At 38.5% G+C, this 121,896-nt stretch overlaps 2 protein-coding genes across 7 annotated transcripts; both read right to left on the reverse strand.

Annotated features, from left to right (window-relative positions):
- Positions 1-15,321: 15,321 nt before the first annotated feature.
- PUM3 (pumilio RNA binding family member 3) lies at positions 15,322-43,972 on the reverse strand. 2 transcript variants are annotated; one of them, XM_040541462.1, is made up of 18 exons: positions 43,878-43,972; positions 42,295-42,401; positions 40,438-40,620; positions 38,499-38,634; positions 37,719-37,794; positions 36,796-36,889; positions 36,514-36,580; positions 35,606-35,780; positions 33,549-33,652; positions 32,942-33,020; positions 30,771-30,869; positions 29,953-30,006; positions 28,708-28,788; positions 24,865-25,007; positions 23,877-24,099; positions 22,465-22,552; positions 20,310-20,400; positions 15,322-15,560 (listed from the first exon to the last, which is right to left on the reverse strand). In XM_040541462.1, exons 2-18 carry the CDS (start codon positions 42,389-42,391, stop codon positions 15,431-15,433), a joined length of 1,920 nt encoding a protein of 639 aa, XP_040397396.1. In that variant the 5' UTR covers positions 42,392-42,401; positions 43,878-43,972; the 3' UTR covers positions 15,322-15,430. The 2 variants fall into 2 exon arrangements, with proteins under 2 accessions (XP_040397396.1, XP_040397395.1); XM_040541461.1 differs by lacking the exon at positions 43,878-43,972 and adding an exon at positions 42,640-42,890.
- Positions 43,973-46,740: 2,768 nt separating this feature from the next.
- On the reverse strand, positions 46,741-121,690 carry LOC121061753 (histone-arginine methyltransferase CARM1-like). 5 transcript variants are annotated; one of them, XM_040541074.1, is made up of 14 exons: positions 121,362-121,644; positions 100,165-100,290; positions 84,481-84,587; positions 84,156-84,260; positions 81,878-81,937; positions 77,303-77,413; positions 65,573-65,750; positions 59,211-59,301; positions 56,010-56,091; positions 54,233-54,318; positions 52,705-52,794; positions 50,863-51,000; positions 49,040-49,129; positions 46,741-46,918 (listed from the first exon to the last, which is right to left on the reverse strand). In XM_040541074.1, exons 1-14 carry the CDS (start codon positions 121,528-121,530, stop codon positions 46,909-46,911), a joined length of 1,443 nt encoding a protein of 480 aa, XP_040397008.1. In that variant the 5' UTR covers positions 121,531-121,644; the 3' UTR covers positions 46,741-46,908. The 5 variants fall into 5 exon arrangements, with proteins under 5 accessions (XP_040397008.1, XP_040397009.1, XP_040397011.1 ...); XM_040541075.1 differs by lacking the exon at positions 81,878-81,937 and having other exon boundaries at positions 121,362-121,690; XM_040541077.1 differs by lacking the exon at positions 100,165-100,290 and having other exon boundaries at positions 121,362-121,649.
- Positions 121,691-121,896: the final 206 nt, after the last annotated feature.

Consider the following 121,896-nt stretch of genomic DNA (forward strand, 5'->3'; position numbering starts at 1 on the left):
AAGAGGGAAAATTGATCAGTCAAGCTAACTGGAGATAAACTGAAAAGGCTGAAAGTAACAAAAAATAGAAGGTGAAATCTGTTTTGAAATGAGTTACTTTTAAAAGAAAAAAGGCTCAGATTATAACAAAAGATTTATTTTTTCTTGGCTTTGTTAGTCTGAGAGCAGCACTCAAGTGCTCATCAGCTATCTGGAAGGAGATTATTCAGATAAATCACCCAGGAACTCTGAATTAGATCCATGCAAAGATGTGACCCCTTAAAACTGATCAGACCAATGTCGAAGACCAATGACCAAACCAAAGGGAAACAAATTGCTGCCATTAAGGGTCAGACTCTTCACTGCTGCCAGGGTAGTCTTAAACAAATAGTATACTGACTGCATTGCTGAAATTGGTTTTGCATCATCTTTCAAAACCAGGAAAACAGCCTAGAATGTCTTCCTGAATATTAGCAGCATCTACACTCCATGAGCTTTCAGCTTCCACTTGCACTGGTAATTATCCTTCAGTGTCCCAATTGTACTTTTCATCCCAGCAAGTGACTTCCATTTTCACACCTAGGTGAGCAACATGCTGGTTTTACTATTTTCCCCACCACCACCTCCATAATCATCTTCTATTATGCCAAGATCTAGTGGAAAAATCTGGATTTTGAGTTGATAAATGTCATCAGCTTTGAAAACATTTCTAAACAAATACCTTCTCTAGGGTTAAGTGATAATCTACATTTATTCTACTACATTTAATATATCTGCTTATTGAAATGTTAGAAAAATAACAGGCCTGTCACAGGATGTAAATGTTAGAGAAATGTTCTGAAAAAATACTCAAATGAAACATGTAATAGGTAATATAACACTTTTCATGAAAAGGATCTTATTAGCTCTTGTCTGAAGCTAAATTTAAATATAATTTAAAGTCAAGATACTTTGGTACATACAGATATTAATGACACATTTCTGACACCTTAACGCATCTCCAGTAGTACCTTATTTCCTGAAATACTCAGCTTTCTTGCACAGCTTGGCTTTTGCATGTTACCCCAGGTACTATGCAACAAATAGTGACAAGAAAAAAAAATTAGATGGGACCAGCATTTCTTGTATTAGTTCACAGTATACCAGGAATATTCTTTTTACATAAGAGCAGTCCTAGGATTTTAAAAATAGGAACCTGAGCAACAGATCTGAAAGAAAAGTTATTTAATTGATACTCAGATCCAAATGGTATAAACTACAGGGTAACAAAAAGAAACAATGGCAACAGTCACATGATTGTTATTCATTAGCACTCTTTCTGTGAAACAGCCTGACAGCAGAGATGCGCTTTAAAATTCCTGAACTTCCACGTTGTGTCTGTAATTCCTGAACTTCCACGTTGTGTCTGTAGTGCACTGCTGAATGTAAATTGTCATATTCAAATCTCAGAGTCAGGCTGGAGACAATGGTGTGAAGCTCACTCCTAGGACAGCTGAGGGTGAAAAAGTTCATTGATTTTGCTACATCCATACAAATTGTGTCAAGCATGGGGACATTTTTTATTTGCATAGTGAGAAGGTAATCAGTAACCAAGTTGCTCATCTCATTCTCTACCTCCCGACAAACTTATCATAAGCCCAGCTGTCATTTTGTTCTTTAGGAATGACAGTCAGCACATTGTGTGCTGATCAGCTCTGTTAAAAGCTAAACAGTGTCTTTAAGGCACAGCTGAGCCCTGAGAGTTGACTGTGATAGATGTTTGCTGTCCTGGACTGCACACAATGCAGCAGGCACAATCCCAGCACTCACTGACAAGAATAGCTGCTTTACTTTGGCTCTGGGTTGGTATGAATTTGCAAGGCCCTTCTGCACAGCAATAATAGGACCAGTGGCTTCCTTAAGTCACAGGAAGCCTCTCTTTTAGACCCCTGTTGCAGTTGAATGGGGCAGCAGGTAAAAAGTATGCAAAAACACAACCGTGCTTCATTTTCAACATGCAGCTTGAGACAATAGGTTACATCCATCAGACGAGATCCATTAAAGGACTTAAACTTTGGTGACCACCCAACATTCCAAGACAAGGGACACCTTAATTTAATTTCTCCATCTGAAGGAGCTGGCAGGACTTAAGAGGCAGTTCCCACACCTTGCAGCCACATGAAGGCAGGACTCGCAATACTCCATAACCTAATGGTTAGAGGCCAAAAACCTTTCAGACATGGAGGAGACCCATTTCTGTTCCTTCATGAGAAGACAATAGTGCTAAATCCCATCTGAGTACTCTGAACCAAGGCATCACACACTAGGCAGCTCAGCTTGCCTAGAACCTGCTGCATGCTCTTCTTCCTCAATATACTTTCCTCACTCCTCTCTCCAACACCCAATCCCACCATTTTGCTGATGGCAGCTTTGGTGCCTTTGTGATTCCTTTATGATTCCTTTATGAGCTGATTTAACATACAAATGTGACAGTCTGGGGGTGCAGGATTAGATTCTTCATTGGTCTGTGCCCTAACTTGATTTGAAGAGCTCTGACTAATGCTGATGCAAGATACATGGTAGAAGTGTGCAGTTTGGATGACAGATCTCCGGCAGCTGCCACATGAAATGTGAAGCAAAAAAATGACTCAAAGTTGTTGTTTTTCTCTTTCATAATAATTGGATCATTTGCCTTGCCTCATGCAGCAGGAGAACAGGCTCTTAGTGAAGTAAGGCATTTTCCATCAAACCATGTTAGAGTTTTATGTTTTCTTTAATTAAAAATTCATCATTTGCTTTACTGTATTACCCCACACAGCTTTCTGCCTTGTACCTTACCTCATTTAATTGTAGGGGTGATGAGCTTAAGTCTGTGAATTCAATAGTATAGATTATGCCTAAAACTGAGGCACCACAATGCCAACCAGATGTTGCCCGGAATGCCCGAGCTCTGTCAGTACCAGCATTTTCTGTAGGTGGTTTCTAGCAAGGTCCTCCCACCTGCCCAACTCCTTAGACACCCTACCTGATGCTCCTACTATACAAACTGGCCAGAGGAGCTCCACCAGCTCGGAGGAAGGAAGGAGTTCATAGTCCCACAGAGCAAACTCCTCACTACCTGCAGTGGGCTGTGCATGTCTTTATCAGCTGGTTTTGAAATGTAACACTGCATTTTTGCCATTTTGTTGTTGTGTTGACACAATGGTTCCTTTTGAGAAGGGCGCAGTTAATTTACTGTCACAGCCACTAAGACTTTCAGTGGCATCACAAGTGCCCCTAGATTACTGTGAAATGAAATAGCCAAGTGCTACATGATGGCATTCAAAAGTAATGCAAAACAGCCTTGATTATCTTGATTACTTGAATGCCATAGGGCTTTGACAATCAAAAGATTTCAAAATAACCACTTCAAGGGAAAATATGCTTAGGTTCAACAAAGATGGGTAATACCATCAAAGCTAAAGTAGATAGGGCTTGTTTTATGAGATGTTAATTTGGTATAACTAAGATTTTGGTGAAACAGAGTGGGGGATTCTCAAAACACTGATAAATTAGAAAACTCACAGAATGTGGCCATGCTTAAGTCTTCCATTTTAACTAATTGCAGATATTAATGAGCCCCAGAGGGAGAAGGAAAATATGTTCTATCATTATGCTTCACTACAGACTTAGCAAACATGTTGTCCCTGGTAGACAAAGAAACAATTTGTTTATCTGGATGGCCTGGCTTCATTTTTAGACAGCTAAGTATTCCTTCTTCTATTTCTTGTAGGCCTGTGAATTATTGAAGTTAAAAAAAAAAATTAAAAAAAAAATAGTAGCATGCAGGGATGGTGGAGTCTGGAGTCTGTCCCTACATGAGACAGTGAAAAGAATTCCAATTAGAATAGCTTTTGCACAAATCCTTGTCTTAGAAGAACATCACTTTCTCAGTGCAATTCAGCAGCTGTTTGCTTTTCTCATTCAGAAAGATAGCACTTAAAGGGGTAGCTAGAGTACAGCCATAGATTAATATGCATCTGGTGCTATTCCCAGGCTTCTAAGGCAAACAGTAGTATTCAGTTTTTAAGTATGTATAATTTTAAGATTATAAACGAAATAAGCTTTAAAATTTCTGGAGAAAAATAAGGACTATCAATAAACCTAGGAGGGAAAAAAATATGTCTACTTGCTTTAAAAGTAGCTTTAACTGTTTAGATTGTTCTGTTTTTATGTTATGTAAAAATATTTGATTCGTGCTTATCTGCTATTTACAAAACCTTTATTAACTTCTTTATTCAGAAGTAGAGAAAATACATGGCATTTGACTGTAATCTAGCTCTTTATCTTGCATTGAAAAAGCGAAAGGTCAGAGGTACTAGCTTTTTATGTACTTAGGTAATTTAATGGAAATATGCTGAGAAAAATTAAAGCATTCCCCAGGTAGTTCCTGAGACAGAGATTATCAGTGTTCTCAAAATAAAATTGCTCAAAGCTTACTTCTACTCTGTGAAATGTCACTAAATGGTCATTCTAGCTTCTGAACCAGATTTGCTCCATTTAGAAGCAAAAGCCTTTCCCCTTCTATCAATAACCAGATGAAATAGTATCAAACCTGAAAGTGAGTAGTTCACTACCCCTTATAACAGTTCTTCAGGCCACCAAATACCCACACAACCCTCCTTCCTTCAACTGTTCTGGCAGAAGAAACTGCTTGAAACATTTCTAATAGCACCTGGGAAAAGGAACAGAGACCCTGCTCTGGCTGCCGAGACAGCGTGGCTATACATGGTTAAATTCAACCAGCACTGTCGCAGAGAGAACAACTGTGCAGAGGAGTTTCTCCATCCCCACGCCAGAACAGCCTTGCTCAGTAGGAGAGTTAGACTTTTCATTTTTTTCTCACCAAAGGCTGCATATTAAGGCAAAGGCACAGGCTGAAGAAAAATGCAACAGGCCACCCACAAAAGGAAGGTCAGGCTTTGAAGTGAACTCTTCGTGATCAAACCCTGGCATAAACTGGATCCACACTGACATCAAAGGGACTCCACGCTCCTCAGGCAGTTCAAGCCAATTCTTGAGGGTCAGATTGGCCTGACATCCAAACTCCTTAACATCCAAGTATTTTATTATCATAAACAATCGGTACAAAAATAAAAACAGAAACTTGGAATTCAGGAAAATGTCCTCATCACTCACAAGTTGCAACGGCGGTTCTGCTGTGATGGGGGCCAGGAAGGGCGAGGCAAGGGGGTTCTCGCAGGGAAAGTGCAGTTCCTTGCATGGAAAATTGTTCACTGCTGCCACCAGGAGGCTAGAGGACGGCAGAATCCCCCCCTTCCTTCAAAACGCCTCATGCATACACCACTTGCTGCGTTAGCTTGCTCTGCTGTGTCTTTAGGCACAGAGAGCACTAAAATCCTGGACCTCCATAGAGTACAGTCAGAAAGTGCCTACAAGAAAGAAAGAGTAACTGTAAAATCTGTAGTATCACCACTAGGGACTAAATGAATCTTCAAAATGCCACATCAATTGCACTGGAGATGAATTTCCCTAGCTCTTTCATTTCTAAAAGACAGCTCCAAAACCAAAAATGCTCCCAGAAGGTCACTGCACAAAAAGGGAACTGATTCTAGGCAGATCTGAGTGGTGTTGGGCCATGGTTAATGGTCAGTATGCGTATTTCTAAAACAGTTTAAACAAACAAAAACATCATCCCTTACACCAAAAAATAAAATAAAATAAAATAGCCAGAGAATATGAAATTTCAAGACAAAGTTAACCTCAATTGCAGGCTGTATGAATCATTTTAGATCCATAGTGAGGCTTTTACCGGCAGTATAAGCAATCAAAGTACTGGTCTCAAGCAGTTGTCATTCTGCCTTATGGAATGTCAGGAAGAAAAGAGACTAGTGCTATTTTATACACAGATTTGGAGTACAGTTTGATCATGAAGCTGGGCCAGACAGGAGATTAATTTGATCCCCTGTGAAGGGAAGGTTTGGTCCTGGCTGCTGCCAGGCTTCCTCCCGTGCAACTCTGCCGTTTAACTCCTGCTCTAGTGTTCAAGTGGGCTCTGTTTGTTTAGCTCACTAATACTCACACTCCGTTTATCAGCTCACTAATAGAAATTAATTCAGCAACACTACACACAAGTCTTTAATAGGTTTGTAAACTGATTCATTTTAGTGAATAGCCTGACAAGTGCCAGAGCCGCTGTAAAGAGAGGGTACATTAGACACTTTGTATTTCTGTCTGAAAAGGAACTTTGATGTATAACTGTGGTTTCTGGTTCTGGTAAACCATACAGAATCTGGAGTGATAGAGTGTTCAGTCCAGCATGAACACAACAATTTCCTTTGCAAAGATACAATGCTTCAGGCTTCATTCATACCATTTAGTCCCTACTCACAGCCTCTTCTTCAGAGTAAGAGCACTCAGTTACATAAAAGAATACTGACCTTAATAAAATAGTCTGAAAATCATCTTGGTTTAAGGAAACCAACCATTTCAATTAAAACAAAAACAAACAAAAACAAAAACAAACAGCCTTGGAAAGGGAAGGGAAAGGAATGGAAAAGAAGGGAAGGGAGGGGAAGGGAGGGGAAGGGAGAGGAGGGGAGGGGAGAGGAGGGCAGGGGAGGGCAGGGGAGGGGAGGGGACGGGAGGGGAGGGAAGGGAAGGGAAGGGGAGGGGAGGGAAGGGAAGGGAAGGGAAGGGAAGGGAAGGGAAGGGAAGGGAAGGGAAGGGAAGGGAAGGGAAGGGAAGGGAAGGGAAGGGAAGGGAAGGGAAGGGAAGGGAAGGGAAGGGAAGGGAAGGGAAGGGAAGGGAAGGGAAGGGAAGGGAAGGGAAGGGAAGGGAAGGGAAGGGAAGGGAAGGGAAAGTTTGCTAGGTATTGTGACCCAATGTTTTCTTGTCAGAAAGCAACAGCTTATGCGTTGCAGCAAGTGAAGTCTGAGTAGCACCTCACTGCTTGGAGCAGAGAATGTATGCACAGATTTTCTAACTTAGTACACCTAATGAAGACTAAAGGACAAATTAGAACCACAGGCAGACACTCAAAGTGCATCTGAAGCAGAAGAAAAAAAATGATTTGAGATGTCCTGTTATGACATATAGTGCATTTGCTCTGTGAGCAAATGTTCTTCTCTAGTGCTTGTTCCAATGTGCACTTGGTCAGTAACACCCAAGCAGCAAAGTAGACTCCAATGCACAGAATATGAAGCTGAATCACCATCTGTGAAAGCAAAGGTCCTCCAACTAGGGCATGATGCTGTGTAAAATAAGAAATACAAAATTACATTGACATACATCATTGATGAGGATGTGTTAAAGGGAAATCACTGGACCTGAAGTGATGCTGGTGAGCAGCATGGGTTCTTGGGCAGGCCCACTGAGCTCCCTCATGTCCAGGCTACAGCTAATAAAATATTACACAATTTAACGTTAAAATTCCAAGTTCAACTGTTTTTCATTATTTTGAAGAGAAATCATTTAGACATTTCTTAAAGATGTCTTTAAGTTGGTGCTACCTGTTCTTTTCACTGCCCACTGTTGAAAGACTTGGAATTCAAACCTGGCTCTAAATATTTTACCTCTTCAGGTAAACAGAGACAAAAACAAACAAAAAAAAATCAACAACTACCACCAACAAAAACAGAGAAAAAACACATACGTGGAAAAAACAGTGGCACCAGTTTGTAAAACAGCCTTTGGAAGCATTTCAACCGTAAAAAGGATGGTTTGACTGCCATAAAAACTGGTACTATCACCACACCATGAAGATACCTTAATAACAGGTTTTGTGGCACCCAGTCCTCTTCATCTAACCACTCTTTAGGAGCAGAAGCTTAACCAATACAACATATTGAATGAATTATCATATTGCTTTATTATGTTTTTCAAAAAAAAAAAAGTTTTATCAGTCATGCTTATAAATCATTACATCTTTAAAATGAAAATCCTTTTTTTTTTTTTTTTTTTTTTCTCACACAAGTGCATCATCTTCTTTCTATCTGTTTCAAACACAGAAAACCCTTCCAATGACTTCTTGGTTCAATGCTTCTAGCACTTATTCACATATATCTGTATACCCAGAGCTCTTGCTGATTCCTTCCCTTATATTTTTCATGACTATTCCCCCTTTCTGCTAAAAGTTGCAATCCTCAGTAGTTAGTGCAGACTGACAAGCTACAGTGATGATAGGCAGAAGCTGGTGTGGGGAAGACAGTAAGAATCAGAGAATCCATAAGATTTTATATTTTGTAAAGTATATTTTGTAAGATGCATTTTGATCGAAAAAGCATAAAAATCCAACAATTATAACCACCTTCAATGACAGCAGATGACAAGATGACCAAACCCACTTCAACTAGTACAGCCCCCAAATAAACTTGAAATACATAAGTAATGCAAAGGAAAATCACAAAGATATAAAATGTTAAATTGGACATATGTAAGGATTTGCTGCTGATAACTAAGACTCAATGTACCTGGCATACTTTCCAGCCATTCATGGTTTTTCCTTCCTTCAATCCCTCTGCCAAGTGCTGCTTCCAAATGCAGTACTTGGCAGAATACTGCAGTAAATGCAGTAAATGCAGTACATTGGACACAACAGCTAAGTGGGTTAGGGACTTTGCATGCACTTCAAAGAAAAAAAAAATCATACCAAGGAATGCTTGCAGTGACGAAATTTGCAGCAGTAGTGATTGGACAAAAGGTGGAGAACATACTACAATAGACACATATTTATAAATAGCAATCTTTCCTAGCAATGCCTCTTTCTTATTAGATAGTTATTACAATCATTATTTACTGATAATAGATCTTGAAAGAGGTTGCATAACCTAAAAGCCTAGGGTCTCAAAGAAAGACGGAGAAAATAAAACAAGGGGGGTTTGACAAAACAAAACAAGAATAAAAAATAGTGAAAGCACAGGGGAGTTGGAACCAGATGATCTTAAGTTCACTTCCAACCCAAGCCATTCTATGATTATCAGAATATACAGTATTTAAGACCCAAGCAGAAAATGCGGAGAAGTGCTGGAAAAGCAGTATGTTTAGAGCACATAAACTTTTGTGTTTTCACCAAGTAGTTGAAGAATGCCACACACAAGAGTGAGAGACTGGTTTTAACAATGATCTTGAACTTGAAAATGATCTGATGAATGCTACAGATTTTTCCAAGAAATCAGAAGGAAACGTGTCTTGACTAACGCAGTAACAATTAGGTGAGTCTGTTTTGAAGATGAAAGAAACCTCAGGACAAAACAAAACAAAACAAAACAAAAAACTTTAAAAATATTTGATTATTACTATTATTTATTTATTTATTTATTTTAGAAATATCATAGCAACGGTGAGAACATTTATATAGAAAGCCCCTAAGTGGCAGGTGATATGCCAACATGGAGATGGCCCTGTGTCCATTCTGACACGTCCACAGCCCAACAAAACAAAAGAGATGGGCAGGAGTAAGAAAGAAAATGTCACTGTTCATGGGTCTAACTACAGCGCACACAGTCCCAAATCATTTCTCCCTTCTTTTCCAGCTACTCCTATTATTCTGCAATTTCTGTTGACCCCACTTTGTCCTCAGTCCTCAAGAGGACACTGAGAGCACTCAGAAACAAATACAGAATTACTCTGTACATTTTTTTCTGTTTTTGAAGAAAAGGTAACTTGGGGGACAGAGAAAAAGTGAAACACTTCTTGTTATTTGTAGCTGCAGACATTAGCAGGAAGGAGAAAGCTGGAAGATGTTCTCTTCCAAGCAAGTAGCACAGACATTTACTTGCCGTACATGCACTGCCACTTTCTTCTTGGCAATAAAAATAAATACCACTAGCTCTGTTAAGATGCTGGCAGTAATGTAAGCAGTTTATATAATCTAAAGCAGTTATAAGTCCTTGCTAAGTGCATTTCAGACAAAACAAAAAGGGAACACTGATAAAGTCCTTTTGTTTCCAAGTCCTTCAGACAATCTATCCCTCAGCCTTCATACAATAGACCAGCAAAAAATGGCACTGCATCCAGCCAAATTCTCCACAGTGGGGAAGTGAGTCCATTCTGTGAGCAGTCATCCCTATGAGTAAGAAGGCAAGCAAAGGGGGCAGGAGACCTGCATGGATGAGCAGGGAGCTCCTGACAAAACTCAGACAGAAGAAGGAAGTTCACAGCATGTGGAAAAAGAGACAGGCCACCTGGGAAGAACATAGGGACACTGTCAGAGTATGCAGGGCTGCTACAGGGGAGGCCAAGACCCATTTGGGATTAAATCTGTCAAGGACAACAAGAAGGGCTTCTTCAAATATATCAGCAGAAAAAGGAAGACTGGGGAAAATGTCAGCCTGCTGATGAATGGGGCAGGTTCCCTGGTGATAAATGACACAGAGAAGACGGAGTTGCTGAATGCCTTCTTTGTTTGTCTTCACCGCCAAAACCAGCCCTCAGGAATCTCAGACCCTAGAGACAAGGGAGGAAGTCTGGAGAAAGGAGATCTTTCCCTTGGTCAAAGAGGATCGGATCAGAGATCTCTTAGGCAAACCTGACATCCACAAATCCATGGGCACAGATGGGACGCATGCAGGAGTGCTTAGGAGCTGGCTGATGGTATTGGTAGCCCACTCTCCATAATCCCTGGAAAAGTGATGGAATCACACAACCTGGAGGTCATCTACAAGCACATGGAGGAGAAGAAGGTGATCAGTAGTCAGCATGGGTTCACCAAAGGGAAATCATGCTTGATCAACCCAATAGCCTTCTATGATGGAATGACTAGCTGGGAGGACGACAGGAGAGCGGTGGCTGTTGTCTGCCTTGATTTCAGTGAGGCTTTTGACACTGTCTCCCATAACATCCTCATAGCCAAGCTCAGGAAGTGTGGGATGGATGAGTGGACAGTGAGGTGGATTGAGGACTGGCTGGATGGCAGAGCTCAGAGGGTTGTGATAAGCAGTGCTGAGTCTGGCTGGAGGACTGTAGCTAGCAGTGTCCCTCAGGGGTCAGTACTGGGTCCAGTCCTGTTCAACTAACTCATCAGTGACCTGAATGATGGAATAGAGTGCACCCTCAGCAACCTTGTGGATGACACAAAACTGTGAGGAGTGGCTGATAAACCAGAGGGCTGTGCTTCCATTCAGAGGGACCTTGACATGCTGGAGGGATGGGCCAAGAGGAACCTCATGAAGTTCAACAAGGGCAAGTGCAGGGTCCTGCACCTAGGAAGGAATAACCCCAAGCACCAATACAGGTTGGGCGCTGACCTGCTGGAGAGCAGCTCTGCAGAGAGGGACCTGGGCATCCTGGTGAACAACAAGTTACCCATGAGCCAGTAATGTGCCCTGGTTGCCAAGAATGCCAACAGTATTCTGGGGTGCATTAGGAAGAGTGTTGCCAGCAGGTCAGGGGAGGTGATCCTGCTCCTCTACTCAGCCCTGGTGAGGCCACACCTAGAGTATTGTGTCCAGTTCTGGACTCCCCAGTGCAAGAGAGACACAGAATTACTGGTGAGAGTCCAGAGGACAGCTACTAAGATGATCAGGGGACTGAAGCACCTTTTGTGTGAAGACAGGCTGAGAGAACTGGGCCTGTTTAGCCTGTAAAAGAGAAGACTGAGGGGAGACCTCATCAATGCATATAAGTATCTGAGGAGAGGGTGTCAAGGGAATGGAGAGGACCTCTTTTCAGTTGTGCCCAGCGACAGGACGAGAGGCAACGGGCACAGACTGAAGCACAGGAGGTCTCGGCTGAATATGAGAGGGCAATTCCTTGCTGTGGGGGTGACAGAGCACTGGGACAGGTTGTCAGGTTGTGGAGTCTCCTTGTCTGGAGATATTCAAAACCCGCCTGGATGCCATCCTGCACAATGTGCTCTAGGTGATCCTGTTTGGCAGGGGGTTTGGACCAGATGGTCTTCAGAGGCCTATTCAGAGGACAGTAATAATTTATTTAAGTTCTACTTCTAGTAGTAAAAGAGTGTCATCTTTAGTATACACCTAAACTGTCTACTTAATAAAAAAATGCATTTCTCAAATAGTAGTAACAAAAAATAGTAGACAGTCACTCCAAACTACTACACATAGCTGTCAGTTAAAGCAACTGGAATTTAAGCATGCAAAACTTCAAATCAGAATCACCTAAGTGACCTAAGATACTCTCTTACAGCTTTTTACTGTTTTTTATTGGTAACTATCTTTAGTTATGACTTACTTTCATTGAGGCCTTTAATTCTCTGAATTGGAAATTCTGTTCCAGATTTTAAGCATTAGTTTATTTGCCTCAGTAACTTGAAAACTGGAAATGGCTGTATCATACTTTTCCTCCAATATCAATTTTATTCTACCACTAATCATTCAGTCACAAATCTGTTGCATTTTTCTTTCAGATTGCTTTTTTTTTTTTCTTTGCGGGGGGGGGGGGGGGGGGGACGCAGTAAATAAGACTTCTTTAGAAACAGTTCACAACAGTTTAAATTCATTATCTGCTGCTAATTATGTTTTATTGTCACAGGGGAAAATCCTGTTACAGATACTAATGAGCTACAACCTTCAGTAACTGATCCTGGAGAAGCTATCTGTTTACAAGCATGAACATTTTACGTCAGTGGCAATCAGGTCTAATTGGGATTAACCTTTAAGTATTCACTACTACTTAAAAGCTTAGGTGGAATTAGAAGGAAGCAAAGTCAGCAAAGTATCAGTAAATCAACAGATGCAAACAGAAACAAACTATGCAACCACTTTCAAGTGTAATGCTGAAGTACTACTTAATTTAGGTTAACATTAAGTAATTAAAATTGGGTTTATGATTTTTAAAAATTTGCCTATGCAGGCATCTTGTCATTTTTTTTATACTATAAAGTGCTCCCCCTAGAGTGGGTGGACCAGTAAGAAGCACAGGACCAGTGAGTAGCAAGAGATTATTTCTTATTGAGAAGAAACAATGCATTTCTCTTTTTTGTATAAACTATCTATAATTAAACATACACATCTTGAAATATGCCTGACTATTCCAGTATCTGTAAACAGAATCTGTAAGTTTTGTGTTCTCTAGGAAACCAGAATATTTTGCCACATGCTAAGCATGCAAGCTTGTCTGAGTCTCAAACTCGGTAATCCGAATTTCCTGGATGCTGAGCACTGCTGTTCCTGATGGATTGTAAGAGTAGTTGTGGATCATCATTACCTCTGATACTAAAGTCATTTAATTTAGAAGACTGATTTAATGTATTGAAAATACAGAAGTTTATGCCAGTACTACTGACAATAGCTAACAGTCTTGGATGCCTTCAAAATGAGTGGTCCCTATAACGCACAGCATCAGAAACATTGCACTGTTTCAGTGTCTAGGCACTGACATTTGAAATACAGCACATGCTAATTTGCTTTATGAAAAAGCATAGATACATAGATCTTTTAAGTACCAGAACATATAATTAAATTGACATCACTGTTATTGGCATATGAGGAATGTCTCAAGTACTAGGAATGATGTTGTTCTCCTTTCTCAGGTGACACATGATAGTACACAAGGTAATTGCCTCGAGTTGCACCATAGGTTTAGATTAGATGTCAGAAATGGTTTCTTTACAGAAAGAGTGGTTAAGCATTGGAACTGGCTGCTCAGTGGTGGAGTCCCCATCTCTGGAGGTATTTAAAAGATGTGTGGATGTGGCTCTTAGGAACATGGTTTAGTAGTGGACACTGGACAGCGTTAGGTGACGGCTGGACTTGATGATGTTACGGGTCTTTTCCAACCTAAATGATTCTAAGAAAGAGCTTTGTTCAGGAGTAAAAATACTCATAGACCTTGAGGTCCTCAGTCATGAAAACACTCAGTACTTTAAATTTGACATCCAACCCCACCCCCCCTTCTGATGCTATTTATAGTACTAGAGAAATAATCCCTAGGAACATTACATTCCATTTCTTTGTACATAACTTCAGTTCAATAACCACTAGCCACTTCCAACCAGTTGCACTGTTCTTTATGCTGAGGAAGCTATATTTCTATAATGGCTAACTATCCACTACTAATAAAGGAGACACATCCTACCAGGATACACAACAGTAGAGAGTGACTCCTACAGTCAGGGATTGAATTAATTCTGTTCTCTATCTGGGTCAGTCTATACGCATGACATTAAACGCCAGCAGGTTGTTACATGGATGTCTTGCCAAGAAAATTGCTTAGGAAGAGAAAAATAAAGTATTGGTTTGATTTTTCTAGAACACTTGCTTGATTATTATGCACAAATAAACTAAGAATGATTTGGGTTGGAATTGACCTAACAATCATCCAGTTCCAACCTCTCTGCCGGAGGCAGGGACACCTCCCACTAAACCAGATCACCCAAAGGCCCATACAACCTAGCCTTAAACACTTCCAGGGATGGAGCATCCACAGCTTCTCTGGGCAACCTGTTTCAGTGCCTCATCACCCTCATAGACAAGACATTTGGAAGAGATTCTTTACTAAATCTACCCTCTTTTAGTTTAAAGCCATTCCCCTTTGTCCTATCACTACACTCCCTGACAAAGAGTCCCTCTCCCCAGCTTTCCTGTAGGGCCCCTTTAGGCAGTGGAAAGCCGCTGTAAGGTCTCCCTGGAGCCTTCTCTTCTCCAGGCTGAACAACTCCAACTCCCCCAGCCTGTCTTCACAGGAGAGGTGCTCCAGCCCTTTGATCATCTTTGTGACCCTCTTCTAGACTCACTCCAACAGGTCCATGTCCTTCTTGTGCTGAGGGGCCCACAGCTGAACACAGCACCCCAGGTGGGGTCCCAACAGAGCAGAATAGAGAAGAATCACCTTCCTCAACCTGAGAAAAGGTTCCTCATCCCTCTCCTGTTACAAGGAAGATTAAAAACCAAAACAAACAAAAGAAAAGAAAACCCCACAACACTAAAAAATGCTCACACTGGTTTATCAGGACTTAAAAGTCTGTACTTTTTAGAAAGACTTGAAGAAAAAGAGAACCAAACTACAGTCAACTGAGAGTCATCCTCTCCCTTCTGGAATGTGTTTGAAAAACGTTGGAGACAATATTTTCATTCTATTCTTGTTAGCTCCTTCACACAGGTTCAGAATGTTTTTTGTCTAATTTGTTTTTGAGGAAAACAAGAGGGAAAGTCACTATGAACAGGTGCATTTGCCCAGTATACAGGAATATCTCCTAAATAGATGCTTCCATTTCTATGGTAACTAGGATACAATACGCACATGATTTTCAACAGGAATGAAAACATCTTTGTGCAAGTTATCAGGAAAGATTTAATTTCTTGTTTCCATGTTCAGAAGTTCCCACAAATTCTGAAATCTCAAGATTTAAATATTTGTGAGCAGCTATTTACCACACACAGCACAAGGAGTACAAGAGACAAATTGTTTTAAAAATTATTTAATTTACAAATGCTTTTTAGACACAGAGCAGAATCTTACCAACTGGGAGTTCATTGCATAGTTGTATTTGAAGCTAAAAAGATCAGTTACACTAGGAAGTCAATTTCTCCAGTAATGCTTCTATTCCTTTTACATTTTTGTTCAGCTTCAACTTTGGGACAAGCTTTTTCAGTCCTTTTTTGACTGCATTTGCCACTTCTTGATCAGTGCTCCGGAGAAGGCTACAAAAGGAGGGGAAAAAAAGGGGCGTGAAAGGTCAGAATATAGGTCATATGAAAAGCTGTCCATATTATGAAACAGTTAACTACTTCAGAACAAAATAGTTCAGGGCAGACTATTATCTTGTATTAGACAAAGATGTAAAATTTTCTGACAGCATGAAATACCACATAAGAACACAACCAACACAGAATAAATCAGACCCAAAGGAACTGCAGAGCCCAAATCCAATCTCCTGCTCAAAGCAGGTTCAAACATGAAGTCAGGCTGGACTGCTCAGAGCTTCATCTGGGGTGTAAAGTCCCCCAGCCTGCATGGGCCACAGCTGTACAGCCAGCCAGGCTGTCCTGGTAGGAAAAGGCTTCCCCTCTCTAGCCTAAGCCTCTTGTGTCTCAGCCTGTGCCATGCCTCTTGCCCTCCCACCACACATCACTGTGCAGTGACTGGCTGCATCTCCTCCATCCCATCCTGCCAGTGCCAGGGCTGCGGCTGGGTACCCCAAAAGCCAGCCCCTACTTCCAGCTGACCTGGCCCCACTCCACAGCCTCACCTTACAGGGCAAGGCCTCCAGCCCACGACTACACTGGTCAGCCACTATTGAACTCACTGCAGTTGTTGATATCTTTCTTGTAATGGGGGTCCTAAAACTGGATGCAGTGATGTACGTCTAATACACATCAAGTACTTTTAATATTCTAATTCTGTGCTTCCTTTATCACAGGACTACAGAAACTTACCAGTCTTGGTTGGTTTTTAGTTGTTGTTGTCATCTTTGTTTTTAAAGATACTGCTTTTGGAAAACAAACCACCCTTCTTAGATAACTCGCTCCCCAGAAACAAGGAAATTCACAGTAAGTTTACTAGAAAAGTAAAAGTTTCTGCACTTGCACATCCACCTATGCAGTGACTTCTTCTCCACTTCTTTCAGGCAGTAGTGAAATGTGCTTGTATTACAATACAAAGTAGAGGTAATGGCACATCTATTTTGCCAATTCTAAATGGTGAGTGAACACTGCTTAAAAAGTTTAACGTTTTCTGCAGCCATTGTGTGCAACAGAATTAAAAGTCACAGTGGCATCCAAATAAACTAAGATTGGAAGCAAACTGTAACACATGTGCTGGTACCAAGAGGGGTGTGTGATACTACTGGTCTTTACAAATCCTAAGATTCTTCCACCTGGATCACAAATTTGCAGCTATTTAAAAAACTTGCTTCTAGCATACTCTTTAAACAAGCCTTTAGCAGTCCTCCAATACATAAAGGGGACCTACAAGAAAGCTGGAGAGGGACATTTTATCAAGGACAAGAGGCAGTATCTACCCAAGATAGGGTAGATTTAGATTAGATATAAGGAAGAAAATCTGTGATTCTATGATTCTATGCATTAGATATGGCAAGCTGAACTGAGTAAAAACAAAAAAGAAATTATTATAGTTTAAGAAGAGATTTAAATTTTATCTCCTTACGACTGTGTATCCTGTGCAGGATGACAACACAATAGGCAGGAAACCATGTGATGCCCATCGGGCAACACTACTATTTTCAGCCACTTTATTCCTACATTTAACTCTATGACTAACAACTTCCAGTGACAATGGAAGTACTTACATGCTACTTTTAGCTGTAGCAGTATTTAATCCAGAGGCCTTCCTTAAAATTGAATTCAACATAGGCCAGAGTCGTACTTTTTCTGCTTTTCTGTAGGTCATGTACACACATTAAGAGCAAGAAAGTCAAAAGTAATGACAAAAGATGTGCTGAATACATTGGCAATTAACATAGAGAGACTCACCTGGTTTGCTACCTGGTACAAAAAGCATACAGAAGTGGCAGCAAGCCATTTTGGACTACACTTCGATATTTTAGAAGGGAATTTCATCTGCCAGTGGCTGTATGAAAACATGTAAAGCTGTTTTCAAACTGCTGGAATCCACAGGTATTTCAAGACACCACATTTTTAATGTGGAACATCTACATGTCTAATAATGCAGCCAAAAGATTATGATAGTCTTTTTTATTCTTCTGAAAGTTCTTCTGAAATCTGGTAAGCAGGTGCCTATGTATTTTGTGGATATAAAATGTAACTTCTACAAGTTACAGAAATTGCACATAGAGATGAATAAATCAGTTCATATATCTATCCTGATGTAACATATCATTGGCAAATTCAATACACTGAGGAAAGGTCAGATGTAGAGATATAACTAGAATAGCATCCATAAAATTCAAGTACTTAAAACATTTTATTTACACTAAGCTTGACTGTGATGTCTGCAGAGGGCTCTCTCATAACCTGAGGACTCTTCTAATACTGCACGCTTGTACTAAGTCAGAAGCAGGTCCCAGATTCTTTTATAAAATTAAAAGCAATTAGGACAATGAAAGGATAGTGTTCAGAGGATACCAGGTAACTAATCCGTTGACTGCAGTCAATGAGCTGCACATAACTGGTGCATGAGCTTAAACAACTAGAAAGCCAAAAGCTTCAAATGGACTGACTGAGTAATCCTGAGTTTCAGATCTGCATGTAACAGATGGCTTCCAAAAGCCAACAACACAATAGAAATTAATCATAGTTTCAAGGAGAACTGTCAGTATCTGCAAGTTACCTCTGTAAGAGGGATCTGAGCTCTTTTATGATAAAAGAATAACTTTTTTTTTTTTAGATGAGAAGTTTTTAAAAAACTCAAGTGATTCTATTGAAACAAACTGCAGTTATTATACATACATGACTAAGTTAAATTTATCACTGCTGTACAATTCAGGTAACCTCGCTACATTTCAATGCAAGCAGTTGAACAAGAACAGGACTAACTACATGTGTTACTGAGCTAAACAGGTGTCACATGGTATGGAACAAATACAGCCAGCTATATTTATGTGTTCTCAGCCACCTAAACAAAAGGACATCCTGCCTAAAGAGTCATTAAGAGAACCTCAACAGATTCAGATTTACTTAGAATCAAAAAGGAATACTACCCCCCCAACACACACACACAAATACAACAAATAAACCACAACTCCCCACTACTTTTATATCTCCATCCAGATAGATGAGGTTCAATTTCGGTGAAAATTGTTCAAACTGACAGACCAGGAGATAAGGTCCCCTACTTGGTAACAAAGTACCCTTGTCAAATCCCCACCCTATAGTGCCACATATAATATCAGAAAGGAAAAAAATCACATTCCTCCTTCCTATGTCATTTCCATAAAATAATATCACTCCTGTGTTCACTTCTACTAATATGCAATTATTAGTTTCCTGTTTTTTCCAAAAGCCTTCAAAACCTATTGAAAAGCTGTTGTCATACTGACAGCTGAACAGCTATTAAAGTGTCATGCATGGAAAAAAATTCACTAATTTACTTCAAAACATTATCCGGACAATCAGAATAGCTTAGCACATAAACCAGCAACAGCACATGTTAAATCAATCTCCTCAGTCTTAAGTTAGAGAAAGAAGTTCAAGCATGAACACACTGTCAGTGCACAAACCTTTATAAGAGATGAACATCTGTGCATAGGATTAGATTATAGGCATTAGATGCATTTATTATAGTTGCAAGATACAAAAAAAAAAAAGCATTCTACTTTTGTTAACAGAACCATCTTAACCGCCGTATCTATGACTACTGTGATGTTGTGTAAACTCTTCTTGTATCCAGATTACCACTACTCTTCTACTACCAATTCTTCTCAGTAGTGATCTGAGTGGCAATGACTAAACAAGTCAGAATTAAACTCCGATTTCAGAAATAGGCCTTCTGTTAAACAGCTTTTGATTCATCTTGCAAAAGAGAATGAACAAAGTAGTCTCACCCTAAGGTAATAAGAAGCAGAGATGGAAAGCAGTCATCAAGGAACCCAAAGTAACTTTAGGAGGAAAAGTGAGGTGGAAAAAGGGAGATGTTTCATTTTTCAAAAGTATGTTGTCTGTTTGAATTGTTTGCTGATTTTGGCTCAGTAGAAGTCTTTACGAGGAGCAAGCAGTGTGATGCTGACCCAGCAGTTCCAGAACACAGACCACACACTTAGGCCTTAAGACAAAACCTTGGGTTTCTAGGACCTGACACTGACATTTAGTTACCATGTGAAAATAGCAATGGTTAATACAACTGTTGGCATTTGATAAAAACAAAATTGTCATGTTAGTGGTCTATTCCTGTGCACTCTTTTTGATCTTACTAGTTGTATCATTCATTACTTTCAAGTTGTAAACCAATCAGCTCATCATAATCCTTTGCACGGTCTATTCCAAACACTTTCCTACTTCAGTATGAAACATGCTCAGGCTCCATAATTAATGCGTCAAGACAAAGTAGCAAGTTACAGGAAAAAAAAAACTGTATTTGTGCATACTGACCCCAGTCACAGGTACTTCAGGGTTAATTATTTTAATTTAGCTATACATGGAGTCCTCCTTTAAGTCTTTTGCATTGGTAAAACATGCATTGGTAGGTATAAGATCAAAAAATATGTATTTTTTTTTTTTTATCTTAAGATTTCTTCCAACATTGAACTACTTCCTAGAACTACAAAAGCCTGAGCTCAAGGGACAACCTGTAGAAATTCAGCTTTGAATTTTTCCAGTACTTTATTCCACTTGAAACTTAGCAGTGGCATGGAGGACAGTATTCCATGAGCAAAAAATAGAATTATGCTGGTAGAAATTACAACTAATGTTCTCTTAGCTGTTCAAGAAATTAATACTGGGGCCTAATCAGAAATAGTCATGAACCTTACATACCAACAAAGAACAATGGCACCTCGATTTACTTTCGCCCAGGTCTTCAAATTCTCAATACCAACACGTTCCACCAAAGTTCTTCCAAAACAACCTGTAAAACATGGGAAAGGAGCAGGGGGAGAAAAAATTAAGACAGTAACCTTACACAAAGAAACATACTAAAAATTATCTGTGGCTGCAATTTAATCAAATAGATTTTATCCATCAAGTATTCACAAAGTTATGCTCTCTTGAAATACTTGGCTATTCAATGCACTGATACCTCTGCAGATGGTAGTCCCAAGCATTGCTCAAAATTAGACAGTAAAAACACCATGTGACAGTTTACTATTATAAAACAGTATATCTGCTGCTTCTTTTTTATATGGTTTCAAAGACTATCCACATCTCAAAAAAGGCAACCACTCCAATGGAAGAACTTGGTAAGAATGACATCAACACAAGAGATAATTACATGCAACTTGTAACACAGACACCTCTGCTGAAAAATGCTGTTTTCAAGCATTTGAAGCTACAACCAAAGAAACAGAATTTGTACAAGGTGCAAACTGACATGACAAAACAACATACCCTCTGGTATCTTCAGACCAAATCCTTTCGTGACACATGAAAACCAACTTGACTCTTATTTCTCTTTCAGTTGTACTGATGCTACAGGGCTCTACTTCTTCAGTAGCTTTGAAAGCCTAAGTTGATTTGCATTACACTAAATACGTACATAAAAGAAAGAACCAAAGCTGACCACAAGCCCATAGCTGAATTTGAAGAACTGAAATGGACATCCCATCCCTGGAAATGTTCAAGGCCAGGCTGGACGGAGCTTTAAGCTAACTCATCTAGTAGAAGGTGTCCCTGCCCATGGCAGGGGGTTGAAACTTTAAAGTCCCTTCCAATCCAAATCATTCTACGATTCTATGAACTTCAGGGAACCAGCTCTTACAACTTGTAAGCTGAGCAAATTTATCAGGAAGTAACCAAAAGAATCACCATCTTCAGCCTCCCAATAAACACTGAAGCTATTTTTCACTGTCACTTTAGAATTCCAACTGAAAAACAGGTCAGTTTTTATTCAGCTGTTCCCTATGTGATAATGATTTGGTTGTTTTTTAATGCTAATGCAATAAACTCACAACAATTCTGAATGGCACACTCTTCAGACAAAATCAAGGAAACCAAAGGGAAATACTTGTGTTTAAAAAAGGAATTGTGTATTGCTAGCAGAAAAAAAACAAAAAACACAAAACAAACGAACAAAAAAAACCCACAACTATTGTCATCTCAATTAGTCTAGTTTCTGAAAGACAGTCAGATAAAACTTCCTCTTTGAACATTTCCAATCATGCACTTGGGAAAAGTAATAACAAAACAGCCTCCTTTGAGAAACATTTAATAAAGGCCAGCAACCTCTTATTTTTAAAAGGAAACAGTAGATGGCTGGACACTAAGAAAAAAAGGGTTTAACACAATGAAAAGGCCCCCTACACACAACAGAAGTTCAGATTATACTATGCCTCCCACCCATTTCCATTTTTCAAGGTTTTCATATGAAAAAAAAGTAATCTCTATTAGGATAGAATCACAGAACAAGATTTTGCAGTTATATAATAAAATGAGTTCAAAAAAGCTAAATTAAGATGAGAACATCTGTGCCCAATCTCTGCCTGCTGGGATATAAAATAGCAAAGATGTCCTATTTTTGTGCCTGAATTATTGTAGCAACAGTTATAAGGCAGTAACTCAGCACCACTAATGAACACAGTATGGATTACAGCTTGGCTTACAAGCAGTAATGAAACGAGTCTTCCTGTCAGAAAGGCTTTACCTTTTCTATAATTATCCTTTAAATTGCTGTGTATTTGAGCAAAGAAAGACATTTTAAGCGCAGAAACGAACACAGTCCCAAACACACTGTAAACCCAGAGAACAAAAACAGACTAGTACTTGCTTTGTACAAAAAAACCCTATCTTTTGCATTCTGTTCATGTAACAACTCACAACAGCGAAAAAAGATAATAGCAATGATCTTAGAGGGTATGTTAAATTTTCCAAATATCAGTATGTTTAAAGAAATAAACGCAGCAATCTTATTTTAGGTCAGTTAACTGATTACTTCAAAGTCAAAATTTGATCAAGTAAAGCTGAATTTCAAACATACCTTCTTTTCCACTCTCTCGCATTTTTTCATCTTGCTCTATTAGCCATTTCAATACTAAATGACCGGCTGGATGTTCTGCAATGTGAAGCTTTAAGAGGGGAAAATACAAATTATTCAGTGATAACAATACAAAATGTAGTTCCATAGTTATTTCGGCATGTTTTATCTACTCTTCCCTTTGTGGGAAGCCACCACACCACACTCATCCATTTAGTCACTACCTATGCAAATATCAGCAAGTCTGATGCAAACATCTGAACACTTATTTAAAATGACCAGTTTGTTTATTTATTTTACTTTCTGCCCTGTAACATCTGACTTTTAGTAATATAAATTGTATCTGTTGCTCCACATCCACTAACGTTTCATCTATCACCCCTAAGACTTCATGCTTACTTAGCAGAATCTCAAGGTCTTGTTGCCTCTACATGAATATCCAGACTTTTCATGTTCTCATAGATTCCAAAGTTTACTATAGTATGACTTGCAGAAAAGCACAGAAAACAATAGTTCATATAAAATTCTACCAAATGCTTATCTAAAAAAGAAGGGATAGGTGGTTTTAGAAACAATGTCTTGAAGAGATGCATCTGGAACATCTAGGTAGAAGCATGTGTTTCATGGCGTGGCAGAGAAGCAAGAAATCTAGTTAGTTTGTTAGGGATAGATGATACTTTCAATATTCTTCCTCCATCAGTACACTGACTTGCTAACTCTACTTTTATGTGAACTATGTATATTGCATTCTACAGGCACTGCAGTGGAAGGGGCACTGCAAAACTGGGGAAAGCCAAGCCAATTCAGCAAAACTTTAAAAATCTTGAGAACATCTATCTCAAATATAGTCTACACAGCATTTTCTATTTTCTAGTCTACAGAGACTTACCTGCCTGACCTTAACTCAACAGAATCAGGAAAGGCCTCTCATGCACATTTTGAAGAGAAGGTCATACTGCAAAGACACCTGTTATCTAAGATCTTCCCTTTCATGGATATACACATACCTGAAAGCTAAGGGACCCTAACATTTGCAGTGCAAACAGTTCAGTGAACTATAAAAAGTTACTTACTACTTGATTTCATAGTGATAATATTAAAAGAGAGCCTGCGTAACGTGACTGTTAGCTACCTTCCCACCAAATGTTTAAATTAGTTCCGGAAGACTCAAGACCATGAAGTACCTTGCTCGCAAATTCAGATGGAGCACTGGCTCAAGCCTTCATTACTCCAGAACAATAAGCTATAAAAGAAACATGTCAGAAAACAGAACAAAGACCACTTCTAGTGTATGAGTCTATCATGGAAGTTCATTGACCTCTTACGTAAAAGAGAAAAATGAACAGACTTTGTGTTAGTAATGAACCAAACAAATGCACTGCAAGATATCAGCATCTTATCCTCTGTTACATTACCTGCCCATCATGGCCACCTGGAACCAGCTCTTCTGCTGCTAAATTAGCAATTGCATCTAATGTGGGCTGGATTTCACCAACAGCTGTTCTTAAAATGTCAGCAACCAAGACAAAGGTAGCTTTGTCCATCACTACTTCTTGACAATGTTCTTGCAAATATTCTAGCAAAGGTGGGGAAATGGCTTCCAGGAGTTCACGGCGGCGGAGTTCTGTATTCTTCTTGCTAATGAAAGAGACAGCAAATTACTGTAGCAGACTTGCTCCTCATGCACAGCAAGTCAAAAGAAATTCAGAATACACATACTATTTGAGACAGCTATATATTACTGAAAAGTCAAAACAAACCATTATTCTTCCCTCTGTTTCACATACAATTAAATATCGCACACATTTTCAGAACACACAGAATGAGGAAGTACACAGCATTTAAAGCTGTCAGTAAACTTCATAGAGTATTTTGTTAGCAACAGTTACTTGACCTCCATATACTGTCTATTCATTCTGTTACCTCAACTACTGAGAGAGATGCTTTAACAGTTCACTAATCATCTAAAGTTGCTGCTTCTTCAAAAACTGATCAGCTTCAGTGTCATTATCAATATCGGGGACTGAATTCAAATTAACATTTTACACTTCTATTGCTAGATTTTAAGATATACTTTTATGCAACTCAAAATGCATATTAAAATTTTACTGTTATTCTGTATTTGATATAGGAGTTTAAACAAAGAACACATTGTATTTTTTGCCCTTTACAAAAGGGGAAAACTGCTGATCACCAGTACACTGATAATCACCAATCATCACACACAAGCTTCAAACCAAACGTATAAGAGTTAGGACTTCAGATTAATATACCTAACAGTATTTGCACATTATATAAAAGCATTTACATTACTTAGATATATTATAAAGAAAATTTATCATGCGAAAGTTGTATGAACTCTTCTGGACTCTAGGAAAAACTTAAACTTGATATCTCAGTTACCTATAGGCATTTCCATCACCCTGTTGCAGAAGTGTGATGATTTCTGGAACAAAATGTGCAGGGTCTCTAGGACTTAGCAAGTACAACAAAACCTTTTTTCCATGTTTGTTGTTAATAATACTGGGCAAGGAAGCATTTATTTCCTGTAAAAGCAAACAAACAGCAACAGATATAAGTAAGTTTTGAGTTACCAGTAATTATTGATTGTCTTTCAAACACAAAGCTTAGGAAAACTAAATATTGTGAATAGGATTCATACGTGCTTCTAAAATTAAATCCAAAAAACCCCTAATCCAAATGCAAGTTTGCAGAAGTGAAAGAAATGGAAAAAAATATTAAGGTTTGATGCATCTGCTAAACATGTCTTAATGTAATTGATACGAAAAATACTTTGAAAGAACAAGATTTGTTCTTTGTACTTGCTTGTATCAGCAAGAACACCACATATTCTGGTATGTCAGATGGTGTACAGACATAACCTGAGTAGAAGTCATAACCTCAACAGACCAAACATACGAAGCATCATCTATCACATCACCTACAATCAATCACTGAAACCATGCTGATTTTGAAATGGCTGTACATAAGTACATACACACTGTTGACAGTGCTTAGGAAGGAAAACTCCATCTTAAATTGATCACAGAACATCAAAGAATAACAAAAAAGTTTCAATACCTGAATAAAGCTGACTTCTGCCAGAAGCACTACCAGTATTATTTGCAGTTTACTTAAGCATTAGAAGAAAACACCGGGCTTTCTCCAGAGACCAGCAGATGGCTAGGAATAACTATTTTGTGAGCTACAGAGTAGGTACATCACACCCTTGTGCAATGACAGGGCTAAGGAAGAAATGCTTTACTATATAATGGAATTTTCTTGCTAATACAAGTATTTCGTTATATTTGGACAGAAGCACCTACATTAGCCCATAGGTTTGTACTCACATTTTTGTCAGCATCTTGACAAATGCCCTTTCATAGAGTAATAATTTTCTTTTTATGCAAGTAACACTGGAGAACCCTGAATACCATCCAGATATTCATGACTATTGCAACAATCAATTCCCTCTTGAAGTGTATCTACAAATGTCACAATTTTTAAAAACAAAGGAAAAGTAATCCTGGACTTTGAAATCAACCTATGGCACAGCCATCTAGCATAAATAGAAATGCTTTTATTTTCTGTTAAGTCCTTCAAAATTCTATTTCCCCCTCTGATTCTGTGATTCTGAAGAACTACCGAACTTCCTCACCAGAACTGTGAGAAAGTACCAGGAGAAACTCTAAATGGCAATGGGTATTGTTACATTGGTAACATTACCCTAGCACTGCTTACTCAGAATTCTTACAACCTTCCCTCTGAAATCTGCCTGAATCCTAACATGTGCCAAACACACATTTTACAATTCCAATCATATATGAAGGTTTAAGACAACATACTTATTCTCTGGTCTAGGATTAAGACTCTGCGTAGCTGAGAGATAAGGAAAGACTTTCCTCTGAGGCTTTTAAGAGCTTACGACTCCCTCTTACATGGGAATTCCCTACCATTCTGCCAATCCACACAAGCAATCTGTTTTACAGTACAACAACAACAGAAAAAAAAAAAAAAAAAGAAAGACTTGGCAAACACTGCTTTCTCTCTTCCCCAAATCTTCATTATTTTCTTTCCTTCAATTAAGCTGTTAGTATGGACAGAATGATTAACATGTATAAAGTATATCAGAAGTCTAACTTTAAGAAAATTAAGTTTTTGATTATTCCGCAGAGTGTGCTTCAAGACCTGATTTCTTGATGCTTCCACCTCATCCTCAAGTTACTAGTTTTCTTTCCTCATCTGAACAGCTGGTTTTGATCTTACTTGATACATTTTTCCTTTTCCTTGACACCTTTTTCATGTTTTTGGCCTCCTATAAACCCAGACAGGCTAATTCTGTATATGCGAAGGCCACTCCTTGTCATTCTCCTTTACTCCTCTGTCCAGATTGATGCAGTCACATGACCAAACAGTAAACACTCCATTACCCAGGATAATATAAGGAGGTCTCAGATGGCAGAAAACCACAGATGATGCTGTAATTAAATGGCACTTTGAGAGCTGAAGTCAAACACAGTATCTTAACTAATAAGTGCCCAGCAAGCTGAGTGCTTGTAACATAGCACAGTAAGGCATCAGCATTCTTGTACAAAGATGCCCTGATCTTTCAGGGCTTATTTGTTTGGAACTTGCCCAAAGGTGTTACATTGTTGAATAGACTCTGGAAACAAAGCCAGCTGTGATCACAGTTAATATACCTAAGGAACACAAACCATTTCCACACTGAAACGCTTTCAATCTTTCTACACACATTGGAGAGGAACAGACTTCATGATGAATTTCCATGTTAGGATACACAAACCCAATTCCCGCTATACAACATTCCAAGCAAAAGCAAAAGCACGGCAAGCCTCCTCATGACCGGTTTCTCATACTCCTTCTCCACATATAGAGCATTCACCTTATCTACACCTCCTTGCCACTGCCTCCCAACCTCTGTGATCCCATGTATATCAGTAATGTGAAAAAAGCTATCACATGAGTATGACTATAAGCACATTGCAACCTATATATATCAACATTAATTATTTTACCTGCATGAAAATTGTGTGCTATAAATTCTCTTTTCTCAGTGTGAAAAGACAACTTTATGGTCATTTACAGTTAAAGCAACTTAAAAGCAATAACTTTTGCATGTAAACATGGTCTAAGTAGAAATACCTTACTACCATTAAATCATTTTTTTGAAAGAAAGTGGAGAAATGGGGCATTCCAAAAGGAAGCAGATGCAGACTAGATCATACTACCATTACTGTTCATCATACGACTTCATGCACGTGCTGCAAAATAGCTAGAGTGCTCTTGTGTTTCAGATGCCTATCTATATCCATTTTGAAGGTCTGATAAAAATATTACACGGATTTTATCCAGAATGCCAATTTTCATTTAATTATCAACACATTATGTCAAGTATCAAATTCTGAGAGTTAATGTGAGTCTACATATTCAGCATCCAGACAAAAGTCTCCACCTAATTGTTCTTGTTCAAACTAATGTTTTATGATCGTAAAATCATAGAATACTCTGAGTTGGAAGGGACATTAAAGAACATCTGCTTCCAATCCCCCTGCCATTGGCAGGGGCATCTTCCACTAGACCAGGCTGCTCAAAGCCCCATCCAACCTGGCCTTGAACACTTCCAGGGATGTGGCAACCATAGCTCCTCTCCGCAACAGGTTGCAATGCCTCACAACAGTATAGTCAGACATGTTGCCATGTTCCTCTAAGATAACAACAGCTCATCTTGAAATCTTACTTTCCAAGATACTACTTGAAAATGAGCTAAGTATGTTAAATAACCTTTTTTACAACAAAAAGCTTACATTACAATGACACTCTAGCCATGGATATCATTGACTTTATGTTTGCCCATAAAATGTATAAGGAAACTTCCTCATTCCAAAGTTTTACATCACTTCAATCCCCACAATACTAGCAGAGCTCAAACTTTTATGACAAAGACATTTTCCATTAAAGAGATTGAAGTCATTCACTAGCTAGAATGAACATATACAAAAAGGGTAATTTTCAGCAAGCAGCGAATCCAGCTTAAATTCAAATTCAATAAATTGAAGTGCTGAGTCGTCTATGACAAGAAAAAATGACACAAATATATGGAAATATAAAAATTGGAAAGGAATTAAATGATTTGTAACAAGTGGATGGATTCCTACTTTGATCCTCCAGTACAATGACAAATACGAAGACACTAATTAGTACAGTACTTCAGGAAAAACTACTTACAGATATAATTAACTGTTTCACAAGTTTAGTGTCATCGATGCAATCAAATGCTGCCAGCAAGACCAAATGAGAAAATTCACCCTGCAAAGACGAGACATGAGAAATCTTCAAGAACATGTAGCCGAGTTCTACGAACACAGTAGCTCATTTAGAATCAACATTTATGACAGTTTGTCTCAAACATGGCACAACATGAGTCTACAAGCAAATTCTGTCCACTGTCACAGAATGTCACAGAAAACCTCACATTTAGGCTCTTTGAAAGCAAGAGCTTGTTTGTTTGTTTGTTTGTTTAACAGAAGCCTCTTAAAAAAGATTTCATCAGGCATTGTAACTTGATACATTGCTTTATCATACGGAAGCTGTTAACCTCATCCAATTGTATAATAATAATCATTTGAAATCACAGGATTTGCCTTGCTGGAACACATAATCATAGAATGGCTTGGGTTGGAAGGGACCTTAAAGACCATCTAGTTCCAAACCCCCTGCTGTGGGCAGGGACGCCATTCACTAGATCAGGTTGCCCAGGGCCTTGTCCAACCTGGTCTTGAACACCACCAGGGATGGGACATCCACAGCTTCTCTGGGCAACCTGCTCCAGTGCCTCACCACCCTGTGAGTGAAGAATAGCTGCTCTGTTGGTGTTGCAGTCTCCAATCATACTTCTCACTAAAAAAATAATTAAATACAGACTTCTTCCGTTGTACGTCAATTCAATATTAATTCATTTTAGAGCCCCCTGACTTAAAAATGTATTAAGCATGTTCTAAAACTAATATGCTTAAACAACTTTTCCAATGACATCCCTAGCGTATCTTAATTTTTGTTGTTTTTCTGCATACAGATTTTATTTCTAATAAATTAACGAAGGGGTAGTATGAAAACAAAATATAAAGATGGACTTGAAAATATCTGCTCTTCCTGTCTTAAACAGACTCTCCTATAAACTAACTCTCCTATACTTTAATTGAAGAAAAAAATGTAGAAAAAAGATTTATAATTAACTCAGCTATTTTAGAGAATACTAGATGTAGTGCCTGCAACGAAGCTTCTTAGTGTCTCCAAATAACCAAGTTGAACACATTCCATACTATCTAGCACAGCATTGCTATTGCAAACCTCATTTTATTAAGACCTTACAGTTGTTTCTACTACCAAAGCACATTAAAATCAGCCTCTAAGCATTAAATCAGGTATTTAAGAAATTTTTATTTATGAAATAAATGACTAATGAACACTCACCGTTGCTATTTTTTCAATATATGTCTTCATAGTTTTCACAATGACTTTTCTGTCCTATCCAAAAAGAAAAACTTGAGTGAGCCTATAACGTCAGTGATTCTGAACAACTGAATTGTTATTAACACCTTCAAAAAGATAACCTACAACTTGCTTCCTAAAGCACAGAATAGTTACCGATGTCCAACATTTGTAATATTAATCAACACCTAAACAGCAGTATAAATGGCTAAATCTGAATAGTGAAAGAGTCAGTCTCAGGATTGTTCTGTGAGATGTCCACATGTTCACTCTAGGAATGCGAGAACATAAAAAAGGGGCAACTTCAAAAAAAAAAAAATATTCACCTATATCCTGTCCATTACTTAGGAAAGAAGAACGAACTTGGCACTCATTGTTTGGAAAGAAACCCATTCAACATGACCTGAATCTTTAAAGAAGTAAGGACTCTAACCTGTCACAAAACACCTTTGCTAGTATGGTATTTTTTTGCAGAAAGTTTCCCCAGGTTTGTTCTTCTAGATATTACAATAATTACTCAGTCTTCTTTAGACACATTACTAATCTCCAGTCCCTAGCAACCTTTTTTTATTTGCTTTACTGTTTTTAACAATCAAACTGTTTTTATAAGTCTCTATTTTTTTGAAATAAGGTGTGTTTTTCTTTTTCTGTTTATGCAAAGAGATAGGTCACATTATGGTATTTCCAAAAGCTGATACCCTATACCTACAGACCTTCAACCTACATGAGCAGTCATAGTCACATAGTCTCAGACCAGACTATTTTCAAGCAGAGCTGGATAGAAAGGAACCAAACAGTACCTTGGGAGTACCATGCCATAAACAGTGCATTGCTACTCGGGCTCCATCATGAGTGTGTGCCAGGTATATGACAGCCTCTCTTATAGCTTCTATCATTTCCTGATGAAGAAAAGGTGATAAGTAAAAAGGTGAAAGAAACTACAAGGAATTTTTGCTCATGACACTACAGAGAACATCAATGGTCCTATAGAATCGCTCTCAGTGGCTTGACCTACAAGAACGGGCCTCAAAAAGAATCCCAAAGGCTGTAAATGACACAATCTTCCCTCTTACAAAACTGTACATCATGTGAAATCCAAAGCATACCAAAGCCTGTCACTTGTCCTATTAGAAAAAATACAAGAAAAAGATCTTTGAGGGGATATGATTTACTTATACATACAGGGCATCACCTAGAGAGCATGAAGAACTAAAAGGTCATCTACATATCAAAAGATGTAAATAAGATACGACAAGATTGAGCCAAAATTTGGTTTTCATATTGTGAGAAACTAAGTTGTGTTTTTGCAGTAGAGAACTGATTTGCTGTATTCAAAGGTAGTTGTATAGTCATAACAAGGAGAAATGCTAAGTAGATAAGTGGACAGTAGAACGCCTCACTGTTCCAAAATAAGATAGAAGCTTGAGAAAAACAGGATGAGCAGTGTGAGAACAGTAAAACAAAGATCACAAGTTCTCAAAACATAAAAAAGGAAAAAAAGGGAAAAAGGAGAAATTAAAGGGTTGAAGAAAAAAGAAAGTACATATATCGTATAGAGGAGCATCGAGTAGCTTGTGAACCTGTAGTACACAGCCAGTGAGGAGACAGGGGAGGTGATCAGGTGTCGGGTAATAGGGAATAAAAGGTTATGACTTGTTTACTAAAATGTGCTCCTAACTGGCAGGACGACCACTATTGCAATCATGAATAAAATAGCTTCACAGAAGATCCTGTCTGAAGAAAATTATTTGAGATTTTTCTCACAATATCAAAGCCATCTGAAAATAACATCAGGCAAAAAAAAAAAAAAAAAGACAACAACCTAGGTTACTAAATACTATTGCTGTTATTGTCCAATAGATACCTTGACATGGAGTTTCCATTTTTCTCCCTTTCTAGTCCTAGCTGCTTCTGGCTCTCTAGAAACTGCTCAATTATGACATTATTGGCATCACTGGCTATGTGCACAGGAAGGGACAGGTCTACAAAAGATGTTTCCAAATGGTTGCATGTGCACAAAGATGAAAAAAAAATCTAGCCACCTATCCTTTTCATAAAAAGAATATTCAAATGTTACCATATCTGTACAAAAAGACAGGCAAGGGAAAAGAGCTGCGCCCTTACTCTTCTTGAGTAGAATTATTACAGGAAACCATGCTCAGGAACCTTGAATTAGGTAAGATCTGTATGTAGAACAGGTCACAAATAATCCACCTCACTGCTCTTAGTTTTGACTTTCTTAACTGTAACAGAAAAAGAGCTCAGTCTAGCAGAAAATAGGTGAGACACACAGCAAGTCCAGAAGACTCCACTTGGCCTAGAGTCAGATGGCCCTGAGCTGCAGAATCAAAATGAGGACATTGGACAGGGTTTGGAGACAGGTGACACCAGGCAGGATACTAGCTCATAGAGATGTCACTTTACTTGGATAAATTTAAGCCTAGTTTTTGCAAGAGTGGCTGGGGTAAGCTTAAAACTGCAGTTTAATACAGACTTAGCAATACAAGCCACATGCTTGGCTTGTGGGCAGAAGACTGTTTCATCTGCTGACAGAAAGGACAGATTAGATTATACTTTGATCAAAAGTATTTTGTAAAACGGCTAGTAGAGGTTAATAAACTTTGAAAGCTGAATTACTACAACTAAAGCTGGAGACAAAGCTTCTTATTTTCCAGCTACTGAAAAGGAACATTTAGCACAGCCAGAGAAAACATTAGTTTTCCATCACATTAAGTCTTTGAATTATACTTTAATTATTTTAAAGTCAAACATCACCAACACTATTGCTTTAGTATAAAAGATCACTGTAAGTCTCCATAAAACAGCACTCCCCAGACATTTATCTGGATGACCAGATAAGAAAAATTGCAATTTCCGCTGTATTTCTTTGTAGCTACAACGCTTTCATAACAACATTTAAAACATTTCATTGAAAGGTAAGAGAAAACAAAAACAACCAAAGAATACTTACAGATCTTTGTTTTGGAAGAGCATAAGTGAAAAAGTCCAAAAATACTTTATGTACCAGTGAGTGTTTTATCACAGCCTCTCTGTATTTGGGAAGAGGAAAAATGAGAAAAAGTCCCCCATTAGCAATGGTTGTAACATAAGCTAACACTGCCTCGTCTGTATTTCCAAAAAAAATAAAAAAGAGTCATTCAGTATGGCATGCAGAAAATATACAGTCACCCCGAATAAGACGTTTAGCAGTTGCATTACATAGAAAATTCTACCAAAAGTAAAATTCTAAAACTTCGTAAGATATTTTTGCCTAAGACCACTCAAGATTCTTGTCCAATAGCATATTAAGAAGGCATAACACACTGTCCAGAGTCCTATCGGGCTGTGGCAGCAGGTAGGGCATTTTACTGTATAGAAATGGAGCTCACAATGATTTAAGATATTCGTTATGGTAATTTTGACAAAATCATTGTTACTTGTCACCCCATGTACTAATGTTACAGGTGAAAAGAACAGCAGTATTACTGCTATTCTTCCACATAAGCAGATAATGTAAGTAACAAAGAAACAAACAGGTACATGCTAGATTGACACCTTGAGTTAGGTTTTGTCCTTACTTTTGTGCCATTGGTGTAAGAATCTGCTTCATTTCATCCAAGATAGCTTCTCTCTTTTCAGGCTGAGCTTCTAATACCTTATCCAGCGTTGGAACAACTGGTGTCTGAAATGAATGTCCATTCAGAGGTTTAATCATTCCCAGTAGGTATCAGAGTTCATACAAAATTATGTTCTTCAGTCCCTTGTCAAACAGTAATTCATGAACAATATCACAAACAAAATGAACTTTCTGCAAAACTATCAGCTTTTAGAACTAAAATTCTAAATAAAAAGTGTTACCTACTTTGAATATGTCAGAAGCTATATACTTAAGTTCTCTCAAACTTCATTAGCACTAGTCATTAGTCATTAGCAAACAAAAGCTACTTCTATGGACTGAACTGTTTTCTGGCAATTGCATTCAGCTCTTCATGAGACTGTCAGGTACAAAGTAAAATATATGAAATCAGCAGTGTGTTTAAGGGAGTCTTGCAGGACAGCAAGATGCATACATGTCTGTGGTCAACACAATAACACATCAATGAATTAAGAAGTTAACAGAGAAATGAAATTCCAGTCCAAGAACAGCATGTAGATGACTATATACTTTGAATACAGAACTAACTTCTGGTAGAATCGCAGAATATCCTGAGACGGAAGGGACCCACAAGGATCATTACGTCCAACTCCTGGACTCCCAAAGGACCACCCCAAAAAAATCAGACCATGTGTCTGGGAGTGTTGTCAAAACGCGTCTTGAACTCCAGCAGGCTCAGTGCCGTGACCACTGCCCTGGGGAGCCTGTCCCAGTGCCTGATCACCCTCTGGGTAAAGAACCTTTACTTCACATCCAGCCTGAACCTCTCATGTCACAGCTTCAAGCTATTTTCTCGAGTCCTATCACTCGTCACCAGATCAAACTAGACAGATAATTAGAAGAAAACTGTTTTCCTTTTTTTCCTATTTGTTATATATTTTCTATATGCTGCTGGAATGGGAGTGGAGAAGTTGGAGACAGGAAGGGGAAAATGGGATCACAATTCAAAACTCCACAGAATTCTTTGTCTTTTAAGGATTACATCATAATTTCATATAAATCCACCTATTTTTGAGTCTAAGGTTTATACCACAAAGTATGATTATTTGAGGCACTCAAGACAAATGCTAGAACGGTAGAATCTTAGACTGCACGCTTGATTTCAAAGACTGTATATTCCCAGAAAAATTACAGTCCATAAACACAGAAAATATGTTTTTTGCATTATAGTGTTGCAAAATGCTTTAATAAAACTTAAGATAACCTGTAAAGAAAAAAAATAGCTTTCCAGTTCAGAAATGAGCCATTAAATTCCTCTAAAATTTTACCAGATTTTTTTTTATGTGAGGTACAAAAGTCACTCTACTGTAGTTAATAATAGGGTAAAACAGTTTTGTACTTTGTAGCAAATAGAATTGTTTGTGCCTCCAGTAACAGGAAACCAAATCAGCAAGGAAAATGAACTAGAGGTCAAAACGAAGCAGGCCACACTTAAAAATCTTTCTGCTGTTTGCTGGGCATCTGCATCTAAATAGTTTCACGAGTTTGGACTCAAGTCCAATAGTCTCTGTGGAAAAAGAAAACTAAACCAAAAATTAAGCTTAAACAGCATGCTGTACATATATACAAGCACATTTTCCCCACACTCAGTTCTCATGGGACATAAGGCAGTTCTGATACAAAAGCCATTTACAGCATTATAGGGGAATTAATACTAAATCTTATCTCAGCAAGGATGACTACATCAAGCTAGACACTATGATAACTCCAACTACAGAATACTAGACTGTCTTTGATGAGCAGAACAAGCTCATACATGAACGTATGTACATGTGTACATTTCACATAGCTCAAACTGAAACACTCAACCTATAATGGAAACGCACAACTTGCATAGCATTTACTTATGCTAAAGTAGAATGCATTTAGACAGCTCACAGAAGGGAAATTTATCACAAGTAGTAGGTAAGATAGGTAGGGTATCAATAACACAACATATTAGATACCACAACACCTTAGGCTAGAAAGTATTGAAGTCACCTTGTAAACCTGGAAAGTATTCCCATATAGTTCTTCTGTCAGCATATTTCTCTGCTCCAGAATGGCTTTGTCATTATATGCATATTCCACTACAGCAGATGCTTCAGCATGACGGAGCATTTTTTTCACATGACCTTTAAAACTTTTTATTATTTCTGCAATTTGTGGTTTTGTCCTGTTTCACAGGGAAAGATTGATACCAAGAGTTAAAACATTAGGGAAGAGGTGATCTAGCATTAGTTTTATTTCTGGAAGCTTATCTAAGTGGTAAGTATTAGCATAGAAACCAGAACGTGCATACATCTGGATCAACATTATAGCTTTTACAAAAATACGGTGCAAAAACCCAAGAATCTGCAGAAATTATGAAGGACGATTAAGTGTGCTTTCTGACACAACAAAAAGAAACAGTGGATAAATGCTGCAGAAGGATGACTCCCTGAAACACTAAGTTTCAGTGAGAACAGAACATCTTTACAAGCCAGTTGTTACATGCTCAAAGTTGATTTTTGCCTTACATATATCTCAGCTTTTTTGTCACTTTTTCCTCAATGATGTGTACAGCTTTAGCTTTACTGCTTGCAAAAGAAAAACAACTACCAGCATTCACAGAATGGTTGAGGTTGGAAGGGACCTCTGAAGATCATCCAGTCCAACCCCCTATGCGGAGCAGAATCACCTAGAGCAAGATGGCATCCAGGTGGGTTTTGAGTATCTCCTGTGGAGGAAACTCCACAAACTCTCTGGGCAAAATACCAAACACTCCTGTCTCACCACTATTATAAACATGCTTCCAAATACATTTTTTTTGTTTTTTTAAGTCATCATTGGTGCACTATAAATTCCAGAGTATTCACAGTGAAAATGAAACAATGCATGACAGTTAAGCAGTCTCACTTCATACTCACCCGTACATAAGAAACTTCTTCACTATATTTCTGGAATATTTTGACTTGCTCAACTCCACTAGGCTATCTAGAAGAAGGAAAAACACATTCAGCTATCTTTTATTTTTCTTGACATTAACACTACCAAACAAGATGCCACTATTTAAGTAATTATTCAGAGCTCACTAGAAATGATGTATTATTTCAGCACAAAGCAAAAAATATTTTAGAGAAAATAACTTGGCTTGTTTTAATGCACCTTAACAACAATGCACAAGCATACAAGTAAAAATAAAAAAATACCTTTCAATTCTTCAAATGTCTCTTGCCTTTGCTTATCATTACCATACTGAATAAAGCACTGGATCACTCGAGTTGAATCATGTGCAAATGCCAGCTGCAGGACACATACATTTCATTATCCTAGGTCATTCATGTCATTACGTACAAAATTTATTTTAATGCATTCTATCTCTGATATAGCTTTATGCCACATGTAACAGATAACTAACTACTCTTATAATTGTCATTACATGTTGCAACAAATTAAATTTTACGTGTTTTTACTGCTTTAGAAGTACTATCAAACAACATACAGAGAATACTTGCAGTTGCTGACAATTAAAAACTGTAAAATGCATCAAATATTTAACACTGAATGAAAACCATGAAATTTTATCTTGTTTTCTCTCATATTCTTTGGAATTTCTGAGTGAGTGTTACTCTACAGTTCCACTTATGCATGGAATACCAAGAATCCCTTTAGAATACAGCAATATTTCACTGCGAATTTGCACATTTCAAGAATTAACAGAAAGACTGTTTAGTACAGTTAACTATCAGGGCAATAACTTCTGTGAAGCAATACCACAAAGCAACAATTGTAATTAACCAAAAGTCTGAGTGGCTGATTTTAAACTTCATTTAACATCGTTTCACTAGATTAAATCTGCTTGGCAAAACAGCCATTCTTACAATAGCCAGCTGATAGGCAAAGCATCCCAGGACTACTGTTCTCAAATTTAAGGGGCAGAAGCAGCCTCTCAACCCTGCTAGTTTGTTTGTTTGTTTTTTTTAAAACGTGGTTAAAATAACATTCCCTGTAGCTTCTACAAAAAAAAGGTTGGTACTATATTATAGCATTTATACTTCACTATTCTTAACACGAACTTTTGTGAATTTGAACCCATTACATGTTTGTTACATGGTATTGATTTTTTCCTTACATTTTTAATTTTTCCTTGAAGCAGCTTTTGTAGTTCATTCATCAACTTTTCCCGCTTCTCCTTATCACATTTCTTTCTACAAGCAGAGAAGTAAAACAGTCTTAATTAAGGAAACATATGATTCAGTTCTATCTATATAATGAAAAGCAAGATGGTAAAAACCAATACGAAATTAGCACCTGCTAATCCACATTTATGCTGACATTAATTAAAGCTGTGACTAGATGTAATTAAGCAGTTTCAGTGCCTAGAAACCAAAACAGGTAATCACACTTCGAAATAATTTTCTTCTGAATAACAATTAAGAAGACTATAAACTTAAATCTACAGTCACAGTTGTTCATGTCACTTAGATACTAGATTCTTAAGTGTCTTATAAGCAAAAGCAGAAAGCACATACAATTAGAGCATACTAGAACTAACTTTTCCTTCTGACATGGGTCCTCAGTCTGAGAATTACACTAGCACAGAGAGATAATATAAACCTCCACATCTAACTGCAAGATCAGATCAAATCAGTATATGTTCTGTGGTTCACAAATCAAAAAACAAGACAACTCCTTAAATATTTTAGCCTAAAATAAAAGTGACACCAATTCAGACATTTCTACATTCCTAGCATTACAGAGCACCACACTTTGCTTGAATCCTCTACAGAACTACACGTAATGTTATGATCTACCCACAGAGTTTCACTGTAGAAATACAGTTTCGTAAAATTACCAAAGGAGAAATAATCTCTTTGCAACTTATGACAATGAAAGAAAAAAAAATCATTACCTTCTAACACTTTCCCATATTTGCTTTGATTTCACAATTATGTCATAATTACTTTTATCACTGAGCTGTCTGCTTTGCTTTAATTCCTTTTTTTTCTTTTTGAAGTCATTCCATTTAGGCTTCTTAGAATCTGACCCTGAAGACAAAAATAAACATATTTTCTATTGTTAACAAGAGTGGAGCAAGGGAATTATTCATCAGAGTGAGCTGTGATAGCTGTTACTTCAGTTCCTAACAAGTCAGGAGCTTTGCCAGCAGTTTCTCAGCTAGCTAATATGAGAGCAGAAATAGTTAATAAGCATGCTAAGCTAGCTATTTCCACTTCTGGAACACTGGAAGAACAAGGCAAACAATGACTTTCCTCAAAGCTCTGTCAAAGGATGCATCACAAACCTCTTCACAGCTTGAATATTGACCCTAGATGCACCTACCACCATGTGACTGCACAGCCCCAGGTAACTTTCCCTTTGTTCTTCATTCCGTCCATATATATACTACTTTCATCTGTCAAATGGAAGGTAACCCCTAAATTAAAGATACATAACCGAAATCTCAGAGAAAGGAAAAAAATTAAAGATTTTTTGCAAGCCTATTCCTTTTATTCAGTCATTTTTTTCTAAACAGCAGGTTTTGCTATACAATAGCTATACCCTGCCACACAGCAAGTTCATTTAGGGCAACTTTCTATGAAGTGCCACAAAATGAGTTAAGAAAAAAACTTCAAGTGTTTTAGTTCTATTCATATCCTGACAGAAGAATTCATCATGTATTACTTTGCTTTCCAGAAGCAAGTGCTAACTATCACTTCTATATGGAACAACACTAGAGATACAGCTTTGAAGTTTTTGGACCTTGAAGCACTGTTCTTTTTCATCTTTGCAAAAACATGCAACTAATTAATTACTTTGCCAGTTCAAAAACCATACTCTCTTTTTACAGAGTGTATTTTAGAATTTCTGTATCACTTGTCCAAAAGTAATAGTGATACTTTGCTTTGATAACACCACCACCATGCAATACATGGCAGGTTTTGCTTATTCTTATAAAAAACATTTAAAGTGGTTTGTTTTAAAAAAAGCTTAATATGAACATTCTGTTGCTATTACGTTTCCAGACAACTAGCACTTTCCATCTGCGAAGCCATTCTGTAAATGTGCAACAGCCACTATACCAGAACACCCAACACTCTTTACCTGTCCTTCGGACGACTAACATTTTTCAAGTGAACTTCAGAATCCACCTTGCAAGATTCCACCTGTCATTTTATGTTGCTGTTTATGTTCAGTCATCCCAGTAGTTTTGCTTGACAGCAAAAGTTCTCATTTATCAAAGTTAAAAAATATATATATTTAAACACTGATAGGCATTTATTAGCCTCTCTTTATATAAGCCCCTCTTTATATAAAGACAAAAATAAGCTGTAAAGTGTATAAAAAATAACAGTTTTTTTTTTTTAAAGAGGTGACTAGATATTTTTCTGTGGTCCAAACTAACATAAAGAAGGATAATCAACTTTGTCTCACAAATGTTTTCATTCCAAATTTTTAGCCAGTACTTTTATGAGACGATTCTATTTCTAAGACAAGTCTATGAACAATTCTGTATTTTTCAGAGTTATGTGGAAACTATCACTTTCATGCTTGCCACAATATTGTCATTAAAATAATCACAGCTTTATGATGGCATATCAGTTATTTAAATTTGCTATTGCATCTTTACTTTTGACTTCCAAGAAAATTCTTAACTGTTGGTTCTCATGACTTTTGCCTCAGGCTTAATCAGGTGAAATAAATTTTTACACAGAAAAGGCTAAATATAAAGTAAATTTGGAGTTTGTCAATTTGGAAAGGCGATAACAAGGTGTGAATAAAAGATTTAGATGAACAATGTGTTTATCAAATCCTTGTTTCCATTGATATCCAGGCTTAAATCTGCTCACCTCCTTCTTCCCCATCCTGAAGTTTCCTCTTCTTTGCAAGGCTTTCTGATTGCTGTTTATTCTTGAACTGTTTGATACTAGCTCTTCCAGGTCTTAAATTTCCTTTCACAAATTTTTTGGAAGTGGATTTAGGCTTTCCCTCCTCATCTCCTTTGTTAAGAAATTTCTTTGGAGGGCCCAAATCTAGTAACAAAAGGAAGGAAAAAAAAAAAAAAGAAGTTAAAACATCACCCCAAAGTTCAAAATAACAAATTACAATTATAAAAAGCAGCAGACTACTTTATAATATGTAATACCAAACACATATATAGTAACAATTCTTTCTTGCTTCTCAAAGCCAGTATTTTGTTTAGTTTAGTTTTGTTTTTTTTTCAGTCCTTGGGTCCTCCAGTTTTCCCAAGAAATTTTGCCCAGGCGTTATTTTCCAGCCTGCAGCATAATAGCCCAGACATAAAAAGGATTATTTTAAATTAGGGACATCAAAGTCACCAGTCCTACAATCACCTGTTCAGTTTTAGGTCAAAGCTGTTTTGACATCAGTTCTAACCATTTTGTTAGTTATGTCAGAACTAACAGAACAGAGCAAGTATTGAAGGATATTTTCTCCATCCTAATTCATAGCACTTCACATACCCTAGTTTCAACTAAGACTTGCTTCTTAATGTGGGAAAGCAAAGACCAGAATCAAAAAGTTAGCAATGTGAAATTTTTAACCAACAAATATTTTAGGTCAAACAAATATAGCTGAAGGGTTTGCAATCCAATCTCCTTCAATAATTTCTGCTTCGTTTTTTCCAGTTTATTGACCTTACGATCAGCATAGTTTTGAATGCAACACAGAATCAGACTGGTTTAGGTTGGAAGGAACCTCTGGAGGTCGTCTTGTCCAACCCCCAATATACAAGCAGTAATGCCTACAGTGAGCAGTCCACAGCCATGATCAGACTGCTTTTGAAGACCTCCAAGGAGGGACACCCTGGACAACCTCTTCCAGTGCTCCATGCAGAGCGAAAAAGTGCTTCCTGATGTTTAGATGGAACTTCCTATGTTCCAGTTTGTGGTCACTGTCTCTTGTTCTGGCACTAGGCACTACTGAAAAGAGCATGTCTCCATCCTCTTTGCACCTTCCCTTCAGGTGTTTATACACATTGATAAGATCCTCCTGAGTCTTCTCTGCTCCAGGCTGAACAATCCCAGCTCTCTCAGTCTGGCCTAACAGGAGAGGTGCTCCAGTCCCTTGATCACCTTGGTGGTTGCCCTCCACTGGACGCTATCCATTAGGCCCATATCTCTCTTGTATGTGGGAGCCCAGCACCGGACACAGTACTCCAGGTACAGCCTCGCCCATCCAGAGTACAGGGGAAGGCTAACCTGTCTTGATCTGCTGGAAATACTTGCCCACCTCTCCAGCCTGTTGAGGTTTCTCTGGATGGCAGCACAGCCCTCTGGTGTATCTGCCACCCATCCTAGTTTTGTAACACCTGCAGACTTGCTGCGGGTGCACTCTGCCCCACCATTCAGATCATTAGCGAAGGTGTTAAACAAGACTGAATCCATTATTGACCCCCGGGGTGTTCTGCTCATTACTGGCTTCCAACTAGAGTTTTCACCACTGACCACTACACTATGCGCCCTGGCATTCAGTCAGTTTTCAACACACCTCATTGTCTGCTCATCCAGTACACATACATCAACTTCTCTATGAGAATCAGATGGGAAACGGAGTTTAAGGCACTACTGAAGCCCAAGCAGAAAACACCGCCTTGTCTGCCAGGCCAGCCGTTCCGCTTGGTCAGGATTTACCATAAAGCTCACGCGTGCTGGTGCACAGCCACCCCCCCACGGACGAAGCCTTACCATTATCTCTCTTGAACTTCCTCCTTCCGTGCAGCGCCTTCCCACGAGGTGCCTTTCCGCTCCTCGCGGCCGGCTTCCTTTTACCCCTGCCTTCCATCGCAACGCAGCTGCACACCACACGAGAAGCGGCGTTAGCGGCCGGACCGACCTGCACCGCCCCCGGGAGCCGGCACCGAGTCCCCCCTGCGCGGCGCGGCCACGATCGCACCCGGGGCGGCGGCCACGAGGCTGAGCCGTCCCTGGGCGGCCGGTGCTTGTCCGGCAGCGGCACCAGCTCGTGCCCGGCCGGCTCCCGGCCCCCCCAGGACCCCCCCATCCCGCCGCCCCCCCGCCCCCCCCGCTCACCGCCGGCCCCGCCGCTGCCCTCACGCCGCCCGCACCGCCGCCTGCCGCCCGCGCCTTACGCCACCGCGCGACAGCGTGAGGCTACCGGCCGTAAAGCGCCGCCCGGCGCGGTGGCGGTGCGCAGCACGGGGGCCCTTGACCTACGTCAGGGGGAAGCACTGGGCAGTCCCTGGCAGGGGATAGGCAGAGGGGAATTCCGCCGCTGTGCGCCCGGTGCTTCAGACGTTAACGCTGTGCCCGACAAATTCACGTGAAAAAATAAGAGAAGGAGTGTAGTTTGAAGCTTGGCTTAAATCGAGGGGCGTACACAAGAGTGCTTGCTCCCAGCCAAAGGCTTTGCATCACTGCTTGAAAAAGTGTCTGTAGGGCATAGAGTCACAGAATCGTTAAGGTTGGAAAAGATCTCTAAGATCATCTGGTCCAACCATCCCCCCCCACCACTGTCACCCAATAAACCATGTCCCTAAGCATCATGTCCAACCTTTCCTTGAACACCCCCAGGGATGGTGACTCCACCACCTCCCTGGGCAACCCGTTCCAATGCCTGACTGCTCTTTCTAAGAAGAAATGTCTCCTCATTTCCAACCTGAACCTCCCCTGGCACAACTTGAGGCCATTCCCTCTAGTCCTGTCACTAGCTATCTGTGAGAAGAGGCCGACCCCCAGCTCCCCACACCTTCCTTTCAGGTAGTTGCAGAGAGCAATGAGGTCTCCCCTGAGCCTCCTCTTCTCCAGACTAAACAACCCCAGTTCCCTCAGCTGCTCCTCACAGGACTTGTGTTCCAGGCCCTTCACCAGCTTCGACATGCTCCAGGGCCTTAATGTCTTTCTTGTACTGAGGGGCCCAAAGCTGAACACAGTACTCAAGGTGCAGCCTCACCAGAGCAGAGTACAGGGGGACGATCACCTCCCTGGTCCTGCTGGCTACACTATTCCTGATCCAAGCCAGGATGCCTGGCTTCTTGGCCACCTGGGCACACTGCCTGCTCATGTTCAGGTGAGCATCAGCCAGCACCCTCAGATCCTTTTCCTCTGCACAGCTTTTGAGCCACTCTCCCACAAGCCTGAAGCACTGCATGGGGTTGTGACCAAAGTGCAGGACCCGGCACTTAGCCGTGTTGAACCTCATCCCATTGGCCTCTGCCATCAATCCAACCTGTCCAGGTCCCTCTGCGGGGCCTTCCAACTCTCTGGCAGATCAACACTTCCCCCCAGCTCGGTGTCATCTGCAAACTTACTGTGGGTGCACTCAATTCTCCTGGACTTGTGACAGTCCAGGTGGAGCAGCAGGTATCTAACTGTTTCCACCTGAACTGTGGGGGTTTCTTCTGCTTCTTGTCCCAGAATTCCAGGTCGGGAGGCTGAGTACCCCAAGGATAAGTGGTCTGGCTAGTAAAGACAGATGCAAACAAGGTGTTTAAGTCTCCACTCAACTTATCTTTTTTTTTTTTTTGTGGTTTCTTTTCAAGTACTAAGACCCGTGAGATCAATTAAGGCATTAGAAAATGCATTGCTATGTTCAACTTGATTGCTATAATATGAACACCTCTCAGAGAAAAAAGCAGTGAAACATTTGAGTTTCAACCAGAGATTTAAAGTCATGATGAATGCACATTCAAGCATTCATCTATTTTACAAAATAATTATTGGTCCCTTAAAATTCTTCAGGTACCTTACAACAGCCTGTAGTTGTCAATGATAATTATTGACCTAATCAGGTCTCCAGGATATGTTCAGAGTCAGTACGGATGTTCTCATGTCCATTTTTTTTTAAATCTCTTTTCTAGATTCTGTTTTGATTCCATGGAGATAAAAATAAAGAACCAAAAGATGGAAATTCAGAAAAATGAATTTGCCATTTGTGTACACTATATGTAATAGTGAAATTCAGTATTATCAGTCCATGTCTCTACCAGGAGCCTGATCTCAAGAGCCAAATTTACATTCAGATTATTTTAAAATTGTGACTGACTTGCATAATTGTGTATTATCCCTTGAACATGAGGTTTCCAATTTTATATCACAAACATGGTTTCGGATCCCTTGGAAGATGTGTCAACACCCTTGAACTGCCTTTCAAATCATTATCTCTCTCCACACTTCCTCCAGAATATGAAAGGTGTTTTTGTTGTTGTTTTTAGTCTTTCTTGCCATAATAGCACAGAACTCTGCACTGCAAACACACCCATTTGCACCTCTGCTTCTCCATTTGCAGTGTGCCAAGAACCTCTTCTCTGGACCATTTTTAGGCACTGCAGGAAGAATTTAGAACAGAACAGAACAGAACAGAACAGAATAGAAATATATTATCATGTTTCTACCCAGAAGGTTCTGTAAGCTGAAAACAGTGCATTGTACAGCTTAAGGGTAGGCTCCTGAACACTCAAAATCACCAAAGCTTCAAAGCAGGAAAGAAGATACTGGAGATATTCAAAAGCTGTCTTGGAGATACTCAGAAGTCATTTGGACATGGTCCTGGACAAGCAGCTCTAGGTGGCCCTGCTTTAGCAGGGAGGTTGGACCAGATGATCTCCGCAAGTGCCTTCCAACCTCAACCATTTTGTAATTCTGTGATTCCGTGAAAATGTTAGATGATAGGGAAATGAAAAAAAAAAAAAAAAAAGATTGCTACAAGTAATTCACAATGTAAAGTTTTTGCCCACAGAAAGGAAAAATCTTTTGATATATAGATGCTTTTTAATGACATCCAGATCAACAGGAGGCATTACAAATCTATAAGCTGAATTCAGATTTCATATACTCCTGTCATATTTGCTGAGGGAAAACCTGCCAACTTTTGGAAAACTCTGAACTATATAGCTGCCTGGTATTTGGATTAGGACATTCATGGATTTGTTGCTTTTTGTCATAAAACAATAAAACCAATAAACAGTACAGAATAAATTTAAAAGGATAGAAACCTAATAATCAGGTATTGCCTCAGGTATCTCATTACAGAGCTTGTACAGGTTAGAATGGTAATTTGTTATAATTCCATGCAACAAACTATATTAAATACTATTCATATGTGTATGAGTGTAAAAAAAAACAACAGTCTTTTATTGTACAAATTACATTTTTATACAGGAAACTTGTCATCTGCTGTATTAAATGCTACTGGAAATGTCCTGTTGGGACAGTTGAGACAATTACATTCAGACACTAACTTCAATGGCTTCACAGTCTTAGCCATGAAGTTCATGTTGCATTTACAAGTTCCACAGTTTTAGGGACTACTTTTGATAATCTAATAAACTATCTTTAAATGGCTATTGTCTTGGAAAAATAAGAAAAAAAAACCCCTAAACTGTTTTTTAATTACTTTCAGAAGGGGTCCTTAGCTAACAAGGTCTTTTGATCAATGTTGTGTGTTACTTCTCAAAAGAAGGGTCAGCCTTGGTGCGGCTTTTCATTCAGACCAGCCTTGCAACAGCATGTGAAGGGCTAGCAGGTGATTATGTTTTGCTAGAGGTATCATTGCAGTTATGTTTGTGATAGTAAAATTATGTATACATTTCCATAACAGTTCTCACAGAGATACAAAAAAATGAAAGTCTCACATTCTATCATACTTTTTTTACTTCACTCTACGCTGAAGTAATTTACAGATGTGTCCTATTACACTTCTGTATGCTTGGAGGAATCTCAGAACATTTGCAAAGTATATGCAAGATGATTTCTGGTTCATGGCTCAAAATGAAACAAATTAAAAAGCCCATATATAAAGAGAAAATTGAAATATTTAACACTACTCTGGTGAATGAGAATAAAAACACCTTACATTGAAATTTCTGGAAATATATGCTGAATGTTTAAAGCATGGACACAACACACTGCTGGCAGATCTGATATATATATCATCACGAGGTAGGTTTTGTTCAATAACCTAGCATGTTGTTAAGAATATAAAAAAAAACATGAACTAATGTCAGCTTGCTATAAAACAAATTAAAATAAATACAAACAAATACTTTTTGATCTTTATCAAATGAACCTTCTGGAATAAAGTTGTAAATGTCATAAATGTAATAAAAGTCATAATCGTGAGTGCAAGCTAAATTTCAGTTAAAAAAAAAAAGGAACTACAATATTCCCTTATCATGCTAATCACTTTTTTATTGTTGTTATTATTACATACACGTACAGTTACAATTGATTTTACACAAAGACCAGTAGGTGTACTAGGTACTGGACAGATTTCAGTGTTGTTGGTTGCTCAGCTTGGTGAGAATCTCATTTCTGTTTTCATATGCCATATTATGCTATGTTCTAGTCATACCTAAAATGGATGAAAGAATAAGATAGTTATAATAAAATACACAGTTCTTTGACACCTTACAGAATTAGCTAAATTAACAAAGTGAATAAATTCTAATACAGCTTTTCTTACTTTACTCTGAAGAAAAAAACTATTGACAGCTTTTTAATATTTAATATGGACTTTTGTGAAATGAGAAGTATTGTAAACACAACACTCAGCCAATGTATGGCAGAGAAGTCATGTGCTTGGAATGTGTGCTTGGAATAAAACTTTGTGCTGTTACTGTATTTAGTAAATACAGTGTGTTTTCAAATTTATATTGTAACTCTTTTCATCTATATCTGCAGCATTGCAACGGGTGTAAAATCCAAATCCACAGCAGCTTATTTTACAAAGGCAGTGCCTTTTTTTCTGCTTACATGTATACCAGTGCAGGCCACTGTCTTTACAGAAATGAGTCTACTCTAGTTTATTTTTGCCTTATGCTATAGAATTAGTATGGAGTTGTTCTGAGTGAGCCAAAAATGGTACAGAAATAGGTATTTGAATCAGGCACACTATGAGGCAGTGATATAGAAAAGAGTTGGGCTGTTTGTGTCAGCTATGTACTTCCTTCCCCCTTGAAGAACTTGTGGAAGCTTACGCGAAATCTAAATCAAGTATTTCCCACCATGCGTGACAATTTGCATGTCCTAGTTTAAAATACAGGTTATACTTTATTTTTTTAAAACCTTATGAATGCTTTTAAAGTTATGTTTATAAATAAGCACTTTTCTTTTGGGAAGTCTTCTTTGTCACTGCTTTTTCAACTCTTCAGCTGAAAAACTCAGCTATGGGAAGGCAGGGACAAAACGAAGAAGGATCAATAAACAAACAAGCAAACAAAACTATAATGAAGACTCACAGGGGAAACCTGTTAAGTAAAGTTAGTGTGTTACAGTAGAATTCCACAATGAAGCGCTCTAAGAATTAATATATACAAGAAAAGCAGTCTGAACTGTTGAACTGAATATGGTTAATTGACTAGCAACCACAAAATCACACACTAACATTCTTAAATTTAATTTTCCAATTAGAATACAACTTCATATAACTTAATTCTGTGTAACATATATCTTCACTGTTTTCCCCCATTCTCTTTCAATCAAGTATTAGTATACTGAAAGTGATTTCTACCGTTAATGTAAATTAAAAGCTCTCAACAAAAACTTCTTTTGCTTCTAAATGAGTAGACTTCTGAATGACTCTTCAAAGACAATAAAATGACTATGCAATAGCTGCAGAGTATGTATGGCAATTTTAGAAGACTGGTTAGCTTATTTATTCTCATCCCCACAAAAAGCTTTTAGATCTGAAACCTATATTAAGCAAACCATAAGCCTAAGCAAACTAGATACTGTCCATGTCACAGGGTAAATCTGAGGAAATTCCAGTACACAATTTCGCTTATAATTATTGCATGTATTTAATGAACAATCTTTTTTATAAGGCATGTTTATATATTTGAACAATATTTTTCTCACAAATCATTTTTTTTTTCTTTTGGAAGAATTTATGGTTCCTTCCTCCCACTTGTTTTGATCTGTAATTAATAGCTTTGTTTGTTTGTTTGTTTGTTTTTCCCCAAAAAATACAGTGGTTTAGCAACCTCTAATGAAGATCCCTGCTCTATTGGAAAAAAATTGCAGGAGGTGCGTTTTTTTCCTCTCCACATGTTTAATATATAAAAGACAGGTCCTTCACGTCCAAGAGCAGTATTGATATCTGTACTTAGCGTTGTGCTTTGCAGCATACTGCTGATTCCTTTAGAGTCCCAGTAATGCAAATCACACAACAGGAAATAGCAAAAGATTTAAAATCTTATACATTAGTTTGAATAAATACATATCTACTATTTTGTCACAGCAGTAAATCAAGACAGATCTTAAATATATTTATTCTTCTATTTGCTATGCAGCCTAAATAGAATAATGATTGATATAAATAACTACTGCTAATACCAAACAAAAATACACTCACACAAGTTCAAAACCTTTTTTTCTATAGTAGGTGTATTTTGCTTTCTGTCATACAAGACCTGACCACTCTACTTTGATTCATTAAATACAGTGTTGTATTTTAGTCAAAAGCATTTCTTACCTAAAAAATGGATTCTTCAAATCAAGAGTGTTACCAGATTTAAATCCTGTCTGGTCCACCATAGCTATAATCTGAATATCATAACTTTGTCTGCATCAGAAATAACAGTATAAAAAGGAGATAATGGAACTAAATTATAGTTAAAATTGTAATATCTTGTGTGAAAAATATCAGTGTAGTCACTGTCTGAATAATTACCATTTAGTATTACAATCAAACAGAATTTATTTATCAGTGCCAGGGCATGATTTTTTAACCATATCTAAAGAAGAATAATTTATAAGACGCGTAACTGATATTTAGTGTTTGCATCTGAAAAAACATCATCATTTTACATTATGGTATTCAGTAGTGAAAGATCTTTTTCTCTCTCTCAAACAGAAATACTATAAATTTCTACATTAGCTGAGTACGTCGTCATGATCAAAAATATCTTATTGGCCAAACACCATTAGGTTCAGTCTTTTTATAATCCCAGGTTTCATCTGAAAAGATATTCTTCACATACCTTTTTGCAAGAAACCAAATTCCTGAAATGTAAACAGGACTGACAGAACAATGGAGAACATACAAAAAGGCTGAAGCTGGCCAAAGCTTCTCTAACACAGAACTGCAAGTGCAGAATTACATAAAGGTGATATCTTGATTCTAGAAACAAATTAGCTTTGTAGTGGGTTTTAGCTCTGTGTGAAAACTTGGTTTAACTGCTCATTCTAAATCTAGCAAGGTCAGTAGTGCAGGTGTCTCTGAGCCATGCTCAATTGTAGATATGCCTTACATATTGACATGTTTACAGCAGTAGCTGTGTGATCATTTTGTGGCATACAGTGCTTCTTTTGTATATTTAAATACTGAATAATTTACTTTTGAAAGAAACCTATGAAGACCTGTATTTGTTATTGGCTCCATGAGGAGTTCCTAACCAGATGTTGGCATTTGCCAAATGTCACATAAAGCATTAGTTGCTTGTATGACTGAAGAGCCTTTGAGTATTTCCTTCTTTACCCCCCCCTTCCTCACCTCTGCCCCCCCCCCTTTTTTTGGGGGGGGGGGGGAGGGAGGGGGGCAGAGGCAGGGAAGGGGATTCACCTTCCTATATAGAGAAGGTTTTGGTTTGTTTTCTATTAAACCCACATATATACGTAGGCAAACCAGGCTGCAACTTGTGTGGTCCAGTCTCTTGACAATAATTTCCAAAGCAAAGTATTTGAGTGGAGTTTCCAAATGTGATTGATAGCAGAAGCAGAAGAAAAGCACTCTGGTGAGGAAATATGCCCTTCCAAAAGCAGTCATTGTCATTAGCCTCAGTGGAAGGACTAAGAGCATGCGAAAGCACTATTAAAGAGGGCAGCTTGTCTACAGGATTTTTTTTTTCTCCTCAGAATTACAAAATGTAGTGGATTGGGAATCAACCCCACTTCTTCTTATCTCTGCATGGAACTTGGTGGGAGATGAGGGATGTTAGGACTTCAGGCAAACAACTAGGCTGATGACTTAGACATTACACTAACTGAAAAAAAGGTGTGAAAAATGATTGGACATGACCTAAGAAAACTGTTGTGTGTGATAAGAGAGCTGCCAAAAGTTATAGGTAGCATTGTGAGGGATGGCAGGATTTCACGGGTGTTTGTGGAGGAATTATGTGAGAAAGAACATTACACAAGAGACCTTTAGGTGAGTAGAGTCTTGCAAGGCCAACAGTGCTTATGTGGATTTATCAGTTGGATTTATAATAAACATGGGTACAAGCATGCTGAAAATTAACTGTTATTGTTTGTGTATCTCTAACACTCAAAATCTGCTTAGGAAACTTTTACACTTACCGTTTATTTGCAACAAACAAGACAGTGCCTGAGAGAGTTTCCCCTTCTTTAGCAAAGAGGGGCGTCTGAAGAAGGCAGCGTACCTGATACCAGTGAGTGAGAGGTTCTGTTGGTGCAGTTGACAACCAAACAGTTACCCTAAAACAGAAGAGAGGAACTATGTAGAATGACTCTCCAATCTTCTTTCAGAAATGATTATATGTATGTGGCTTTTCATAACTGCTCATAATGAAGTTTAAACTCTATTACAGTCAATGGGGCAAGTAATTCTATGGAATCACTCCGTAGTGAAGAAATAGTGAAGAATTTGTCTGGAAATTGATACTTTAGGCCTTAATTTCTTTCTTGGCTCATGCTGTGCACATCAACACAAGACCTGGGGACCAATTATGCAGATTAAAAAAAGAGACTCTTCAGACTCCTATTCTCTCTTCTTTCTATGCTCCCAGGACAGGAAATATTGATTTCTCTCCCATTTCACCACTTAGATCGTAGAATCTTGGAATGGTTTGGGTTGAAAGAGTTTCAAATAAAGATCATCTAGTTCCAGCCCCCCTGACGTGGGTAGGGACACATTCCACTGGACCAGGTTGCTCAAAGCCCCATCCAAAGTGGCCTTAAACAGTTCCAGGGAGGGGGCATCCACAGCTTCGCTGGGCAACCTGTTCCAGTGCCTCGCCACCCTCTGAGGTGGCGATTCCTGTAGTAGATTTCCTAATAGAAATCTACTCTCTAAGAAATTACAGGAAAGAAAGGTTGCTCCTGAACATGGCAATAGAATTCTTTGCAATGCTAGTTTTACCCTTAAAAACACTGCCCAAGAAGCTTCTGTATCTAGTTTTCTCTTGGAAAACATATTACAACAATTTTCCTGAAAGGGGTTGTAGGTATATAGAAAAGCATAACACAGGTCCTAGTGTTGTGAGTCTGATCCACTGAGATTTCACATGCTAAAGCAAAGAACTTCTAGAGTTCTAGCAACATGAAAGAGGTGCTGTTTAATCAATTTTCTACTGCAAAATTGAGGCCTTCTCAGCTGAGGATTTCAGTTAGTTCCTGTAAGTCTGCAATTTTGTCTATTGTTTTACATCATGTGGAGTTTCTAAAGCTTCTTTTAGGATTAAAACTTTTACTATCAGTTGTTAAAATAAATATAAATGCCATATCATTTTTCTCTTTTAATGGATATACTATTCTGAATTCTTGTAAAACTTTATTTCAAAGGCTAATAAAGGGCACTTATCTACACAAATAAATAAAAGTGCATTTTAAAATATTTTGAAAAAATTTACCTCATCTAAAACTAGACCTATTTAACTGGAAAATAAATCTTATCTAAAAGCTAAATATAGTGAACAGAAATCTATATACTGACTACCTAAGTTTAGCTAATTTTCCCCTACTTCCTATACGAGTTGTCCCCATTTTGAAATAAGTACCTGGTGCTGCAATGAAAATTTTTCCCAAGCCTGGTGAAATTTTCTCCATTTCCATTCTGTCAATTGCAACTTTCAATCAGCTCTCATTTTTGCCCACAAACAAGACCAGCACAAATAAGAAAATCCACCTCATATTTGAATGCTGCTTCTTTACTTAAAATGTAAAATGTAAAAGTATATAATATTATGAAGAAACAGTACCTTGTGGAACAGTATAAACATAAGCATCTTGACCCTCAACAAAATCACTACTGTCTGAGTTTGCTGCTCAGTTACCATATTTCTTGTTACCTCTAGAAGGCATTATTTTAAAATAACAATGGGCATGGATAATTACATTATAAACCAGCTCTGCAACAGATATACTTCTAATTCTGGCACATTGTATGAAAGAAGTACTCACAGTGACCCTACAAATGCCACATCAAACCAGAAGGCCAGGCCATGTATTAGTCCAGACTGCATCATTTGGAAAACAAAAGGGATTTCCACTCTATAGGAGAAAAAAATAAAATGAAAATCAAAATGCTGCAAAAGTAATTTCCAAAAAAACAGTAGTGGAAACAAAAATCCATCAGAAATATATTAGTGAAACCTACCCTACATTAATTTATGTATTTCCATTCTTAATCAGTTTATGCCTCGATTTTCCATATATTAAAAAAAAGTTCTTTTTCTCTATATCAATAGAACTCACCAACGGCACTGATTTGGCCTTATTTGGTCATAGAATCAAACATGTCACTACGTATGTGTTACTGCATCATTTGTTACATCACTGCAGGATGTTACAAATACAGCAGTTCAGTCTTTCCAATGGAAAAATTCTTATTCCCAGTGAGGGATTTGGATTTAGTTTTGAACAGTAAAATGCTCCACTACAAATTTAACAAACAGCTCTACTACTGGAATCAAAAGTTAAAATTGAGCTACCCAAGCAAGAGCTGGAACATTTTCACTTCCAAAAGAAGTATTACTGGCTATGCAGTTTTACCCAAATCTCACCCACTGTTGCAGAAACATATAAAACTAGCATTCAGGTAGAACATATTAGTCCTCCTGAGAATGACTGAAATAAGTCAACACTAGCCAGCTGAAACTGGAAAGCAGATCTCCAGCTGTCTCCCCCTTTCACAATTCCTCTCCCTCACTAGACCATGCAATTAGTTAGGAGTCATGTTGAAAAATAAGCAGTTCAGAGCTTCAAAGACAGTCTGTGATATCTTCCTGTGATGACAATGTCTTGCAAGTACTTGTGGTACTCCCTCAAGTTCTCCCATAAGATACATTTTATTTCTCTAAGGTACCAAGGACGAGGTACCAATTTCTCTCTATAACTCTGGGACACAAGGAATGTAGGTAAGTGCAAATATAAGACCTTCCAAGTAAAGATTTGAAGGATTTCTGGAGAGAAGAAAAGAGGTGCAACTGGCCCCTCTTACACAAGAAATGTTGTAAACAAAAAACAAAAACACGCAAACAAACAAACCAAAACCAACAGCAAACAGATACACAAGAGCTCAGCAAAGTGGCTTGTGATGACACCATCTTACCCAGAACATTTGAGGTCTTTTAGGATGTCCGGCTGGAAAAACAACTACCTTGCCACTAGATTTAAAGATTCAAATGTATCCTAACAGACACAGCTTGGCAGCAAACTGACTTCTAGAGTCCAGTTTATCCCTTTCAATAAGAATCTTCTAAACTTCTTTACTGTTTCACAGGCTCACAGACTTCTCTGCTAACAGTAGACAAACCATCCTGCAGACGAATGTTCTGGTACATTACTAGAGGTGTACTAACCATCCTGGCATGCCACCTTCCCTGCTCCACACCCACTGCTAATCAAAACTTTCTCTGTCTCCCATCATTAACCATCAAAAGCCAATCACAAAAAGGAAAAAAAGAGTAGGTTGCTGGTGTCTGCTAACCGATGCAAATCTTCCTCGGCAGCTTCTGTGAAGTTAATGGTGTACTTCACTGTCTGGGCCATCAGAATTCTCATGTCAAAAGTATCCTAATGGGGGAGAGAGGAGAGGAGGAAAAGGTAGTATGTATTACCATTCAGTTTTGTCAGCATATATACTTGTTATCTGTTAAACAAAATGGGAAGAAGACACAAATCAAACTTAACCCCAATAAACTCATTTTAAATGTTTCTTTTTTTTTTAATTTTTATTTTTAATGGCCCTGAAAACACTGTTAGATATGAAAATTCTCCATCATCATCAGGATTTAATACACTTGATATCTTATGTTAGCTATTTGATAGCAAAGAATGTTTTATTAAGCCAGCAACAAAAACAAACAAACAAACAAAAATCTGTCCCCACATTGCTTTGATAACTTCTAAAAAATGCTGTGATTTTTTTGTTCTTATTTTTTATTTTATTAAGGCACACATTTTGATGTGCTCTTATGCACTGCACAGTTGGATAAACCCAACTAAGAGACTATGAAAAGACTTGAAAATTAAATCGTGAAATATAGGAAGCAAAATTAATGCAGACTGCCTTCTAGAAACATGTTAAGAGCAGACAGTCAGCAAATGGAACATTTCCTTACATTTTTCTTTCTTCAGTCACATGCACTAACCCTAATCCATTACTGTTCACAACCACTTTGACAAGTAAAGCAAAGCCTTAACATAAATGCTTATATCACATCCTCCTGAATGAGAATTGAAATATATCTATAGAATAAGAGGAAATCAAAGAGATACATGAATTTTTAAAAGAAAAAACAATTTAACGTGGCTTTTATTGATACGTAACTTTATGATCTCCAAGGGAAGAAAATGCCAAAAGCCAATCATCAATTCATATGGGATGGAAATACGTACTTCAATTCTACAGATTACTCCATTCTCTAATTGAAAGCCAAAGAACCAGCACTGAGATGACCATGCTATAATCAAAAATATGGCTGAAATCTACGAATACAAATGAGAGAGTTTTCTTATTTCACATAGTAAAAGCAAGAGAGTGCAAAAGGTGGCAGCAGTAGTCTGATGGTCTTTCCAGATTACTCCATGCAACAGCAGCTATACCTCTATCATTATTTAAACTAGTTAGCATAAATCCAGCCCAAATTTGCTGCAGTCAGATTTCTGAGAGCAGAACTTTACATTGTGCCTATACTAAAGCATTAAACTGGGCTGTGGTGGTGGGGTGACTGTTTTGCTTCATGTTTTTTTTTTTTTTTTTTTCCAAAGAGCTCAAAGAAAGAGAGTGGCAGGGGCTAGATACAAGTTACCCATGAAGAAAGTATATTTAAATATTTTAAAAGGTTGTTTCATAATGCAGAAATGTGTTTGTTTGGACGCTTTCCATTTTGCTTTAATTTATGGATCAGAGAAAGGAAGGGAAAATCCAAGGTCAAGTTACTTGTTTAAGAGAATGAAAACTGAGGGAAGCTAGTTGCATGTTAGGAAAACAGATGTGTTCACATGCTGTGGTTCCCTAATGCATGCATATCTCTAGACATCTGTTACTTACAGCAAAACCAGGAATATCACATATAGTTGTTAACCTCTGGCAGCAGCTCTGTTCACAGTTCTCACAGAGTGTGTTGCTGGCTCTCTATTCAGCAGCCACAGAGCTCTGTTAAACAGCGAGTCTATGGTACATATAGGATTTTGTGGAGAGAATAAGGTAGGAATAAGAGAGGGAAAAATGTGAAAAGTAACCCCCAGACAAACAAACCTACCACAATAGGTTGTCTGAAATACTCATCCACAGCTGCACTGCGCAGACTGGACAAATTGACCCCATAAAAGCACTCTTGGTACCTAGAAACAGTAACACATTTTTAAATTTTTAGTGGAAAAATGGTTTTCTGGGCTCCAAGCAGACCCAGGAAGAGTAACTGTAAACAGCAGGTGAACTACAGCTGGCCACATCTTTCCCTTTTTCCATTTTGCCAACAGACAAAATAGCAGCCCTCCTCAGTTTACATTCCCTATGATACAGGCCTTCTAGCCAGCACAGTTAGGTGACCTGACCCCCTCAAGCAGACATTATGTAGACATTTCACACTTCATTTCTGAAAAAAAAACCGACAAAAAAAAAACCGACAAAAAAAAAACCACATGGAAAGCAAAGAACAGGGATTAGACTGAGGCAGTCTTAAACTACTTTTGCAAACTTGATCTATTCCAGAAATGGGGGTGGACCTCATGCAGATAAAAGTGGTGCTCAGTTTGCCTATATTACAGGTCCGTTGCTTTTTATTGATATGAAAGGGGAAAATAAAGGTCATCGTATATCAACTGAAAAGAGGAAACAAACAAACAAACAAAACCCTATTTTTATCTTACAAATTTTTGCAAATGTTCATTTAATGTACGTACAGGCTGCTCCCAGTATGAATTTTGAAATTAAAATACATGTCTGCAGAAATCATCCCAGACCCTGGGTCTAATCAACTCACTGAAAATTTTAACAGGTATCTTTAACCCCCAGATAGCATAAACAAAATGGGATAGAAAGGGGAAACTGCAAGAGAGCTCAATTTCTTGTGATGGAAGTGTCATAAAACCATGGCAAACTTTCTTCTGAGTCTTTGGAAACACCTAAAAAGGGAAACCTTGAATGTCTGTTCTCATTGTTAAAACATCATACAATTCCTAAGCTATCATTACTTTTTTCAAAGTGGATGAGGAAGTCTAAACCAATCTGGCAACACCCATTTAGGACTGATAAATTCTACATTACTAGTTCTGTGCTAATTGCATAAATGGAAGATGCTCAGGTGACTACAGCTGAGAAAGTATTGTTAAGGAAGGAACTCAAATAAGCACAACAGCAGAAATCACCTCACACCAACTGCAAGTGATCTTTTACTCTTACCCATATGTTTGCTGCACTGTGTAATTGAGTTGCATATTTATTACTGATGAAAAACAGACAAAATGCACATTATTTGTAACCACTTGCTGTATATTTATGCTTTGTATCTTTCTATCTTGGCAAGATTTTTCACAACAAAAATAGCAGTCTGCTCTTCTATGGTAGACTATATATTATAACACTTCTAAGAATGATGTAAATACAAATTAAAACACAACTCCAAAGCACAACAGTAAGCCAAACTACAGGCCTGAAGAGAAATAACCTACTTATGTCATAATTACTATTACAATAATTACAATTCTAAGAGTATGAGAAAGATGTAACCTTTCCTTTGTACAGTAAACAGGCTAAGCTATCTGCTGCACCTAGCATTAAATCACACACTATGATTTTTCATTATTATTTTGAAGACTTTTCCAAGGTCCTGGTGCCTTTACCACAGGCAATTTCAAACTGCAAATCCAGATATTTCTTTCAGTCTTTTGGCAAGTATTATCATCCAGTTGGTTCCAGAAACATGTCCAGTCTTTAAGACACAGGGATATGCAGTTAGCTAGATAAGAAATCATTTATTAGACAAAAATATGTCTTCTGTTCTGGGTAACAAAACTGGACAATGAATTGAGGCTGTATTTTGAAGACTGGAATTCACAGCGTACAAAAATTACAGCCTGTCAACAACTAGTTCCTGACAGTACACTTCAAACACCCAAGAAAGCCCAGAAAGTGCTGTCTGAAGTAGGACTTTTATAGTTTGGGATCTACCAAGAGTCCCAGTCTTTTTAATATTAAGAACATGAATGTCCTAGAGTGGTGTTGAAGCAGAACTGCTGCACTCTTACTCAAAAAATGTTGATCCCACATTTGATTGAAGACATTAGAAGCACTAATGTTTTGGTCTGTAGAGCACTCACTGGGCATATATCCATCCAAAACTACAACCATATGGGATGACAGAAGGATAGATAGAAGGACTGATAATGTAGTCCTCTGCATAGGGAACATTTCAAGACAGCTATAAATTATATTGTGAGTGCACAAACTAGGAATATATCAAACAGAACCTGATATAAAAGGAGTATCACTATAGGTAATTGTGTCACACTTCTGTGGTTAATTTGGTTGATCCATTCTCATCAAAAATCAAACGGAGGTAACACAAAGATCTATCAAAAATGAGAGACATCCTTCTGCAAAGATGGGTGAAGGAGAGACTGCAATACTTTGTGATTTAGATACCAACCTGACTGCTCTCACAATTACGAAGTATTACTACAGCTTGTGATAATAATGATAAAAACATTGTTGGTGTGAAGAGAAAGTAGTTACTAGGGAAGACTTGAGTGATCTGTTTTCCACCTTTCTCAGAAAGCCTTGCAGTAGTTGACATATAATTCATCTGATTAAACGCAGAATACTGGAGATGCTTAGAAAGCAACTGGACTTTTGCTGAAATGTTATTTTTTCCTCATAAGAATATCACTGCTAATGTTTCCCCCTATATACAGCACAGCAACAGCTCAACAGTGGAGAGTTGCAGTGGGACATTTCAAGGCAAAAAGAGTGCAACTGCTAGTTGAAGCTGAAAGAAAAATTCTGGTGGACGAAGTAACTACCAAACTGGAAATTGTTCAGGACACAGGAGTTAATATTTGTTCTCTGTGATGACACCCAAGGAGTTGTTGCCATGCACAAACAGCTGGGACTTGAAGAAATAAAATAATCACCATCTACAGCATACTGTACTCTGGTATAGCAAAGGAAATACCACCAACTGATTTACAGACAACTATTTCTCACAATAGATGCTCCATAGAGTTAATTTCTTTTTTTTCTTCCAGCCAGCTCTAGCACTTCCTGAGAGATCTTCCAGGTTTGCACAATAAACAGTACGGCTCTAGTCCAGAGAAGTAATGAAGGAAAATATAAAAGTATTCTCTTCCAATACGGCCAGATACTATGCATCCCTCTAGGCTGAATCAAATAACTGATTGAATTTTTAAACTCTACTGAACCCTGGGTGATAAACAAATAAAATAACATAAATAATCATTACCAAAAATTGGCTCTGGAGTAGTGTTCCATGTACAGCTGCTCATCACAAAAAGGAGCGAAATGAATTTCACTAAACGTTGGAAACATCATTCCTAGTAAACAAAAGACAATATAAAGTAGCAAGGCATAGTCCCACAGGCAACTCTATAGGAATGTCTTAACTACTTAAAACCACCAGTTCAAGTATCTTAACATTTAGTTTTATTAGCATAGGGATTACTGATATATGAATATGTTAAAGCATTAAGTAAAACAAACAAACAAACAAAAAAACAATACTTCATAAAGTCTTCATAATTTATGGTCCTATATTAATTATTTGAATATTTTAGTTCCCTTCAAATGAAGCAAAATGCTAGCTATTAAATACCTTCTCAATGTTCTCTAGAGGAATTATAGTGGCTTTTTTTGCTTACTCAATAAATACAATATTTGTGTGAGGAACTTTCATTATAGTTCAGACCTGATCTCAAATTAAATTGAGGATGGCCCTTCATCTGGCTTGGAGGCATCATCAAGGTTGTCGGCCTATGCTCTGCCTCAAAACAGCTTACACAAAGAAAAACAGATGGGTCATTATCATAGCAGACTCCCTTCCGAATAAAACAAGAGGCCTAACATGCAGACCCGACCCACTTCATATGGAAGTCTGCTGCCTCCATGGGGCCTAGGTTAGAGATGTGAGGAGAAGCCTTCCTACCCTGGTGCTACCCTCAGATTATTATCCATTATTGATTTTTCAGGTAGACAGCAATGAAATTCCAACAAGTCCAAGGGCAATCAAGAGAGACTTCAGGGCCTTGGGACAACTGGTTAAGGGATCAGGAGCACAAGTAGTGTTCTACCCTAACCCTCCAGTTGCAGGGAATGAGGAGGGGAGAAAGAGGAAGAGCCACCAGGTGAATACCTGGCTCCAAGCCTGGTGTCACCAGCAGATCTTTGGGTTTTTTGATCATGGGTTGTTTCACACAATAGCAGCCCTACTTGTAACAGACAGGGTATACCTGTCTCGAAGAGGGAAAAGGAGTTAGCAGGGCTCACTGAAAGCTTTAAACTAGATTTGAAGGGGGAAATGCGGGGCCAGCGGCATATGTGAACTTGGACAGCCACCAAAGTCTTACTGCTTTGGTAGGCAGAAAGCCCTGGGAACATGGCAATTAAGAGAAATTTGGGAAAGCACCGAAATACTGTTTTTGTAATATAAGTGCTACCGTGAGATTGCTTAACCTTGGGCAGCGAGAAAGTAACAAAGTGCATGTAGGCTGTATGCTGTTGCTAGGAGGTTTCCATGGTATTGTCCTATCTCCGGACGGATACAAAAGAGCAGAGGTAGAGACAATAAAAAAACTCTTTTCCTTTGCTTGAAACTTGCACCGGAGTCTGTGCGTTCATTGCCACAGGGAAAGGGATAAAAACAGGCTCACTAAATATAAGCCTGGGGACAGTATGCCAATGGTTGTGGGATGGTGTGCTACCAAGGTCCCCCTGTCTGCCATCCCAGTGGAAGCAGGTGATGGAGAAACAGGCAACAGCAAAGACACGAGCTTTTCTAATCCATACTGATGGATTAGAAATCACAGAAGTGCCTAAGAACGGTCACATAGGAGTTAGGGTTTCTACCCCCCAAAAGTTGATGGGATCATTAGCCAAACTGAAGTGGAAACCAATGCATGCAGTGTGAGCAGCAAAAAGGAGGAGCTAGAAGCCATTGTGCAGCAGGAAAATTATGACATAGTTGCCATCACAGAAACATGGTGGGATGATTTGCATAACTGTAGTGCTGCAATGGATGGCTTTACACTCTTCGGAAGAGATAGGCTAGGAAGGAGAGGTAGTGAGGTAGCCCTGTATGTTAGGAGTATTTTGATTGTCTTGAACTTAATAATGGGGACGATAGGGTTGAGTCTTTATGTGTAAGAATCAGGGGGAAGGCCAATAAGGCAGATGTCACAGTGGGAGTCTGTTATAGACCACCCAATGAGGATAAAGCAGCAGATAAAATATTCTATAAGTGGCTCAGAGAAAGTCTGATAATAGCCAGCCCTTGTTCTCATGGAGGACTTCAACTTACCAGATGTCTGCTGGAAATACAATACAACAGAGGGGAAACATTCTAGGAGGTTCCTGGAGTACGTGGAAGATAACTTCCTGACACAGCTGGTGAGTGAGCCAGATAGGGAAGGAGCTCTGCCGGACCTCTTGCTTGTGAACAGAGAAGGACTTGTGGGTGATGTGAAGGTTGCAGGCCATCTTAGGCATGGCAATCACAAATGAATAGAGTTTTCAATTCTTGGAAAAGTAATGAGGGACGTTAGCAGAATTGCCACCTTGGACTTCCAGAGGGCAAACTTTGGCCTGTTTAGGAGAGTGGCTTGTAAAGTCCCTTGGGAGGCAGTCCTGAAGGGCAATGGAGTCCAGGAAGGCTGGACACTCTTCCAGAACAAAATCTTAAAGGCGCAAAAGCAGGCCATTCCCATCTGCCTAAAGGTGAGCTGGTGAGCAAGAAGATTGGCCTGGCTGAACAGAGAGCTTTAGCTAGAACTCAGGAAGAAAAAGAAAGTTTATGACCTTTGGAAGAAGAGACAGGCCACTAACAAGGACTACAAAGATGTCATGAGGCTATGCAGGGCAGAAATTAGTAGGGCCAAAGCCCAGCTGGAAGTTAGTATGGCTAATGCCATTAAACACAATAAAAATGCTTCTAAAATTACATTAGCAGCAAAAGGAGGACCAAGGAGAATCTCCATCCTCTATTGGATGTGGGAGAAAACACAGTGACAAAGGATGAGGAAAAGGCTGAGGTATTTAAGGCTTTCTTTGCCTCAGTCTTTAGCAGTAAAGTACTCCATGTACTAAGCCCCCTGAGCTGAAAGATAAGGACAGGTAACAGACTGAAGACCCCATGATCCAAGAGGAAATTATTGGTGACCTGCTAAACCAATTAGGTGCACACAAGTCTATAGGGCCAGATGGGATCCACCCAAGGGGACTGAGGGAATTGGCAGAAGTGTTCACCAAGCCACTTTCCATCATTTATCAGCAGTCCTGGCTATCCAGAGAAGTCCCAGTTGACTGGAGGCTCGCAAGTGTGAAGCCCATCTACAGAAAGGGCTGGAAGGAGTACCCAGGGAGCTACAGGCCTGTCAGTCTGACTTTTATGCTGGGGAAGGTTATGGAGCAGATCATCCTGAGTGCCATCAAATGGCACATACAGGACAACCAGGTGACTGGGCCCAGTCAGCATGGATTTATGAATGTCAGGTCCTGCCTGACTAACCTGGTCTCCCTCTATGACAAGGTAACACACTCAGTGGACGAGCGAAAGGCTGTGGACGTTGTCTACCTAGACTTTAGTAAAGATTTTGACACTGCTTCTTGTAGCATTCTCCTGGAGAAACTGGCTGCTTATGGCTTGGATGGGTGTACGCTTTGCTGGGTAAAGAACTGGCTGGGTGGCCAGGCCCAAAGCGTTTTGGTGAATGGAGTTAAATCCAGTTGGAAGACAGTCACTAGTGGTGTCCCCTAGGGCTGAGTACTGGGGCCAGTTCTCTTTAAAATCTTTATCAATGATCTGGACGAGGGGATCAAGTGCACCCTCAGTAAGTTTGCAGACGACACCAAGTAGGGCATAGTGTTGATCTGGTTGAGGGTAGGAAGGCTCTACAGAGAGGTCTGGTTAGGCTGGATCAATGGGCTGAGGCCAACTCTATGAAGTTCAACAAGGCCAAGTGACAGGTCCTGCAGTTGGGACACAACAACCCCATGCAGCACTATAGGCTGGGGGAAGAGTGGCTAGAAAGCTTCCTAGAGGAAAGGGACCTGGGGGTATTGGTCAATAGCTGTCTGAATATGAGCCAGCAGTGTGCTCAGCTGGCCAAGAAGGCCAACAGCATCCTGGCTTGCATAAGGAATAGTGTGGCCAGCATGACCAGGGAACTGAATAACCCCCTGTACTCAGCTCTAGTGAGGCCACACCTCAAGTACTGTATTCTATTTTGGTCCCCTCAATACAGAAAGCTTTGGACATGCTGCAGCATGCTGGAGCATGTCCGAAGATGGGTAACGAACGTGGTCAAGGGTCTGGAACACAAGTCGTTTGAGGAGTTGCTGAGGGAACTGGGGTTGTTTAGCCTAGAGAAATACGTATCAGGGGAGACCGTATCTCTCTCTACAACTAACTCAAAGGAGGTTTTAGTGAGATGGCGGTTGGTCTCTCCTCCCAAGCAACAAGTGATAGGACAAGAGGAAAAGGCCTCAAGTTGTGCCAGGGGAGGCTTAGGCTGGATATTTGGAAGAATTTCTTCACTAAAAGGGTTGTGAACATTGGAACACGCTGCCCAGGGCAGTGGTTGAGTCACTGGAGGTATTTAAATCATGTGCAGATGCGTTGCTTTGGGACATGGTTTAGTGGTAGACTAGACAGTGCTAGGTTAACAGTTAGACTTGATGATCTTAGAGCTCTTTTCCATCCTAAATGATTCCATGATTCTATTCTATGATTCTAAATTGCTGGGTATGTTTTTTGTCGAGATCAGAACTGCTGTTAATGACTGAGATGGTAATGTATATGTCACTCTTAAGCCTTTATCCAGGAAACTCATAGCACTTAGGAATAAATATTATACATAAATAAAAATCCTACAATCATAAAAATATATCCTCTTTTTTCTTTTTTTTTTTTTCTTTTTTCCCTCCAGTTAATGAAATTGAGGAATGGAGAATTTTATTTACAGTGTGGCAAATTATTTACAGAGCAGGGAGTTAAATCCTGATCTATCGGTTTGCAAGAATTCATTTTTATTGGGAACTCAAATTCAAATTTTTTTTGAATGTGGCTCAGAAAACCACAGGAACTATTTTCCATTATTTTCAGTGGACAGTGCTTCAGACTAACTAGCAGCTTTAATAGAAGCCCTTGTATTCTACAGTGTATTCTAAGCATCTTATAGCTTCTATAAGTGTGGTTGTTGTGAACTACATTTGAACATACTTCTTCAGCTGCTTGTTTACCTGGTACAAAACATGATGAATACCTGAAGGGGAGGACAAGTAAAGGAGGGTAGGGAAAAGGAAACAGCTTTTCTGTATTCAGTACATATAGGAAGAGACCACAGGAATTCAAATAAAGAACAATACCTACCCACTCACAAAAAAGATTTTTAAAACTGGTCATAGGGAGAAAATTAACAAGTCTGCAGATGAAAATGTAGGATAGAAAGTTTACAAACGTAACTGTTTGGAATAACTAAATATTTGCAACTTAAACAAAATGTCAGGATTTCAGCTCACTTCTTAGACAATCATTAAGTTTAATAATCACTATGTAAGGTGATTCATTCCCACTGGACAAGAGAGTAACCGGGAAGTTTGGAAAATACGGAAATCTTCATATGCATTCACTCATATTTTTAGCTGAAAATGAGATGCCTACAGATCAATTTTCAGAAGCCCTCTTTGGAAACCGAGTCCTAAGAATGTAAATAGGAGACTTAAAATCAGTGGCTGACTTTTGAAAAATACTACCTGAATGTGATTTGCAAGTTTGAAACAACAGCAAAACCAGTAGCTCTCTGCCTTGATGTACAGATTCACTCCATGCTTCACGAATTTCTGCACTAATAATTTTATTTGAGAAAGATCAAAAGAGGTCTTTTAAAGAGAGACTTCATAGTTAATTTTCAGCAATTCACACGGATTTATCATTCAGCAAATGGATGCTCAGATTCGCCTTACATAGAAGATTCCCACGAGGCCCTGGAACTCCTAGATTCCCTTCAAAACTCCTCCAAACACAGGAGAAATGAAATAAAGAGTACCAAATGCTATGAATCTCTGATATGTCTCTGAAAAGGTAAGATATGAGTATGAGAATAAGGTATCTGGGAGAAGCCCAGTGAAAGGATTTCAAAACAATTTGAATTTCAGTTTTCCCAAGCAAAATATAATAATTTTCCACTAAAAAGCTCATCCTATTTGACCATTCTGCTCTCATCCACATTCTGCTGTGTGGCATATGAGGTTAGTGTGCCATCATCTATTGTTATATGTTGCAACAGAGATACAATTGTAGAATATACAACCTCATGTTAAGATTAAAACACAGGAAGAACTTGGCAGTGCAACACCAACATACTCAAAAACTATTTCGACTGTGAAACAGCAAGAAGTCACAGCATAGTACGATAGCTGCATCATTATGTTTATTCCCTTGGTCTGTCTAGATGTTAGTGGTAGAGCTAGAACCAGAGTATAATACCAGACTATCAATATCCAGGACTAATAATGCAGGTCTTTGATTTTTCTTTCAGAAACTTTTTATTTTCCTTTCTATATGCAGTGGGGTAACTGTGGTGACACACTCACCATTTGACTTCAGCCATTTCTTGGAATGGAGGTAACTTTCCAACATCCTTTCATTGAACAGCATATAACCCATTGGTTCAGAAATTACCACATCAACACTCTCAGGCAGGGAGATCTCCTCAATTTTTCCTGGCAGGATTGTGATCTTGTTAGAAAGGTTGTTACTTCTCACCAACAGCTAGAGAAAAAACAAAAAACACACAGAAAGTGTTGACTCCTTTTACTAACAGAATTTAGTTTGCTCACTGGAGCAAACTCAAAGAAACGTATTGTGCAGGATCAGAAAGCATCATTACAAGATAAGTCACATAAGAGATAATTGTAATTAAAATCTACAAGAAAAAGAGAATTACCAGGAATAATAATAATAAAAAGTGGATATTTTATGACAATCAGAAGATTGCAAAGAAAGCATTTTCTGACTTCTCCAAGTTGTTAAAAACAAACAAATAAAAAAGCAACCACAACTGTTCTTGAATAAGTTATTCAGTTATGAAAGAAGAAGAAACTCTATAGCTGAAAAGTTTGAGGTGAGTCATTTCTAAACATAAGTGGAGCATAGCTTTACATTTGCATAAATGCATTCAAATGGCTAGTAGTTACAACCAGTGTACTGGAGACTCATCCACTGCCATTTGCATAGTGAACCTCAGAGCAAAACATTTAATGAACAGGAGAGATGGACCTAAAGTTTTATGTTCAATATAGCAAGTTATTAAAGAAAATAATACCTTTTCAAACTCTTTATATCTCTACACATAGATGTATATCCTACCTAGCTGTGCTGTAATCAGAGATACAGGGAAGTAGCTAAACCTCTCAAGTTCCAATTACGAGTAGAATCTGGTTTTGGGGGGCACAAATGTATACAGAATCACTTATTTTACACTAATCTACTCTAAAAGAGGGAGGTGTCTACCGAGAGACTCTAAAATGAACTACCGTCTGCAACAGCACAATAGGAGATTCATAGAAACATTAAGGTTGGAAAAGACCTCCAAGATCATGTGGTCCAACCATACCCCTACCGCCAATATTACCCACTAAACCATGTCCCTAAGCACCACATCCAACCTTTCCTTAAACACCCCATGGACAGTGACTCCACCACCTCCCCGAGCAACACATTCCAATGCCTAACTATCAATTCATATTGATGTCCAGAGATACCAGGAAAACCAAGCATACACAATTCAGTAAGTACTAGAAATCATTTCCACACAGATGTGCATGCATTGGTATAACTATAACATCAGTATAAGTGCATAATTACTTCAGCAAACCTTTTCCAACACAGTCTGGGCCTTAGGTAACAGCTATGAAACTTATACCTCATTTTAACTAGAGAAAGGACTAATACTGTTATTAGGTACTTAGGGCTACTAAGATGATTAGAGGACTGGAGCACCTGTCGTACGAGGACAGGCTGAGAGAACTGGGCCTGTTCAGCCTGGAAAAGAGAAGACTGAGGGGAGACCTCATCAATGTATATAAATATCTGAAGGGAGGTTGTCAAGGGGATGGGGCTGGACTCTTTCCCATTATAGCAAAAACAAACAAAATACCAAGAAATATTGTCAGTACTAATTCTGTCCTTCAGAGTGGAGCTATGTCTTGGGAAAGCTGAAGATCTCTGTGCTTTCAGTCTTCCAAAGCTTAACAGAGGCAAAAATTGCATTTTTTACGAAGAGTTTAAATGCTGTAGGAAGGTTTTGCCTAGAGAGTCTCAGGGAACAGAAACCTCTGCTTGTCACAGAACATTCTTCTCCACGTCCTACCAAACATGCTCTGACAGTGCTCTGAAGAAGCAAAGCAATCCTGCATCTGCCAAATCCTAGTCTGTGTACCAGGATTTTCAGGATGCCAGTGAATACATGTTTAAGTAAGTATTCTTTACAAGCATATCTGAGAGAGACTAGATTAAGATATTGATTTATTTCAGGGAGAAGATCACTTGTTTCATGGCAGCTACTTTCTTTTTTTTTTTTTTTCTTTACAGCAGTTTAGTTAGAGTTAATGGTGGCAATGAAAAGCTAGTTTTTCATTGTTTCCAACATTTGTTTTAAGCATTTAATTACTAATTTTTTGTTTAAAAAACAGGTTATTTTTCTGAAACTATAATTTATCATGCATTGATGAACTATGACTAGTAGCTCATTATCGCAGAAACAGAAGCAAAAATCAATTAATTGGCATTAAGTAGTTCAGAGCTACAGTCAGCCACAAATATCATGCATCTCTTTTTCCACATGAGGAAGATTCTACAAAGGTTAATATAAATAGTTTAAAACAGATATACAACAGAAGTGCATTATAGTAAAAGCACAGAAAATAGTGTTAATTTCTAATCCCACACACTATTAGTCCAAAACAGATTAAATAAATAAAAGGCTATAATTAACAGCTATAAGCTAATGCTTTTTTCTAGCAACTCCAACCTTGTTTGAACTGACCTTACTTTTGACAGAATTATTAATATTACATTAATACAATCTCTGCAGCACCTTAATGAAATGAAAGTTTTAAACATAAGAAGTTTTTTCTGCCATCACCAGTATGACTTGCTCAGGCAGGAATATCAGCTATGCCTTTTAAACACATCGATTTTCGATTTTTCATCTCTTATACTGAACCCCGCAGCCCGTATCTTATCTCTGCAGAAAGGGATCATAGAATCATAGAATATCCTGAGTTGGAAGGGACCCATAAGGATTGTCGAGTCCAACTCCTGGCACCACACAGGTCTACCCAAAAATTCAGACCATGTGACTAAGTGCACAGTCCAATCGCTTCTTAAATTCAGACAGGCTTGGTGCAGTGACTACTTCCCTGGGGAGCCTGTTCCAGTGTGCGACAACCCTCTCAGTGAAGAATCTCTTCCTGATGTCTAGCCTAAACCTCCCCTGCCTCAGCTTGACACCATTCCCATGGGTCCTATCATTGGTGACTAAAGAGAATAGATCAGCGCCTTCCCCTCCACTCCCTTTCATGAGGAAGCTGTAGACCACGATGAGGTCTCCCCTCAGCCTCCTCTTTTCCAGGCTGAACAGGCCAAGTGACCTCAGCCACTCCTTGTATGTCTTCCCCTCTAGGCCCTTCACCATCTTCGTTGCCCTCCTCTGGACACTCTCCAACAGTTCTACGTCCTTTTTGTACTGTGGTGCCCTGAACTGCACACAGTACTCGAGGTGAGGCCGCACCAGTGCAGAGTAGAGTGGGACAATCACTTCCCTCGACTGACTAGCGATGCCATGCTTGATGCACCCCAGGATACGGTTGGCCCTCCTGGCTGCCAGGGCACACTGCTGCTTCATATTCAACTTGCTGTCAACCACAACCTCCAGATTCCTCTCTGCTGGGCTGCTCTCCAGGGTCTCATCGCCCAGTCTGTACGTATAGCCAGGGTTGCCCCATCCCATGTGCAGGACCCGACAATTGCTTTTGTTAAACTTCATGTGGTTGGGGATCGCCCAGCTCTCCAACCTGTCCAGGTCTCTCTGCAAGGCATTTCCACCCTCATCCGAGTCCACAACTCCTCCACGTTTAGTGTCGTTGGCAAATTTGCTCAAAACACCTTCTAGTCCTACATCCAAATCGTTTATAAAAACATTGAAGAGGACTGGCCCTAAAATGGAGCCTTGAGGGACCCCAGTAGTGACCATCCACCAGCTAGATGTGGCCCCATTTACCACAACCCTTTGAGCCCTGCCTGTCAGCCAATTGCTCACCCATCATATGATGTTTTTGTTTCGGTGTATGCTGGACATTTTGTCCAGTAGGATCCTGTGGGAAACTGTGTCAAAAGCTTTGCTGAAGTCCAAAAAGATCATGTCAGCTGCTTTCCCTTGATCAACTAGATGGGTGATCTTATCATAAAAGGAAATCAAATTTGTTAGGCAGGACCTACCCCTTGTGAACCCATGTTGGCTGGGACCAATGACTGCATTGCCCCCCAGGTGTGCTTCAATAACTTCAAGGATCATCTTCTCCATAATTTTACCAGGCACTGACGTGAGACTGACAGGCCTGTAATTGCTAGGGTCTTCTTTCTTACCCTTCTTGAAAATTGGCACAACATTTGCCAGCTTCCAGTCTACTGGGACCTCTCCAGGTTCCCAAGACCATTGAAAAATAATTGAGAGAGGTCCCGCAATGATGTCAGCCAACTCTCTAAGCACCCTGGGACGAATTCCATCTGGACCCATGGACTTGTATGGATCCAGGTGGAGCAGCAAATCCCACACACGTTCAGGGTCGGTTGGGAGTTTGTCATTCCCACTGTCATGGTCTTCCAGCTCAGGGCACCCTGGGTCCTGAAGCCCATCATCAGTGTTGAAGACGGAGGCAAAAAAAGCATTAAACGTCTCTGCTTTGCGTATGTCCTTGCCTGTGAGGTGACCTTCCCCATCAAGTAGTGGACCTATGTTTTCTTTGGTCCTCCTTTTTCTGTTCACATATCTAAAAAAAATCTTTTTTATTGTCTCCTACAGACCAGGCCAGCTTCAACTCTAGTTGGGCTTTAGCCACAGAAATTTTCTCCCTACAAATGCGAACAGTGTCCCTGTATTCCTTCCATGTTGCCTGACCCTCCTTCCAGCAGCCGTACACTTTCTTTTTTCGCCTAAGCTCCAGTAGAAGATCCTCGGTCAGCCAGGCCGGCCTTCTGCCTCACCTGCCTGACTTCCGATATTTTGGAATTGCCTGATCCTGTGCTTTTAGGAGGCAGTGCTTAAAGATTGACCAGCACTGATGGACGGCGATACCTTCAAAAGCAGTTTCCCAGAGGACCTTGCTGACTAGTTCCCTGAGCAGCCTGAAGCCTGCTTTCCCAATACCCAGGGCTGAAGTTTTGGTGGCAGTTTTCCTTCTGTCACCAGAAATTTTAAACTCAACCACTTCATGGGCACTATAACCAAGACAGCCACCGATTGCCACGTCCCCCACAAGATCCTCTCTGTTCTCCAGCAACAGATCTAGGAGGGCACCTTTCCTAGTTGTCTCCCTTAGCACCTGCACCAAGAAGTTATCTAGGTGCTTTATGAACCTCCTGGACTTGCTCGTGTCAGCCGTGTGGTAATCCCAAGGTATGGGAGTGCTCATCGACAGCAGGCTCAACATGAGCCAGCAGTGTGCCCTGATAGCCAGGAGGGCAAACCACATTTTTGGGTGCATTAAACACAGCATGGTGAGCCAGTCAAAAAGAGGTGATTCTCCTGCGTTATTTAGCATTGGTGCAGCCTCACCTCAAATGTTGTGTGCAGTGCTGACCTCTGCAACACAAAAAGGACGTTAAATTGCTTGAAAGCATCCAGAGGGCAAAAAAGCTGTGCTGGAAGGTATGTGCTGAGCAGAGGCTGAGGACACTTGGATTGTCTTGTTTGAAGAAAAGGAGGCTGAGAGGCAGCCTCATTGCTGTCCTGATGAGGGGAAGTGGAGAGGGAGGTGCTGGTCTCTGCTCCCTGGTCACCGATGACAGGATGCATGGGAACAGCACAAAGGTTACCAGGGGAGGTTTGAACTGGACATTAGGAAACATTTCTTTAGCATGAGGGTAATGGAACAAGCTTCCTAGCAAGGTGTTTAATACCCCATGCCTGCCAGTGTTCAAGTGGCATTTGGATAATGCCCTCAATAATACCCTTTAATTTCTGTTTAGCCCTGAAGTGGTCAGGCAGTTGGGCTAGATGACCTTTGTAGGTCCCTTCCTACTGAACTACTCTATCCTATTTTATGATTTTCTTATCTTGACAGCATGCTGTTTTCAGAAATATCACTAAAAAGAAACTTCTTTTATAAATATAACCTATTATTATTATTATTATTATTATTATTATTTCAATTTGACTGACTGGTTAATGAAAAGCTAAGGGTGATGGCAACAGAGCTTTTTTACTCAGTGCCTTGGGGAATCTTTAACAAATCTGTGGCAAAAGGAAAGGAGCTATATCTGAGTGGGTGTGGTGACAATGTTTTCACCTCCTACACAGTATTTCATAAATTCCTCCAATCATCAAGTTACAGTCAGCACAATGTGCTTGAAGAAAAGAAATGATGTGGCTTCAACATTTTATAGTGTAATTTTTATATTTTAGTGAGAGGAAAAAAAAGCATATTGAAGAGGAAACAATATTTAATTCCACTGGTGTCTTATTTTGTCAATGATTGAAAGGAACGTGTTTTCAAGAGCCTCACTATTTCATGATTCTCCCGAATTTCAGAAAACTTTGAAAGCATGGCATGATTACAGTGATGGAGATAAAATACCTTGCAGCATTGACAAAAATAACCTCTAAGAGTCTTTTATGAAACAGTAAGGGTTTGTTTGACAAAACCCAGATCAAAATTGATCTTTGCAATACATGCATGTAAACATATACATGTATACCTCACAAAAGGCAAATCTATATCTAGATGTTGCACATCTCTCACCAAATTAAACAGACACAAAAAGAGGCCCAACTGTTCTGTAAGCCTGGTAATTGATGTAACGGATCATACAAAGCTATGAATAACTCAGACCTCTTCCATATGACTTTCCCCAGAAATATCTTCAAACACTATGAAATATCATCATATGTCTTATATTTTGACAATGGAACCCACCTTCAATGAAAAGCAAGAGTCTATTGTATTTGGAGACCAAACAAAACTTATAAATTTCTTCATGGAACAAAAATAAAACTCTGAAAACAACAACAGCAACAAAAAAGTCTGACTTCCAAAGGAGCCCCAAAGACAGCAAACATATCAAAGCATTTCATACAGATTTAAAAGCTGATCTGTGCATGTGCTGCTGTATGAACTCTGCCAAAACAGTAAATAACATAGCAGCATCCTTAATACTGAAATACAAATAGCCAAATGGCTACTTATCTAATTGTGCAGCTACATACTTTTCTAGGGATGCTTAAAAACTACATATTTGAAAATACTGTTGTAATTAAACTTATAAACATATTGAATGCTGATGAATACAGAGAAAACAGAGTAATTTCTTTGTAAATAGAAGACTCTGAGAAGGACTAAATTTGTTGAGAACATACATGTTAAAAACATGTCTTTGTGTGACACTTCAAACAAACCAGACAGAAATACAGAGTTAATTTGATATACATATTCTCTGTGCATTTTTTCAAGAGTTAACAGCAAGACTGACAGATGGCCCACCCAAAATCCTAACCAAAAGTGTGGCAGAGGCTTTAATTGGCTGTGATCATCAGCTGTCATAGACAAGAGCACAGTTAGTCAGCTGCAAAAGAAATTTGACAATTTGTAGAGTTAATCTATCAGGAACTATTATAGTACTCTCTGCCTGCTCAGATTTTGCACCTTAGCAGCAGCTGCACTTATCTAAGCATGTGAGTCAATTCTCTGACTTCTCCTAACAGAGGCAGAAGGAGTAATTACATAATTATATAAGAACTTAAAATACAAGGTCTACATCTTAGAGTTTATCTGAACTGCCAAGTCTATTAAATATAGAGGAAATCTAAGAGTGTCTAAACAAGATGTTTGTTCTCTGTGAGTTCCAAAGAATACAAACTTCGTGTTCTGTGATGGAGAAGCCTTCTTGTGAAGCTTTGTACTTCCATCACATTGTTTCTAAAGACTATTTCACCAGATTCTCAGCAGCAATTGCTGTGTTTATTTGAAATGGCTAGCATTTATATGTCTGTATTCAGCTGGACAGCTGAAATACATCTTCCTTGACAGAGAAACTGCTATGCTCTCAGGTTTTTACACAGTTGCCCCTTGCAATAGCAGCATCTAGCCAGTTTTCTTTTCCCTTTTTCAGTGTATATCATCACCATACTATATAAAATCCATCATACAGCATCTGGCATACCAGATGAGATAGCATGCAACTTACCACTTAATTAAATGCAGTCAAAGCCTACTAATTTAAAAAACAGAAAACACAAACAGGTGCAGTTTATTTGGTTGTTTCACAGAAGACAGCACGGTGCATACAAATATCACCTAAACACTACACAGCAAACAGGTGCAAACATTGTGGTGACTGAGACAGAACCTTTGCAAAAGTAGCTGTCCTGAGAGCATGTCAAAATGCCCGTCTAAACTCCTGTATAGGTCTTATATGCAGCCTGAACCCACACATAAATGGGCATTCTCACAGGAGTTGTCTTTCAGTCCGCTCAAGGCTAATTATCTTTAATTAAATCTATTCCCTCGTGTTTGGCTATTTCAACACAGTAAATGGCAGTCTTATATACTGCTATGCACTATTTATGTCCCATATCATGGCAGACTGACAAGCATTTGTGGGGCATCTCTAGGGTCATTACTAGAGATTCAATCATACCATTCTACTCAGCGTTTGTTGGGCTGAACCGGTAGTACTGTGTCTAGTTCTGGTCTCCACAATTCAAAAAAGATGTAGACGGGCTGGAGAGGATCCAAAGGAGGGCCATGAAGATGATCAAAGGGTTCAAGAACCTGCCTTGTAAGCAATGACTGAAGGAGTTAGGTCTTTTTGCCCTGAAGAAGTCCCCAGCAGAATATGAATATGTATTCCAGTATGTATTCTAGGGCAGCTAAAAAGAGGATGGAGGCTGACTCTTCACAAGGAGCCACATGGAAAAGACAAGAAACAATGAGTGCAAGTTGCACTGGGACAAGTTTTGTCTTGATGTAAAAAATACTTTTTTACGCTGACAGCAATCAATCAATCATGGGAAGAACCTCCCCAGGGATGTGGTAGAATACCTGTCACTGGAGGATCATATATACATAAAAACATAGCAGAGACTCACATCTGTTTAGCTTTTCTGAACACCATAACGACACCATGGTACGACACAGAAATACAAGCATATTGACTTGCAAACCAATGAATCGCAAACCAATGACTGACGCAGACATGAAGTATTTTTCATCGAATATCTGTAACAAATGAGTGACTAAGCAACAGCCTGTATGTTTCCTAATAGAGCAGCTGCTATACATTTTCCTTCTAACGTAATTTTCAAATGTTCTGCCACTGCACATCTGTTCGCAGTACAAAGTTTTCAACACTGTCAATTTTTTTTTAAATATCATTCTTTCAAAATAAACCTCTAACCATAAAGAGGAACCTATTGTAATATCAACAACTTTCTCAGTAAGTAGTACTACAACGTTAATTTTTACTGTTCAAATATAATTTCACTTCAGTCAGTAGTTCACTATATTGGAATACTTGCTTTGTACTAAAATAGAAAAAAATGAAAAAGACTCATTAATCTCATATTCAGCTTGCTATATAGTACATATCTGAAACAGATGTTAAATACAATAAATCCATACAGAAATGAGAGAAGAAATGGATAGAAAGTAACGTTCATTTTATAATCCAGATACTTGATAAACCATACTAATGAAATCCCATTGTGGAAGATGAGGAAATGACAAATAGAATACTGAATATGCAGTATAGGAATTTAACTGACTGATCCAGCTAAGCATCCGTTTTTGAAAAAAATAAATACTTAAAATATGGTACGTGTTAATAGGTCAGCTGATCTGCAATACAGTTCATAAGGGTGAACAAGTTTTCATAAGAAATTACGACCACAGAAATCTATTATACTTCTTATGAAAACTGAGTCCCATTTGGGGAAGTAAAAGGAGAAGAAAAATAACCAAAAAGCTATGAATTATCAAACTAAAAATAACACTTTAGCCAGTAGTCCCAAGGATCTACAGCTATATAAAGTTCTTCACTTCTCTTTATCAATCCTAGTTTTTTATCATTTTAGCATTTCAACCACCCCAGGAGAAAAGCAATTCAGTTCCTAAAGCCGTTGGTTTCATGCTGTTTCTCTATCAAGAAGTTGCCATATATTTTACTCACATTTATATTGCAATATAGTTACATACCTGGTTTGATGGACTACAGATGCAACACGTACCCTGTCACAACTAGTGATTTTGTTGACTTCTGACTTGGGCCAAGTTTTGAGTGAACATGCACTCACTGAGTGAGCCAATACCCACTACCTGCTAGGATAAGCAAGCTGTCTTCTGCTATTTTTATTATGTTTTCATAAAACTTGTGTTTATTATGAAACAAAGATACTGGACAACATTGCATCTATTTACAAAATCCTACGTGAACTAAGAACCACTCTCCACCATTCCCTCTCTGATAGACACCTTCCATATATTAACCTTTGCTTAGTGTTGTCAAACAATAGCAAAAAAAATTATTTTAATTAGGTAGAATTTTTGTAATTATCCAAATTATAATAAAAAACAGAAATCTTCTTTTAGTATTTAGCAGGTAAGTCAGGCTAGTACACCCTAACCAGTTCAAAAAGTAACAAACACATAATAATAAAGCCTTTGTAAGCAGCAACATAAATAAGATGGAAGTAGGAAAGGACCATATGAAATTTCTCAGGTGAATTCTATATATAATAGTATATACACATATCTTAGAAATATCAAAGAGATAGTTGTGCTACAATATTTTTATTCAGTATATGAATTAATGCAAAATGTATATGGGGAGATTATTAAGAGATTTATTTGAGATGTATTTGAGATGGAATGAAAAATACATAGAATTTACAAATTTCTGCCTGGAGAGAAATAAAAATGTCTAGTATCCACATTTTCTTCCTTAATATCTAAACAGATTATCTCAATTCCAATAACAGTGCATTTCCTTTACAGTATTACGATTAACAATTGGTGTTCACTAGCCTTTACCATGAGTAAGGCTCGGCTGCTGAATCATGACATAAAGGAGGAAGTTCCACTGAACTGCTGCATGCACTTTGTGTGGGCTTTGAGGAACTATTGACTCCCAATCCTGCTCATGGACATTTATGATCTAGGTCAGCAAAGCAAAAAGAAAAATGGACATCTAGATACTGCAACTTTTTTCTAGGTGTGGGATGAAAATTCCTTCACTTCACTACTTTTCACCCTCTTCTACATTCAAGCTATTGTAAAAACTCAGATGGAGGTGATCAGCATTAACAAAATTTGTAACAATAATGCTCTCACTCTCCCCACACATTCTGATGTTCACTTAAACAAGCAGAAACAGTGAGAAAAGACATGGAGATTTTTGCTGTTGCTGCTATTTAGATTAGCACTTTGTAGGTACCGGACTTTTCCTAAGGCGTTTAGTTTTCTATACCATTTTCAGTGCTTAACTTACTTTGACTGATATTATAATACTCTGTAAAAGCAATGCCTGAAAAATATCTTTTAAAACTGAATACACTCTACAGACATGTCTTCTTTGAACATAAAAACATTTTTTTTCATAAGAAGGCTGAATGAGTAAAAGGGTAATGCTTATCAGGAAACTCAGCCAACCACCTGATCACATGGATGTTCAAGAGACTCAGGAAAAAACACCCTGATATTTTTGCACAGAACCCTTAAAAACATCTGTTTGTTTTTTTTTTTTTTGGTTTATTTGTTTCTTTGTTTCGCTTTGATTTTTGCTTCTGAAAGTAAAAAACTTAATCACAGTTGTAACAATGAACACAAGTTTTTCACAAAACCAGCAATGCTATGTTTTACAGACTTGATATATTATAATATTTAGGTCACCTTCAAAAATTACCATCCAAGATGTGTTGCCACTGAGATCTGACTTTTTAGAAAACTCAAAATGAAATTTTTGGCATTAGCCTTTTAGAGGCAGAGTTCTAGATCTCTAATGTTTTCACACTATACCATTCTAACACTTGCCTCAAATAAAACACTTACCTCTGCATATTTTGTCACTGAACTGGCTTCAACTGCATAAACTTTTCTAGCTCCAGCCTGCACTGCAAAAAATGAAAGGATTCCTGATCCAGAGCCAACATCTAGGACCACCTTGAAAACAAAAGGCACACCAAAAGAAATGAAATATTTAAAAATCACTTTCTGACACCTCTTTTAAGTAACAACATTTTTGTAGCGGTACATTATATTTAATAAGTCTGGCACTATTCCAAAATTATTATGAATTTGACATGAAAAAGTCAAAAAAATTGTTTATGAAGAATCTTAATACCCTTAATCTGCAACAGCAGATTAAGTTCTAGCAGCAACAGCAGATTTTTAAGAGACCATAGACTACTTTCAGGTGTAACTACATGTGTATGGTTTGGAGGAAATAGGTTTTTCTATCAAACTTCCCTTGGGAGGAAAACTTGAATACTGAGCCTAAGCCAAATACAGGGAGGGAAGGAAGACATGACAGTAATTATTATTGAAGGAATACAGAACTATGTATTTTCAAATGAAAAATCACTCCATGATGTGGAAGTATCTTGAATAAAACTGAATTATATACCTTTGTTCAAATACTTGCTCTGCTTACTGATTTTTTTCCCATTTTGTTTATTCAATTACTTTGATTTTTACATCCATTTCACTTCTGTGAAATTATAATGGAAAAAGGAAATTGGCCATCAGACTTAAAAAGGGTTCCAAATGCAGTTACAAGATGTCCACTGGAGAGTAATGAACCTATATGCAGGTCAATTTAGATCCACTGTTGGATGGCCCTTGAGCACACGTTGAGGTGCTACATGTTGTGACCTGTCCAAATAAATTCATACACCTGTACTACTTTTCTCAGGAAGCCAGCTAAAGAAGAGCTGATGGAAGATGAAGATGTCTGTGGCATCCCTGGGGAGCAGGAGGATTTGCAAGAATCTTCTGCTGTCTAATGCACTTCTAGAGATGAGGAAGAAGAAGGTAGAGCATCTCTTCACTTTACATATTTAAGAGGATGACTGTTAAGATTAAATGAACTATAGATTCATGACTAGATTGATCATTCAAATCTCTGCAAGACCAGTTTCAACTATCACACACTTGTGCTGTATGTTAGATTACGTTTATTTTTTGTTTATTTTCTATTTAGTCATTACTGGACAGGTAGCTACAGCATTCAACAAAAGCCCTCACTTCTAAGAAAGTTAGAAAATAGTATGTTGTTGGTTTCTTTAGTTGCTCTCCACGTAACTGACAGATCTCCCTTGTATTTCTCCAATATAACTCATCCAAACTTCTTTTTTCCCCCCACTTTCTCTCATAACAGAGGTTTCAAACCTATGCACCAGAGAAAGAATTTCCACTGTTGATTCTTCATATTGAAATTTCAGACATCTCTATTTCATGCTAAACATGCATGAGTTTACTGTAGAGGAAGTTGCATGAAAAATGCACATAACTAGGTCATAGTGACCAGCTATGTATTTATGATTCTCTTTTTTTTGTCTACTTTTATTAATTTAGATATCTTATCATCTTATAAATATACTGTATGCCTTCTCTGGATGAATGTATATTGTCCTGTGAATGGAAGAGTGTTTCTTTACTGGATAACTCTCTCAGAAAAGCTTTCACAAATGACTCATCCTAGTTATGCAAACTTCATAAAGATATAAAGATGGTCTCAAATTTCATAGAAGACAGGACTTTTCAACCTCTGTTAGTTTTCAGCAATGATTTTCAGGTCGTTGTTGCAGTTCTTGAGAATTCTTCATTCTAAAGGAATTAAAGAGTTAAGACTGATCATACCATTTTGGCAAATCTAATAACCTTTGGAAAGTGCCATAAGTTCACTGCATCTTTCTTCATTGTATACTGAAAATTTTCTGTAATTACTTTGTGAGTATGTAAAAATTGTGAAGTGTGGAGGTTTGAAAACTTTTCAAGCTACATATAATATTTTTACAGCACGTGTCCTGACTCTTTCCTCCCTCTGCTTCTTTCATCCTGTAATTCAAATTTTGGTTTATCTGCTCAAGATGGGGAAAAAATGCATAAAAACTCCATAAATGTAATGTTTTGAGAATAAAAGAAAAAAAAAGAAAGAAAAATATGAAGATGTCATGTTGATTGCTACAGAAATGGCTTAAAGTTTTCAAAAATTCAAATGTCTGGAGACTGCGTCTGAAGAAAAAGATTCCGCTTTGGATAACCAAAAATACATAGAGGTGCTGTACTGCATTTTCCTTCTTTTCCTGTCTGCATTAAAACCTTCTTCTTGAACAAATGCAAATTGCACAGCAATTAAAATCACCTTTTTATTTATTAATTTATTTGCATTCCATATAGAATTATATACAGAAAACATCACATGGGGTCAAAGTAAGTAGAACGGAAACTGTTTTATTTCATGCAGACTAAAGTTGAGTTTACCTTACTAATACTAAAGCAAACTGTCAGAGACAGAACAAAGCCAAATTGCTCTTCTTTAAATAATAAAATAAATCTTTGATGCAGATTAGGTGAATGATACCTGGATCCTGTTAACATTAATGACAACAGAAATTCTTGCTGAAAGCCTGTTTCATGTTAACCATCAGAAAAAATTTTCATTATATCTGTCCTGTCAGGACTATTCTGTTGTGTTAAGATCCCCACTTTTTTCTAACTCTAATTACTGATATTTTAATTAACTGTGTCATATCAAAAATATGGATTTTAATTAACTGTGTCCATATCAAAAATATGGACCATTTAGAGTACAGAATATATAGAAAGACGAAACAGGTGAAAAGTATTGAACAATTTTTTTTTGTCTATCTGAAAGCCTGTAATAAAAACATGATTATGTTCTTTGTTTTGTTCGAAAATTTTCAAACTTTTTTATGATGTATGACAGCCTTCACTTTATTATTTTAGCAACTTGAATTGTTCTAAATAAATTCAGTCTTTTGTGATTACAAAGCATCTTAATTTAAAATGCATGGATTACTTAATTATTTATTTGGATGATCTTTCTTCTTTGTTCTTTTCTGATTTTGGAAGATAAATTCCTGGGCCAAGCTCTCCTTTTTCTTTGGCTTCAGACAGACCACAGCCCTATATGTTCAGCCTTTAAGATTCTGAAAAGGTTGTCATCATCCTCCTGTGGATTCACTTCATGAAGATCTGTTTTTTGTTTGTTTGTTTTTCCTTGAGAAAAGAGTAAGTAACATGTCTGTAATTCTTAGTTGCTAGAGAAACTATTAAATACAGATCTTCCCTTATCTTTTAATTCCTAATTATACTAGGGTCTTTCCTTTCAATTAATTAGAAAGGCTTTTTTACATCTAAAAGTGTCCTTTGGCTTAGGATTTAACATCTGTGTCTTCCACAGTGCACTTCATGCTCTCAGTGAGAATTTTTAATATTTTTCTAGAATGTTTTCTTTTAGAGACTGAACTGGTTGCTCACAGAGTGTGTGGAATCTCTATTCACAGATCCATTCAAAATGTTACTAGACAGACCTCAAGCACTAGCTTTGTACTAGAGACCTCCAGGGGTCCTTTCCAAACCAAAGCACTGCAATCCAATGATGCTATACCACACCTTGCTCCCCAACTGGCATCGCTGCAATCATTGCCATGTCCTACAGAACGCCTTGCTTGCTTCACATAGGAAGAGCATTCTATCACCATACACAAGAGAAGGCTCTGGGGTGACTTCACTGCAGACTTTCAGTACTTGAAGGGGACTTATAAAAAAGATGGAGAGATGGAAAGTGACTCTTTGCTCAATCAGATATTGACAGGATGAGGGGGAATGGTTTTAAACTGAAAGAGGGGAGATTTAGTTTAGAAGTTAGGAGGAAATACTTCACTCAGAGGGTGGTGGAGCACTGTAACGGTTTGCCCAGAGAAGCTGTGGATGCCCCATCCCTGTGTTCAAGACCAGGTTGGATGAACCTTGAGCAACCTGATCTAGTGGGTGATGTCCCTGCCCATGGCAGGGCAGTTGGAACTAGATGATCTTTGAGGTCCCTTCCAACCCAAGCCATTCTATAATTCTATGATTCTAAGATCAGAGCTGTAAGAGCAAGTAAGTACTCAGTTTCAAACAGCTTTACATGCTATGCTGCTACTGTAAAATTTAGTTAAAAGCCTTTTTTACATTTTAACTAAGTAAAACACCTTAATTTCCCTCGTTTGGCAATACAACTACTCAAAATCCAAGACAATGTTTTACTTTAAAAAAATAGTGAAAGTTCTAAGAAGTTTCCTTCTAAGGGTAAACATGAAGAGCGTATGTCAGTAAGGACTACTATATTAATGTGCAGTATCCAACCTTAGACTCATCATATTCTGAATGAGTTCTCTTTATTCTTTTAAGATACAATATACATAAATAGTCAACACAAGTTCTCTTCCAGTTGGTCCCATAGTGCCTTACCTCTGAGACACAATGTGTTTAAATTTATCACCAAGAACTCTCTCAATGGGTCAAGCACAACTCAGATTACCTGTTGCATTTTCTCATAAAGATAAATCTTTAGAAAAATAAATAAATAAATAAAAGTCTGGAGTAAGAAAAATATACCTTATCAACAGAACTTTTGACTACAAGCAAAAATGTCCATGTAATAAACCATCTGAGAATCTAGAGAAGGCGGCAAAAAGAAAAAAAAGAATTAAAAAAAAAGAAAAAACAAAAATACACGGAGGGAATGCAGAGTAGGTAGGAAACAGAGTAAGTCAAATAGCAATTGAATGAGATTTCTTTCAGTAATGAAGGTATGAAAATAATTATGTACTTTTTGCCTTTTTTAATCTCCCCACCACCATCATTAAACATTTCTGTCTGCCCTGCATTTCCTGGATGTAAAATAAATGTAGCTGCAGTATTTCCAAACTGGCCTGCTCTGGTCTCAGCACAATGGGATTCTCAGGTTCTCCTGGGAATGTTTTTTTGCCACAATGTAGATAGTTCAAGTTTTTTTTCAGCTACATTTACTCTGAAAATTGCCATTTCTCAACAGAATCAGGAAAAAGAAAGATCATTTTCTACATGGGTGGCCAACAACACCCAGTGTGTAATAGTCTTACTAATAGGTATGTTGAACAGAAGCCAAGGCACCTCCAACAGTTAGGAAAATAAATAAACCAAGAGTAAGAGTAAGCAAGCTGTACTGCTGTACAGTAGCAAGATTTCCTGCAGAGGCAAAGACTACACAAGGCCTGAATTCCATACTGCAGGCACAAAAATGAAATTAAGATATATTACCTACATACAAAAATCATCCTTTTGGGTTACAATGTGTGACTATCCTAACTGACAAGAAGTGAATTGCAAATAAAATCTTTTCTCTGTTGTTTCTTTCATCATATACTAAGTTCCATGTTCCAGTACAAAATTTAATCCATTAATGATACAATAGCTCTGCTTACCCAGCTGGTAACATCCAATACCACATGCTTTGGGGTTTGATTCTGATGTCTATAGAAAACTGGCACAGCCCTGTGCACAACACTAGTTTGCTAAACTTATTGAATTAAATAGGAGAGGAGAATTATCTCAGGCCTGAAAGAAATTACAGAGACTGAAATCTGTTTCTAAGAAGGTAAATATTTAAGTATGGTTTCTAAAGAAGCACATTTTGCCTAAGTCACATGGCAAAGAGAAATCATTACTTGACTTGAATTTATTACTAAAAATAATTAATAGCTAAAACATAACAATCTTAAAATAATCAAAATAGATTTCATACTTACAATTCTCCTCATTTTGGCTCTAAATATGCTACACTTTTAGAGGGAAATGTTTTGTTCAATACTTGCTTATATGTTATTAAAGACTCATTTTGGTGATGTAGAAGACCATTTGTGCTGGTATGAGTTGAAGTAAGAGGCTCCTTTTAGAAGATGAGAGAAGGAAAGGGAAAGGGAGAAAACACAAGAAATGACAACAGGATAAAAATATATATACAGAAATTTAACTTCATTCTCACCATCTTTATTTATTTGCAGTATTCTGTTTGGACATCAGAAGAACAGCTCACATAATCTCAGTGGACATTCTGAGACCTAGAACACAATCTTGCTGGGTGGCTAAGCTGTTGCTTACAAACTGCCTATTAGCTTACAGAAAGTTCAATGTGGTCTAACATTTTTTGCTATTTTTCATTATTTTTATTAATAATTCTCTTAAGAGAAGTGAGCAGTGTCATACAAGGATCTGCAGATGACACAAACTTCAGTCAACGAAGAGAACAGATATGTACTGAAGGCAACTGACTAGTCAATACAAGATAAACTCAACTCAGTGCTGATTAATATAACTTTGTGGAAAATCTAAACTATTCTCATACCATCCAAATTCAAAATGAATCGCATCAACGCCAGGAAAAAAAAAAGAGTGAGCCTAAGCACCATTATGAATTGTTTGGTGAAGATCAATGCTCAATAAATAAATGTAGTCCCAGGAAAAAAGTAAATAAATACAAGATTTATAAAAAGTACAGTAAAGAAAAACTAGAAAATCAGAATTCTGCAGTATAAATTAATTGTATGGCATTGTTTTCACTACCACATATAAGTCCTGCCAATCATTCTCAAAACAGATGCCGCAGAATTTATGGTGACTCTGAGAAAGATAGTAAGAATAATAATGTGTCATGCACTACTTCTTCACAAAGAAAAAAGCTGAGTGGACTGAGAATATTGATCTCAGAATCAAGACTACATAACAAGAAATGACAAAATTTCACCAAAAATGGAGGAATGATTAGCAATTTCAATCAAATTGTGTCTCACAACATAAGAGCAAAATGACAAAATTAGAAATCACACTGCAACATTTAAGACTTAACAGAGCTTACCTTGTCTTTAAAATCTATGTGGTTTTGCAGTATAGCTCTATGGTAAGTGGCTGTCCTCACAAAATCCTGCATCATATTCTGTTGTTGAGACAGACTGCCGTAAAACTAAAAGGAATGGAGGAGGGGAAAAGAGAGAGAGAGAGAGAGAGAGAGAGAGAGAGAGAGAGATAAATCCCATTTCTATCAGTCTTACCGGTACTTAAATTACAAAGGTCTTGACCAGTCTGAATAAACCTAAGCAATCTTTCTAACTGGCCTGGTGACTGAAGTCAGGAAAATAATGGCAATTTAGATTTCACAAACCGGCACTGAAAACTTTCATTACCTGAAAATACTGAGCAGCAGATGCTTCATCTGTTCGCTGACTGAACACAGAGGTATCCTTCTTTTGGTTCCAGCGTATCTTCAGTACATTTGAAAGTATGTTGTATTCTGGAAAAGAAAAATAGAAAAGACACAAATGTAGCAAAAATTACAAGGATAGTAAACTAAGATGAACATCCAATGATAAGATAGGAACAGATTCAGTCATACTTGAGAGTAATGTTTCATTTGGCTTATGGTGTTCTTAAAGACACAGAAAATAGTTTCAAATTTTATTAAACAGAGAAGAATTTTTGCGAAGATCAGCATCTAAATTTTTTAAGAAGTACCTGGATGAATGCAACAATATTGTCAAGGATTCTTCATTCATGTTAGCTAACTACTGTAAATAATTGTAATGGTGAACTCTTAACAGAGGAGTAGGTGAAAATGAGACTCCACCTACTATTTCAGTTAAACTATACTAATCCAGTCTCCAGAGAGAGAGAACCACCTAGGGTTATTATGAAATACATATATTTGAGTTGGAAGATTTAAAACCTAGAATAAAACACTCAAAATTTAATTGGCATAAAAAGCCAGGCTGAGCATCACTTATCTTCCTTTAGAAGCAGTCTAACAAAAAAAAAGCTCAGATTTATAACATTTAGGCTTCTGTGGACAAAATCAATTCTCTTATTATCAAAGTAACTGGAAAATTCTAGTTGACCTAAAAACAAAACAAAGCAAAACAAAACAAAAAACATGAAAAATAGTAAACAGAAGGGCTCCTGTCCCAATCTTAAAAAAATATCTGACCAACCTCTGAAACAAAGTAATTCCTTACATCCAAAAGACAAGCACATGCCAGTAAGTAAGCAGAGACAGTATCTAGAAATATTGAAAAACTGGCAGGTGTGAGTGGGGAGGCGGGGGGGGAGATCTTCTAAATAGAAAATAAAATCAGAGATGGAAACTTCTGCTTATACAAGGAAAAGAGAGAAATCAAGCCATATCCCATTTGTAATTTGCTAAATCAGACAGGAGACTCCTGTACAGTTCACAGATTTTCAATGAAAAATAACAAGCGCCTGAAGCATTTAAGTATGTGCACTGGGAAGCACCTGTTAACTGCTCTAATCCTTTGGAGATAATTTGATAACAATTTGATAATTCAAATTATAGCCATTTGAAGTAAAGGGTCTTAAGTAAACATTAGAAATGACTCATTAGTAAACTTCTCAAAACAGCAACCAAGAAGGATTTCCCTCATCATTTCAGGAAATTATGAAATCTGAAAAACAAAAATTTTGTTGCACTGATCCTTCTCTAGTGCAGGAAGCTGGTATATCCAAAAGCAAAGAGGCAAAAGATAGCAAGTCATTTTCCATTTATCGTTGGAAATCATGACAAGTTCAATGTAAGGATATCTGGGAATGAAATCAAAGACCCATGTCTACAGGAACTGACATAAGTATAGTTAATGCAAAGCTACCTTTACTGAGTCAAAAAAGTAGGCAAGTAGGGCAAGACCCATTTAGAAAATTTTAAGTACTTGGTAAAATTGTATAATAAAGACAGCAAAGACTATGGTAAAAGTTTCACAGCCTATTATTATTTTTATCCAAGCCTTCCATTCTTTACAAAACTAGGAATCACTAAGGCTTGAAAACTGGATGAAAAAAAGCTCCACTTCTGAGGTAGTCATATGTTGTTTTGAAAAAATGACAAATAGCCATAGTTCCTCAGAGAAGTTTGAATGAATTGAAGGCACAGCCCCTTGAAGTTCTTGGGCAACTCCAAGCTAGACTAATATAACAAAGTTCACTCCTAAGCCTCTGGAGAGTAAGGTCATTTTTCCTAGTTGAGATTATTAGCATTCTAATAGTTGTAACGATACGACTTTGTCAAAAATCTGGAGCAATAGAATCATAGAACCATAGAATGGTTTGGGTTGGAATGGATCTTAAAGATTATGTAATTCCAACACCACTGCCCTGGGCAGGGACACCTCCCACCAGAACAGGTTGCTCAAAGCCCCATCCAACCTGTCCTTGAACACTTCCAAGGATAGGGCATCCACAGCTTCTCTGGGCAGAGCTCTTAGAAGCATTACAGCATTAGTTTGCTATGAACATGTAAGTAAGTTTAACCCAACAGTAGCAGAAAACTTAGGGCAGCAAATATTCTAAAATAAAACTCATACACCTATTCTGTAATTTGCTATAAACACAAGCACCCCACCTACTGATGAAATCTGCTAGAGTGCTCATCTGTAACCACTACGTGCATTATCCTAGATCATTACCAGGTGAGATACAGTCCTAACTAACTTCATAACTTCTGTCATATCGACTCAAGTGGGAAAAAGATGCCACACATCTGAATTTCAGGTGATATGAAGTCTCAAAATTGCTCAAGTTGGTCCAAAAGTAATTGTAAACTACAGTGAAAATGTACAGATGCTTTCAACATGCCCTTTTCACTCACATATATAAGGATGATGTTCAGAATGTAACAGTAAGTGATTGGATCATGACAAAAGATGAAGAAAAGCCCAAATTACAGTGTCAGTTTTCTTCTGCAAGAAGCAAGAAACAGCTTAAAATAAAACAGTCATTCAGTTATTTCTCTGCCTTAGAGAGACACCACCAGAAAAGCACCTAACAGCAGAGATTTTTTCCATATATTCTTAAACTTATCCTTTTTTTTTCCTTCTTCTATCTGACAGTAAGAGATAATGCTACAGTTTCAACAACATGCTTGTCTCCTTTCAAGTTGCACTTCACCATTATTTTCATACCCCTGCACAGACTTTTTGGCAACTCAGAAGAACATCTTTGGTGTCCTCCTGAAGAACTGATTTCAGAACCAGGGCAGGGTGAGAAAAATTGGAAGAAGGTACCCAGTGAGGTTATGCAGTGAACTTTTTTATCCATGGAAGTTTTCAAGACATAACTGTATAAAACCCTGAGCAACCTTGGGTGGAACCTGCTTTGCAAAGGAGACTTGACCAAATGAGCTCTCTTCCAATTGAATTATTTTATGATTCTGTGAAAAAAAATGTATGACTTGCTTGTGGTACAGTACTCCTCTATATACAAGTACAAAGTTTGTACTTGGAGCTCTCCAATGTTCTGGCAAATTACACAATTAATATTCGTTGAGTTGAGGAGATATCAACATAATAGACATAAAACAGAAAGAAATAACAAGAGGCTGGCAAAGTTCCTCCACAATCTTTCATAATGAACCTCAGATGCCCTCAAAGCTTTTATAGTAGAGTATTTGTACGACCACAAAAAGCTCTGACAAGCTATAACAGAAAAAAAAAGTGTAATTTAATTCATTTATCTCTAGAAAAATAGATACTAAAAATCCTCTCTATTAGATGGCAGTAAAGATTCAGGAATAAAAGAAGGAACAGCATTAGATCTAATACAGCTCAATCTTTTCACAAACTTTTAATCCCAACTCCACATTCTACACATTTATCAATGACTAACACTGTGAGAAAAAACATCTGAGGATAAACATAGAACTTAACTTCAACTACTGTTAAAGTAGTTCTGTAAAAGAACTTCACTTAACTACTGTTTTTCTATGACAAGTGAAAAATACACTTGTGAAAAACAAACAAAAAAAAAAAACAAAAAACAACCAGCAACAACAAAACAAACTTTATCACTTATCCATGAAAACTTAATGACTTCACCTTCGAGAAATACTCATATCTTTCTCTGATCCCATGCTGATTGAATAAATATACCATGAAAAGTCCACTCTTGGCATGAATTTGCTACTCTTTACTTCTTTTCACCTGTTCAGTGATTGTCTTTTTCTTCTGAACACTTACGAATAAAGCATTCACCAAAAATCTTTTAGTTGCTTCTACTTACTAAATAGCAATAACTAAATACCAGGTTTAAGGAAGGAATTATTGTTGCAGATGTGAATTTAGGATTTTGTTTTGCTTTTGAATGCAAACAGTTAAAGGATTCAAAAGGAAATCACTTAGGGTATCCAAAATTGCCCAGGAATTTTTCATAAGAATTACTACCAGTTTCAAGTATTTTCTGAGAATTCAAATATATATTCATTTATGTGACTCTCAGGGCAAACTGCCAAATAATAAATTTTTGCATAGTAAGAAATACACAGAATTATGTATATTAAATAGAGAAAAAAATGGAGTAAGCTATTGTGCACACTCTGCACATGACACAAAGTACACAAACCATTTTGTCTCTCTTTAGCACAGACAACCAACATTATGTTTCTCCCTTTTGTAGACTGTCCCAAAAGAAAGCAAAGCATTTCTCTTGAGTCTGTTTTATATCCAGCAAGTCTATTTCTTATATCCAACAACTATTTACAATAGCCTATCTTCTCTCCATTTGCTTCTGCATGCAAATACACTAAGCTTTTATCTTCTTATTTTTTCTATAAAGGAAATTTTTTATTAGCTTAGACATCATTCTGCTTGTGATATAAAATATAGTTTTATGAGCATATTGATTAAGGTCCTTAAAATGAAATTTAACTTCTATCTTCCTAAGAATCTGGGAACTTAATCTGTCATACAGACAAATACATGAAGAACTGTCCCTGGCTTTTATGAAAACTGGATTTTCTTCTTTCTTTAATGGTAGAAGCGGACAAGAAAAGAATCCACACCAAAAACAGACAGCCTGAACTACTGGTGGGTCACTTATTTTAAAACCAGGAGTTAAGCATACAAAACCAAAAATGAGCAAAGTATTTTTCAAGAACAGACAAAGGCTATTTGCTGTTAATCCTCAGTCCTATGTTCTTCATCAAGTTTCTAGCGCTCTACGAATCTTTTCCTTTGAGGCTCTAGGGAATTGACTTTCTCATCTCAGGGAACAATCAGCTAACCTCTTCAGATCTTCTATCATCTTTACAAAATCAATCTTGGCTATAATGCTTCTTTATTGGAGTGTATTGCCTAGTAATCTGAGTGTACTGCTTAGAATGTCACCACCCTTTATTCAGTCCTGAATTTTTGCCTGTTTATCTATATTAAAAAAATAAATAAAATTTTTAAACAGGATTCTGCTTACTCATGAAATTTGTGGGGTTATCAGGGGTTATACCTGAAAACAAAAGGTCTTCTGCAAAATCCAAATTCCAAATTTTGTCTGGGGGGGATGGGCACAGGTACTTCTTAATGCCATGCTAAGCCTTCTTTCTAACCTCCAAACTATTTCACTAGCTTTATTGTCTGGGTAAACTGTAAACTGAGAAGAACATAGAAACTCTTCTTAAACAGTCTTGGCTGTCTTCAAAGAAATATCTTACAATTTTCACTGACTAAAAAACAAAATCCCTGTGCTCTCACCATCCCAATCACTTAAATCAACCAGCAGGTTGAAAAAAACCTCAAAACTTTACAAGACTTACAGATGTGTTGCAATAGTGTCATATTAATGGCTCAAGACTTTCAATTACAGAGGTAAGAAGAAATATTTATTGTCTTTTCATTTACACTTTTCAGTATATCCCCCTCTCACCTTAAAGAACGCATTATTAGATTTCAAAACAAAACTCTCACTTACCCAGCCACTGAAAAGGCAAGAAGCACTTCCACTTTTGTAGACCAAAGTGCTTTTGCAAGAATCTTGTTTAGAAAAAAGAAAAGGTTTCCCTTGCAAATAACTTCATAAAAAAACATTAAAAATATAACTCTTAAACATTTTCTTTGAAACCCAAGCTTGTTAGGATTTTGATTTGTTTTCATTTCCCTGTTTTTTAAAATTTGTGTCTTATAACAGGTACTCCTCTGAAAATTTTCACCTTGACAGAAAGCTGTATTTTGCTGAAAAATGGGGGAATTTGTGTGTAAAGTTTTGACTAGATATGCATCTCAGATAACTTGTATTTGCTGTTAGATGTTGAACCTGAACTAATCAATTGTGCAGTCTCACAACTTGTTGGAACTATTCTGCAGATATTACTATAGTGATAGCCTAAAAACTGCACTGGGTAGACACTGAATTAAGGCCAGCTAGAACTGATTCTCATGACCAAAGAGAACAGGAATATCCTCCCAAAGAGTTCTGCTCCCTTCTCAAAAATGAAAGAAGAAGCTCCAGAACTCTAGCAGTTTCCACAGGGATATTCATACCCTGCTCCTGGTAATTTGTCACTTGAATGGTTGCACACTGCATAAACAGAACTTCCGTACTGATTTCTCTTTACAAAGTGCTTATCCTCACAGCAGAAGACACATACAAAACCACAAGATACTAAAGTAGTGCACCGCACTCATCTGCTCAAAATAGATGGGATTCCATTACTAGTCCAAAGGATGAAGAGAGTGGAGTAGTAGCAAAACAAAACAAAGCAAAACATAACAAAACAAAAAGATCTAGCATTAAACTTGGATGGCTGATGAGGGAGAAATGGAGGGAAAATAAACACAGAACAAAACAAAACAAAAAAATCCATACAAAGAATAAGAGAAAAGAAGCCCAGTGGGGAATAAAAAACAACAAAACAACAACAACAAACACAACACAAACAAAAACACAAAAACACAAACCACAGAGCACCAATCCAAAACAATGATACTTTCAATAAACCAATAAATAAATGTATTTACCAACAGACATTTGATTTTCTGATCTAGGGAGTTTTGCTAAAAGCCCTAGAGAAGTGCTATTCCCACAACATTTTGCATTATGTGCTACAGGCTACTACTAAAATGCAGTACCTATATTATGCAGTCAATTTGGCCTACAATTGATGACAGGTATACAGCCATAACTTTGAATGAGTTTGAAAAAAACACAACATACAGTCATAGAATTGTTTGGCTTAGAAGAGGCCTTAAAGATCATCTAGTTCCAACTCCCCTGCCATGGGGAGGGACATCTCCCTCTAGACCAGGATGTTCAAAGCCCCATCCAGCCTGGCCTTGAGCACTTCCAGGGATGGGGTATTCACAACTTCTCTGGGCAACATGTTCCAATGCCTCACCACCCTCACACTGAAGAGTTTCTTCCTTATGTATAATATAAACTAACCTGATTTTAGTTTAAAACCATTCCACCTTGTCCTGTCACTACAATTCCTGATAAAGATTCTGTCCCTAGTCTTTCTTGTAGGACCCCTCTAAGTGTTGGAACGTCAGTGTAAGGTATCCCTGTAGCCTTCTCTTCTCTAGGTTAATAACCCAAACCTTCTCAGCCTTTCTTTACACTAGAGGTGCTCCAGTTGATCCTCAGATCATCTTCGTGGCCCTCCTCTGAACTCCCTCTAACAGGTCTATGTCTTATACTGCAGGTTCCAGAGCTGAACACAGTACTCCAGGGTAGGTCTCACGAGAGAAGAGTAGAGGGGAAAATCACCTCCCTCATCCTGCTGGCCATTCTTCTTTTGATGCAGCCCAGGATATGATTGGTTTTCTGGGCTGCAAGAACAAATTGCTGGCTCATGTCAAACCTTTCATCCACCACTACCCTCAAGTCCTTCTCTGGAGAGCTGCTCTCTATCCACTCATTGCTCAGCCTGTTTCATGTTTAGGATTGTCCCAACCCAGGTGTACGACCTTGCACTTGTCCTTATTCAACTGAATGTTGTTCACATATGACCACCTCTCACGCCTGTCCAGGTCCTTGTTTATAGCATCCCTTCCCTCAAGCATGTCGAACACACCACACAGCTCAGTGATGTCAATAAACTCACTGAGGGTACACTCAATCACACTGTCCATGCCACTGACAAAGATGTTAAACAGCACCTGTCCCAGTACTGACCCCAGAGGAATACCATTTGTTACTAGTATCTACCTGAACGTTAAGCCATTCACCGCAATTCTTTGAGTGCACCATCTAACCTATTGTTTATCTACCTAGTCGTTCATCTGTTAAATCCACATCTCTCCAATTTGGAGACAAGGGTGTCATGTGTCAAATGCTTTGCACAAGTCCAGGTAGATGACATCAGTTGCTCTTCCCCTATCCACCAGTGCCATAACCACATCACAGAAGGCCACCAAACTTGTCAGGCATGACTTGCCCTTAGTGAAGCCATGTTGGCTGTAACCAATCATCTCCTTATTTTCTACACGTCTTAGCACAGTTTCTAGGAAGATCTGCTCCATGACCTTGTTGGGCACAGCGGTGAGAATGACTAGCCTGTAGTTCCCTGGGTCTTCGTTTTTTCCCTTTTTAAAAATGGGCATTACGTTTCCCCTTTTCCAGTCACCAGGAACTTCACCAGACTGCTACAACTTCTCAACTGTGATTGATAGTGGCTTAGCAAATTCATCTGGCAGTTCCCTCAGAATCCTTGGATGCATCTTATCAGGCCCAATGGACTTGTGCATGTTCAGGTCCCTTAGATGGTCTCAGACCTGATCCTCTCCTACAGTGAGCGGTTCATTGTTCTTCCAGTCCCTACCGTTGCCTTCTGTGACTTGGGCTGTATGGCTAGAACATTTCCTGGTGAAGATGGAGGCATAAAAGTCATTGAGTACCTCAGCCTTCTCCATATTCCGGGTAACCAGGTCTCCTGTTTCCTTTTAGAGAGAGCCCATATTTTTCCTAGTCTTCCTTTTATCACTGACATACTTACAGAAGACCTTCTTGATACCATTGATGTCCCTGTCCAGACTCAATTCTCTCTGGGCTTTAGCTTTCCTAGCTTGATCCCTCACTACACGGACAATTTCACTGTATTCCTTCCAGGCTACCTGTCCTTGCTTCCACCCTCTGTAGGTTTTGTTTTTGTGTCTGAGCTTGGTGAGGAGATCATTGTTCCTCCATGGAGGCCTCCTGGCATTTTTGCCTGACTTCCTCTCTGCTGCTATGCACTGCTCTTGAGCTTGGAAGAGGTGATCCTTGAACATTAGTCAGTTCTCTTGGGCTCTTTTTCCCTCCAGGGCTTATCCCATGGTACTGGGAGGATCTACCGAGTAGATACCTGAAGGGACCAAATTCTGCTCTGCCAAAGTCCACAGCTGTGAACTTGAATTGTGCCCTTCTTGCTGTACTAAGGATCTTGAATTCCACCATTTCATGGGTACTGCAGGCAAGGATGCCTCTGAGTTTCTTATTCCCCAGAAGCTCCTCCTCGTTGGTATGAACAAGGTCCAGCATAGGACTTCTCCTCATTGACTCCTCTGTCACTTGGAGAAGAAAGTTATCATCAATGCATTCTAGGAACCTCTTGGATTGCTTATGCCATACTATGTTGTCCCTTCAACAGATATATTGAGGTGGTTGAAACCCCCCATTAGGCTTGTGAATGTGAGGCTGCTCCTACCTGTCTTCAGAGGCTCTCATCTACTCAGTCTTCATGGTCAGGTGTCCTGTAGCGGACCCCCACACTATAATGTCACCTGTCTTTGCCCTCCTTTTAATCCTAACCCATAAACTCTCAGCTGGCTCCTCATCCACCCCCAGGCAGAGTTCCATGCACTTCAGCTGGTCATTGACATAGAGGGCGGTATCACCCCCCTCATCCGTATGGTAGTCCATGACTACATCAGACAAGACTACATTACAAGACTACATCAAACAATAAGACTGGTCAACCTGCCTCCTGTTATTAAGTGGGATACAGTCTTCCATTTGAAACAACAGAGTTGAACAATATCTAAATAATAAAACGCCTGCTTTGGAAAAAAAATAGAAATGGGAAGTAAAAATATAGTAAACTGATCAAGGCTAGATTACCATCCGAGATGTCCAAGGTTGGAGTATTATCTCCAAAAAAGGAAGAACATCTTTTTGTTTTTATTCATTTGTAAGGAGACTTCAGACATTCACAGTGACACCTATTACAAGTACCTTAGTAAAATTCCAGGAATGTTCACCACACATGGTCAAAAAAGCTTCCAGAAATCCTTGAGTTTACATCTGTTTGACAGCATTTGCTCAAGAGATTTTTGATACACCTTTTAACAAAATATACAACATTTCATAGTCATAAACAGAACAGACTGGACTCATAAGATTCTGTTCATTTTAACAACTCATTTACAAATACTTCAATCACCATTAGAAAATTTTGCTTTGAACGTGACTGAATATTAAAACACAATTTGCAGACCGGGTCACTTACCAGAATACTACTTTAAGATTCAAATTCTGCAGTGTACTTTTAAACTTTTTTATTAGTCTTGATTTCTGCACTGGGAATGGTTTGTTCCACACATACTACTCAGGGAATCATTTCAAGCATCAGCACATTAGAATTCAATGCTTGGAAATTCAGTCAGCACTCAAGGGACTCAGTCAGTTGTACATTTTTACAGGAAACATGACTTATGGCATTGTGTCATGCTGCATCAGAAGCTGGATTCCACATGTTCCAAATCTCATTATTAATTTCCTAAGTCACACTTATCCCAAAGCAAAAATCTTTTACATTTTTAACAACAGTAACATACACTTTCTGTGGTAAGCAGAAAGCAAAATACTGTACTACCTCCAAACTAAATATTCTAACTAAAATAAATTTCCTTCTAACAGAACATTCCATCCATTAGTAAGTAATTCACATTTGAACTAAAACAAAAATGATGCCAGATTCATAGAGCAGTCAGTTATTATCAAAAAGAATATGAAAGGAGTACCTTTAATTCAAGCTTCAATCACAGCCTAAAGCAATGTGAATTAGCAGATGCAAAAGTTTCCCCCCGTGTCAGTCTCACACTAAAAATGTTACCTAAAGAATATTCATAATTCATAAAATGACTTTATGAAGTATCTAAATTTAAATGTTTCACTTTTTTTTAGAACAACCATTAGAGTTGTATTAAACAACAGAGATACAAATGGGTTTTAAAGCTGTAGTTAGATTTACATAAAGGTTGCAAAAATTATTGTCATATTGCAAAACTCTTAACATTATATTTTTGGAACTTTTAAACATATTAAGAATTGGATCTTTTACTTTATTCATCCTCAAAATAATGTGATTTTTTATATAAACAATCTTCCTCAAAATACACCTTAAGCTTTAATGAAAGATGAATGCTTTAATCATTCTTTAATGAAGAAAGATTATTTGGCTTAATACAGTACAATAGGATGAAATGGAAATATTGAGGCAGATATGGTTGATGTAGGTGGCTTACTTGTGTCTACTAGATGTAAACAGCCACAGTATTGAAAGTCTTGGTACATGAAAGGTCTAGCAACACTTAGGGAGAGCCTCGTTGAATGGGTAGACACGGACATGTCTTGCTGTCTGGTAGCACAGAATTAGTGGCTATTTATTTTAGAGTATTACAAATTGTTCAAAAGCTGGGAGATTGATCTTTTTTTCCAATCCCTTTTAATTTGTCCTCCCAGGAATCAGAATCAACAAGTATTTTAAAATGCTAATGCTAAAAAACATTCCCACAGAAATGTTCAAGGAAAGTCTGGAGAAACAAAAAGTACTGAAAATAGTGCCAGAAGTGCTCAGGCCTTGACCTTCCCTTAGATTCTACACCTTGAAAACAGTGAGTCAGCTCAAAACACTACAGAACTTTTGTATAGCTGCCTTTAACTGGATGAAGAAAAGCAATGCCATAGAAAATCACAGACTGAGACAGTGACAAACCCAAAGGTCTCAACAGCAAGACTAATGGATATAGATACAGCAGCAGGCACAGTCACTGGTAGCCTCCTCTGTTCAGATTTACAGATAGATGAACAGTCTCCAAAATCACATGATGAGTATTTGTTCTTGCACACCGTAGTCCTCAACTCCAAACACAACCTGGAAAATTATTAACAGACACCTATTTCCTTGGAATCTGAAGAGGTCAAACTGATGGCTGCATATTCCCAAAGACCATCCAGTGTTTGGGATATATGCATACATGATTTAACTCAGGGAAAAGACCTACAGAGCTTAGAGCCACTATATGACAGTGGACAAATGCAGAAACTGAAGTGTAACACAGAACTAATGTCTCTGCCCTAGAGGTGATAAGTTAAGGATGACAACTGTGCATGCAGTATGGCTTAAAAATCAAACCCTTTCTGATTTGGGAGTCATTTCAGTAGTAGAACCTCCTACTGCTTCTCTGAGACTAGCAAATGCTAGATTTCATAATTCCTGCTAGTTGCAATTACAGTCTATGTGTTGAAAGTTCTCTTAAAAAGTTGCACCTCATTGTTCATGCAGTAAAACTCCGCACGAGTTTCAAGATGCAATATTAAAAACATTTGTGAATTTTACTGTGTTTTAAATTGACTGAAACAAAATAAGACTTATGCAAGCCAAACTCTTTTTTTCTTCTGCTGAAAACTAGAGTCACTACTTCACACAGAATCTAGCGAGCAACCACGGTGTCATTTTGGTTGTTTACTTCGTGAACCTTATTATTAGGTACAAATTCTTACATTTAAACAGCTGAACAGCTTCCTTCCAACTACTTGGTCTCCAGGTAAATCCGTTAGTTGTCTCTACACACTGTGCTTTGGATTGCATGACTGAGCAGTCATGGAGTCACACTAAGCCGAGTCCCTCCAGATGAAATTAAACCAAAATATGCATTCCAGGAATAAACTTCAACAGTCAATGTGTATTACGTCTATGAGACTAGTCTAGATCTAGTTCAAAGTATACACATCCTCTATTCCTGCTTCTTTCTCCTGCTTCCTTCTCAAATAAGTACAGTTTGCATACCAGGTCCTCGGCACCAATTGTTCTGTTCTACAGATTTGTTTCTTCAGGACTGTCTGGTTAATCGGATCATAGCTCAATAGATCACTATGTCATTCTGTGAAATAATAATTGAGGGGAAAAAAAAATCATCATAAGACATACTACGTTCCTTTGGTTAAATTATATTACACTAACAGCATGTGCAGTCTATATACACAAAATAACTATGTATACCTTTAATATATGTATTATATATATATGTATATACAGACATACACTTTTATGTCTCTATCTCAATTCTGTATGTGGATATCTACAAGTAATATATGCTATAAATAACTGCAAACTGTAAGAAGCCCATTTTTATTTTCCTGTACTGTGCTTCTATGTAAGTGGCACAGATAATTAGAGCTGACAAGTTTTAAGATGAGTTTTGCTAGTAAATAAACATCTGCAAAGTACTGGTATGTCTAATGTCTGGATGCACTGTGAAAGTGGCTAGCGAACAGAGGTTTGAAAGAGAAGGAATCCACATTCTGCCAAAATCTGAAAGAACAATTTATCCTATGCTCATGAACTAATTCTGTGCTAAATTAAGCAGGGCACTTCCACCATGGAGTAGAGAGCTACATACCAAATCTGCCACAGATGAGTTACTGACTGGTTGGTTGATCTGTTACAGAGAAATGATCTTTGTTTTGGGGGGAAATTAAAAAAAAAAGCCTTTAGGCTACTAACTTTCATATTTATTGCCTGCATGATCCTTCTCAGATGTTTAACATATGTTCAGCAGGAAATGGAAGATACAGTCTGTGATTTATGATGGAAGCCAAACAACAATTCTCTGTGTGGGCACAAGCAGGGCATTAATTTCCCTCTCCCCTCATTCCTCACTCGTCGTCTTCTTCTACCTTCCTAAATGACAGAGGACTTAAAAATCCTAAGGCTTTTACATTGCATTTTCATAGTTAACACTTCTAATATACCAACAAGGAGTTTTCAGATGTTTTTTGAATTACAGAATCATTTTTATTTATATACTATACACATATAAGCATTTGAAAATTCATAAAAGTGAGACTAACACCTGCACTTGTATGCAGTTAAAAACAAACAAACAAAAAGTTGACTTCTTCTTTAAAGGCTTGTCTTCTTTGTAAAAGCAGATACAGTTCTCAAGATTAGGGACTACTTGATATACTTAACATGTAGAGGAAGGTACCAGAAAACTATTGCTATGGTGTGGGGAAAAAACATCCTATCAGTGACTTTCAGTTTAGCACAGCATGCAAGACAGAAATATTGACACTCAATTTTGTCATGTTAACAACCAATCAGAAATAATAAATTAAGAGACTATCTATACCGTTCTTATCTATTTCACGATATTTAGCTATATAAATTACCTAAATATAAATCACCATGGAATACAGCTAAAGAGGGGATTGAATTTACCACTTAATCTTCAAAGTACCCCTCCCAGGAATAAGACCATACTGTGCAGAAACTAACTATTTTTTTCCAAATACTTGTTTTTAAAGGAGGAGGACAGAACTAATAGGAACTTCTTTTGTCTTGGGGTCCCAAACAATCAGTGCCTTTTGGAATCAGGACCTTCATAGGTAAGTAAGACATGGTAGAGATTGCAGACCGAAGAGTAGAGAAAAACTTGTCCTTCTCCCACCTTAATTACTTGTTATTAGCTATCTGTGCAATAAGCCAAGTAAATCGCTGAACAACCTAATCTTAAGTATCTCTTCAGTTATGATATGGTTCTCTGTTAAGTGCCAACACCAAATTGCAGGCTCAAGAGAAAGAGCTCAATGAAAACACAATGCTGAATTGTAATTCTCAAATACATAAATTAAAAACAAACAAACAACAAAACACATAGCAGCACAACGCTAACAGTCATTCTTCGGTTACATTCATATTGTTTTGTAAACTAAGAGACTGAAAATGTGAAAAGTTTTTCTTGATGAATACAGATGAAAGGTAAGACTTTAAAGGCCACCAAGATTTGGCACCCAACTGAAAGATTGGGTGAGTCTAAAAACTGCATTTTCTATTACAGAGAGACTGAAGAGTGCATGTATTGTGTCTGCGTGACCATTCAGAGTTTCTATGAACTCATTGAACAAACCCATATATGTCAAAATTATCAGCCTTTGATGCTTCGAAACACGTACGTATCTTTAAATAAGCTGCCAAATAGCAAATGTACTTGTTCTGTGACTCAGTTTCCACACAACATAAAATGGAAATAACCATAATGGACTTCTCTGGAAATCACAAGTCCTGCTGATGTAGTTCTGCTATGTAAGAGCTCCTGGTTCTTGTCAAAGAGGAAGCTGTGTGTTACCTGTAGTTACACAATTTCAAAATGAGTTGCAGCCATGCAACTCATACACACTACTCCGAATAGACAGGCAGTCTTTTGAATTTGCTTGCAAAAAAACTAAGAATGCTTTTGAAAAAGCCAGTAAGAAGACGGGAATATAGTACGTAATAGAAAGTAGCAGTTGTTGGATTTATTAAAAAAAAAATGTGATTTAGAACCATAAAAATATAGAGCCAACATTTTACTAAACTAGTTATGTTTCTGTAACAGTGAGTTTCTTTTTACCATCACTACTCACAAAATATCCTAAGAAGTGCAGGTGTATATTAAAGTACTTTAATTAATTATTCAGATGAACAGATCTGTAAGACAACATCTGAATGTCGGACAGCAAGTGGCAGATTGCTCATATAAAGCATTATTACATTTATTACAGTTCATTAATTTAAGTCACATGAATCTGTTATCTACATCTGTTTTTTCTTCAGAAAATGAATGTGCAGTTGCTTTGTTAAAAACTTATATTCCCCATGGGAATGGTCCATACTCCAAAAAGAGACAGTTGCAGTGGGTCAGAGGCAGATGAAGTTGTGCAAATCATCATAACAAAATGTAATATTTAAATATCCAGCATAAAACAGTAGTAGAAGACAACATGTTTTAAAGCAAACTTTACCAATACAGTAGGATGACAGGACAGAGAAGATAGCCATAAATGCAAGATGTACTTACCGACTTGTGACTTGAATCGAAGCAAGACACTCTTGCATCCCAGTGTAATTAACAAAGAGTCTTTTCCCACACGACAGTATTCGGTGTTCCTGTTAACCAAGCATTTAAGCACACAGATGCCATCAGCTGAAGGGAAAAAAATACTTTAGAAAACTTTAAGTGGTTAAAAACAAAGCCATATAAAGAACTAGATGTCTCTTTTGATTAACAATATACATAAACATGTATCTGAAGTATACAACTTGGGAGGCAATAAATTTTCTCTAAAATGTTCTTACTTAAGTTGATTTTCCAGTCATCTACAGCTTTGCAAAAAATTCATCCAACTTATCATACATACTTCCTTGAAGTTGCCCTGTCCTCAGAAGAAGGAAAGATAAGTGCCTAAATTAATTTTTTACCTCAATCCTAACAAGGTCATAAGTGAACATTATTTCTACTTGTTTTGTTTCCACAATCCCATATGCACATTTCTTGATAATCTCTAGAGAAGCTGCTCAGGCACATGAAATGTCAGGGAAAAGAGTCAGGAATAAATTACATCAACTAAACAAGACATAACCCATCTTTTTTCTTTAAACACACACTACATACCACCCCATGTGTGGCAACTATCAACAAACCTACCAGTGAGGTAAAATAATGCAATTTTTCTGAAAACGAAGAACACAGGTATGTTAGAGCTAGGAGTCAGAGCATCAGAGGGCAAGCTTGTGTGCTGTGCTCCTTAAGGAGGGGGATCAGTATCAGATGCTTAAGTAGTACAGTAGCCCATACACACTGTCTTATTATCAGCACTGCAACTGTCAGGAGGCAATTGCATGAACACATGAAGCAGGATGCACACTATCAGTTCAAGAAACCTGAAACAGGTCAGCAAACACCATGCACACAGCAGCTATGGACATGGGCTAAACCAGGCAAAGCTTTTAAATTATGCTTTTTATTTTTCTCTGTCTTCACCCCTCAAACAGCAAAGCTCTAAGATTCCATTTCCCTGGACAATTCTTGAATTCGTATTAGTCAACTCTGCTGCAGAGTTAAGTTCCTCCCATGCACATTTTATCCTTATGGAGAAAAATGATAAATAAACAAAAAATAAAAGGTTTAAGGGAAAACAGAAACAAAATAGAGAATTAGAACCAAAAGTACAGGAATTAGCAGCAACACAGAAAAGTGATATACTGCAATATGTTAGAAAGTGTGCAAGAGAAAAACCGAAGGACAGCCAGAACGAAAGGGAAGAAATCACACATCTTGAAAAAGCAAGAGACATGATAAATAAATTATTAACAAAAGTTCAGTAGAAAGCTAACTATGCACTGCTCACTATGTTATTGTGCTAACAATGCTTGAAAGACCATAGAGGGCAAGAAGGCATACACAGACACATGGAGGTACCACAGAGGTACTCAGTACATTTTGAAGCCTTACGTTTCACAGCACTTGCTGTAATGATAGGTGAACAGAACAGATAGAAAGATCATTGTATAATGTTCCATATCTCAAGCAAGGTTTAATCAGGAAAAAAAAAGTAAAAAAAGAGATGCATTGTATTTGTATTGTATTGTATTTGTAGCCTCTTCCACAATTTAGGCTTGTGAGCAAACTGAAGGAACACTGGTTTTGTACTTCTGCTACAGTAGGTCAAACGTAGTTGCACAGCTGGCTATTTTTCCACAGCTTAAGGACTTTTTCCTTAGCATTAGCACTAATTTCCAAGGCTTTATTCACATTCTACTGTTTTTACAGTGTTTGCACCTATAGTCTTGTGCACAGGTCTCAGACTTGGGTAATGAAAATTCTTCAACTAAGGAACCATTATGTATTCATGTATTTAAAAATTAAAAGTATCCTTTAGCTGATCCATTATACAACTCTATCCTCAACGTTAAAATGTTACTTCCACTGTAAATCCCTGTAGTACTCAAGGGACAGACTAACCAAAAGGAAGCGGGAAGAAGACTTGAAATAACACTCACCACTTCCACAAATAATGGTGATGAATATACCCATATACATGCTATTCCCTACTCGCCAGCTGCTCCTTTGTTTTTAGCCTTCTATTCCTTGGGCTGAACAAAACCCAGCTCCCTTAGCCTCATTTTGTAAACCATATGTTATAGTTCCCTAACTATATGGGCTTATTATGGTTTGCCAAAACATTTCATAGATTTGCAAAGTGGTAAGCATATAGTCTTCTGGAGTTCTGTTTGGATCACACATTTTCTTATATTTCCCAAAACCTAAACTTATCTTTCACCCATATCCAGCAATACTACCTTCCTTCCTTCGAGAGAGTTATATATACTCCATCAGCTATTTAAAATCATCAGTACCGAAAAAAACAATCAAGTTAAGTATAAATGCAAAACACTCCATATATACAACAATACAGTGTGAATGAACCCATTTCTGGTTCACACTGTCTATAAACACCCACAAAAATTGTCTTTTTACCTGTACCTCAATTCATTCATACTGATCTGATTAACAATTTCTAAATAGGCTGGAGCAATGGACCTTCTAGAAACATACATGCTTTCTAAAATTATTTCTCTACCTCACAGCTACAAGAAAAACATCCTTTCAAAGTCTTCCAGTGGACCCTTAACACTTACTCTTAGAATCACTGCGTAATTCAGGCTATAACGGTTCTCACCAGGGCTCCAGTCCAACCTTGTGTTAAAAGCAGAATGAGGTGAGAAATCAGACCGGGTTGCACAGTGCTTTACCAAGCTAGGTCTTTAAGACCTCCAAGGATGGAGATGGCAAGACTTTTCTGGGCAACCCATTTCAGCACCTTGTAACTCTTGCAGTATGGTGTTTTTACTTGTATCCAGTCAGTATCTCCCCCATTTGCAGACACCCTCAACCCTATGCCTGAATTTTCAGGGCCATTACTTATTGAACACAAAGTGTAGACGGTAACCATGATAAACAGGGAAGGTCTCAGGATAGACCCCTGTAATATGGGTAACCAGTCTCCAGATGGAATACACTCATTTTAATGAGTGATGCAGCCATTCTTTCACACACCTAGCTATCCACTCAAATAACCATAATATCCCAAGTTAGGTACAAGGATGCTGTGTAAAACTGTCAAAAGTCTTGCTGAATTCGAGGTAGACAATATCCACTATTCTCTAATCATCCACATATCTAGCCATCTTATCATTGAATGCAACCAGACAAATGAAGGATGAAGACTGCTGTTCCCACATTCTTATTCTATGCACTTGGAAATGGTTTCAAAGATGACTTGTTCCACTGTACTCCCTAGAACCAAAGCAAAGCTGAGCTTCCTGAAGGTCTTCAGATGATCCTTTCTGCCCTTGCTGAGGAAAGGTGTAACATTCCTTTCCCCATTTTTCAAGGTCCTTTCTGGAGCTCCATGACAGAGTGCCTTCACAATAACACCAACCAGTTCCCTCAGCACTCTTGGATGCCTCTGACTCTGTCCTCTTTATGGTAGTTTCTTTCAGCTTAGTACTACTCCTAGACACAGAAGACAGGTAAGCCTTGTTAATGAAGACTGAGATAAAGAAGGGACTAAGTACCTCAGTCTCACCTATGCCTCGTATCACAGAGTCACCACCCCACTCAGAAGCAGGATGAAACTTTTTAAATTTTTTTTTAAATGATAGCAACAAAAGCTCTTGTTATCCTTGACATCACTTGCTAGTTTGAAGTCCAGCTGAACTTTGTCTTTCCAAGTATCATTCCTTCAGGACTGGACAAAGTTTCTACACTGCTTTTGTGTAGCCTGTCCCCGCTTTCCTGTACACATCATCTCTACACTGCACCTGTGTCATGAATTCCCTATTTAGCCAAACTGATCTCCTGGTTCTTCTCTTCATCCTATCTGGATGGACTGTTTGAGTGCTGGGAGGATGCTGTCTTTAAAGACCTGTTAGCTTTTGAGCTCTTTCATCTTTCAGAGTTGCTTCCTATGGGATCATACCTACCAGTTCCCTGAGCAGCCCGTCTGCTCTCTTCTGACATCCATAATCTGTCCTCTGCTACTCTTGTATCTCTACTCCAGATCTTCAAATTGTTATTCCATGATTGGTACAGCCAAGGCTGCCATTGATAATATTGATCCCCTTTCAAAACTTGAAAATATGGATTTGTTGCAGTACTCCTGTAAGACTTCTACTGATATCACCAGGCTTTTACCTAGTCCTTAAATATGTAGGTATGCATATTGAATGAACTTAGATCTTGACTTCCACTAATGAAATGTGCTAATTTACCTCAGTATTTTTTTTTTTAGGTGCTTGACCTTTTGCATGAAGAATGAGGATAAGTGCCTGCATCATTTCATGTGTGAGGTACAAACACAGAGACATTCAGAGCTATTCAGAAAACTACACAGAAAACAGCATTGGAATGAGTCATGCTTGATAACATTTCACAGACAATAAAATCTTCAACCAAAAATGTTTGTATATTCTTCCTAGAGTACATTTCATGGAACATGGAAGATGCTTCTATACAAAACATTATGAAAATTTCTAAAGCTTGCTGCATTGGAAAGATGAAGAAGAATTGCCTCTAAACTGAACAAAAATGCATGTTATCTATATGGTGATTATTTCAGACTAAACAAATCCTTACATAGTTGGTACAGTATTGCTCAGTAGCCATGATAACAGCTAGCTATTCCAAAACAAACTGTACAATCATCATTTAAACACCATTCCAAGCAGGGAAAATGTTTTATCTCACAACGTATATTAACTTTTTCTCAAGGTAGTCAAACTGTAGAATAGTCATTCAAGGATTATATCTAATTCAGGGCGAAGATGATACTAGTCAGCCAAACTAGGGAAAGTAGCTCTTCCAAAGAGGTGGAAAAGGTAGTCAAAAGTCTGCCAAGAGCCTTCAGGCTGCTTCTTCCTTATCGAGAGACTGATAATGCCTGGAAATGAGGCTGATCTGAACTTAAACAGAATCCTAAACATGGATGTCTGTATGAAATAAATATGCAGTCTGAGTTTGGCTCCTATAGTGGTAAAGAAACCTAGGTACACAGAATTTGCTAGAGTGTTATTGGGAAGTTTGAGAAATCAGCAATCTTAGAGAATAAAAAACAACAAGCATTTGGGAGTTGATCTAAACAAGCAGTTATACATCCTAAAATGCTTTAACTTTTATTTCAGTGTATGTTCTTCCAGAAATGCGCATCTACAATGTGTATATATACATACATATATATAATAATGTATATGTATATATATATAACTTATACTGCCATTATGGGTCACAATTCTATATTTATTCTAGACTACCTTGCCAACATACATTTATAGTGGTGACTCTGCAATCATACCAAAAGGCATCACTGGAGTAGAGGAGTACCACAAGTTTTGCTGGTCACTTGACACCCCTAAAGCCACAGACATTATATACAAGTCAGAATCTCTACAGATATCTCATGCATTCATTTCACATTTAATTCATATTTACTGCCAAAAAGAAAAAAAAATAATGAATTAATCTATTTTCTAGATTACAATTGATAAACAAGGAAAAAAAATCATAAACTACAATGTTCATCATTCATACCCAGGACAGTGATACATTGGCCCCAAACACCAAGCAGTAATACTGTTCTTCAACACAGCTACTTGAAATAAGACCCCATGTCACGAATACCACTTCCCTTCACAATTTTTGCAGCTTGGACTGCCCACCATTTGAGGGCTGTTTCTGACCATTTCCTCTCAAAGAGGATCAAGGTTTCCAGGTCTAAATATCTAGCAGGCATGTTTTCTTGCAGGTATGTCACGGTCTACTGCAATACAACACCCTTCATGTGGATCACTACAAAAAACTTTACAAAAATCAGTAATAGGAGCTTAGAAGAAAGCACATGACTATCATTTCACCTGATAGATACTAACAGTAACAAGAAAATTTGTACCAAGTTTTTTGTCTAAGCAAAAGAGACTTAGTGGACGTGGCCTGGAGTGACTCCATCAAAATTTCAACGTACAATGAGTCTAAATGACTGAAGTTTACAAGAAATCCATTCACAAACAGGAATACAAGAGAGTGAAAGGTCAGATCCCAAGAGGAGAAAAAAAAAGAGAGAAACACAAAAAAAGAAAAGTACATAAATTGTCTTCTTTCACTTAAACTCTTAAATTTGCTGACAAACAGATACTCTCTTCAAACAATAATCAAAGAACTATTAAAAAATATGAAACTCTAATAGTATGATGTGGCACCTCTCAGAGAATACAGGAGCATTTACATGCAAATGGATTCACACCGGGATGTCTTAGGTAGCTGCCACTACATCCCCATTTCTGGAAATCCACGGTTTATGCAGCTGTGCTGACTGGCAGTCCCACCTCTCCTAACTAACCACCAAGAAATCTCAAAATCAAACCCAAATGGCACATCATCATCACAAGAGAAAGGTATTTACACTACGTCTACTTTATCTTACTTATAAACACACACTTTATTGATTCTGAATTTGTATGTTCAACATCCTAAAGTTTCCCAAATAATGGGAAGAGTGAAATCAATTGCTTGTTAACTTGTAGTGTTCATTGGAATCCCTGCAGACTTTCCCCACACATTTACCTGCCTGTAGGGAAAAGACTGTAAACACACAGAAGTTAAGATCTCTCCTCCTGTCAGCCCATAAACTATATAGTACAACAATACAAAATTAAAAAACATATAAAAAAAACATATTTGCTACGTATATATCTGCACAGAATTTCCTTTACCTTGACAGATAGGCAGCACAGTGCTGTTATTTCAGAACAGCAACAAAATACAGAAAAGCACCACATTGTACACTTTGTGTATGCGCACACACACGTGTGTGCATGCTGGTTCAATGCCATTTCATCTTGTTGGTTTTGCATCACACTGATTACCACAGCTCACTGTTCAACTACACTAGTAAGCAACCAAAGAAGGCTTCACTAGGATTAGTAGGTAGCTACTGCACAGACCTGGACAAGGATATTGCTCAAAAGCTGTGCAGAGGAAAAGGATCTGGAGGTGCTGATTGATGCTCACCTGAACATGAGCAGGCAGTGTGCCCAGGTGGCCAAGAAGGCCAACGGCATCCTGGCTTGGATCAGGAATAGTGTAGCCAGCAGGACCAGGGAGGTGATCGTCCCCCTGTACTCTGCTCTGGTGAGGCTGCACCTTGAGTACTGTGTTCAGCTTTGGGCCCCTCAGTACAAGAAAGACATTAAGGCCCTGGAGCATGTCCAGAGAAGGGCTACAAAGCTGGTGAAGGACCTGGAACACAAGTCCTGTGAGGAGCGGCTGAGGGAACTGGGGTTGTTTAGTCTGGAGAAGAGGAGACTCAGGGGAGACCTTATTGCTTTCTACAACTGCCTGAAAGGAAGTTGTAGGGAGATGGGGGTCAGCCTCCTCTCACAGATAACTACTGATAGGACTAGAGGGAATGGCCTCAAGTTGTGCCAGGGGAGGTTCAGGTTGGAAATTAGGAGACGTTTCTTCTTAGAAAGAGTAGTCAGGCATTGGAACGGGTTGCTCAGGGAAGTGGTGGAGTCACCATCCCTTAGGAATGTTTAAGGAAAGGTTGGACATGATGCTTAGGGACATGGTTTAGTGGGTGACATTGGTAGTAGGGTGATGGTTGGACCAGATATCTTGGAGGTCTTTTCCAACCTTAATGATTCTATGATTGCTGATTGCACTGCTTTTCCACTCACAGGTAACAGAGATTCTCCTTGATACACTCCATTTCCTCAGCTGCCTTTTAAAGATAATTTCACATCCATCCTGGTTGGAGCGTGGCTCTCAAGGACTATGCACCAATTATAAAAATTAGGACTACTTCCCTCCTGAGCCCTATGTTAGCTCTCTCATTAGGATACACTTCAGGATACTCTTGGGGTACACTTTACTAAATACACAGCCAGCATTTGTAACAGACTACAATTTTGTAGTAAACAAGAGGAAAAAATATGGAGAAAGCCCCTCACTTCCCAGCTTCTGGAACATTTACAGAGCAGTAAATCACACACTAACTTAAGGTTTGTGGAGAAATTCAGCTTTTCAGAATAGCACATCTTTTCCTCTTAAAGGACTCAAAGTTTATGCACTTGAATAGTTAAATAATCAGGACTCTCTCAAATCCTATAACAGTACTCTAAGGAACTAGAAATGAACAAGAAGGAATGCGCAAAGCCCATTGCTTCCAACCTCCTTAACAGAGAGGATTTCTCACTGTTTTTGCCTCTCACTTTATGCTACTATTATACCCACTCAGACAATCACTCTGTGGCTTAGCACCAGGTGTGAGGCTGCCTTCTACTGGGCTGAGCACACCAAGGGTGCAGTGGAAGCTGGAGCAGGAGGCTGTGTGAACACTGCCACAGAGATCAGACAGCTGCCCAGGTGTCTGAATGAGCTCTCATTCAGACTCCTCCTGCTTTGTCTGCAGAAAGCAAACAGTCTTGCAGGGCTTATGGTGTGAAAAGGAACTTTTTATTAGGTCAGATTTTGATTACAAGAGTTTCGTTCATTCCAGTGGCATCCTCCCTTTTCCAGGCATCTCTCATCTTATCAGCCTAGAGTTTATAGTGGAAAACAAACATCAGACACACAGATTTCCACGCAAACTGAACAATAATCTGGTAAATCAGAGCCAGATAGCATTACTATATTATCTTTTCTCACAACAGTGGGTGAAGATCCTTCTCTACGTAGGAGGATTCTGTATGTGATTTATTGGTATTGCTAAATGATTTCTATACACAAAAATTCAGCTGATTAATTTATTTTAAATATTTTCCTGATACAGCATATTAATAAGAACAACAACAACAAAGAGCTAGCAGGAGCATGATTAGAAGTACCAAAGTCTTCCTCCTTTGCTCCTCTTTAAGAGATCTTGGTAAAATTTTCCTCTGACAGTCTGAGAAGAAATATGATAAAGACTGGGAATGGGGCAGAGAGGTGAGGATAAAACTAGAAAAACCAACAAAAAATAAAAACAAACAAATGTACAAGAACACAAAGGAACAAGCTCTGCTAATTTCATAATTCCACTTTCACAATGCTCATGGATAACTGAAATGAAAATCCCTTATACCCTTGCTGGAAGCATATTTAAGCAATAGCTATGTACTTGAAAAATAAATTTATCTTGTAGGTAGCTGTATCTACCCATAGATTCCTTTTACAAATTGAGTGATGAATATTTTATGTCAGACTGTCCTTCATCTGATAAAAGATGTTAAGTGAACTATTTGTTACCTCAAAGTGGTTTTAAATACTTTCCAGGTACATCCTCCTTGAAACAAACTGCTATTTAGCTAAAGCACGTAATAACCAGAAAAAGCATTCACCTCACAGAATGATGTTTTACAGGCATCAGAGATCTTCCAGGGAACTGTAAGACTTAGCATTTGTTAGTATTCCCCTGCCACTTCTATTTGCCCTGCCTTCCATGTCAAAACATTTTTCCTTTAAAGATTTTCCTGAGCATTATGGTTAAGAGGAAGAAGGTATTTATACTAATTTAATAATTATCAGTACTCAGCTTTAGAATAAAGGTATTCCAATGCAATTATCTACACCTACTTGTTTTTTGCATCTTTATTTTTGTTGTTCTAGTTCCCTATACCTGTATCCCACTTTGAAAACAGGTAAGTACCTTCCATTTGCAGAAGACTATTCCCCCAGATAATTTTCCAGTTAATTCACAGACAGCCTTCAACATTATCTTGTGTGTTTTTGTTTGTTTGTTTTGTTTTGCCATTGATGCAAATACAAAATGAAGAAATACAGCCTCACCAATAGTGGACTTCAGATGAGCCTGTTTACTAATCACCTGTATCACACTGCTTCTTTGGCTGACTCATGACATCCTTTAAAACACAAAACCCGACAAAACGTTTACATCACACAACTAAGTGCAATGTAAAGACTCCTCAGGAACGGTATACCCAAGCCGGTACACTCACACAGCAAAAGGCATCTTCCAAAGACACTGACTCACTCAAGCCTGGAAGTTATCTACAGGCAACACACTCCTGAGTTAATAGGTAACCTGACCTTTGAAGGCATAGCCAGTTTTTACCATGCACCTGTAAAGGGTCTGGTCGGTCAACCTCAATACTGAGTTCTGCCTTTACCCGCAGTCACAGGCAGCTTAACTAATAAAACATGTAATTGCAAGCAGATCAAGAGTCACTGATTGCAAGTGGTGTGAAAAGAATACTGTGGCACAGAACAATCTGTGCTGATTTTAAAAGAGTATTCCTATCTATTCTGTGAGCCTCAAGAATATTAAGTATCATGTTGCAATAACAACAAAGATTAGAAGAGGTAACTTGTTCTAGTTACTAGCATCACTGACACATTCAATTTTCAAAAGCATAATTCATTTTACCAAAAAAAAAAAAAAAAAGAAGAGGACAGCAAGTTGATCTAGTTGATATTTAGAACCAAGGGCTCTGATTTTTGTTCCAATACTCAACCCACCTTACCCAACAATTTCCTTTTGCCTGTAATCTCAGTGGTGATGACTGCTCTAAATATTAACTGCATGATTTAAAGCCTAATAGCCTAATACATGACAGAAAAACAGCATCGAAAGGTGCAAAGAATCTTTGTGACATAGATTCACAATGCTGACAGTTTAGGACTACTTGGTATCCTGACTGGCTTGGATGTAGTTTGTAAGACACTCAGAGCTAAAGCAAATATCCTAAGAATAACCACCCCAGGAATGTGATTTGAGGGACAGAATATAAGAATTGCTTTAATTGAACTATACTGACCTTCGAAGAAATTACTTTTTATAAACTCTTATTTAAATACCACTGAACTTTCTCAGTCTTTCCAGTCTGAGAAATGAATAATGAATTATACACCAGTATCTCTAACAGAGTATTAAGAGTTACTGTTCTGCTACAAACAGGCAGTTTCATTAACTTCAAATTAGAAAGTATTAATCATAGTCTACTATGCTAAATCACTGTAGATTAGTGACATGGCAGCAATATAGCACTGAGCTGTCAAGCGAGACATACAAATACAATGGTAAGGTATATGCTACTTCCTTGTACTTTTGAAGGACATAGAATAAGAAAGTCAAAAATAGCATTTCATAATACCTCATACTGCTAGTGTCACGCTGCTGGTGTTTACTTGGCTTGAAATTTAATGAGTCAATGAATCTCCTTTTTCTATACAAAAACTTCTTGTAGAGGAAGGGCCTGGTGTAAAGTTACCAGATTTGCAGAAAGAGAAGGCCAGGCTTGTTTCCTCACATTGCAACACCTTTTCTAATTTCAATAAAATATATTCATTTCTGCTTAAATTTTTCCTTATTTTATGTCCATACATTTTGAGAGTATCATTACAATTCAGCTACACTTTTATATAAATAAGATTTAAAAAGAATACCATAAAACTATCAAAGAAAAGCTACAATGATACATGCCTTTTGACTACCTGTATTTAAATTATAACAAGACTATAGATTGAAAAGCACAGTGTTCTCTGGACTGTACAGCACAATTATCTCAGCAGCAGTACTTTTAAAAGAATTAATGGGTGCGGTGCAGCCAAAAATGCCAGCAGCAATTAATCTAGCACCTTGATAACCAAGCTTCTTCCATTTTGTACTGAGGAGTAAATTAACAGATTAAAATGCCTAAATATTTATTAGCCAATGCAAATTATTATCAAATATAAATAATAGAAGGGGAAAAAAAAAAGGATGTTTCCTGGAAAATTCCTCTTTTAATAGTGATAAAGAAATGAAGGAGAGCATTAAATTAAGAATCTCTTATCCATGGATATCTAATGAAACTAATTGTCTGCTTATGACTAACAACTTAAAATTAGGGAAATTAAGAAACTAGTCACTGCCCAATACGTGATTTGTTAAACAAGAAAACAAGACAGTATTTTAAATTTTAATGAACTGGTCAGAGGTATCAAGGAAGAAAGAAACAAGACCCAGACATCCTCAGGACAGCAGTAATTTTTATTGCTTTACCTCAGTGTCCTGTGGTCTGCTATGTAGTCTGTAATTTTCAGTCATTTCCGGCTGCTGCTTCCAAAACAGCAGAAATATCTTTTTTTATTAGCTTAGTACATCTTAATTATGTGATATATTTGAAGTAGTTTTCCCATTTTAGAAATATTTTATTTGCTTCTTGAATGTTTTTAATGTATGATTTGACAAAAATTCATGCAGACAACACAGTATTTCTTTCTGCTCAGAAAGGCATAGTCACTGTGTATGGTGGAGTTCCCAAGTTTTAAACACAGAGCATGGTAACTAATAATAAATATTCAAGAATTCCTATATCTGGACAAATAATTGGAACTTCTTTCTATTAAATATTTCCCACACTTGTTTGGACCTATTAGCATTGCCTGCACCTGCACTGCCTTGTACACATTTACATCATGCTGATTAGGAAACCAAACAAGCAGACATGCATTTAGGAAAACTAAGCTGCTAATACAGCATTTCTGATACAGTTTTAGAAAACACTTTAAATTAGGTCCACATTCAGCAAAGTCCACTGCATATTTGAAACATTCTGTGCATATGACTGTGTGAAATGTATGGAATGCCTCTCTCTAGTGCACACTCTTTAGCTGCCAGAAAAATGTGGTATACAAGCAGCTGGCACCAAAATGATCAGGCCATCCTGACCTCAGTGCAGATGGCTTGCTTTCCAGATGTTTATTATTAAACAGTTGCGGTTTGTTTTCTGGCTACAAAGAACCTGATCCTATGGACACATGCAGAGGTAATGACACCCATGCTACTTTCAAGAATACTGCCAACTGAATTTAATGAAAATAAATCACAGAGACAAAATAACTAGTATAGATTTTTGCAGGATAAGGATTTCTGTCAGCCTCACTGAAAACTATATAGCTGAACAGAGAAGGATGTAAAATGTTCATGTTGTGTTTTCAGATGCAGAGACCTTAACTAATTTATAGATAGAATAAGATTATTGAAAGGATAATATAGTTTACCTTGGACTTACTTACGATCTAAATGTATATGTACACAGCATCGGTTTTACCCAGAGACTAAATAAATGAAAATTCACCCACAGAAAATTCAAGACAGGATAGGGAAATACCATCAAAATACACCAGTAATAGAACTTTTATTATGCTAATACAAACATGTAGAGGTGACCTGTGAGAGTATAGTTTTGACACCACAACTACATAGATATCTTTTTCTGTTTTTAGAAAACTAGTTCAGTCAACTTTAGTTCACAGGACTAAAACAGTAGAGACTTTTCTTGCATGAGAGAGAAGTACAGGTCCACTGCACTAAAATGCATTGCTGTGCAGAAGCTCTGCCAGCTATGAAAACATCTCCCTGACCAAAGTTTTCAGTTGACATTTCATTGCTTTTACAATAAATACACTGATCCCTTTACTTGGTTTTGGTTGGAGAAGAGACAGGCAGAAGCAGGCTCCCTTGAAATTAGTGAAAACTTTCCCACTAGTATTACCAGGTTTTGAATGAAACCCTTTTGGCATCTATCCATACATTTTCTCTGTGTATGCAATTCAACTGAGCAAAATAGTGCAAAGTTCTGCATCCAAGTGCAAGGTCTTGCACCTGGATCAGGGCAATCCCAAGCACAAATACAGGCTGAGTGGAGAATGGATTGAGAGCAGCCCTTATGAGAAGCACCTGGGGGTGTTGGTGGACGAGAAGTTTGACATGAGCCAGCCAAGTGTACTTGCAGCCCAGAAAGCCAACCAGATCCTGGGCTGCATCAAAAAAAAAAAGCCTTGCCAGCAGGTGGAGGGACGTGATTCTCTGCCTTTGCTCTGCTCTGCTCAGACCCCACTTGGAGCACTGTGTTCAGCTCTGGAGCCCCTAGCACAAGACATGGAACTATTGGAATGAGCGCAGATGAAGGCCACAAGGATGATCAAGGGGCTGGAGCACCTCTCCTGTGAAGACAGGCTGATGGAGCTGGGGTTGTTCAGCCTAGAGAAGAGAAGGCTCCGGGCAGACCTTATAGTGGCCTTCCAGCACCTAAAGGGAGTCTACAGGAAAGCTGGGAAGGGACTCTTTGTCAAGGAGTGTAGTGATAGGACAAAGAGGAAGGGCTTTAAACTAAAAGAGGGTGGGTATAGCTTATATATAAGGAAAAAATTTTTTACTCAGAGGGTGGTGAGGCAATGAAACAGGTTGCCCAGAGAAGCTGTGGATGTCCCATCCCTGGAAGTGTTCAAGGCCAGGCTGGATGGGGCTTTGAGCAACCTGGTCTGGTGGAAGGTGTAAACCCCGCCATGGCCGGGGATTAGAATGTGGCGATCTTTAAGGTCCCTTCCAACCCAAGCCATTCAATGATTCTAAATAAACCTGTCCCCATAAAAACCCGAATAATTTCCCTTCTTTCCTCAAAAACAAACTCAGAAAAGTATATGTATTTCAGAGGGCAGACATATGCTAAACTCAATCTAGATTACTGTGACACTTACTGGCTGACTCCAAGATTTAAAAAAAACTGTCTGGCAAGGCACGCTTCTTTGTTAGCTTTGCAATCTGAAGGAAAAACAAACAAACAAACAAAAAAAACAACCAAGGATCTCCTCCTTTACTCCCTACTGACTTTTTAAAATCTCTATGTTCTAGTTGGGCTCTGAACTCCTTAAGAAAGAACTGCTCTGTTTTGTTTTAAGTATCTAAGCAGCACTGCAAAACATTTAAAAGCAAACATACAAAATTTATTTATTTTCACATACACAAATGTATTTTCACCAAAGTATGTTGCCTATCCAGGTAGTGAGGAAAAAAATGCATACAAAATATATTATTGTGGAAAATATGTATAGTTTTCCATGGTACCTATTTCCATCCAAACCATCTCTTCTTGACATGAGCACTGGATGTTCAAAGTCCTAATTTAGATCAGATTAAGTTGCAGAAAAAGTAACACAATTTAAAAGTATTTTATTCAGCAAGGCTTTTAAATTTTATCTGGTTCATTTAGAACTATTTATTGTTGTGAAAAAAAGTTTCCAGCCTTGACACCTTACTAGCACATAGACTGGACAATTTTTACTCATTCTGTTTCCTTCCTCAAAGTTTAAGTTCATAAACAGCTGGAATCATCCTATAAACTCCTCAAGACATATCTTGAAACCTTTGCAAGACAGTTAAAGAGAAGTTGGAAAAAGAGACATTTTTTTTTCTAGAAAGCTATACTAACAGCAATAGCATAAAGACCACCAAATTGCACCTTAAAATTGCCAGCATGAGAAAAAGAACTGGTTCAGAGGGCAAACACACAGACAGGGTAATAAGCCTGGGCAAATATACTGGCTTCTCATCGTTATAGATGATGCTATTTACAGTAAATTAAGCTCTAACACTTCCAGTACCAGCACCATCCACTATAAAGATATTTCAATCCATCTACAAATGGTCTCATTGCCACAGTTTCTAAGCACCATATGACTTTAAACATTTAGCTTTACCACATGGCTGATGGGTCAAGAAGTTGTATCACTGCATTTTTACAGACAGATTAGCTGTATCATTGAGGCAGACACTTCATAGGAGATCACAGAACTGAAATCAGGCTTCCCTATTCCCCAGGCATCCCTAGCCAGGGCACCACATTTAATACACAGCACATGCAATGTGATAGTATAATATAAAAGCCTAACAAGAATTAGTTAAGAAGGGAGAAGCAAAATAATAATCATCATCACCATCATCACCAAAGAAGTAAAAGAAAAAAAGAGCAAGCAAACAAAACACACACACACACACACAAATAATAAATACATTAAAAAAAAAATCCCATCAACAGCAATGACCACAAACAAGCTACCCAGAATCCACTGTAGTCTTTCAGGTTAGTTATTGAACTTCTTTATTCAGTCTTTACAATCTCTCTATATACTTACCTACTTACTTACACAAACACACATCTCTGTATATATATATGTACATCTATATTCATGCAAATACAAAAACTGAGTGCTTTTTATTTTAACGGTGAGCCATGGTCCTACTGCAAAACTGACACTTTATCTATGTCTCCTTCCAGATGCAACAGGACCATATTGACTAGCAAACTACTTACGTATTTCAAAAAAAAATGTAACTTCTGCAGGGAAAAAAAATTGCACTGGAGAAATAACAAAAAGTTCCTGTTAGAACTTAAATTTAAGGATTTATCTACTCAACTAACCACTAGAATACTTAGTAGTATGATATGAAACAGTTAACAGAAAAAAAAACAAGCAGGATTACTGTTTCTAATCATACCACATTCAACAACACTACAATTCCTTCACATACACTATTCTGCTTATGCAATTTCCCCTTAGAAGGGACAGGGAAAATGAAAAGTAAACAAAAAAGGCCTGAAAATAACCATGACAATTTATAGAAACGTTAAGTGCTTTCTTTACCACCCCCCACCTACCCCTCCAAACCTTCTGTGCTTCCCTGATGGATATTGAAAGAGGGAAAGGGCAGCTAAAAGCCTCCATATCACCTCCATGTCAGAGTGTACATGACTTTTGTGTACAAAATGTTAACTAAGTGATCTGTTCAAACTTCCTCTAGCAACTGATTTTTCCACACTAGAAAAAAATGAAGATTTTCATGGTGGAAAAAGAAATGTCAAACTACATCAGATCTGCTGTTCACAGTGGTTGCCCTCTCCCAGCACACTGGGGATGCTGATACTAGTAGTAACTGTGAAATGCATGTGAATGTACAGTATCAGACCATAAATGACCATTCACACTATTATTACATTTTCTAGGGTATCCAATCCTGATACTTTTGCACTTCAGCTCATACAACAATTATTTTACTTCCCTAGCCTCCTAATGTTTTAGGATTTAAAATTGTTCTCAGTATGTAATAGGAGAATATTACACAATATATTCAGCTAGAAGGTACTGCATGTGTGGAACTAAGCAAGGGCCAAATGAAAGAATGCAGAGTTTATCTCTTGTGGTTAATGGTTCATATCCAGTCCAGATCAATTGTGCCTGAAATTCACTACTATCTCTGTTTTGTTACCACTGAATTGGTGGAACTGGAGTAGCTTGAAGTGATGAGTTTTTCCAAGCTACAAAGTTTTAATTATCACCTGTGTTCTAGAGCACAAATAGAACACATTCACTTTGAGTCCATCAATGCTGCGTACTTTCCCATTCATGTAATTTTATAAAAGCTAAATATATGGCTGATAATATTAGTACTTACTAAGACAAAAGGCACCAGTGGCTCTCGACAGCTATCACATCCTGTGAGACAGTTAGTACTCCCTACTGACCATCCATCTTGTCTGCAGTTCATTTGTTTCATCAGAAAAACACCATGACTGAGCACAGTATTATCAACTTCTACTAGGTAACAGGGAGTTAGATGTGTTTTGTTCTTTGGAAGCTTAAATCTCATCTATGTTTATATCCTTGACATTTGCAAGAGGACAACAATATCTCAATGGTAGGAACAGAAGTCAATGCATGGCTCCAAGGAGTTAACAGTGTGTTCTTAAAGAGGATTCAAAGCCCATTGTTTTAATTGCCTATAGAACTGTCAGGTAACGTGGGGAAAAATACTTCAGAGAACCAGTAGCTAACCAGTATTTTTTCAGAACAACTAAGCAGGAATATGGCATAATTAAAGAAGGGCTGCTACAGCTAAGAAAAATTTCCAGACTGCCAAATTTGGTTTCAAAGCCTTCAATTAGAACTTAACTCAGTTTAAGATCACCACTTGCTTACATACCAAACATTATCACAGGAAAAGGAATCCAAGAGGTCTCCCAGTCTTGGAAAAGCCACCACACTGCTACATTTGCATTGTACTACACTCAGCCATCTGCTCTTAAGCTTCCCTTTATCCAAGTAGGTTGCAGTTCTGTTTTTTCTCTTGGTCTCTCAGGAGCACATCCTAGACACCAGTTTCTCCTTTCTTCCAAGATGTTCTATCTATTCATATCAGGACTTCTGCAATTCTGTTATGAGCATTCCATAAAACTGCTACAAGCCACGTTTTTTATATCCCATCCTGCCAAACCAATGCACAAAGACACAGACAACAGGACTTCTGTTCTACACCCTCAGAAATATCTTAACACCAGGTCTGAGTCCTCTCAGCAGCAGCTGACAACATTTCAAGAGTAGTTTGGCAGTCAACATTTTCAGACCCAAATCAGATGTTACAAACCATCTCAGACAATCAGTAGTACCTGGTGATCATCTGTCTTACTGACACTATTCCTCCGCAAGCGGCATCAGTTTCCAGCTCTCCTTGGAGAGGAGAGTTGTCCAAGAAAGAGCTGGACAACTCACCAGAAAACCCAATGGACCCTTCTCTCAAATGGCTGTAGCTCCAGATCAGCACTGGGCCCACTGTACAGTATTCAGAAGCGTACTTGTATCCTGCCTTTGGTACCTGTACTTTATAAAACCCAGTGCTTCTTCTCACTCTACATATATTAACAACACATTGTGGAGTTTCTTTCCCTCTCCCATCCCACAGCTGAAACAAAGTCTTTGCCTGATAAAGCACAATCCTTCATTCTTCCCTGTTTCAACATCTTGTGTGTATCTGTGAGTTTCTGCATCACTCAGGGTCACAACCAGTGGTTCCACTCATGGAGAAATTCTACAGCTTCCAACTCCTTCCAGGGGATATAGAGTAGTTGTATTGATTTCTGAGTATAGAGGTAACTCTCTACTCAGTTACCATCATCACATTATAAACAGTAGTAGAACAGGTTCAGACAAACACAGCAGTGATAGGAGAGGTATAAAGCCTAAGATAAACTGCATGCTACTACAAGGATAAGAATGTGATTCCGATTGAGTGAAATCATAGATCTGCAGTTAAAGAATGTCTCTACAGAATAATTCTTCAATGAACTGTAAGTTACAGACAGTTTACAACTTTTTATTTTAAAGTGCATGCTTCATTCTCCACAATTCCTTACAGACAAATATTCCCTTACCAGTGAAGTAGATGGTAACCTAAACTAGAACTGTTGTGTGTTTTTTTTTTTTCTTTTAAAATCAGAAAGGAAACAATAATCCTCCTTCCAGATGTGTTTAAAGAATCACAAAAGCCACAAGCAAGTTATTTTTTCCCAAACACACCTAACATATAGCTTTGGGAGACTTATCCAGGTAGAAAGCCTGAAAAAAAAAAAAAGAAATTCTCATCACTTCAATGTGAAGTATGAAGGGAAAAAAAAAAGCCAACCCTTCAAACTGCACCATTTTTTTAATTGTTTAAATAGCCCATATCTTAGCACCACCAAGTAAAGGCACCACAGTAAGATCAATTGTATTCAAGCTTTGTAAGAAAACATTTTTCCTTTTCACAGCAAAATTGTCCATCCTAGGTAACCCAACATAATTCAATAGCAAGATCATTCTAATGAGTGGATATTAAAGCTAGAGAAACACACTACATTGGCAGAACTAGAGTATTTCAAACTAGGTGTTTGAAGATTGTTTCTCCCATCTAATGCACAAAGTCACAATAATCATTGTTACCGAACTCCCAGATACCACTACAAAGGTTTGTGTTATGCATATGGTCTGATAGGGCATAGCTTCAACATCTTCATATGAAAGGAAGAAGATGAAAGAAAACAGCTTGCACTTTAGAACAGGTTTGCAATTCCCCCCCTTTTAGCAAGAATAGCAAAACCATATACTGATGTCCGAAGATGCACCCTCATGCAAAATTTACCAGACAAGTCTTCAGTAAATGCCTTGCAACACTGAAGCGTTAAATAAATATATAAATAATTTTAAAATCCCTTCTGTATCTTCAGAGTTTTCAGTTATGTTCCATGTGAGCCCTTCCAAGAAAAAATCTGGTAACAATGTTACCCGGCTTCCCGCAGGTCTTTCATACGCTTGCATGCAAGAATGAACATATGTGAAGTGATAGACCAATACAACAACATTAACTACATCAAATTAATGCAATCTAAGATAGAAGCAGATCTTGTGGTTAGCGGTTAGTTTTTGTCATTCACACTTTCTTAAACGGCATGTTAAATATCTGATAATACAAGCAAACACTGAGTATACGACATGTCTAGTATATGTTGAGTCTGAACTGTTCATATACTGGTTTATTCAGATAGAATCATAGAATCCTTAAGATTGGAAAAGACCTCTAAGATTATCTAGTCCGACCTTTACCATGGCTGACCCAAACCTAAACAAGACTGTAACCCATATATTTCAGCAATCTTGTCAGAAGTTACTCAGCTCACTCTTAACAAATCAGTCCCAACAAGTGCTCTGTGTCTAGACCTGTGTAGGACTGAGCTCATATTCACCCACCTCGTTGACTGCATATTTACTTCCTATAGATACAGCAGTTTCTGCTTTTCCCCAGTCATCTCACCGTGCAGAATCAGGAAGAGTTTGTTTTAGGTTTCAATGTCAGCCCATTTATCAGCCTGTAAAGACCAAAATCTGAACGAATAACTGTTCTGGATGCAGCCATGACCCGTATTTCCTGTGTTTTCTGTTTCCCATGTTTCTTAAGTTTGCCCCTTGTGCATCTTAAACAGCTTGCCCACAAGTAACGGAGCCCACTCAGCCACCATTTCAGGGCGGACCGCTGCCTCCTGGACCCCTTCGGACCCTCTCCGCTGCACATCCCAGGGCTCTGCCGTGCTCTACCGCCCTCACAGAGCGTTTGCCAAACGGGCAGGAAGAGCAGCAGAAAAGTAAAACTTTTTTTTTTCTTTTTTTCTGTTGACACAACTACAGTGTGGCTTCTTTACCTCCCACCCTCCCCAGCTCCTCTATTTTGCCTCGTCTCCCTCGGCAGATCCTGTCCTCCAGACAAGCGGGACAGACCCCCTCGAGCCGAAGTCCTCCCCCAGTTAAAGTTAGGAACTCGACAGCACGGAGCTAGCTCGGCCCTGCCATCGCAGCGAGTGCCGCCTCGTCACCGCTCAGCACGGGGCGAGCCTGGGCGCCGCAGCCCGTCCGTTAGCGGCCATTAGCGGCCCGGGACGCCCCGCCGCCGGCACCCGACCCGCGAGGCGCTGAGGGGAGGCGGCGGCAGCGCCCTGAGGGGAAGGGCGAGGCCGCTCCGTGCGGCGAAGGCGCGACCCCCCTTTGCCGCTGAGGCGGCGGGGGGCATGCGGCAGCGGCGCGGCTGGGTACTTAACCGTCTGTCACGGTGAGCTGGGCGTCCTCCTCTCCCGGCTGCACCTCCAGCTGCAGGGCTTTCTGGCTGGGGCTGGCGAGGCGCAGCCCCGCCAGCAGCTCGTCGCTGAGGAGGAGCAGCTTCACGCCGCACCGCAGCGGCCGCTGCTCCTGAGAAGACGACGCGGCCATCGTCCTCGCCGCACCACCTCGGCTACGAGCCGCTGCCCGACGAGCCGGACTCCGGCGGAGTTGCTCCTACCAGCCCCAGGGGAAGACTGCAGAGGCGGCTTCGCCGAGCGGCGGACACACCCCCTGGCGCTGCCCGGCACCTGCCCAGCAGCCTCGCCCCGCCCCTCAGGGCGCTCCTCAGGCCCACGGCTGAGGGCACGGGCGGCAGCGGGCTGCCGAGGTCCGGCAGCGACACCTCCCGGCCGCAGCGCCGCCACCGCACCGCGGGGAGCCGGGGGCCTGCGGGGGGCTGGCGGGCGGCCTGGGCCCGGCACGGGGGAAAGGTGGCACGGCCCGTGTCGGGCTCCACGTTCGCACCCGGCCCCT

The sequence above is a fragment of the Cygnus olor genome, chromosome Z (assembly GCF_009769625.2).
Source record: "Cygnus olor isolate bCygOlo1 chromosome Z, bCygOlo1.pri.v2, whole genome shotgun sequence".
Lineage (NCBI taxonomy): Eukaryota > Metazoa > Chordata > Aves > Anseriformes > Anatidae > Cygnus > Cygnus olor.

Bases quoted from the DNA above. Each gene is read 5' to 3' on its own strand.
- PUM3 (XM_040541462.1), bottom strand. From the start codon at position 42,391: ATGGAAGGCAGGGGTAAAAGGAAGCCGGCCGCGAGGAGCGGAAAGGCA. The intron at 30,870-32,941 runs GTAAGTATTCTT...TTTCTTCATCAG, and splicing joins CTCTTCCAAAACAAAGATCT to GAAATGATAGAAGCTATAAG. The intron at 20,401-22,464 runs GTATGTTTGAAA...CATGTTTTACAG, and splicing joins GCGAGAGAGTGGAAAAGAAG to GTTGTTTTGGAAGAACTTTG.
- LOC121061753 (XM_040541074.1), bottom strand. From the start codon at position 121,530: ATGGCCGCGTCGTCTTCTCAGGAGCAGCGGCCGCTGCGGTGCGGCGTG. The intron at 56,092-59,210 runs GTAATGATTATT...TACTGTTTCTAG, and splicing joins TACTCCAGAGCCAATTTTTG to GTACCAAGAGTGCTTTTATG. The intron at 52,795-54,232 runs GTTAGCAGACAC...TTTCTCCTATAG, and splicing joins GCCGAGGAAGATTTGCATCG to AGTGGAAATCCCTTTTGTTT.